The sequence below is a fragment of the Heloderma suspectum genome, chromosome 7 (genome assembly GCF_057233095.1).
Source record: "Heloderma suspectum isolate Gila_16-S chromosome 7, 16-S_ref, whole genome shotgun sequence".
In the NCBI taxonomy this organism is placed as follows: Eukaryota; Metazoa; Chordata; class Lepidosauria; order Squamata; family Helodermatidae; genus Heloderma; species Heloderma suspectum.
In genome coordinates, this window is record NC_139464.1 from 122,421,937 (window position 1) to 122,559,243 (window position 137,307).

A 137,307-nucleotide genomic window follows, 5' to 3' on the forward strand; every position below is an offset into this window, starting at 1 on the left:
GCACACTGCAGTCTTAAATATACTTATAGGAATTACATATATTGTACTCTGTGGGAGTTATTTCTGAATAAATGTACTTAAGATAATGCTGCATGACCATATAAAGAATATGGCTTTTCAGGGAGTTGGGAGGATAGAATCATAGAATCATAGAATAGTAGAGTTGGAAGGGGCCTACAAGGCCATCGAGTCCAACCCCCTGCTCAATGCAGGAATCCAAGTCAGAGCATCCCTGACAAATGGCTGTCCAGCCTTGTCTTGAAGGCCTCCAGTGTGGGAGAGCCCACCACCTCCCCAGGTAATTGGTTCCATTGTCGTATTGCTCTTACAGTCAGGAAGTTTTTCCTGATGTTCAGCTGGAATCTGGCTTCCTGTCACTTGAGCCCATTATTCCGTGTCCTGCACTCTGGGATGATCAAGAAGAGATTCTGGCATTCTTCTCTGTGACAACCTTTCAAGTACTTGAAGAGTGCTATCATATCTCCCTTCAGTCTTTTCTTCTCAAGGCTAAACATGCCCAGTTCTTTCAGTCTGTCTTCATAGGGCTTTGTTTCCAGTCCCCTGATTGTCTTTGTTGCCCTCCTCTGAACCCTCTCCAGTTTGTCTGCATCCTTCTTAAAGTGCGGTGCCCAGAACTGGACACAGTACTCCAGATGAGGCCTAACCAGTGCTGAGTAGAGGGGAACTAGTACTTCCCAGGATTTGGAAGCGATGCTTCTATGAATGCAGCCCAAAAGAGCATTTGCCTTTTTTGCAGCCACATCACATTGTTGGCTCATATTCAGCTTGTGATCGACAACAATTCCAAGATCCTTCTCGCTTGTAGTGTTGTTGAGCCACGTATCCCCCATCTTGTAACTGTGCATTTGGTTTCTTTTTCCTAGGTGCAAAACTTGGCATTTGTCGCTATTAAATGTCATTCTGTTGTTTTCTGCCCAGCGCTCCAGTCTATCCAGATCACTTTGAATTTTGTTTCTGTCTTCCAAAGTATTAGCTATCCCGCCCAATTTTGTGTCATTTTGTTCCACAAGACATAGTGAAGCTCACAAAGAAGAAGAAAGCCCAGCCATCACATTAAGGTGAGTTGAACCTTACATATTTGCTCAAGTAACAGAACACATTTTTAACAGTTGCACCAATGCGTTGTGTGTTTTTTTTGCAGGTCACATTATGAAGATGAAATAAAGACGCACCCCACATTTGCTCTGGCCCCATCTCCTTTTCCTCTGCCCCCGCCCTTGGGATGTGCCCCTCCCCCCCACAATCCGTTGCCCGACAGTGAAGGTGGCCCTTGACTCAAAAGAGATTGCCCATGCATGCCTATGGGCTCTTATACAGGGATGGTTCCTACAGCTTGCTGTGTGCATGGAACTGCTGGCGATCTATTTCATAGAATCATAGAATAGTAGGTTTGGAAGGGGCCTACAAGACCATAGAGTCCAACTCCCTGCTCAATGCAGGAATCCAAGTCAGAGCATCCCTGACAGATAGCTGTCCAGCTTCATCTTTAATGCCTCCAGTGTGGGGGAGCCCACTACCTCCCTAGGTAATTGGTTCCATTGTCGTATTGCTCTAACAGTCAGGACGTTTCTCCTGATGTTCAGCCGGAATCTGGCTTCCTGTCACTTGAGCCCATTCTTCCGTGTCCTGCACTCTGGGATGATTAAGAAGAGATCCTGGCCTTCCTCTCTGGGACAACCTTTCAAGTCCTTGAAGAACGCTATCTTATCTCCCCTCAGTCTTCTCTTCTCAAGGCTAAACATGCCCAGTTCTTTCAGTCTCTCCTCATAGGGCTTTGTTTCCAGTCCCCTGATCGTCTTTGTTGCCCTCCTCTGAACCCTCTCCAGTTTGTCTGCATCCTTCTTAAAGTGTGGTGCCTAGAACTGGACACAGTACTCCAGATGAGGCCTAACCAGTGCTGAATAGAGGGGAACTAGTACTTCCCGGGATTTGGAAGCTATGCTTCCATTAATGCAGCCCAAAAGAGCATTTGCCTTTTTTGCAGCCACATCACATTGTTGGCTCATATTCAGCTTGTGATCGACAACAATTCCAAGATCCTTCTCGCTTGTAGTGTTGTTGAGCCACGTATCCCCCATCTTGTAACTGTGCATTTGGTTCCTTTTTCCTAGGTGCAGAACTTGGCATTGATCCCTGTTAAATGTCATTCTGTGGTTTTCTGCCCAGCGTGCTCCAGTCTATCAAGATCACTTTGAATTTTGTTTCTGTCTTCCCAAGTATTAAGAGCCTTGTGTGGCGCAGAGTGGTAGGTGGCAGTATTGCAACCGAAACTCTCCCCATGACCTGAGTTCGATCCCAGTGGAAGCTGGGTCCCAGGTTGCCGGCTCAGGTCGACTCAGCCTTCCATCCTCCCGAGGTCAGTAAAATGAGTACCCAGCTTGCTGGGGGAAAGGTAGTCATGACGGGGGAAGGCAATGGCAAACCACCCCGCTACAGTCTACCATGAAAACGCCAATGAAAGCAGCGTGCCTCTAGGAGTCAGCAATGGCTCGGTGCTTGCACAGGAGGAACCTTTCCTTTCCCAAGTATTAGCTATCCCACCCAATTTTGTGTCATCTGCAAATTTGATCAGCATTCCCTGCACCTCCTCCTCCAAGTCATTAATAAAATTGTTGAAGAGCACTGCTCCCAGGACTGAGCCCTGCAGTACCCTGCTCGTTACCTCTCCCCAGTTTGAGAAGATCCCATTGATAAGCATTCTTTGAGTCCAGTTCTGTAGCCAGCTGTGGATCTACCTGATCGTTGTTCCATCTAGCCCACTTTGAACTAGTTTGCTCATCAGGATTTCATGGGGCACTTTGTCGAAAGCTTTGCTGAAGTCGAGGTATATTATGTCCACAGCATTCCCACAGTCCACAAGGGAGGTTTTTGTTGTTCAGTCATTAAGTCGTGTCCAACTCTTTGTGACCCCATGGACCATAGTACGCCAGGCCTTCCTATCCTCCGCTCTCTCCCAGAGCGTGCTCAAGTTCATACAAGGGAGGTTTCTTGATCAAAAAATATGATCAGATTCGTCTGGCAGGATTTGTTCTTGACAAATCCATGTTGGCTTCGAGTAATCACTGCACTGTTTTCAAGATGCTTACAGATGGATTGCTTTATCATCTGCTCCAGAATTTTCCCAGGGATTGATGTCAGACTGACTGGTCTGTAGTTCCCAGGTTCCTCCCCCCCCCTTTTGAAGATAGGGACAACATTAGCCCTCCTCCAGTCATCTAGCACTTCCCCCGTCCTCCAGGATTTCTCAAAGAGAATAGACAGCAGTTCTGAGAGTTCTTCTGCCAGTTCCTTTATTACTCTAGGATGAAGTTCATCTGGCCCTGGAGATTTGAACTCATTCAAAATAATTAGGTATTCCTTGACCATATGCCTATCGATCTCAAGCTGCAATCCTGCTCCTTCAGACTGCACTTCGCCTTTGCCAGGGGGGTCATAGACCCTCTTTCGGGAGAAGACTGGGCCAAAGTAGGAATTGAGCACTTCTGCCTTTCCTTTGTCATCTGTTATCATTTTGCTATCCTTATTTAATAGATGAACCACCATTTATTCCCTCTGTCTTTTACTATGCATGTAGCTGAAGAAAGCTTTTTTGTTGCTTTTAGCATCCCTCCCTAACCTCGGCTCGTTCTCAGCTTTAGCCTTCCTGATACCATCCCTGCAATTCTGTGCTATCTGCCTGTACTCTGCCTTTGTCGCTTGGCCTTCCTTCCACTTACTATATGTGTCCTTTTTTTGTTTTCAGGTCATCTCTAAGCTTTTTGTGAAGCCAAATTGGCTTCTTCTGTTGTCTTCCACTTTTTTTCTTGTTGGAATTGTTTGTAATTGTGCCCTGAGAATTTCCTTTTTTAAAAGCTCCCACCCATCTTGGACTCCTTTTCTCGTTAAGAGTCGCTTGCCATGGGTCCTTACTGATCATTGTTCTGAGTTTATTAAAATCAGCTTTCCTAAAATCCAGGGTATGGATTTGGCTACACATGGCTTTTGCTTCCCTTAGAACCAAGAACTCAAGTACAAAATGGTCGCTTTTCCCCAGAGTTCCTGTAACTGCTACTTTATCCACTAAGTCATCTCTGTTGGTTAGGATCAAGTCAAGGATAGCCGATCCTCTAGTTCCTTCCTCTACTTTCTGTAGGAGGAAGTTATCCGCCACACAAGTCAGGATTTCCTGGAGGGGCCATGTTTTGCAGAATTTGTCTCCCAACAAATATTGGGGAAATTGAAGTCCCCCATTACTACTATATCACGCTTCCTTGAAACATTGGCTATCTGCTTTTCAAAAGTTTCATCCTCGTCTTCTCCTTGATTGGGAGGTAGTAGACTCTGACCACCATATTCCTTTTATTCTCTGCTCCATTTATTTTAACCCAGATGTTCTCGATGGGGCTACCAAGCTCATCCTCCTGTATTTCTGTGCAGAGATATGTATTTTTAACATATAGTGCAACCCCACCTTCCTTTCTGTTCCTCCTGTTCTTTTTGAACAAGTTATATCCTTCAATTGCTGTATTCCAGTCATGAGAGTCTTCCACCAAGTCTCAGTTATATGTATCAAGTCATAATTTCCCTCCTGTATTAAGAGTTCAAGTTTGGTCTGTTTCCCATAGTTTGGGCATTAATATATAGACATTGAAGACCATGTGTTTCATGGTCTGGCTTTCTTCCTTTATGTTTGTGAAGTTTAGGAGAACTAATGTCTGCCAGAGGTGTGTAGATACATTTTTTAAAAGTATCTAATTTATTAATTATTTATACCAAACTGGGCAGGCATATTCGCCAGCAGCATTAGCCCTTTGCCACTCAGCTAGCGAATATGCCTGCCCAGTTTGGTACAAATCAGCACATGCTGGGCAAGTTGATGATGCTTTGAATGAAACAAGTAGAATCATTACCAGATGTTTAAAATCTACTTCCCTAGATAAGATCTACCATATAGCTGGCATTGCCCTGCCTGCTGTTCGTAGAGAAGCAGCAGCTTACAAAGAGAGGCTTAAATCTTCAATATCCAAACAACACCCTCTTTATGGCCTACAACCAGCTCCTCAGAGATTAAAATCCAGGAAAAGCTTCCTCAGATCGACAGAAGACTTTGATGAATTCAAAAGTAGAATGGACCTATGGAAAGCTACAAAAAATCAACACTAGATGGAACCAGCAGAGGATCTGGCACCCGGTTTCGATGAAAGCTGGGAAGTTTGGAAATCATTGAATAGACTGCGCACGGGCGCAACAAGATCTAGAGATACTATGAATAAATGGGGCTATCTGGTGATCTCTGCCTTATGCAATTGTGGAGACTTGCAGACAACAACACATATACTTGCCCTTTGTGCCCTGACCAATGCACACATGAGGACCTTATGAAAGCGTGACAGAACACAATTAACGTTGCTAGTTTCTGGGCAAGATTTGTCTAAATTGTATATATTTTAACTTCTACATCTTATATTTTAAATGTTATATGCTATGGTATCTTTTTAATTGTGATGCTTCTGACACGAATAAATAAATAAAAATTTATTGATGTACACAGATGATGTAGTGATAACATTTATGGACCCAGATATGCCTAATATAATAAACTGAACTTTACAAAATCTATATGGGCGGCATTAAATATAGTAAGACAAATGGCAATCTTCTGGGATAAACGATTTTGGAATAAATATGCCTTTAATGGTAAAAAAAGACAATATAATAAAGAACTGGCAAGGTCTATGCAATGAATACATTTGGTAGAAAAAACATCCTAAAATAACTTTAAAAATAATGCTCCATAGGAGGCAGGAGTTAACCTGTCATTATTTTATAATATTCTGCGGCATGCAGGTTAGCAAATGTTTGGAATTGGATGAGTGATGCTGGAATGGAACACTGAATTGGATGCATCATATCCATCTTTAAAAGATGTATTGTCATTTTATTCTTTTTAATTGAGAAATACATCAACTCAGTGTAAAGCAATTCTGGAAATATGGTCTCCTGTTTTGTCTCCACATACACCTTGTTGTTATAATGCACACACTAGCAATCTTGGGAGATTTTTTAGAAAGAGGAAATATTCTATGATCAGATAACTCCAAGATTCAATCCCTTTCAGCCTGGGCTTCTTCATTTTTTTCAGACCACATATGCAATTAGTGCATGGATTCAAAAATATAGTCTGATTTGTGAACTATCTTGAACAGAGGAAATACTTTTGGCTATGACTAGTAAAGACTGGATAGATATAATGTAGTGATTATCAAAAATATACAGAATAGAGGTAATGCAACCTGTCAGGACAAATGGAAGAAAGATTTAGGGGTAACAATAGCAGATGAAGTATGGAAATGGATATGAGAGAATAAAGGAAAACACTTAATAGCATTTAATCTAAAGCAGATTTTTTTAAAAAAATTGCATCAATGGTACTTAATTCCACATAAGATCAAAATAATATATGGTTTAGATAATAACAAATGTTGGTGCTTCAATCAGCTGGATACTAATGTATCCAGTGATCAGTTGGATGTTGATGTATCTTTTCAAATTAACCCCAAATTAACCCATTTTGGTGTTTGGTACATTTTTATATACAGCAAATGACTCCCTAGTTACCCTTTCATTTTTTTCTGAATTAGTTAAAGGATGAGGCAGTAAGGGATGATGTTGGAATGATAGCTAACTTCTTGACTGCTGCTAAAATCCCTGTTTGTGTCACCCCAAATCATACACACACATCCCCAGCAATGGGTTGGCATAGAAATTTTCTCTTGGACACCCTCTTTAAGATGAATGTTTTGGGGTGGCCCAAAGCTTATTATGGGGTGCACAACCCCAGTCCCTTAAGCATTTCTACATACAATGGTAGTTACTGGCATGGAGGCATCAGCTTGATAGCGTCTTGCACCCAAACAAAACATTAGCTGGATGCAATTCTGTGCCATCTCAGAAAGGATACTCTCCTGGAAGTATGAGGATATTATTTGGGATGGCCCAAAGCTTATTTTGAGGTATACACACCCAGTTCCTTATTTGTAATTGTTACCTGGGGTTAACATACACTAAAGAGCACTGTGCAACGACAACAGCTTTGAGTGGTGAGAACTGTTATAGAACTTGAAGGGGACAGTCCCCAAACCACGGAGATATATGATATTGGGTAGGCCAGTGCTTATTTAGGTTTCAGGGGCATAGAAAGTTCTTTATTACGTCTACTGATTGAACTCCATTTTGAACTTTCATGCGAACAAGGAACCGGGAACTAGTAACTACATTCAGCCTCATCTCCTTGCTATATTGTTTAGTAATAATGAATAATATTGCTATTCCTCATGAAGTTATTACTCCTTTTGTGGATTTATCTCACTAATATATTGCCATTTCTTTAGGAGCTAGGATAGTGTTCCTGTGGACTAGAGAGCAAGGGTAAAAATTAAATGATATCCACTCATGGTCTGATGAATGACATCAAGTTATATTATTAACATACCAAGATGGGATGTATTCTTCTCATTATGATTTTGTATGGGAGTTGGTACCTACTTAAAATCCCAAATCGAACCAACAGAAAGGAGTCATAGGAACATCAGAGGTGAAAATAGCTACAAAGGAGGAGAATGGAATACAGCTGAAATTGTGTTAGTATATTTTTAAAAAAATCTGTGGAGGTCAGCTTGGGTCAGAAATATTATGGAATTTATTCTTTGTTTACCAATGCCTTTTTCAAACAGAAAGGTAAACTTTGTTGTTACCGCCTACTTGCCTGTTTTTCAACCTTGGTTGTTGATTATCCATAGTCACGGGTTTTCCATATATCACAGTGTTGGCACGGTCACTGCCACCTGAACGTGGTGCCTGGTAGGTAATGGAAAGCCATATACTTTGGATCTTCAGAACCAAAAAGTTCATTGCTTCTGCTTCATCAGAATGTTGTTCATAGACAGGTTGCTTCATTGACATATAAGTAGAGATTATTAGGGCTCTCCATAAATTAATGAAAACAAACATCAAGGTAAACATAAATGAAGCTCGGAAAAATATTCCCAGCCACCTATTGGAGGTCATAATCCCTGTGTCTTTAAGTCCAGAAAAACAATATGAAAGTACAGTTTGGAGAGAATGAATCAAAGAATTATAACTCCACTCATATTCACCAAATATTAGGTACCCAAATGACATGTACATAGAGAAGACTAGAACCGCAATCATAGTCAAACCAACCAACCCAGGAAAAGCTGCTGACATAGTGTTTTCTGCCATACGCACATTGTACATGAATCTGAAATAGCGGTATAGTTTCAAAACCAGAAGGAAGGCCAAGACACCTGTGACCATTCTATAGAGCTGATCAACTTGAGAAACTACATGGAAGGGAACAAATTTTTCTGGATTGAGTAGATAAAACTCCAGTAAAGTAAAAGCCAGCTTGAATTTCAGTGCAATGAGCAATAAAAAAATGATACAGATCGTCTTCATTGCAAAATTATTTAAGTTAGTAGCTGTTTTGAGATAGCCTATTTTTTCTCGGCGTAACACACAAAATTCATTGGCAAGGTAAAAGATAAGAATAAACACTATAATTCCATATAGAACCATCCGAATGTGGGCTTCATACCGTAAAATAGAGAGTTTATAAGAATGAACTGACAAGCTTGTATTAATGGCACCGATGTCGGTAGTCTCAAACATGACAGTTATGCTGCAGTATAGATCTACATCTGGATTAAATGTTGTTAGCTCAAAAATCACAGCCCAGGTCCGCTCATCAAGCCAGTTGTTCCTTTGCAAATCATCCAGCCTCAATGTTGTATTGGGTTGTTGCTCTCCAGGAAAAAAATAAAAGGAATATCCTCCAGGTCCATATGCATTTAAAATACCATAAGACTTATATTCCCATTGATAAATGTCTGACTCGTATGTAAATCCTTGAAAACTGCTGAAATCATGGGAACCTGATTTTTTGGCTGGGATTGTCCATGACCCTTGATAGTCACTTCGATCTTCCGGATCAGTATCATATACATGACGGCAGTGGCTTTTACTAATCACATAATTTATAATGCTGTCTGGATGAAAACATAACTTTTCAGTATTCTGTGCTCTTATTTGCCTCATTCTGGGCAAACCAAGGATTTTAGACCAAGACTCTGAAAGATAGGTGGGTTGATAGTCATTATGTATCAATGGCACAAAGACATTGCTCATCCACATGTAAATATGCTCCAGCTTATTTATTTTGGAGAGACCAAGGGAGAATTTATTATAAATAGCTTTATTGTAATAAAAAGTAGTGGTCGGTGCTGAAGAGTAAGCAATAATGAAAATGCAAGTTGAGAAGATAAGATGACAGATTATATCCTTTACAAAAACAAAAGCTAAGTGTTGAGCCCTTGCTTTTTTCCTAAAGAGTATGAGTTCGTCCTCCTTTAAAGGCTCATAATCCTTGGTGCATCTGACTCTGGCAAGTTCATGGTGAATCTCTCTCATATCTTTAGCATCCACACTTACTTTGACCAGCTGCATTTCCTGGTATTGTTCTGTGCTTATCCAGGGGATGTTTTTATAGTATTTGTGACTAATAGTACTCATAGCTGAGATGAGAACCATCTTTAGGGTTTGCAGCAAAAATATACTCTCACATAATGATGTCATGGATGCTATAAACCATTCTATTGATGTTGTATAGCCATAGGTCAAGCCATATAATATAATGAAGCATGAAGAAACTGCAGACATGCAAAAGACCAGTGTCCAAGCAACGTATCTGCACCACCATGCGAATCGTGGCCTTTTTAAAAATGCCAAGATGAGGGTCAGAGCCCTCTTTTTTTTGTCAGTGGTATCTGTGTCCTTATCTGCTACAATATTGTCATTAGCATTGGTTTTTGGTAATGGCATGTGCTGTTGTTCCACACTTAAAGTTTGAGAAACTGATGAAGTATCTGATGAACTGTCCACTTCCACAAGGGCTTTAGACAAAGAGGGGGGAGTTCCTTTTGTCCCACTCTCACCTGTGTTATGTACTGCAGGCCTCTCTTGGGAATATCTAAATAAGATTGTTATAGTCAAGTGTAAAGGGATGGAAAACAAAGCACTCACAAATCCAATATACATAGATTTCAGATACCGTAGTTGTACTGAAAGGACTTCTTTGTCTGCTTCACCGCTGAAGAACATGATGTTAAATAGCAGACTAGTGAGCATTATTACTAAGCAACAAGATACCCTCTCCACCCTCTTGAAAGAACCAGTGACAACTGAAGCAAATACGGAGAGCCATATATGAGTGTCTTCCAAGTCTTTGGCAAGTTTGATCAAGAAGTGATCCATTTTATTTAAGCGTGTTCTTATGTTTCTAGGAACAAATGACTTTTCTATTTTGCCATCAGCTTTGCCAAGACCTAACCAGTCTCTACACAGAAAGAGCCAGGATTCATTAGTTCGCACATTTTGTACTTTGACTCGGCTTAAATACCAGCTAGGGGAAGAACCACCATTATTGTGCCAGACATGAAGGGAAAAAATATCCCCTAAATCATGCTTAGTAGTTAGAAGAAAGGTGTCTACGGCTGCACGAAAAAGAGTTCGGAACTTTGGATGCTTTATGCGATGAACATCACTGGCACCATTCTCACCTATCAATTCAATAAAAACATCTGCTGTGGTTCCTGATCCCAACCGACTTCCCGTGTATATGGTGACCAGATAAGGCACCTTGTGGTAGGGATCATTGTCTGATAACACCAGTATTTTGTTTTTTCTTTTCAAATCAGCTTTATCTTTGATCACAGCCCAGGAAGCACAGAAGATGTAGCCTGCAAAAATGAAAAAAACAGTCAACAATGTCACTGGATTTGTGTCAAATTCTGCTAAGAGGACCTTGTTTAAATCTAAAGGATTAGGATATAAATGTAGTTTTCCACCCAAAAATGTGATGTCAGGAATAGAAGTGTCTGGAAATTGGCGACTGGTTGCAATTATGCTATGCGCATTGCCTTTACAGATGCAATGTATGTTGGACCAGCTCGTCTGAGGGCCAAGGCTGCATGTTCCTTCTTTCCACTGGTTCTGAATTCCATCCATATCTAGACAGTCGGCAGTAAAAACAGCAACGTGAACCATTTTTGTGGTTTGGCCTCTCACAATTGGGTGTGATCGTAGGACAATAGAAATGTTCCACTTCTTTGCTCTGTTATCTTGGAATGGAAACCTAAGCAATGACTGAGGAAGACAAAGTATATATGGAGCCTGAATTGCACACTCATGGATGTTAAAAGGTATTTCATGTGGTATCGGAGGCTTGTCAGAGAAAGCAATATAAGACGCTATTGGAGGAAAGCTGACATTGAGTCCCAGGTAGATAGACACATGGAAAGTAATTTCCATATTACACAGAATCTGTATAAATACGTCTTTGGAGTTTCTCTTTATTTCAATATTAAAGCCACCGGTGGTTTTAGAGAGGTTTTTGTCTGGTCCTATTGTCAGATTAAATGTAGTTGAATCCTTATCTTTTCTAGCCATGTTCACTTCAGTTACCTCAGGGGTGATCCTTATGATGTCACCATTAGCTTCGGCTCCTACCAGTTTGAATCCAATCACTGTTGTGGTAATATCTGCTGTATTTGCCACCCAAGGGAATGGATTCTCATAAAAAACATAATGAACAGTAGAAACCACAGAATCTGCTGGTAATTTAGTGTGGTTCTCCTGCTTCAGTTTAGGATAAAAGCAATCCTTGCAATTTCTTCTCTTAAAAAACGTTTTAGAAACTTTCCACGTTTCAGCCTTCCATAAGTGAATGGACCAGCTTTTGGCTTCCATTTTAATGCCATGTTCCCCAGGGACTTTACCTCGTAAGATTAGGTCTGCTAATATTTCTGTCACAGAAATTATTTCTTTAATTGCATTTACATTGACATTCCCATGGCCCAAGAGAGAAGCTCTCAATACATTGGACAACCCAGTAAAAATACCATTGCCAAGGATCTCTGTTTCTTTAGAACCTAAGTCTTTGTCCCTGTGCCTTTTTAGAGCTTCACTGGCTTCTTTCAGTTTTCTGACTGCAAGCAGTTGTGATTCCCTGTTTACTTCATTAATGTCCTGTGTTATTTGACAAATATTTGTGACCATTTGATTTATCATCTCTATGTCAGTCATAGGAATCCCTGCAGACACATTAAGGAGGGTTTCCCGCAAATCCATTTTTGAGTGATGAATGGTTGGTGAATCCTTAATATTATTTAATACAGAAGCCACCATATACGTAAGGAAACCTATATTAAGGTAATCTTTAGTTCCAAGGAAAATGGGCATAGGGCCATTTAACTCACTGATTAAACCATGTAGTTCATTGAGAAGAATGTCAGTTGGCTTAATTCTTCTTGGATCATACACAGTTGCATGCAAAGTTACTTGAGAAAATGCGCCATAGGTATCATACACTTGAACATATATTACCAACACGTACTTTTTCGATGCTGTACCAGCAGGGAGAAATGATGGAGGAGTTTCCTGCTGATGACCAATGTACACTATTGTTCCAAATGTATTATTCTGTAGAGAAGCTATTTTAGTCATTTTTCTTAGATCAGAATGTGCTATCACTTTATATATAAGAGGTCCATTTTTGTCTTTAAATCCACTACACTGGACAATGAATTTTGTATGGAATGCTGTCCCTTCCCTTGGATAAATGATACACTTTCCAGCCTGAGGTGGACAGTTAACATAAAATGAATATCTATAAACAGCTGGTGGTCTGCCTTGGGTGCTTACTTTTAAGCTAAGAATATAGAATTTGTCTGCCATGTATCTGAATGCAAAGGAATTTATATACAGGTATGGACTCGATCTCCCAGTTGTTGTTTTGGAAGACCAGTCAAAATGTATTTCCTTGAAGCTGGCTGAAAAAAGTGTCCAAAGGTAAGCTGTTTGTGTTTCGTCACAGTTTAGACATCTTCCAAACAGAACAAACCTTTCTGTTACTTTGATGGCTTTCCCACAATTTTCAATACAGGTAACATTCAGCACTGATACAGAACCAGGAAGAACATAAACTGTTTGGAATGCATGTGCTGACCGGTGCTGCTTCAGAATGATCAGAATAAAGTAATATTTCATGTTTTCCTGAAATGTATTTGGTTCCACTATTTGAACTGGATCTGTGGAGTTTGTCCAGAGTATATCAACTTGACGTGGATGGCATTTTTCACCGGGACTCAGCTTCATTACTGAATAGTCTACCTCCCGTTTGGTGCAGTACCAATGGAACAGGATTCCTTCAAGGGGATTGGTTGAATCAGGATCAGAGGAAGCAGATGCATCCAAAGCCCAACGATCAGTAACACCAACTGTCCGGGACAAACCTCCAGCTATGACTGCCACTAAGTCACTTTCTAGAATTTGGAGGACTACAGAATCAGTGTCCTTGATTGTTATTCTATGTGCAGGTAGATTTACTGTCATGGTCAAATTAACATGATGAAAGCCATAAAATAAGACATTTCCAGGTATATGAAACATGATTGCATCTGTGTTTATCTCATTAGGTAGCTTAAGAAGATTTGCCCAGTCTGGAGTAGATCCTGCAGTTTTAAGGTTATAGATTCTCCAGAGTATATCTACCACTGTGCTTGGCCTACACTCTGCCTTTACAGTTGCTCGCAAGGTAATTGGTGACTGTCTCTTATAACGTATGACAGGATCAGAAGGATTAGGTGTCTGGATATGGGCTTCCAGTTCATGACAGTAACTTTTCTGACAGGCCACTGTTGGCTCCATAACTTTTGAAGCATAAGTACTGACTTTGGCCTTTAAAACAGCATGTGCAAGTCCACTTTTTCTGCAATTCACTTCTGCTACAAAGCCCGTGTATAGTGCAGGTTTGAAGGATAAAACAGAGTGGGGAAGAAAACGAGCAGCATGTTTTACCTGATTCCTGTACGTATAAGTGTTATTCCAAAGGAGGTGCTGCTTCCTGGAATCAAAAAGCTGCAAATGAAAGGTCCACTCACACTGCAGCTCTGGATGCTGCACAGGAATAAACCACACAATATAGTCCAAGCCTTCATCAGGAGAATGCCCGTTGAAAATGAGGACTTCTATATCTTTTTCTCCCAAAGATTTGAACAGAGTCTCCCTTCGGTTCAGATATAAGTGCATGCTGAACTTGTACCATTGTAGCTGCACAAATTCAATCGTGATCAGGTATGAGAGGCTCTGCTGCTGGTAAAAAATATAGTGAGCGCTGGAGCTCTCAGCAGTGGCATTAGTAATCTTGCCATCTTGGGTGAAATAGTAGAGTCCCAGTGCATGACTAAAAAAGTAAGTGCCTAGCTTGATTTTCTGTGGATTGAGTGTGAGGTAGACTGAGGCTGCAGTGCTTGTCCTGAAAATCAGAGTCTCATGGGAGAAATCAAGTTTTCCTGTCAGCTTTCCAGATATTCTCTCATTGGTACGGAAGTAGATCCTGGCCACCACCTTCTCCCTGGAATTTTGTGAGTTGGATGCAGCACAGAAATTACTGTGCAGAGCAAATGGATTATAACTGTACGAGAGAGGCCATTCCTCCAGACCCTGCATGTCTACCAATGTGTATGCCACAATTCTGGAGCTGAGAGGCTGAAGAGTCCAGGACAGGTTGAGGGTCCTGGGAGGGAGGCTGAGCAGTGTGGAAGAGGCACTGAACACATGAAGCAGAGCAGGCTGCACATTCAAGTCCAGACTACGTCTGAGTTGAGGCCCATTCTCAATGTGGAGGGAAGCAGTGTAGAATCCACGGTGGGGATAGCGCACAGTCACGTGGTAGCTATAATATGATGCACACACTTGGTGCAAATCTGCGTGAGGATAAACAGTGGGTGTGGGGGGCTCACTGTGCAGGTTGCTGGGGATTAGGAGATCTGCAGGACTACCCCCTTGACTCTTGAAGCGGTAGCTCCAGGCGGAACTTTTGAGGCGCGCGCACCAGCCCAACTGCAGTGGTTGCCATTCACGGATAGGAAGAGTCTGTGGTGAGAAGAGGAACAGACGGACATCCTGCCTAGAAATTTCAATGCTCAGGTTCTTGTGAGCACATGTGGGCACATGGCACCAGGATGACACACACTGCAATGTGATACGAGTAAAGGCCCAAGGTGGATGGGGGCCTCCTCCGTCCAGGCTTGTATCCACCACCAGCTGACCTGACCAGAGATTTGTATTTTTCACCAAGATGGAGTCCCGGTACCACTGACAGTGAGGGGGAGGTTCCACACCTGGCTCTTCCCTCTGGATGTTGGAACCCAGTCCCGGGGCTCTCGAATACTTCAGGTCAATTTTCCCATCCCAGAAGCATGAGAGACTAAGTTCATTGTCATGTCTCTGGTAGACACGGTATTGTGGATTTGAGCAAATGACCAACAGTGGTGGTGGCAGAAAATGAAAGGATGCAGCTATTGTATACTGAGAGTGATACCACAAGAGGAAGATAACGTGCACAAAGGAATGCATCTTTGGTGTGCTGGTCCAGGAGCAGCAGCGGCCTACCAGCTGTCCTAGACACAATTATTGTTTTAATTCTAGAATCTTTTAGCTGTTGCCCCAAGCAACTAGGATTCATACGGAAGAAACATTTCTTTATGATCCTTTATTTTCTTGGATTTATGACTCTTCTTCATTTGTAGAAAACACACTGACTGGATTTGCACATATCACAGACCCATGGTTTATTTAACTCTTGGTTTGTTGAACCTGGAGTAGTCATGTTGTGTGAACCAGCCACACTAACAAACCATAGTTATTAAACACGAAAAACCCCAAAAGAGAATCTATAGTTTGTTGTTGGGTTGTGAACTCTGGGTTAAGCCATGGGTTGTCATCATGCATGAAGTCAGAACTGTAGGTTGTTCATGGGATGTTCTGCCAGGATACAGAGGTGGCAGGAAAGAGTGGTAAAAAAAAAATCCCAGCTATTCTACATGCCAGTGCTACATCCCCACAAAAGTATTTGGGATACACGGAGGGAATGGAGGAGGGAAACAACTCAGGGACTGAGAAAACAAACCACAGTTTGTTCAATTGTCTGGCAGACAAACCCTGGGTAGAGAAATAAACTATGGGTTAACCTTGGGTGAAATAAACCATGGGTTAGCATTATGTGCAAACCACTTTCTGTTGATATATATTCACTTATATGAGTTATTGGTTGTCAACTCCTGCAGCTTAGAAATGTAACCAGACTATCAAGAAGTAGTTTCAGTAGAGTTCTATGAGGTTGACATGGTTCCCTGCATATATGTTCATTAACTATTATATTGCCTTTAAATGGGTGCCTTTCCATACATCACAGCAGAGGTGCTGTTTGTCTCTATTTTGAATTATTATGAGAATTATTTCTTAATTATGTAGTGTTGGAGACTTTTCATTTTTAAAATGTTCATAATTAGAAAAAAGCATACATGAAAAAAGAAAAAGTAACACAAGTACAGCAGGGTTTAGTCATCCTGTGAAATAATTCTCATTCCAGTATATGATAAAATGTTACCATTTCAAGAAAAAATCAATTTGTTATAACTGTCCCTTTCTTCACAAATGGACAAAGCAGTTCTATGGCCCCTAGACAGTGTTTAGGGCATCCTGTGGATCTCCTCCTCCAAATGCGTAGACAGAGCTAGGAGCACAGAGAAGGTGTTGCGATCATGGATCTTTCCTTCCCCTCCCTCTTCCCCATCACAGCCACCTCAGAAGTCTTCTCTTATGAAGCTGCCACTGCAACCTCGTACAAGGCACTGGAGTGAGAGAAAAGGGGCTGTGCTGGCAGGCAGGCAGGGAGAGGAGAGGCCGGGATATGCAGTGTGCTATGGCATCTCTCCTCTCCCCGCCTACCAAAAGGTACGTCAGCTCAGAGGCCCAACTAGCTGCTTTTTGTATTTTAAATGGGAGAATGGAGGCAAAATCGCCTGTCTTCTTCTCGCTCTGCCTGGCTCTTGCCAGCAGGGCATAGGAAAGGTGCAGGGCTTAGAACTCAGAGCCTTCTGTTTATCAGGAGCACAACCAATGGGATTGCACCCTTGATTTGTCCATTTGTGATCTCAGCTGCTCTAGGCAGCAATCCTGTACCCACTTACCTGGGAGTAAGCCCTGCTGAACTCAGTAGGAATTATTTTAAAGTAGGCATATATAAGATTGCACTGTTAGTCATCTATCACAGGGAGAGAAGCGGTTTTTCAAAGTTGGGCAGGCACAATATTTGCTTTGGCTATGAGAATTACAATTAACATCTTGTTAATTAAATATTAAAGTATTTTAATAGCATCCCCCTATATCTTGTTTAGAATTACCATCAATGTATTAAATCTCAGTCTCAGGCCTATCAGCTGTTGATTATCTGAACCATCTGGGTCCAACAAATTTAGATTTTTAAACAAGACCATCAGAGATGGTGCAGATTAATTATTACTGGCATATTTCCAACATTTACTTGTATTTATCTGGCCTATTTAATTGTTGTTCAGTCGTTCAGTCGTGTCCGACTCTTTGTGACCCCATGGACCATAGCATGCCAGGCCTTCCTGTCCTCCGCTCTCTCCCAGAGTGTGCTCAGGTTCATATCCGTTGCATCGGTGATGCTATGTAGCCATCTCATCCTCTGCTGTCCCCTTCTCCTTTTGCCTTCAGTCTTTCCCAGCATCAGGGTCTTTTCCAGGGAGTGGCCTATTTAATACTGGAACAGTTATGTACCAGCTATTTGGCAGTTTATACTGAGCTTCTCTCGAAGATGTGTAAATCTAAAACTATGACAGTTTTCAGGGGGATAGCCATGCCAGTCTGTTGCAGCAAAAACAACAAAGAGTCTTGTGACACCTTAAGGACTAACAAATGTATTCTGGCAGCCTTCCCCAGCATGGTGCCCTCCAGATGTTTAGCCAATGAATGAATCATAGGACCATAGGGTTGGAAGGGGCCTACAAGACCATCGAGTCCAACCCCCTGCTCAGTGCAGGAAGCCTGAATCCCAAGTGGTCTCCCATCCAAGTACTAACCAGGGCTGACCCTGCTTAGCTTCCAAGATCAGGCACATCCCCTATCCTGGTTTTGGACTTCCACTTCCACCAGTCTCAGACTGCATGGCCAATGGTCAGGAACGCTGGGAGGTGTCCTCCAGATCATCTGGAGATGCTCAGATTGGGGAAGGCTGGACTAGGCGTGGCTGCTGCAGTGTAGGCCCAAAGGCCTCGGCTCACCCGCCAGATGCACCAGGAACTCCCACTGCCTGCAGAGGCTGGCCGAGCACGGCAGGGGAGAGGGAGATGCTCTGTAGTGCGTAACAGTGCTGTCCTTCCCACCTCCCTTTCCTCCGGTTGCAAACTCCCATCCATCACGACGTGTGTTCACTTCACACCCATCCGTCGGAATGGGCCGAACGGATTCCAATCTCCTCTTTCATTTCCTGCTGTCTTTCTGTAGCAATGGCCAGTCCGTGTCCGTGCCCCAACTTTGGGTTCATGGATTAATGTCATTTCTCGGAACTTGCCTATTCCTACTTCGTTTCACAGTTCCTTACATGTAACTCCCGTCGTGCTGTGTTGGAACGAAGGCCCACCTCAGGCGGAGGCCAGACATTGGCTGCGCTCGCATTCCCTCGCCACCTTTGCCCTGCCGCCTCTCCTCGGCTGCCTGCGCCCTGAAAGCTCAACTGGCGTTTTAAGTTGCAGCCGTGCAGGACGCTTGGCGGCTGGAGGAAAGCTTCACTTGAGGGCGCGGAATCATCATGGGGGGGGTCCCCAACTCTTGGGGCGATGTAGGAGGAGATGGTCGCCAAGGTATCCGGGTCTCCCGCTAAACTCCCCTCCTCACAAAATGTCCCGTCCAGTCTGCGAACCGGCGAGGGACGAGACGGAGGCAGCCACCGGGCGGAGCCACGAGCTCGTCTGCGCACTGCCGTTCCGCCGTTCACCATCTGGAGAGGCAGGAAGCGCCTCCCTCGTCCACGGATTTTTCCGGGGGAAAGGGGAGTTCGGAGGCTGGGGCTGAGTGCCGCGAGCGCTACTCCCGAGCACGGGAGAAGGCGAGCGGCCCCCGGGAGAATATGGCGTCTTGGAGAGATTGCAAGGTGACCGGGGGCTCCGCGCGGGGCAGGGCGCGGCGGTGGCTCCCGCTTCGTGAAAGCCAGCGGGGTTTGCAGTGGAGCTCTGGGGCGCTGCGTTTTGTGCAGCCGGACCCGGTTGCGTGGGGGGGCTGTGGTAAACTGAGGGTGTTTGCCGCATCGGAGGAAGTCTCTTTCGCAGCTCTGTGCAAACTGCCCCTTCCCTTGCTTGCAGGACATGGGGCGGGGGTGCTGCGCGTGCCCCACCGTGAGGTGAAAGGGCGGGCTCGCCGAACCGCGCGTGTCCTCGATTAAAACGCTTGCGTGGTCTCCAGGGCAAAGGGTCCTGTACACCCTTGCCTGGGAGCTGCAATCCTGCACACCGTTAACTCGTAGTGAATCGCACTGCCCTCATTGGAATTGACTTCTGAGTGGGCACCTATAGAATTGCACTGTTAATGTGGGGGACTGACTTCTGAGTGGGCACCTATAGAATTGCACTGTTAATCTGGGGGACTGACTTCTGAGTGGGCACCTATAGAATTGCACTGTTAATCTGGGGGACTGACTTCTGAGTGGGCACCTATAGAATTGCACTGTTAATCTGGGGGACTGACTTCTGAGTGGGCACCTATAGAATTGCACTGTTAATCTGGGGGACTGACTTCTGAGTGGGCACCTATAGAATTGCACTGTTAATCTGGGGGACTGACTTCTGAGTGGGCACCTATAGAATTGCACTGTTAATCTGGGGGACTGACTTCTGAGTGGGCACCTATAGAATTGCACTGTTAATCTGGGGGACTGACTTCTGAGTGGGCACCTATAGAATTGCACTGTTAATCTGGGGGACTGACTTCTGAGTGGGCACCTATAGAATTGCACTGTTAATCTGGGGGACTGACTTCTGAGTGGGCACCTATAGAATTGCACTGTTAATGTGGGGGACTGACTTCTGAGTGGGCACCTATAGAATTGCACTGTTAATCTGGGGGACTGACTTCTGAGTGGGCACCTATAGAATTGCACTGTTAATCTGGGGGACTGACTTCTGAGTGGGCACCTATAGAATTGCACTGTTAATCTGGGGGACTGACTTCTGAGTGGGCACCTATAGAATTGCACTGTTAATCTGGGTCTGCAGCAATACTTTTTAGTATTTACACCTTCAGTGAGGGGAAGTTTTTTTTCCTGTGAGCAAAGATTGACGTTGAGGGAGAAAATCTGGAAAATGTTTTTTTTTATCAAGCGGGCATGGTGCAAAATGATTTGTCGTTTAGCCCTACTTTCCCTCCCTTTTTGGGGTGTGATGTTAGTACCCCCATATGCAGATAGAGACCGTGGATGAGTACAGCTGACACATTTACCAAGGAGTATGTTGCGGTGTGGTTCTGTGCATGTTCACTTGAAAGCAACTTTCACTGTGTTCTGTGGAGTTTGCTCCCACGAGTGTGCACAGGACTGAAGCCATAATACAGTTGGGGCACAATCCTATGCATATTTATACAGAAAAACGTCCTACAGCTCCAAGCATTCCCCAGCCAGCCATGCTGCAGTCAAACTATGGGCAAACACTGCATGTTTGCCTGCATAGAGAAAGGTTTCCAGGTCAAAAGAAGGGCCCTATGGGGGCTTGAGGTAGCACATTCACTTCAAAAGTTATTTTGGAAATAAAATACTGACTTTTGCATACTTCAGTGGAACTGTAGTTGCAGCAACTAAATAGTGCTGGCTCACAGGCATACGAAGTCATCGTGGTTTTGCCACATGAGGCTTCTTTGCAGGACTTGATGCTGATCGTGTTTTAAAAGTAGGATACATTTGAATTCCAGTGTGAAAAGAATCAAAGCAGTATGAACTGTTCATCAACTTTAATGTCCAACAATCTGCCCTTGCACATCAGCAAATGCTGGATGGAAAGCCTGATTTTGAAAAAGAATGGCTTTGGTGAACAAATGCAATTAAGAAGTAATCTCCAATGCCTACCTGCCTCAGAAATAGTTCTCCCAAATAAGGGGTTTCTTCTCTCCGTATGTGAGAAAAGACATTGGATGCTTCCAGATGGACGACTTCTAGCGCTATCAAAAAGTATCGTGTAGCTATTTTCCTCAACAGATTTTTTTAATGGAAAGAATAAATACAGAAGAAGCTGTGGGAAAACACTGGACGGTTTCAAGTGGAAGATGATGTCATTTGGGACACCCGCCTCAAATTCCGTGAATGAGGCACATTAAAACTTCATCTGGAAGCACCGTTGTTTTGCTTTACATATAGGCTGGTAGATCTCCAGATGCTTTGGACTTCAACTCCCATTAGCATGACCAACGGTCAGGAATGCTGGATGTTGAAGTCCAAAACATCTGGAAATCTTCCTTCTGCCCACCCTGCTGTACACCACAACCAGACAACTTTTTTGAAATCGAGGGCTGTGTTGTCTTGGGGAAAGTGGTCAGGGGCCGCGTACCAGTGATGGGTGGCACCAAAGCCAAAAGTGGCTGGGATACCCTTTTCTCTCTTCCACTCTTTTCTTTCTCTTGTTCGCTCTCTTCCTCCCTCTTCCTTCCCTTCAGCATTTGTTCATTTGTTCTCTCTCATACACATAAGCCACATGCTGCTTCCATTCCCTTGCCTTGCATACGCACATGCACCATCCATTCATGCACATCCAAGTTTGCAGACACATCTGCCTGCGCTGTTCTGCCTCCCACTCCCTCCCCAACATCTCCCATTCCTTTCCTTAATCCCCTAGAGGCTGCAGGGACAATGGAAAGTGAGGAGAGGGAGGCACATGTTTGAGCCTGGATGCTTGACCATGGAGTGTGGTGACCAGGGCATTTTTCCCAAAGACACTCTAGTGGCCATATTCCGTGACTGAGACTGCATGTGCCTGTCCTAGCTTTCAGTTGTCTCTCTGGACTGTGACTTGCACTTCTGCAGGTAAATAAAGCTGGCGAGGGGTGTTGCAGCAGAGGCTGCAGACAACTTAGCTCTGAAAAAAGTCCCATAGGACTTACTCCTGAGTAGACAGTATGCATAGGATTACACTGTTTGTTATCTGCAGTAACAGCTTCTTAACATCCTTGAATTTCTGGGTGACATTTGATGTGAAACAGGAGATCCGTGATCAGCATCTTTTTAAAATTAACATTTTTAATGATGTTCCGTGTTTGTGTTTGTATACTACAAAGTGAGGTAAGTGATGTGTGGGGAGAGGTGTATATAATTGTTTCCTTTCGCACTTCCTCCCAATCTAAATCCCACCCCCACAGCTGCTGTTAGGTCAGGGGGGTGGGGGGACAGACATACAGGTACCAAATTGGTGGAAGGGGAGTTAGATTTTGGAGACAATAATGTGGAGGAAATAATTAAACATTGCCGTCCTTGGTCTTTAAAGCAGCTGCATGGGGCTGCAGCAGGAGATTCTAATCAGAGATCCCATGAATAAAGCATGGTTGAACCCTGTCTGATCTGTTGCATATTCTAGGACTTCATATATAGGAGTAGGAAGCTGTGTGTGTATGTGTGTGTGTGTGTGTGTGTGTGTATGTGTGTATGTGTGTGTGGTGTATAGAATGTGAAACAACTTTTATGGGAGGACACAGTTTAAGCTTACACAAGATGGACAAAGTTCAGAATCCACTGCAAGAAGGCAGTAGTATAAGAGCTTGGAGAGTATGCTCTAGTTTGTTGATGAAACATCATAGGATGGATGCCTTTGAAGGCTTTTTTTTACAATTTTGCAAACTTTTGAAACAGCCTCCAGTATCTGTGGTAGTGTGTAAACAAGGCCTTGTAAAGTGATTTAGTAGCTTCTGAAAAACCTGATCATGTGGCCAGAGCTCAGTCACAATTTAATGTTGATTGTGCTGTTGAAAGAATCTCTAAGGGCACAACGCTGTGCATGTTTAGACAGAGAACAGGCCTACAATGCCCAGCATGCCCCTAGCTGGGGCATGCTGGGAGTTGTAGGCCTGTTCTCTGTCTAAACATGCACAGCATCGCACCCAAAAAGTCTTTAAAACCACTTGAAACTTGGGTGTTTGTTTCCAGTCTTGTCAAAAATATTTTTCAAGATAGCACTTACGTCTGTGACGTCTATTTTATAAGTTCAACAACTATCAAGGTAGATTGATTTAAACTGGCAAAAAGGGGTTGCTTTAAATCATTGACTTAAATCAAATTTCCCTTTAAAGGTTTTTCATATAATTGAAAAACATATAACTGAACAGTAGTGCAAATCTGACCACTAAAGCCATGTTCACTGAAAACTAAATAGAGCATTATTTACACTGGTTCATTCTTACTAGTAGGCTTTGCATTTCTTTGTCACGCTGTATATATTTTGAATGCTTTTTATCTATATAGGGAATGTTTTTAATATATTCCCATATCGGGTCTTTCTTATGACCAGTGCCCATGACAGTTTGAGGTTAACAGCACAATCCTATACATGTCTCCTCAGAAATGCATTCCATTGAGTTCAGTGGGGCTTACTCCCAGGTAAGTGGGTATAGGACTGCAGCCTTAGCATGAGAATACAGGAAGATGCACACGGACCATTTCTTGGCCCAGGTTTTCCCTCACAAAAGTCGAAGTATCAAACGAAAAACGCCTATGACTAATATGTCAAAGCGAGATTCGATAGTTACTGGGCTGAAAAAAATCCAGTTGAATTCTTCTAATTCAATTTTTGGGATTTTTTTTAAGCATAAATTTTTAACCACCTTGCTATCCAGTCTCCTGAGAAACCTGTACGAGGGTCAAGAAGCAACAGTAAGAACCGGACATGGAACAACCAATTGGTTCCAAATTGGGAAAGGAGTACGACAAGGCTGCATATTGTCGCCCTGCTTATTTAACTTATATGCAGAGTACATCATGAGAAACGCCGGGTTGGAGGAATCACAGGTCGGAATTAAGATTGCCGGGAGAATTATCAACAACCTCAGATACGCAGACGATACCACCCTAATGGCAGAAAGCGAAGAGGATCTAAAGAGCCTCTTGTTGAGGGTGAAAGAGGAGAGTGCAAAAGCTGGTTTGAAACTCAACATTACAAAAACTCAGATCATGGCATCTGGCCCTATCACTTCCTGGCATATAGAAGTGGAAGAAATGGAAGCAGTGACAGATTTTACTTTCCTGGGCTCCAAGATCACCGCAGACGGTGAGTGTAGCCATGAAATTAAAAGACGCTTGCTCCTTGGGAGGAAAGCTATGGCAAACCTAGACAGCATAGTAAGAAGCAGAGACATCACCTTGCCGACAGAGGTCCGTATAATCAAAGCTATGGTTTTCCCAGTAGCAACATATGGCTGTGAGAGCTGGACTATCAGGAAGGCTGAGCGCTGAAGAATCGATGCTTTTGAAGTGTGGTACTGGAGAAGACTCTTACGAGTCCCCTGGACTGCAAGGAGGTCAAATCAGTCCATCCTAAAGGAAATCCACCCTGACTGCTCTTTGGAAGGACAGATACTGAAGCTGAAATATTTTGACCACCTAATGCGAAGAGAAAACACACTGGAGAAGACCCTGATGCTGGGAAAGATCGAAGGCAAAAGGAGAAGGGGACGGCAGAGGATGAGATGGCTAGATAGGATCACCGATGCAATGAACATGAATTTGAGCACACTCCAGGAGAGAGCGGAGGACAGGAAGGCCTGGCGTGCTATGGTCCATGGGGTCACGAAGAGTCGGACACGACTTAACGACTGAACAATATCCAGTCTTCCTGTCCTAACTCTTTGCTTGTCCCAACTCCACCACCACATAAACACAGAACGACAACAATCCTGTCTATCCAGTGCCTTTGCACATGTGACTTTAGTCAGCGAAGCTAAAGCCCAGAACATTTAAGAAGCAAGAGCTGTTAGGCTGTATAGAGCCATTTTTCATGAGATGAAAAACTGAAATTAATGCCTACATTCGAATTGTAGGTGACTTCATTTTTAGTGTGAGTTTAGCATGTTTATAATTAGTTTTAATTGTAACTATGTTACAATGTTATATTTTAAGAAAGATAAATTTTGTATTTTATATACGTATTTTTTAAAAAATATATTTAAATTTTTTAAATCAATCATTTGTTTATTTTTAATTATCCATCCTGTCAACGATTAAAGCATCTAAATCATATTGTTGTGTATATACGGTAAAAGTGCAGAAAAGCCACAGAATGTAGTACTGGGCAGAATCAGAGGCTCCCTCAATCTCAGGTTTCATTAAAAAAAAAAAATCAAATGGCAAGTTTCTGACCCTCAGGTTTGCAAAGATATGATTGAAAGTGTTTACACAATTCCTAGTAAAATCTTAAAAGCCAGAGAGCCTCGTGCTAGAAAGCCCCATACAATGTTTTTCCATAATTTCTAGAATAATTGATGCAAAACAACAAAAATGCAGACTAAATTATACAAAATAAGAGATGCGGTTTTTCTTAACTTGCGTAATTTATACCGGATGCCGCAGTCTGGTTGGCATTTATTTGGGGTATGCTTCAGGCTCGGCTGATTTCCGAGCTGACTCGGGCTGATTCAGACCGATGTAGGATATGTCCAAATCAAAGAGCAACTCCTCTGTAACAGACCAAATCCAAATCTGAACTCTTGAAGATTCAGGATTGGGAAGGACACAGAGACACAGTGTGTCTCCGAACCTTGATACATTTCTCCCCAGGCTCTCCATATAAACACTAGGGAAGGAGAGGAGGGAGAGTAGTTTTGTGAGTGGCAGCTCTAATCACAGTGAATGGTTTTACCAGGTCTCTCCAATCCCAGTGTTGTGGGGAAGGAATGTTAAAGTAATATATCACAGAACTGATCCAGTGTTTTTGCTCTATGCTGGTTCTCTCAGGAGCAGGGTTATTAGAAGAAGTTTGGTAGGATATATGGAACCCAGGAGGGTGTAACATTGGGTGCTTGCTTAGAGAGTGCTGGATGTTCAACTCCTTTTGCCTCTTCCACTGTACGTTCCACATCCATCTTCCACCCCTGTCCTATTGCACTTTCTGTGTCTTTGCTGTCAGTTGAGCAGAAAACAAACAAATCTTAAACTATTTTTCATTGATCATAACTTCCTGGTCTCTGCACCTGTTCTTCTGAAATTTCACAGGTTTTGTGTTTAGGGACAACTCTGTGACATATGCCATTTTGTGTCATATGAAATGAAAAAGCCATGAAGGAGGGTAAGGGGAAGTAAATCATTTACCTGCTCCCTCCAAATGTCAACTTTCCCCTCATCAGTTTTTTTTTTAAGTTCCCGCACCTGCACAAAGCACCTTATCAGACAGGTTGGGTACTCTTTGTTTCACTTTCTTGATTCTTGGCCAGAATGTGGAAGAGAGCAGCACAGTGTGGACGCTGCACTTCAGCCTCCAAAATTTCTTCCCTACTTTTCGAACAGCAGACATCCCCGAGAGGGAGGGAATGTGAGGGAGCCAGAGACAGGAGGGAAGCTGCAGTCAGCACGTGTGCGTCGATAATTTGTTTTGGTGGGGCAATGGCCTTTTATAGAAAAAAGGTTTCCCCTGCCTTACACTTACCAAAGCAAAGAGGTCCAGATGAGGGAAAGTAATTTGCATCCATCCATATAAATTAGCATATGCGAATGCTATGAATGTTTGGGTCCTCTTTTGCTATACATGTACAGTGTACTGGGCCCAGAAAATCCTGTTGACAGTCTTCATAGCCTTCCCTGCACGATGGATGCCGCAGCTCAAAATGGCCAAAGACAGATGTCCCTGCGGGAAAAGTGGTTGGGGTGTTTGCCACATGCTATGTTTTTTATGGGTACAGACACAAACACATGTACCAATAGAACTGAAATATGTGTATGCAGAAAGAATGCTTCTGACAGTGTGTATCATAAGCCAGAAAACTGGGATTGGCCATGACTTCCTTCCTGCCACATTTACTGATGGTGGCTTAAAGGCCTAAGGAGCAGCCCCAAAGTCCAGAGTTAACAGTACAATTCTATGCGCTATTTTAGGGCATTTTCACCCAAGCCTTAAAGCTCAAAAGTACTTTGGAATAAACCTACGCTGGCCAAAATGCTCATTTGCTGTACAAATGACATTTTCCCCCATTTTCTCTTCATTTTTTAAACCTTGCCCATCCTGTTCACCCCATTTCTGTTTTTTGTTTTTTAAAAGAGTGGTTTTCTTATGTGGCTTCAGAATTGCCAGACGTTTTACATCTCTGTATTAGACAATTTTGTATTTTATGTCTTCTGCAGGCCTGGCAGGATGCTGGACTTGTTCTTTCAACTACAAGTAATGAGGCCTGTAAAATGTATGATGCTACACTGACTCAGGTAGGAATAATTAAAAGTTTATTGGAGAGGTTAATGGGCATAAATACATTATTTGTTCTAATTGCTTACCTTCTATGAATGCTGGTTGCAGATTTCCCCCCATATATTGTGGGGGAGGAACTTAAGAAAAGAATTTCTAGAAGGGTGGCCATGTTAGTATGTTGTAGTTTTAAAAAGTGGCACCTTAAAGACTTAGAAGATAGATTGTGGCATAAGCTTTCATGAGCCAGAGCCTACTTCACGGAGTTGCCCTGTCATGGAACATTCACAAAATTAACTTTCCTGATCATGTGAACTAAAGTATGGTGAATAAGTGAACCCAGAATTTTTAAGCATATTGTTTTTGGATAGGTTTGCATAGGCAGGTCTTTGAAAGTGAAGAAATTCCTCCCTTTTTATCACCCTAGTTAGAAGATATTAGTAGTTAGCAGTAGTCGTCAATGTTTGTATATTTGGGAGACATTAATGTCCTAATCCTTATACAATGTCCTTATGAATGCAACCCAAAGAACAGAGTAATTGGACTAACTTGTCCTAGTGATTGGAGAAATGGAATAAAACTCAGCGAGTAATTTTGAATTTGTTAATGAAAGAATATTCCTGTGGATTACCACATTTGAAAGAACTCGAAAGGTATTAAATTTGTTATCTGTTTGCTGTGTGTAAAATCCATTCACAAGATACAATGAAGAGGAACTTAGGGCGCAATGCTGTGGCCACTAGTCAGCAGCTAGACAGCCATAGGACAGGTCGGTTATGGCACTGCGCTCCATGCTTGGAAGAGGAGCGCGGAGCGGCAAAAATGGGGAGTTCCTGGGGGCGTTCCAGGGTGGGGAATTCGGAAATCTGGTATAACACATCCAACATGTCATCCGGCTGCCACTTCCCATGCTCCTCTTTGCCACGGCTAGACAGCCGAAATCAGCTGTCTAGCCACAAATGCAGGGCGGCTGAAGCGCGGAGGGGACGATCGCCTCCATGCTTCTCCTGCCCTGCATTGGATAGGTGGTCACCTCCACGTTCGAAGGCGGGTGCCTATCCTCGTAGGATTGCTCCCTTAACGTGCCTTGGATTCTTAATCAGTGTTATTCTTTGTATCATTACAGTACGTGACTTGGAAAAATGATAAAAGTCTAGGAGGAATTGAAGAATCTCTCTTGAAACTACAAGCGGCTGATCCTAGTTTTTGTAAGTAACACTTTAAGGCTGTGATCCTATACCCAGTTACCTGAGATCAAGCCTCACTGAATTCAGTTGGACTTGCTTTTGAGTAGACCTGTATAGGATTGTACTTTGAGGCTTCAGTCTTTTAAACACTTTAAAAAAAAAAAAGGTAAAGGTGTCCCCAACCAGTCGTGTCCGACTCTAGGGTGCGGTGCTCATCCCCGTTTCTAAGCCGAAGAGCCAGCGCTGTCCGAAGACGCTTCCGTGGTCATGTGGCCGGCATGACTGAACACCGAGGTGCATGGAACGCTGTTACCTTTCCCGCCAAGGCAGTACCTATTTATCTACTTGCAATTTCTTGCTTTCGAACTGCTAGGTTGGCAGGAGCTGGGACTGAAGACGGGAGCTCACTCTGTCACGCAGCACTCGGGTCTCGAACTGCTGACCTGCCGACCTTCCAGTCTGCAGTTCAGTGTCTTAACCACAGATGCATAGGATGGCACTGTAGATGACTTTACCACAGCCTTCCCCAGTCTGGGTCCCTCTAGATGTTTTGGCCTAGGACTCCCATATAACTCTAGTTTAACATGGTATTTTTGTTATCCCTTCCTTTTCTACCAAAGTTTGTATTTTTACAAGTATTTAAAATGATGGTTTTACTCTTTTAAGATTTTACAATTTAAATGTTTTATTCATTTAAACGTTCATGTAATGCTTTTATTTACTGAGTTGATTTTAAAATTGTTATTTGCTGTAGATTGCCCCGATGAAGGAGTCTTGGTTCTGAAATGTGCTGGGTTCAATAAAAACGTTCTTCATTGGCACCTTTGCCAATTGACACCTTTGAGAACACATTCTCTTTTCTGTTCAGTCTTGTAGCTTCCCTTCTGGTTTTTGTTTGACCTACAGTTCCCATCATTCTTGACCATTGGTTATGCTGCTGTTTCTAATAGGAGGTGTAAGCCATCCCAGACCTTCCCCAGCTCGGATCTGGAGCAATCCAGGTTGCGGAAGGCTGCTTTAGCACATCTTGTGTGTCTGTTCTAAGTGGTCTTGTAATTTAAACTGTGAAGAATTGGCAAAAGAAATCTTGCGGAAAAGACTGTGACCTGTTTCACTTGAGGCTGAGGCATGTACTGGGCAAGATTTGCATATTCAGTGTCTGCTTGCAGCTTTTCATGCCATGCGAACCCGGAAGGCGGGGTTATCCATGACTGTTGTTGGGTTACGTGAGGGTTGTTAAACGTCACACAACCCCTGCCACCCAGGTTTGCATAACACGACAAGCCACGGATAGACGCTGAATGTTCAAAATGGCCATCCGCCTGCACCAGCATGCACCACAGCTCACCCTGGCTTAAATAAGCCACGGTGGGCTGTTCCATCATGTGAACTGGCCCTGTATGAGTCAGTGAGAGACAGAGAAATTGAGAAAGAATCAGTGAAGCAAATATTTTATTAGGCCTGCCAGTGTTTACAATGTTGTATGCAAGCTTTGAATTAAACAGAACTCTTGCTCAGGCTGGATGTTCAGTTTTTTAAAAAAAAGATTTTTCTGAGCTAAGGCATGGTGTTATGCCTCAACTATCTTTGCCAATTGTTTCAAACTTAAGATGGTATTGTAGCAGAAATCAGAGTCAGAGAGACCACGGAGTGAAGGAAAATGAGTACTTCTTTATTTAACGCGCAGGCTTAAGGCTGGAATCACTTCCAAAGACCCAGAAGCCCCGAGGCATAGCCACACATTACTTTTATAGAGATGATGACACACAAGCGACCCTTTCTCCCACCCCCTCTCCTGTGGTTTTACAGTTGGTACAGTTGTTTATAGTACAGGAAATGGGCCATAGGACATTCTATCTTGAGAACAAGGATACAGTCTTGCAGTAAGCAAAAAGGTAAAATCATGACTGTGTTGTGCAATTCGGCTTGCTGACAGGGGAAGTCTCTACATTGCTGTTCCTGCCAAACTATGCTAGCTCAGCAAGAACATGAGACCACTTAGTCTGACCCCCGACATGGCTGCTACAGTATGGAAGACAGTCCATATGATAATCATGATGATTACGGGTTCTACGTCCTTTAGGATGTCTTACCCTCTCAAGTCCCCTTGAAAATACAAGATCAAGATATAAACATGTCTGTCTTGGAACTCTTGGCTCACTTGTAAGGCCAAGAACAGAGTGAGTTTGACAGACCAATGGATATGTGCAAACGTGGTCTGTGTTTTGAATCTTCATTAATGTGTTGACCGTTCTAGTTGCTGTTCAGCATAGTGGCTATTATTAGAGTCTTAGCTTTTTTTTAAAAAAAAAAAGTTAGTTTGTAGTCCTTGTGGTTTTGAATATACAATGCCTTGCATAAGTATTCACCCCCTTTGACTTTTCCACATTTTGTTGTGTTACAACCTGGAATTAAAACGGATTTAATTGGCATTTTTACCATTTGATTTACACAACATACTTAACGCTTTGAAGGTGCAAAATATTTTTATTGTGACACAAAAGTTAATTGAACAAAAACAAACTGGCATTTGTTGGTTGCATAAGTATTCACCCCCGAGTCAATACTTGGTAGAAGCACCTTTGGCAGCAATTACAGCTATGAGTCTTTTGGGGTAAGCCTCTACCAGTTGTGTGCATCTGGATCCTGCAATTTTTGCCCATTCTTCTTGTTAAAATTGCTCAAGCTCTGTCAAGTTGGATGGGGACCGTTGGTAAACAGCAATTTTCAAGCCTTGACACAGATTCTCAATTGAATTGAGGTCTGGGCTTTGACTGGGCCAATCTAAGACATTCAGGTTCTTGTTTCTAAACCACCCCAGTATAACTCTGGCTGTGTGTTTAGGGTCATTGTCCTGCTGGAAGATGAAACTCCACCCCAGTCCCAGGTCCCTTGCAGACTGAAACAGCTTTTCCTCTAGAATTGCCCTGTATTTGGCTCCATCCATCTTGCCCTCACTCCTGACCAGTTTCCTGGCCCCTGCAAATGAGAAGCATCCCCACAACATGATTCTGCCAACACCGTGCTTCACCATGAGGATGGTGTTCTCAGGGCAATGAGCACATAGCGTTTTGCAGTAAGGCCAAAAAGTTCAATTTTGGTCTCATCAGACCAGAGAACCTTTTCTCACATTTGCTATGTCTCCCGCATGCCTTTTGGCAAAATCCAAATGGGATTTGATATGTTCCCCTCCCCCCCAGCAATGGCTTTCTTCTCGCCACTCTTCCATAAAGCTCAGCTTTGTAGAGCATCTGGGTGATAGTTGTCCCATGGATGGTTTCTCCCATCTCAGCTGTGGATCTCTCCAGCTCCTTCAGAATTACCTCTTGGTCGCTTCTCTGACTAATGTCCTCCTTACCTAGTCACTGAGTCATGGTGGATGGCCTTCTCTAGGCAGAGTCGCAGTTGTGCCATATTATTTCCATTTTGTAATAATGGATTTAACGGTGCTCTGGGGGATGTTCATAGTTTAGGATATATCCTGGACTTGTTTTGATAGCTCCTTGGTCTTCATGATGCTGTATGTTTAGATATGCTCTCCAACAAACTCTGGGGCCTTCCAGAAACAGGTGTATTTAATCTGAGATCATGTGACACTTGAATTGTTCAACTAATTCTGTAACTTCTGAAGGCAGTTGGTTGCATCAGAGCTTATTTAGGGGTGTCACAGCAAAGGGGGTGAATACTTACGCAATCCCAACTTTTCAGGTTTTTATTTTATTTCAGAGAGCTTCGGCTATTGGGTGGTATAGAAATGAAATAAATAAATTGTAAATCATTTTATAAAATATGTAGATTCCCCCCCCCCCCAACTTTGACATTAGGGACTATTTTGTGTTGATCATCCCAATTAAATCCATTTTAATTCCAGGTTGAAACACAATAAAATGTGGAAAAGTCAAAGGGGGGTGAATACTTAAGCAAGGCACTGTATGATACAAAATATTTCAGATATGGTCCTTGGTTCTTAGGCGTCTAAGTCTGAAGAATTACCTATTATATAACCTTTGCCTAAAGTTTTGTTTTTTGTTTTACTGTTGGTTTTATTTACAGCAATGGGTCATGTGATTGCCAGTGGTTTGGTTCTGATTGGTACTGGGAGTTCAGTGCGGCTAGACAGGAAACTAGATGATGCAATTAAAAAAATGGTGGCACTTTCACAGTCTCAACCACTGACTGAGCGGGAGAAGTTACATGTGTCTGCAATAGAGCTCTTCGCTAATGGGTAAGTCCTTGATTTGTAGGGAATGTAGGTGGAAAGCTCTTTCCCTTTTCAGCAAAATCTAGCTCACTAGAATTCTGCAGAAAAAGCAGCTTATCTTCATAATCATCCCTGTTATAAAAATGTTGCACTAGCATACCTGCTTCCCTTTATAATATTTCTGGTTTTGTTTTTTTCACTCAGAGATGCCTTTCTTCCCTTGCCAAGCAATAGTTCCCTCCTGTCTATCTTTGAGCTAAGGCATAATGGTTTTTACTTTAAAAGTAACAAAAATCTCAAGAGTCTACACTGCCCCTGCTTTTCATGTTTTGCATGACGTGGCTCCTTCGCATAGCTGTTGGGTTAGCTATCGTCATCTATCTGCTAGTTTCCAATAGTAGACTTTCTAGAATCTTGAGAGAGCAAAAGTTCTGTTTGGCTCTTTCTGTTACCATATGGTTAAACTTAAGTCAGGCCTGCACAACTTGTGATGCCCTCCAGGCATGTACGGCAGCCCAAACCTTTCTCTTTCTTCTGCTTGCCTAGAATTGAAAAAATTGAGTGGTTTTTGAGCATCTGGCAGGTTGCCCTAGGTGGCTGTGAGCAACCCTAGGTGGCTGGTGAGCTGTGTTTAGTTTAATAGTTTCACAAGTTGTGCAGGCCTGAGATCAGTTAATTGTGTTTTCCTAAAAAAAAAATACTCTTCTGAAAATGTGATTGTGAATAAAACGTAATTAAAGATAGGTTTACAAGTAAGCAGCATGATCTATATCTTTTTTAGAAATAATGTGGGTAACAATACTAAGCAACCTTGCAAGCAAGCCCACAAAAAGTTACTAACCTGTCAAAGCAACCATAACAGCAGTATTGCAGCCGATACAAGCTGTGTTTTAATAATCTGTTGCCCAAAACAAATAAAATAGAATAATATTTAGCAAAGTTTCTCTGCTTGGTCGCCTGAAGGAAATTCTTACAGTGAGTGGGTATTAGCCAAGTGAATGGATATTTACAAACCTTGTGTGAACACTAACCTGTGGGGCTTTCTCTTGTGTAGGCAGCTCCCTAGAGCTTGTGAGACATGGGATCAAATTCTACAGAACCATCCAACTGATTTGCTGGCCCTAAAATTTGCACATGATACTTACTTTTACTTGGGACATCAGACACAAATGAGAGACTCCATTGCCCGAGTCTATCCTCACTGGACACCAGATATTCCTCTTAGTAGGTAAGATAATTTTGCTTTTCTTGCTGTCTCTGATTCCAGTGCGTGCTCAAATTCAAGAACATCAGATAGAAATATTAGATGGATCAGATTGTAGTTCCTAAGTGATCCTGCTATCCATTATAAAGGTGTATAAATCAGTACAAGCCAATTTTTGAGAAATGTTTGAGCAGACTCCAACAGGCTACTTACACCTCTACTGATTCCCTTATGCCCTGCCAATTCCCGTCTGCAAGCGGGACCCACCATTTGTGGAAGGAAGATTTAGTGTTTCCAGGGCAACTGAAAACAAGCAAAAACACTCATTTCTGAACAGGACAGGTTGGTGGAGCTCATATAAGGGAGCTCCGACAACCTGCCCCAATTGAGAAAGGAGTGTTTCCATTCATTTCAGGGCTTCCTCTGGGAAGCGCTAAAACACTGTTGCACAAGCGGTGGGTCCCACTCACACAACGGAATCAGCAAGGCCCACTGCTTGTACAACAGAATCAGTGGGGTGGAAGAGAATCAGTGGAGGCGTAAGCACCCCATTGGATTCAGCTACAATTCTTTCAGAATATTGTGTGTATTCCCAGTACTGTTATTCCTATACAAATGAGACATGCACCAAAACGGTTGCGGTGTGGAGTGTTCCGGTTCACTTCTGATACTTCCCTCTTTTTTATGGATGGTCCATTTTTGGCTCCTCCTCAGTTTTGGTATTTTTTTTCTGTTTCAATGGTTGTGTTCACCGGGCATGCTCAATACTCATTGGGCTATCTCCCTTTGTCTTAGGGATTTTCTTAAATATTTTTTGTACTTCTGCAAACGTTGTGATTCCCCTGAGTCTTCTGATACTTCCCTCTTGTGTGTGGGTGGTATGATTTTGGCTACATAAGCACGAGCACTCTCAGCTGAAGATTAATATTACTACATAGGAGGATAATCGCAGATCAGGTCAGAGGCTGAGATAATAAGGGTGCTTGCCCACTAGGAATCACCATGCTTTCTTCAGTCACTTTTAATGGGGCATCCACACAATGCCATCATCAGATCATTGTCATCCTTTATTTTCCCTTTTTTCATAAAAAGGGAAGAGAACTGCAATCTCCACAGGCATAGATAACTTGAGCACTATTCCATCTTTTTGAAAGGGTGGGGTTTTGAAGTGGGCAGTGATGTATCAGAAAAGATAACCTATCACAAGTCAGCACACATTCATTATAAACTTCACGGTGGTTGCCCTTTTATGACCCCATTTTTGTTTTTGTTTTTTATCTTTTATTTCTTGGTAGAACATTTTACACACACACACACGGAAAGGAAAGGAAAGGAAAGGAAAGAGAGAGATAGTGCTGTAACACCATAATGCTATAATGTTGGTTGTTAAAAATAAAGCATTTCTTGTCGCTGTCAAAATGGTGGTGACTAGAAGGTGTTTAAAAAAAAAAAAAATTAATTAGAATTGCTGAGTTTTAGCATCCAAACCTACGAACATGGTATGAAATTCTGGCTGTATTGCAATTCCAAAATATACGTTTATGACCCTGGCATATACAAGGTGAAGGCAGAATGTGCCTCAGCAGCTCAAAACTATATTGATTGGGAAAGAGTTCCAGATGAACAACATTTTCATGTGTGCGCTAGTAGCCAGGGAATTAGCTACAAAAACACACAACCTTACTCTGGCTGGCACATTGGGAAAAAAAATCCCAGAAATTCCCCAAGAGTTCCTTATCCACAAATCCAGAGATGTGATCAGTAGCTTTTTTTAGATTTCAAAATGTTTTGACACCTGATAGTTATATGCCAAAGAAAGGCAAGGCAATGATTCTCCTTTCTTCAATGCAAAAAGATGCAGCAGTGTCAGCAAACAAATCCGAGCCCGAGATCATTCTTTGTTATAATGCGACCAGATGGTCTCTATTTACACTTCCAAATGAACCCCTCCATATAGTGGATACTGCTTGCTTAAACGCCTATATTGTTAGGATGCTGAACAACCCTTGATAGTATGAAGATCCTAAAAGATGTCTCTTCTGACTACACCTGGGTCTGGAGTTGATCAAACTCTGGGTTGAGTCTGGGGATAACAGCCAGCTTGCCATAGATTGTCAAGGGACTTTGCCTCAAAACTGGTGGGGCCAGCCATTGCTGACACGAAGAGAAGGAGCAGGTGTCTTTACAGTAAGAATGTGCTTCCTGTAACTATTTTGTCTGTCCAACACATGCAGTTGTGAAATGTCGAATGGCTGCATGTGCTATGGTTACAAGGTTTGTGAAATTGATTATTTCAGGTAACATACCACGTATGATTATTGCACTGTTGCACTTACATAACTGTTATATGTTATACATACATACTATATTCAGTATTTTTAAAAAACCTGCCAGTTTAAGACCAGAGTTAAGGTTATCTCATGTTGGCTCAAGTTCCACAAAGCCAGAAAATTGGAAGCTAAGGCTCATGGCTTAACTGATGTGCTCCATGATCAGTTCTGATATTGTGTGATGTCACAAATTGTACTTGCTTACAGCTTACCGTTCATGCAACCACACTTTTCCGGAAATTTTCAGGCCCAAGTCCAAATGGGGAAGATGAAGTGCCTGGGACCAGCAAAGATGCCCCATGTTGTCCTAGCCCTGAATTGCTTTATGAAGCAGCTGAACCTTACTGTATTGCTAGAGGAACCCTTCTGTGAATTGACCCATGGCTTTTTGTTGCTTGTAAGGAAGCACAATTTGCAGTAGAATTTTGAGGCTCATAATAGCGGAAGTAGTTGTTGTTGGGTTTTTTTTGGTGAGTCACCTTAAATAAAGGGCACTCCTGTGCTCATTTAATGTATGTTAAAGGCACCATACATGTAAAAATCACACACACATTTCTTGTAGGTGTCATGTACTGCACATTGTGGGATACTGTTGGCCTGATATCCTCTTCCCAGCTATATTGTTTTAGAGAAAACGGAAAGTTCTCGATGAAGACACTTTTTTTTCATTTTGCAAATGGTGTCATGCTTAATACCATCCCCCAGATGTTTTGATTTGTATGGCTTTTGTAGGGGGTACATTTGACAACAAAAACCAGATTGATAATTTTGGTAATTTTTTATATCGACAGAGAGTTAAAAACATACCTGAAGACAGTAGCACTACCAATTAATCACTGTTTTACTCTGAAAGTTCTCACCTCTTTGTTTAGCTACATAAAAGGCATGTTCTCCTTTGGACTGATGGAAACCAATTTCTTTGATCGTGCTGAGAAGCTTGCCTATGAGGTAAGAAAACAAAGGCAGGCATGTAATACGGGATTTTCAGCTTGATTTTTGTATGGACGTGGTGAATGAGAGAGGTAATCGGTGGTAAATTTGGTGGCTTCTAGCTCATTAAGGGCTAAAAGGAGGAGAGACTGACCTCACTTTCCTAATTTATATTGCCAGGAACAGAGGGCACAGCTGGGGAGCAGCGCAGGCAACATACATAAAGCTCTCATTCCTCAGTTCACTCCAGCTTGCCTTGCTCTTCCCTTCATCTTTCTCTGCTCTCCTCACCGCAGATTCCTGGTTCAAATCTCACCACAGCCACAAACATGCTGAGTGTTCTTAGACAAGTCAGTATTCTCTTAGCCTCGGCTTTCCTCATTCCAGCTGTTTTCCTCATTCCAGACTTCTTTCTCTTTTCCCTCCTTTGGAGGCTAATACACTCCAGACTAGCCAACATTCTTCAGTTGCATCTTGGATGGCCTCCCCACCATGTTACTCAACCAAGGAGCCAAGCCAAGTGCTGAATAATGCTTTTCTAACAACAGAACAAATGGAAAGAATGCACAACAGCTAATGAGTAAACATTTCTTCCTCTCGCCCTTTCGTTAGGCTTTAGCTATTAACCAGACAGATGCGTGGTCTGTGCACACCTTAGCTCATGTGAATGAAATGAAAGCAGATCTGAAGAGTGGGCTGACATTTATGAAGCAAACTGAAAACAACTGGAAGGTAAACTTCCTCTCATTTAGTTTTCTGAAGTGGCTGTGCACAGTCTCACACACTGAGAGGCCTGCTGCATTGTACTTTCTTCCATACTGTGATATATAACGGGACCATTCCGTCAGATGGGGCTGTACTTGAATTGCCTTGCCATTCCGAGGTAGGGTCTTTTCAGTGGTTACATGCACTCTGTGGAATTTGTTACCTGGATGATAAGCCAAGACTGCTCACTTAATGGCTTTTGGAAATACGGCCAAACACTTTGTATTCAGAGAGCTTTGGTGATTTGCTTGTTTTCATCCACGTTTTGATTTTTTGCTGCTATTTTGATAATTTATTGTTTGAAACTAGGCCGTTGTGTGTTTAATCTTTTCTCATTGGATTTTTACTGCAAACTGCCTCTTGATAGAAGTTTGAAAAATGAAATAAATATATAAATAAGTAAATAAACATCGTACTGTTTTGAGAACCAGTGTAGTATAATAGCTAAGAGTGTAAGGGGTGAGCTGGAATGTTCCTGGTTCAAATCTCACCACAGCTACAAACATGCTGAGTGTTCTTAGAGAAGTCAGTATTCCCATGCGTAATATGGAAGTAGTCGGACACGACTGAACGACTGAACAACAACAACAACAACAATACTGACCTATTCTACAGGGCTATTGTAAGGATGAATGTTGTGAGAGGGCATGTTGGGATCAGAGGGCATAATGGGTGGTTACATCAGAAATATGTGTGGTCCAGATCGAGTCCCTGGGCATCCAGTTGACTACCCCTAGTATAGAGTTTCCTCCATCAGTCCAAGACATTTAACTCTGGATAGCCCTTAAGCTACTTCCAGTTGTAGAGTGGTAAGATTCTAGTTTATGATAATCATTCTTTCATCTATTCCAGGATAGTGACATGCTTGCTTGCCATAATTACTGGCACTGGGCTCTGTATTTTATTGAAAAGGTATGTGGATGCATCTACAGCTATGTCTTGTGTCTCTGAGAAAATCTTTTCAATACGGTTCGTTTGCTCGCCATCTTTTCACCATTTGAATATTCTTCCATTTAAGTAGCTTATATCAATTTGATATATATAACATCTTCTCACTCACAGTTTGTTAAAAAACGGAGATCACTGGTCCTTCTCTTCATACTGGACCGCTGACCGCTTGCATTTCTCCATGCTTGGGAACAAGTGCCGCACTCTTCCCTCGTGTGGAGAGGAATGGCCCTTTTGTACTTTGAGCTGAGGGGAATCAAAACAAAACAAAAGCAAAAAACAAACCACCACCAGTGCAGGAATATGATGAATTCCAGTTCACATCTGGTAAACCCAGATAGTGATCCATGGCTAGTGCCTCAAAATTCACCTTTGCTTTGAATCTACTGCAGGTTAGCAGTGTGTCTCTTGTGTGTGTCTGGGGTTCAGCCAACTGTTAAAGACATTTATTAGTAAGAAAAGGGGGATTCAGAAGGTACACTACTTGATTCCCCTCGTGCAGCCCTGGTTTTGTTTAGGGGTGTATGTTTGCTTTCCGTTTTGGAGAGGGAAAGACTATTTGTTTATAATTCCTTTTCCAATTAAGTGTTCAGAACACTGTACGATTATTATTTGTTTAAATATACCCATTAAAATTCAGTAAAACCATTGCAATGCAGCATGGCAATATATATCTTTTGTGGGCTTGCTTGCAAGGCTGCTTATAGCCCATTTCTATAGTAAGATTCTGTCTGTCCATGAGTCCCTTGCACTGATCTAGTAGAGGGTGCTGTGAGAAACTATGTACTTTCTCACGTCACTTTCATGCTAAAGTACAACTGCAGTATTTTTTTTAAAAAACAACAACAGAGTTTTAAATTTTTCATTTCTAAATTCAGGTTTGTGAAAGCCAGCCTTCTAAAGGTGGGAGTGGGGAAAGGATGCAGGGTCCTCCTGCCCTTTTTCTTGATTTGCATCCCTGAAGGCTGGAGCCTTTGGAAGCTCTGGTGGACCAGCTGCACCTTCCTGCCCGGCTGGTGTTCCCCCTCCCTCCCTGACTGATCCAGCAGAGCCACCTGTGTCCAGCACTGCCCACCCACTTCCCGCCTTTCCTGGCATTACAATTTCCTGGCGTTTGCTCTGCCTCCATCTTCCACTTTCAGGCCGCTCAGTCTGGGTCAAATGCTGGCCTGACAGTCCCCACTTGTTCACTGTGCAATTTTGATGAAGGTGGTTGTACACAGAATCATAGAATACTAGGGTTGGACGAGGCCTACAAGACCACTGAGTCCGACCCCCTGCTCAATGCAGGAATCCAAGTCAGAGCATCCCTGACGGATGGCTGTCCAGCCTCGTCTTGAAGGCCTCCAGTGTGGCAAAGCGCACCACCTCCCTAGGGAATTGGTTCCATTGTTGCATTGCTCTAACAGTCAGGAAGTTTTTCCTGGTAGTCAGCCGGAATCTGGCTTCCTGTAAATTGAGCCCATTATTCCGTGTCCTGCACCCTGGGATGATGGAGAAGAGATCCTGGCCTTCCTCTCTGTGACAACCTTTCAAGACCTTGAAGAGTGCTGTCCGGTCTCCCCTTAGTCTTCTCTTCTGAAGGCTAAACATGCCCAGTTCTTTCAGTCTCTCCTCACAGGGCTTTGTTTCCAGTCCCCCGATCATCTTGGTTGCCCTCGTTACATGCATAACAGCTGCTAGGTGTGAGTTCTTGGGCTATGATCTGCCCCTTCACACCAGCTTCAAGTCTGTTTTTTACTAAAAGCACATGCCTACTAATAAAATAAAATGAACAGAAAGCAAATTGCAAAGATTTCTGTGGCTACAGAGGAAACAAATAATTTAAGGGTCTAGTTCAAGAATGCCAGTAGCCAGAAGCGGCTGCTGGCACTTTAAACTATGCCAAACAGGAGGATCTGATTGAAGGGTGCTGAAATCCTGAGCATAATTAGAATGTCCCATTGATTTGAATGGGACTTACATCTGAGTAAACACACCTAGTGTCTTGCTGTAAGGCTGCTATCTGAGAACCACAATGTACTGCCTGCTTTTGCCATGGGGATGGGCATAGTGGGATTGTAATATGGGATACAGCACACTATTAAGTGCCATGTAGAACCAGAACTTTAAGTCCACTTCCAGCTTGTTGCAGAAGAACAATGCTTCAGCAGTTCTCCATGTGGAAAGGGTCTACGTTTAATTAAATAATAATTAGCCGGTTGATCTGGCGTTGTGTCGTTTTTCTCCTCTTAAGCAGGCAAAGTTATCCTGGTTTGTGTGAGTGGTGTCCGGCATACTGAGAGTAGTGCCAGTTCAGTGCTTAGGGTTGAATTCTGCAATGCCCAAGTAGCTGTTCACTGAAGATTGTTGTTGGTGGTGACTTTTGCAGCCAGTGTATTTTGACTTCCAAGCTTCCAACAAAATGAGCATTTTTCAGTTTGCCAGAAATGTGGTGGTGGAGTTGGAGGTTTTTTTGCTTTATACATTCCAATGCTGTTTGAATCCCAGTGCATGATCATTCATAATCTGATGGGTCAAGAGTCAGAAGAAGCAGTTTCCTGAGTCAAGCCACTGTTATTGCAGTTTATTCTTACCAAATATGTAATTAAAATGAAATCCTCTTTGCTTTTGTAGGGCGACTACGAGGCTGCTTTGACCATTTATGACACTCACGTAAGTGTGAGCAGCTTCCTTGCTGGCAAAAGAAACCATGTCTGCATTCCCAACTGTTGTGTACAGGGTTGTGTTTTCATTCCCTGCTAAAACTATTAAAATTCTTCAAGAAAAGCTGTATACTCTGGCCCATATAAACTGTGCACATTCCACATGTTGGCTTGATTTATTTAACATAATTCATTCTGCAGTTTTTATTATTTTTCATATAGTATTCTACCTTTTCCTAATCATGAAGGAATGCATAGAGTAGGTGTGGGAAACCTTTTAAAGCTGCCTACCCCAACCTGGTGTCTTCAAGATGTGCTGGACTATGGCTCCCAGAATCCCAGGAAGATTGTGCGAGTTATAATCCAACACATCTGGAAGACACCAGATGCGGAAAGCTGTTTTAGAGCAATGGGGGCAAACGAGAGTCCCATTTCCAAACCACAGCCAAGGAACGTTTTGTATGCCAGACATGCTCTCCCACTGAGTACAGCCTTTCTCAGCAACTTATGCTCTTCTGTTGTGCTGGCCTTGTATTGCTGTCAATATGCATGATGCACAACCCAATCCCAAGCATGTTTACTCAGAAGTCCAACTGAGTTGAACAAGGCTTACTGTCCTGTAAGTGTGCATGGGATTGCAGTCTTGTGCTTGCTTTTAAAGCCTTTGCCAAATGCAACATAATTTATACAGACTTGAGAATCTAGATATCTTGTTGCAGAATTTGGACTAACAGTGTGATTTTTTTAACAAATGGGCTTAATCCAGCATATAGGGAGCCCTCCTTTACCACCCTGATTGTGAAGATGAAAGTGTACTGAAAGGGATAACTCATCTTTATTAGACACCACTGAGTATGCACCATCACAGTTTCTGGTAGTTGATGCACACTTGCCCTCCCCCCAATTAAATTTGGAAACATTCTTCGTTGTTACATGAAAAAGGTTTACTCTGGAAGTGTGCAAAAGAAGAAAAATCGCCTGTACTCAGAGGAAGCTTCTCCTTGTAGGAATTACTAATCTGCCCTGTGGGTAGATAGTGCTGTTTTGTGTGTCTCCATTTGGAATACTAGAAGGATCTAGTCAGTTCTGATGCTGACATGGGCAGAACCGCCAACCTCCAGCAGAGGCTGGCTGGAAGGATTCAGGGGCACATTGGTTAGCCTCCTCCGTGCTTTGGGGTTGTAAGAGCCTTTAATTATACATTTCTCACATCATAACAGAAATTCTCTCTTGGTGTATTGGTGTACCCAGCCCACATTTTGGGTATACCAGGCCCACATTTTAACTGCTCAAAGAATACCTACTGAAAAATTGCTTAGGGAGGCAAGTTGCTGGCACATCCTTGATCCCCTTATATGTATTGGCCTTGACTGTCAAAGAAGTAACTTTCCCATCATTCTGTGTCTGTGAAATAGAAAGCTGCTTCTACTCTTAATCTTGCTTTTCATTTCTTTCTTCCTGTTTTGTTCTACATCTTAAGCTTTTAATGGGCAATTTCAGTCTTATCATGTATCCTTTTAAAAAGAAGGTTATCAATTTTACATGCAATTTAGGATCAGCAAGGAGGCTCGTTATGAACAGGTTTTCAATCTAAAGAACAGGTTTTCAATGCTCTCTCTCTTCCAAACGGCATTCGAATCTTCAATTTTACAAAATCCGCTTCTTGAATTAAGGAGGGAAAGAGCAGTAGTATGAGTAGCTTATGGGAAGGGGACCCAGACTATCCTTATTTTGATGGTGCTCTTAGGTTTCACCCCAGGGTGAAATGGTAAACACCGATACTGCGCAAAGTTCAGGAAACCAGAGTGTAAGGGGGCAATTGTTCTTTTTCACTCTGGACTCTTCCTCAAAAATGAAGCCAGCCTAAGTTCTGAATGCTTTGTGGTTTACAGGTTGCTCCCAGGTGCCAGTTGAGTGGGACCATGCTGGATGTTGTTGACAATTGCTCCATGTTATATCGGCTTCAGTTAGAAGGTAAAAAACGGCTTTCTCCTTATGTGGAATATAGGCGTCAGAAGATGCCACCCACATTTTGTTTTCAAACAATAACCCTCATCTTTGCAAACTAGTTATAGGAAGTAGGCTCCCTATGGAGCAAAAAGCCTTGGGGAGAAAATTCTGTTCTGCTAAAGCAGGGGTGGCCAACATGTGGCCTGTGGGCCACATTTGGCCCCCACAGCCCACTGCCATGCTGCAAGGATGATCAGGACATGAATCTGCGGTTAAATGTTCATATAGATGTTATATTCTGTATGAAAAAGCATTATGTAATTAATAGATTCACAGCCAAATGCTATGCATGTTTACCCCAAAGAAGGTCCCCACTCTGTTCATTGGGTCTCCTCCAGGAAACTGCATAGGGGTGGCAGCCCAAGAAGTCTTTACCTTTCTTTTTTAAAATTCCAGGTTGGATGTTTTAAATATGTGCATCGTTACTCCTAGGTGTGAAGGTAGGTGACAGATGGAAAGGAGTAAACCAGCTGACAAAGAAGCATGCCAAGGATCATATCCTGATCTTCAATGATGCTCACATTCTGATGTCTTCATTAGGGGCCCAAGACCATAAAACAACTCATGAACTCTTAACAACCCTCCAGGAACTGGCCCAGTAAGCAGCAAGCAACTTTATGAGTAGACGTTTTTTTTTTGCACAACATTACTTGGTGTAGGTAACCCAATGCCCTCCAGATCAGGAAGTACTTCAACTTCCATAAACCTAAGCCGGCATGGCCAATGAATTATGGGAGTTGTAGTCCAAAACTTCTGGAGAGCACCAGGTTTCCTGTAGGGCTAGAGCTACTCTGACCCCCTGCACTACCATCAGTGACTGTTCAGCATAGGAGTGCCATGGGGCACTTTTCAGAAGAGAGGGTGGCCCTGAAAGCAAGGGAAAATCCCACAGGCATAGTAAGATTAGCAGTGTAAATAAGTACCTAAGGAGGGACAATTACTTTCTGTAGTGAGCTAGCCAAATTAGTGTCCACTGATCCCAATATTATCATGGAACCAGACAGCATCAGCCATAGCACCAAGGCCTTGTTTATCTGCACATCTTCTAATGTAATATTTGCCACTGTTGGCCAATGACCATCCCACAATATCGTAGCAGACTTTAAAGTTGTCCTACACCAGCAAAAAAAGTTTTGAAGGAGACACCAGCATGAAACTCCTGAAATGGAATTGAATAGGAATTGAAGTCTGGCACTATGGAATTTGTTCTCAGCAAATCCTGGGAATAGCCAAAGCTCCCTAGCATCATACAGTGTCCCTGGGCAGTCTACAAGCCCTGTGCGTCTCCACTTCATGCCTTGAAATGCTGACAACACCAGACATGCTTGCCAGAGAAAGTATTAATCGGGTCTTATGCTGCCAAACAACGTAACGGCTGAACAAGAGATTTAAACTAATGCAATAGGTCACTGATAGACGATCACCAAGGCCACATAAGACAGTCTAGTTAACATAGTTCCTACAGCAGTTAGACTTTGCGATCTTTTGTTAAACAGGTGTTCCGTTTTTCTGTCTTAGTTTGGATTATGCAGGCCTGCAACAACAGCATTAATGCATGTATTTATTAATCTGATAAACCAGATTAATAATAAACAATCTTACAATTGACTGTTTTCATTTCCCTCTCTTTCTATTCTATAGGGCACCTGACGAAGACCACGAGCTAAACCTAGTTCCAAAACTGGGGCTGCCTCTTTTGCAAGCATTTGTCGAATTTGAGAATGGCAATTACGACAAGGCAGTGGAATTGCTTTATCCCATTCGCTACAGACTTGTCGAAATAGGAGGGAGCAATGCTCAAGTGAGAAAGGGGTTTGTTTTTTAATGAACATTTTGTTGGCTTTGTCCTGTTCATTGTTGGTGTCTCAGGGAGGAGTTTCATAAATACATGAAGAATGAAGGCTGGGGAGAAAACAGTATTGTCAGGAGTGGCTGAGGGCATAATAAAGCAAATCCTACTTGCAGGCAATAGGTTCTTTTCCTGGCTGGGGAACAGGTTTGAGCCTTCCCCTCCTCCCCAGTCAGCTGCTGGGAAGCCAGGCAGCTCCCCGCAGCTCAGCCCCCCTCATTTCTGCCCTTTTCCCATGGCACAGACCCCATATCTGGATCCTGGTCCTTGGGCCCCCCTAATAATAGTTATTATTGTTGCTTCTAAAGAAAAAAAGAATGTATAGGTTGCATTTTCAAGTTATCTTATTCAAGATATACACTACATAGAGGGCCGCTCAAATAATTATTACTTACCAGTTATATTGTGCATTTTGAATATTTGAAGCACTTCACACTACCTGAGGCTAAGAGTGAGTGGCTTGCCTGAAGCCACCAAGTGAATTGGCTAAGGCATGATCTGAACCATAGGCTTTTTGCCTCATAGGCCACACTCTTTACCATTGCATTATATGAAATACCAAAGTTAACAGACATGCAATCCAGTCATAGCCAGCAAATCCCATCTTGTCCTATTTCCCTGTGGTCGATAGAACAGGTGCGATATTGGCAGCTAAGAAAGAAGAAGCAAACTGGTATTGTCTAGTTTCAGTGATGGTAAAATGAACCTTCAGTTACCTTTGTTAAATCCACTTTTGCCGGCAACATACCGGTGGAGTTTGGACTGTAGTATTATTTTACTGCTGTGCAAACATTTAAAGGGCCTAACAAGCAAGTGAACAATGGATGTGGTTTGCCTTTGTGACACAATACAGTGGTGAATATCTCCTATATTTATGCTTAAATGGTTAGCAACCTGAGGTTCCACCCACCCCCATAGTCTCTCATTACAGACCAGTCGTTTATGTTGTGTATTTAACTTTTTTTTCCAGAGAGATGTTTTTGCCCAGTTCCTGATTCATGCTGCTTTAAACTGTAAATCTAAAGCTAATAAAAAACTTGCTAGGTAAGTAGTATCTTCTAAGAAATACGAACTCGGCAGTAGTCAACGGGGAGAAGAGGGACAGACGTCTCTACCCAGCAGGGAGATGTTTTCTTATCTTTTTGAACATAAGAAGCTGCACCCTTGAATGCTGATTTTGACTTCAGTGCCTAAACTTCCTTTCTTTGTAGATGATCCCTCCTTCTGAGGAATGTGAAAATTCTGCCTAAAGTTGCCTGTCAGAAAGGGCTAGGCTAAACTGGAGGGATCTTTCCTCAGCCTCCTTAATCTTCTTGCAGAGTTAGGATGTCTGAGCACCCTTGGCACCAGCTAGACATCGCACTGGCAGTTTAGTCCACTGTGCCTCCCTTGTTCTGTGATTGAACATCCCTTCTTGTTATCGTCCTCAGTGACTGGGAAATGTTTATGGTTTTTCATGACTACCATACTTTTCCTCACCCAGCCACCCACCAAAAGGAATATCACTTTGGAGGAAAAGGAAAAACCTGTTGGGATGGGGCAGGGGGTAGCACAAGCTGCTGCTGTGCTAAAGAAGGGGAGAAGAGGATCACCCCTACGCATGCATGGTGGGGTGAGGGAGGAGTGTCGGCTGCTGCGTGTGGTTGTGGGGAGAGGCACACAAGCTGCTCCCACCACCACGCTGGTGGGGCAGAGGAGTGTGAGCTGCCGCTGTCGCCCAGGGGTGAGCATGGGCTGCCAGAGCCCCACCACTTTCTTCCGACCTGCCAGCCTCACTCTGAGGGGTACTTCAGGGGAGCCAGGCATTGGTAGGGAGGTGACCCCGGAGACCACGTGTGCCAGTGCTTCACCGTCCCCTCAGACTGAGGCAATTGGGCCAGGTGGGCTCTGTGGAGAGCTGCACTGGCTACTCTCCAGCTAGTACGGATCCACAGAGCCTGCCTGCTTGATGGATGGCTCTAAGGGTCTTCGGAGCAAGGCACCGGGGGCGGTGCTTTGGGGAGCTGCACCACAGAATCATAGATAGAATCACAGAATAGTAGGGTTGGACGGGGCCTTATTAGACCATCGAGTCCAACCCCCTGCTCAATGCAGGAATCCAAGTCAGAGCATCCCCGACAGATGGCTGTCCAGCCTAGAATCATAGAATCACAGAATAGTAGGGTTGGAAGGGGCCTACAAGACCATCGAGTCCAACCCCCTGCTCAATGCAGGAATCCAAGTCAGAGCATCCCCGACAGATGGCTGTCCAGCCTCGTCTCAAATGCCTCCAGTGTGGGAGAGCCCACCGCCTCCCCAGGTAATGGGTTCCATTGTTCCAGGGGCTGCTTTGCTGAGGCTGCGGTGGCTGTCTGGAGTAGCCGCCTGCCTATCCTTACTCAGAGCGAGGTGTCGGGCGGATGGGCAGCAGCTGCTCTGGAGAGGTGAGATAGCTGCTTTCCTGCTGGAGTGGTTGCTGCAGCAGGAGAGTGGCCAGTGGATCTCTCTTGAGCGGTCACCCATCTGCCTGCGCGGTGCCTCGGTTTGAGAGGCTTAGGGCAGCATCTGGCATCGGAACATACGGCCCTCCCAGTGCTGGGGCGTGCGGAATTCTCTGCCCTTCCAGATCTGCTGACTGAGGTGAGGGATTCACCCTGCCTCATGGGAGGGTCAGCCCCGCTCCTGGAGAAGGAGCACGAACTCTCTCCTCTCTTAGCAAATGCCCACGTTTCCTTATTTTTCCATATTTCCACATGTTCATTGAGGAGGAGTTGGTTTGTTTCCCCTTCCGATATATTTTACCTGTGGTTCAGAGTGTACTATTGCATATTAAGCCTTCCTCCCATAGTATCAAGCATTAAAGTCAGCCCTGTCACCTGACACACCCGGAAACAAGTGCACAGGATGGATGCAGCAGTCACTATGAGCCATTTCGAACATCCCAGAAAAGCTGTGGAAGAGGAAAACGTGAGTGGTTAGTTCTTCCTTCCCTCTTGTGTGGGTTTGGCCCACAGCACGGAAATGTGTATATGACCCATTGGAAGATGCATGTTCCAGCAGTGCAGAGGCAAAGCACATCCCTCCCCTTTCTGTGAGACTGTAAGAGGAGAGGAAGTATATGTCACTCACGCTTTCTATCTGCATGCTTTTGTGGACCATTAAAAGTAGTTGGGTGTTTTTGTGGTGCTGACACGTCAATCAAAACCCTGGAAATCGTGTTGGTGCAGTGGGATAGGTCAGCACCGCTATGCCAGGAAGAGCCATAAAACTGGCATGTGATATAGGTAGACCAGGATGGACCTTTGCGTAGTTGGCTTGTGCAGCTTTGTAAAGCTATTTTTGACCTCACAGAGCCAGATACATTACTGCAAACTGGTGTGCTTAATTTTTATAGCACGTTATCAAACGAGGTTGCTGCTGCTCACACAGGTTTACCCTGTGAGTACACCCAATGCTTTTGCATTGGATTTACACAGTAGAAACTAAAATGATCAACATTTCAGATATACATTGTATCATTTTTATATATATACTTATCTAAAAAGCTACATGCCTTTTGGCTGTGCAGCATCAGCCTTGGGTCTCCTGTTCCATGGGTTGCAGAGCATTTAATTATAGCATTAAACACTGCTATAATGTTTAAAGGACAGAGCCAATGGCAGGGGGCTATTACATGGGGCCACCTGGTGTGGCTGACCCCACCTGCATGATGCCAGACCTTTAAACATTGCAATACCATTGTGGGAAGAACCCACAGTAAAGTAGCTCCCATGCACCCTTAAGGGCACCATGCTCAGTGCTGGATCTGGAGGAACTTAAATGTCAATGAGGAAGCCACAAACTAACACCTTCAGAGCAGTGTTTTCTTTTCTGGGTTAAGAATGGATGCACAATTCACTCTCAGAGTTAAACGTATTTTCCCAGTCAACTCCCAAAACAGCGGGCAGGCATCCTCCTTGCAACTGCACAATAACCCAGTTAATATTGCCTCCTGGCATACCACCCCCTTCACTGCTCAGGCAGAATTCAAGAAGGGGACTATTCTTTTGGGGCAACGATTATGCCTTTGGTATTCTCCCACGACCATCATCTGTAGTATGGATTGCATGGGGGAATCCCAGTGTACCCTTTCTCCCTTGGGATGGTGTAATTTCCTGTATATTGATTTGGGGTGGAGGGGGTATCAGCACTGCATAGGGGCCTCCACTTTCTCAGGTATATCATCTACTGGCTACATCCAACATGGTGGCTTAATTTTTCAAGGCACCCTTCACTTTCAAGGCTCTCTAACAATGTATACACATAACAGAATTTGTGAATCAATATGCGATATGTAGGAATAAAGCAGAAGATGACTAACATTTCAAAGAACCCTTCACGGCTGCGCTCAGAAATAAGCTGCTTTGAGAGAATTCTCATGTTCTTCTCCTTTAGGTGCCTCCTTATCGAACGTGATGAACTGAGACCAAATTCACCATTGACTGAGCGACTGATGCGGAAGACCACAGCTCTTCATGCCCTGGGATAAAGCCTTGTTGCTCAATAAGTTTCTATGTGCCATGATTAATCAGCAACTTTTTATTATGGCAATAAGCAAATCACATTGTGGGTACTCAATCGTGCATAAATCCGAAAGAGCCAAGGCCTTTAGAGATTCATTTTTGCTTCTGGGCTTTCTGGAATACTTAATTTTGACCCCTTTGCTCCCATGCATATCTAGGGAAGCAAATGGGCGTGATTGCAGATTGGCTAGCTAGAGCAGGGATAGGCAACGTGGTGCCCATGGGCACCAGTGTGCCCTCAGACACTGTCCTTGGTGAGAAGATTGAGAAACTCTGCTGCTCCCAATTTTATTGAAATGATATCTTTATATTTCCTTTTTGGCAGCTAGGATTGCTTCAAAGCAAAGTGGGAGCCTCTAGCTGCTGCAGTCTTAATTTCCCATGAATGCCTCTGAGCAGGTTACTTGTCCTTTGTGACCAGCTGTGCCCACCCATGGCAGCCATTTTATGGTTGTGCCCAGGACAGTTTCTCAGATTTCCAAATGTGCCTATGGCCCCAAAAGGTTGTCTACTCCTGAGCTAGAGGAATGTTCTCTTATACGTTTTTGCCATTCCCAAAACAGCAGTGATTATTTGATAATGGGGTGAATAGAATTGGACAAGATTTAGTTGTATAGAACATAGTATAGATATGTAGAATACATGACCACAGTCCATTGGAAAAACTAATCTACAAACTAATGTAATGTGAACAGCGTACCGTTGTGGACTTGCACTTTGGAAGCCTCGGAAATGAGGACTTTGTTGAAATGGGGAGTACAGATCTATACTAGATTGTGATTGCCTCTGTTTGAAAAAATGTTAAACTCAGGATAATTGTATACATGCATTTTATGTTATAAATTTTTAACTGATTGTTCCATCAAAAGCTCTGCTGATATGCTTATGAAAATATGTGGCATAGATGATCTTTATAACATATAGAAGACGTATGTTCATTTTCCTGGCGCTCGGAATGTTGCATGATCTTTTAACTATTCCAAAGTAAGCCCTATGAGGGAATTACCCTCCCCAGCACTGGTTCCAGCTATGGGGGAACTACTCCTTCACTGGGCAATCCCACCTATGGGGTTTCTTAGTTAAACCAAATGCTTATATTTCAGGGCCTAAGGAACTCTCTGTCATTTTAACTCAGGGTTCCCCAAGCTGACCATTTTCCACTGCCACTAATTCTGTTAGAATACTTTTAAAACCTCCTAGTAGCTATTATAAGAGACTTGGAGGGCAATCCTATTTATGTTTAGACAGAAAAACGTCCCACAACTCCCAGCATGCCCCAGCCAGCCACTGTGGGAGTTGTAGGCCTTTTTTCTGTCCAAACATGCATAGGACTGCGCCCTTAGATGCGAGACAGGCACCAACACTGGGGTTGAACAATTTATTAGAGGCATATTTCACACATAAGGATTACAAATACTTACTTTTGGGGTTTTCACAAGACTGTTCAGTGACAATTCTTAAGGACTCAAGAGTTACTGGGCATGTTCAAACTACACGCTAACCCATGATGGGTGACTAGCCATGCACTGGCAGTTGTTTTGTGGACTGTTGCTATTACTAGGCGAAATTCTCTAAACTTCCATCCCAGCCAAATACTCTTACAACCAAGTCCAGCTTCTGTGTGCAGCCTTCCTGTGTTACCAAAGCTCCTCCTGTTGTATTTCTGGCGGCTTGGACAGCTCATCTGGGTGTTTACTGCCAGCCTGTGTAACCTTCGTCTGGCACTATCTTAGGGCAGCCTCCTGACATAACACAGCCCCCTGCTCCTGATAGTCACCAGCCACGTAAGATTAGCCCATAGAGAAAGAATAGCACAATATTCAGGGCTAGTAGTCCTTCCAAAAGATCACGTATCAACCAGGAGACCTTTTCCCTCACTCTCCATAGACTACTTCAACTGTCATACCTCACCCGTTATTTCCCAACCGTTCTTTTCCACCTAGCTAGAATCCCTAGCCAGTCAGAATCGAATTTACCTGATCCAGGTCCGAACAATACTCAAAGGGATTGTCTTCCTCTCCCCCTGCCATTTAGAAAGTCACTCAGCAGCTCCTACACAGGCCTTTGCTGGTAATAAAACAAGTCCTTAGACCTGCTCAGGTACACTGCAGCCTCACAGAGGCCACACAAAGTAAGCATTACATCATACCAACAGTGTTATACAAGGCCTTTCTTCACAAGCCCCACTGAACACAGTTGGACTTTGTTCTGAGTAAACTTACACGGTATTACCTCCATCTTCCTTTCTTACTCTAAAACGGACACGGGCAGACATCAGGCTTTTTTACTAGACCTCTGAGGTCACCTGTTTGAGCCAGGTACAAAATAGTGAGGAGGGGGCATCTATTGGGAAAACAGTGGCTCACAAGTGGAGTCAATGACCTACTACACCCCATAAACCATACACTGGGATGACCTTAAAATAGTGCAAATCTATATCTGAGTTACTACTGCTCAGGGATTGGATCCAGATGTCATCATGCTTAGGGTAAACCTATTGAAATCAATGACTAACTTGTCTAATGGATTTCAGTGGGTGTTCTTGAAGCATGACTAAGCCTGGACCATAGGGATTGTAATTTTGAAGAGCTCTGCGTGGAGTTTTTCTGTTAAAAGAACTGAGATCCAGAAACCCTTGCCAGTCTACTGCAGATTATCCAGAGGTTTACCAGTAGATCCTGCTCTACCTTCTGCCCACCCTTGCTGCTTGAGATTATAGAGTAGGGAGGGAGTATCTGGTGCAAATGGACTGTAAGTGCTGCACCTGGAACAATTATTCACCTGCTGTGTACTGGAGGAGCAATTAAATGCAAACACATCCTGAGGCTGTTCACACATCACACTAACCCACACTCAGTGGTTGAGTGTGGGTTGTTTTGAACTGTAGGTTGTTCATTGAACTGTGGGTTAGTGTTGTCTGAATGCAGCCACAATGGCTTGTTGCCCATACAGTGTGGGTTATTTTCTCAAACAACCCACCTTGAGAACCCATGGTTTGATATTGGGTAGGAGATTCAGGACAGATAAAAGGAGGGACTTCTTCACATAGCACATAGTCAAACTATGGAATTTGCTACCACAGGATGTGGCCACCAATTTGGATGGCTTTAAAAGGGGGCTAGCCACGTTAATGGAGGCAAAGGCTATCAATGGCCACTAGTCTTGATGGCTGTGTGCTACCTCCAGTACCAGAGGCAGTGAGCCTATGTGCACCAGTTGCTGGGGAACATGGGTGGGGAGGTGCTGATGTGCTCATGCCCTGCTTGTGGGTTTCTGGTCAACAGCAGGTTGGCCACTGTGTGAACTGAATGCTGGACTAGATGGACCCCTGGTCTGCTCCAGCAGGGCTCTTCTTATGTTCTTAGTATCTCAATCTAGAGGAAGTTATGACACCTTGTGGACAAACATCTACTACTTCATTAATAGGAAGATTTCACTGTAACTCCTACAGTCCAAGATACAAATAGAGCATTTCCTTATGTGCCTAAACATCATTGAATTTTTGGATATACTGTGCAGCAGTACCTCTCACTGATAGGAACAAGTATCATTTGACAAGAGCATCTCCTTTTTGTGCCCACCAATGCTTTATGGGTCCCTTCTCACGTTTGTGGAGTGGGAACCACTTCAATATGGTGCCGTCCTGTGCCACTTGGATAACATGAGCCACTGATGACTTGCAGCTAAATGTGTGAACAGACTGCTAGGAAAACTACAAATGGCTGACAAACCAAAAGAACAAGGAAGGAAAAAAAGACATGAATGGTTAACCAACAGAAGCTTACTAGTCCTTAGCCCTGAATATATGGTTAGGATACAATCCTATGGTTCCTGGAGAGCATCCCAGGGACCATAGCTTATTTTTATTTTCACCTCCTGATGACATAGCCACTGCTATGACAGCAGGAGGAATAATCAGACATCGGATCCCGCCACCACTGCAGAAAGAACTGGTGACTGCTTTCTGTGGTTTCAAGAGCAACCTTCCATGACCTCGCAGAGGTGAAAAAGTGGGCATTCCAGTGGGCAAGAGATGGGGAGAGGCCAGGATCTGTAGAATCCTATTGCCTCTCCATCACCCATCACCGCCTACTGCCAGGAAGTGAGTGAGATGAGCTCAGAGGCTGGTCTAGAAGGGGGGTTATTTGGAGGGGTAATAGGAAGCAAAATCACCTTAGTTACTCCTGATCTTCCATTTATAACGGAAAGGTATAAACTTGTCATCCCCTAAAGCTATTGACAGAACAGAACCAGCTGCCTCCTTGCACTCTCGTCCTGGATTGTTTGCCTTTCCACGCAATAAAAAAACCCCTCACTTCCTAGTTTAATAAAACACTCTCTTCCAACAACCTAAGAGACGACTTTATACATGGACTTCACCAGACGGTTGACACCGAAATCAGATTGACTACATCCTTTGTAGCCAAAGGTGGCGGACATCTATGCAGTTGGTAAAAACAAGTCCTGGAGCTGATTGTAGTTCAGATCACAAACTTCTTATTGCACAATTTAGAATCAGACTAAAGACAATAGGGAAGACCCACAGATCAGTTAAATATGAGCTCACTAATATTCCTAATGAATATGCAGTGGAGGTGAAGAATAGATTTAAGGGACTAGATTTAGTAGATAGGGTCCTGGAAGAACTATAGACAGAAGTTCGCAACATTGTTCAGGAGGCGGCAACAAAAAACGTCCCAAAGAAAAAGAAAACCAAGAAGGCAAGATGGCTGTCTGCTGAGACACTGGAAGCAGCCCAAGGAAGAAGGAAAGCAAAAGGCAACAGTGATAGGAGGAGATATGGCCAATTAAATGCAAAATTCCAGAGGTTAGCCAGAAGAGATCAGGAATTATTTTTAAACAAGCAATGCGCGGAAGCGGCAGAAGACAATAGAATAGGAAGGACAAGAGACCTCTTCCAGAAAATTAGAAACATCGGAGGTAAATTCCAGGCAAAAATGGGTATGATCAAAAACAAAGATGGCAAGGACCTAACAGAAGCAGAAGAGATCAAGAAAAGGTGGCAAGAATATACGGAAGATCTGTATAGGAAGGATAATAATATCGGGGATAGATTTGACAGTGTGGTCAGTGAGCTAGAGCCAGACATCCTGAAGAGTGAGGTTGAATGGGCCTTAAGAGGCATTGCTAATAACAAGGCAGCAGGAGATGACGGTATCCCAGGTGAACTGTTTAAAATCTTGCAAGATGATGCTGTCAAGGTGATACATGCCATATGCCAGCAAATTTGGAAAACACAAGAATGGCCAACAGATTGGAAAAAAATCAACTTATATCCCCATACCAAAAAAGGGAGGCACCAAAGAATGTTCAAACTATCGAACAGTGGCACTTAATTCACATGCCAGTAAGGTAATGCTCAAGATCTTACAAGGTAGACTCCAGCAATTCATGGAACGAGAATTGCCTGATGTACAAACTGGGTTTTGAAAAGGCAGAGGAACTAGAGACCAAATTGCCAACATCCACGGGATAATGGAGAAAGCCAGGGAGTTTCAGAAAAACATCTATTTCTGTTTTATTGACTATTCTAAAGCCTTTGACTGTGTGGATCATCACAAATTGTGGCAAGTTCTTGACAGTATGGGGATACCAAGTCATCTTGTCTGCCTCCTGAGGAATCTGTATAATGACCAAGTAGCAACGGTAAGAACAGACCACGGATCAACGGACTGGTTTAAGATTGGGAAAGGAGTACGGCAGGGTTGTATACTCTCACCCTACCTATTCAACCTGTACGCAGAACACATCATGCGATGCGCTGGGCTTGATGAAGCCAAGGCTGGAGTTAAAATCGCTGGAAGAAACATTAACAATCTCAGATATGCAGATGATACCACTTTGATGGCTGAAAGCGAGGAGGAGCTGAGGAACCTCATGACGAAGGTGAAAGAAGAAAGTGCAAAAGCTGGGCTGTAGTTAAACCTCAAAAAAAACAAGATTATGGCAACCAGCTTGATTGATAACTGGCAAATAGAGGGAGAAAACGTGGAGGCAGTGACGGACTTTGTCTTTCTAAGCGCAAAGATTACTGCAGACGCTGACTGCAGCCAGGAAATCAGAAGACGTTTACTTCTTGGGAGGACAGCAATGACAAATCTTGATAAAATAGTGAAGAGCAGAGACATCACACTGACAACAAAGGTCCGCATAGTTCAAGCAACGGTATTCCCCATAGTAACCTATGGCTGCGAGAGCTGGACCATAAGGAAGGCTGAGCGAAGGAAGATAGATGCTTCTGAACTGTGGTGCTGGAGGAAAATTCTGAGAGTGCCTTGGACTGCAAGAGGATCAAACGAGTCCATACTCCAGGAAATAAAGCCAGACTGCTCACTTGAGGGAAGGATATTAAAGGCAAAACTGAAGTACTTTGACCACATAATGAGAAGACAGGATACCCTGGAGAAGATGCTGATGCTAGGGAAAGTGGGAGGCAAAAGGAAGAGGGCCGACCAAGGGCAAGGTGGATGGATGATATTCTGGAGGTGACGGACTCGAGCTTGGGGGTGCTGGGGTGGCGACGGCTGACAGGAAGCTCTGGCGTGGGCTGGTCCATGAAGTCACGAAGAGTCGGAAGCGACTGACCGAATAAACAACAACACCTGATTTGCTGGCAGCAGCCTGGCAAGTCATAAGATTTTTGGAAGCCTCAGATATTGGAGGCTTCCATCTAGCAGGAGCGCAATCCCTAGGTTTGTGCCCTTAAACTGCATTATAGAATCATAGAAAAGTAGGGTTGGAAGGGGCCTTATTAGACCATCGAGTCCAACCCCCTGCTCAATGCAGGAATCCAAGTCAGAGCATCCCCGACAGATGGCTGTCCAGCTTCATCTTTAATGTCTCCAGCGTGGGAGAGCCCACCACCTCCCCAGGGAATTGGTTCCACTGTCATATTGCTCTAACAGTCAGGGTTTTTTCCCTGATGTTAAGCCGGAATCTGGCTTCCTGTAACTCAAGCCCATTCTTCCGTGTCCTGCACTCTGGGATGATCGAGAGATCCTGGCCTTCCTCTCTGTGACAACCTTTCAAGTCCTTGAAGAGCGCTATCCTCTCCCCTCAGTCTTCTCAAGGCTAAACATGTCCAGTTCTTTCAGTCTGTCTATCTTCATAGGGCTTTTATTATTTTATTAATTTTATTTTATTTTGTATTTTATTTTATTATTATTTTATTATTTTATATATGTTTAGTTGTAAGACTCACTGTCTTCAAGGAAGCTTTCCCACAGGTAAGTGTGCATCGCATTACAGCCTAAACAATTTTATGTACTCTCTGCATAACAAAGTAAATAAATAGATTAGGCACAGGAGAAACAGAATTATTTTGATTTTGCATAAACCTGATGTGTGTGTGTGTGTAATTATTTGTTTCAACTTCTGCCAACAGAGGCACTTCACCGGCAGAACTTGACACAAAAAGCAACATGTTCCTGCCAGGGATGCTGGGAGATGGAGTACCAGCACCTTCCTTGTTAGGAAAGGCCACAGTAACACAGAGATGAAACCACCAACTCCCCATCTGGCTTCCTGTAACTCCCCATTCTTCTGCCCTGGGTATGTTGGGTGGGCCCTGGAGGGGTGCTTCAAGAACCTGTGTCTTGCGTACACTCAGTTCGAGTACACGCAAAACACCAATCTTTTGCAGGTACTTGCCTAAAGCATGTGCACAGGAATGAGCACATTTATGTTGAACTCAGGCATAACTGTTAAGGGCTAGAAATTCGTTCCCTTTTTAAAAATGAAAGCAAAGAGTCTCTGAATATGCTGCTGCTGTCAACATCATAGTCTGTGCTCCTGTAGAGCTCACAGCCTTACTTTTGTCCAAGCTACAGCTTAAGACTCCACCTTTAAATTAAAAGAAAGGAGTGAAGGGGTGGAATGGAAAGTTGAAAGAATATCTGAGGCTTAGAGATGACTTTTTAAAAAATGACAGCACACTTAATTTTCTTAATTTTTAATTATATCCACAAAACAAAGCACAAACCCACCCACCCTCCTGTACCCAACCACAGCACACTATAAGCGAGAAGCTGAAATAGAGAAGAAGCCTCCCAAAATACAGATGAAACCCCCCAAAATACTAATTAAAACATCCTCTACAAAGCGTGTCCAAGTCTTATTGGATATCTATGTACACTTCTTTAATAGCCCACCAGGGCTCTCTCCACCCCCACTCCCCATTACTTCAGTTACTATTGGGATGGTGCAGATATAGCACATTTGCAAAGATGCACCTCTCATCGGTACAACCAGGATAGTGTAATTGAATGTTTTTTTAAAAAACTGAAAACCAAAAGCAGTCTTCAAATGTTCAATAACAGTTGCTTACTGAAGTTCCTGAGTGTCTTGGGGCAAAGTTTCACACCAAAAGGCCTCAGCTCCGATAATTAGCAGAATACTAATTTTCATGTCTAATTATGAGTAACTACCAATAGTGGCCAGATACGTAATTATGTTTAGCTGAAAAAAAGAAAACTTTCGCCACATCTGACGCTGTTGATTAATTTTCTCCACATATGCTAGGCCAATGGAATACAGATTCTCATAATTAGCCAAGTATTGTGCATGAGACAAAGTTGAACCGTCCCAGAGTGAATGGGAGTATCTATTGATACAACTATTCAAATATCCCTGGTACAACGAAGATTAATATCCGTCTAGTAGGACAGGAAAACGTACCTATCAGCTTGTCCTACCTCTTTGGATGGATTAACACCTATCCATAAAGATTGTAATACATTAAAAGCTAAACATTCAAAGGACTCTTAATTTGCCCTTTAACGTATGAAATCAGTAAAATATATAATAATGTATAATAACGAAAATGCTGCAAATGCTTCGTCTATGATAATGAATTATTCAGTGATCAATTTTTTCTTCCTGCATTGTCCTAAAAGAGCTAACTGATTAAAAGACCAATATGATTCCTATCCTCTTCAAAAGCAGTGATTCCACATTTTTTACTCATCTGAAGGTATATACTGCTTCCCTAAAATCTGATTCATTACAAAAGAAAAGACTTAAGCATGTAAATTAGATAGAAACACCACAACAATGAAAAGGCATTTCAGCTGCCTATGATAAAATACATTTCTTTTCCGCTTCATAAGAGATCAAATATGCAGGATAAATCTGATGCTTCTCAAAGATGACAAAGATGGATGGGTCTACCAGCTTATCCACACAGCTGTCATAACAGTTGATCATACCAGTCGATCTTGCTGGGGGCCGCTTGTAAGTTGAATGCCCCGTAGTGAAATCACCAACCAGCACTTGAGCCACAAACATAGCAGTCTCCTTGGAATTTGCATCACGCTGACAGTAGTTGTGGGAATACTGTGCATCTCTGGCAAAGTAGCTCCCTAGGAAGACACCGGGGGGGGGGGTTAAGAAAAATGCTGCTTCATATAGACATGGAGAATCTTGGGCCTTCCAGATATTGTTAGACGACAGCTCCCCATGTCCCTGACCTCTGGCCACGCTAGCTAGGGCTGATGGGAGTTGACATCTGGAGGGCCAAAGGTTCCCATTGGGAAGTGGGTAATTTTAAACGTTTTTCCCATGCTTTTAAGGGTGGATTACACTCTTGGTGTGGTCCCCCATCTGCCTTACCCTACTCCTACCTGTGTCAGCCCCCCTGCTGCTTCATATAGAACTAGACACCCACCACACTTAATCCTGAAGATTGCTCTTGCTGATTCTAGCATGACAGCTTTGAAACTAGGAGAAGTTTGAGCAATCTTAAGGGAGAAGGGGAACCCCCAGCAAAACGGGTGCAGGGGACTAGATACAGGCTATCCTTGACTGCAAACCCTGTAAGTTTGCGAAGTGCGACATACAAGGCTCCAGTTGGGGCTTCGTTAATCTACTGTTGTGTAAGAGCACAACAGCAATAAACTGAAGGGGGGGGGAATTAGGGGGACATTAGTGCACATTCTCTGGGCATGGGAAAGTGTGATTTTTTTTCCCCCAGCCCCATTTTTGCACAAAAAAACAGCTGGGAAAATTTTTAACAACGGGTTTGAAACTGCGATCGTGATCAGAGCCACGATGGGGAACTTGGCATCAGACAAGACGGGCTCCACTGCCAAGTCACCTGGGATGCCAGGCGGAGCCAGCTGGAGGACCAAAGGGGAAGTGGGGGGGGGGGGACAGCCAACACACTGTGGGTAGTGTGCCCAGGTGTCTGTCAGGTGCACCAACCACACACACTGGGGCTTGTCACCCATTGTGTGTTAGTTAGCAGGTTGTGCGAATATGCCCGTTCTGGGACCTTCTTTCAGACCTTTTGGTTCAGACCTTTATTCTGGACTGTGCATTCTAAATAAACACATTAAAGAGTATTCAAGGTGGATGCTCCTTACATTGAGGTAGAGCATGAAGTGGCAGAACAAGAGTTTATCCAAAACATTGACTGTATCAATCAGAGCCTTAAACAGGGACTATGATGTTTTCTCACATTATAAAAGCGAAGAAAAACACTTCCAATTGTGTATCTTATGCTTTCCAGCGTACGGCTCGGATACTCTTCCTTGGAAGACTGAGCGCAACTGTTCCGTTAACTGATTTATCTGGCACATAAGCTGCCCACATTTCCATTCTAGCTTCTGATTCATCTCATCTTTTTAATGCTCTTTCAATAAAATCATTTCAGTTAGTTTTCCAAGATACAACTAGACTCTTTTAATAAGGCCTTAGAATTATGATATAGCTATTTAGTGGCCATTATTTTCCAATTCACTGTTTTTTTTAGCAATTTGCCCATAATGGGGATCAGTTTAGTGAAGTATGAAAGGAAGTTAAATTAGAACACAGGTAAACTTAGCACTCGTAACACCCCTCTCTGAAGGTGGGAAGAAAGGAATACAAAAACATTTTCCTTCATGCGAGGCCAGCAACCCCTTTGCAGGTTTCAATCCTCTAAACATCCAAACATCAAAACTGGAAGCATTCCCTCTGGAAAAGTCTCACCTATCTAAACAAATTCCTTCCTTAATGGGGAAATATCCTTGTTTATCTCACTGTTATCACAAAACAGTCATCTGTATAAGATCAATTTACCCCAGAAATCTTTCTCCTCCCAGGAAACTAGGGCGGTCTCTGCTTTCGGTACAAATACCAAAAGTGGTGCCTCATTTTAGCATCTCACCTTGCCCATGGGCTGTTCCATTGGTCCCACAAATTCTCCAGTCAAAGTTGTCATTACAGATGGCGTCCAAGCAAGAATAATGAGTTCCATGGAACAGGAGTCTCTCATCAATGTTCTGTCCTCCTTTTTTCTTCTTCATCTGTTCTTTTTGCCTGTTATGAAACAAATGTGTCCCACTTCCTGTCAAACGTTAAGACTGGAAGCAGCTATTCCCCTCTAGGGTGATGAACCTGTTAGGATGGTCTGCCCTGTGAAACTAATGGAATCAGCGAGTTTCGAACTGGTATGGCTGGTGCTCCTGTTAATGCCGTAGCCTCTCTGTGGAATATATGGACCTGACTCGGGAAGCGGACACCGTTATTCCGAGGCATCCTCTCCCCGATACCACTGGTTTACTAAGAAGCTGGGGGATGATGAGGGATGCAGGGAGATAGCCAGAACACAAGAAGTGGAAAGTACAGAGAGAGTCCAGCTGAATACAGCTAAGAGCAGACTATCAAGCCTACTCTATGGTGGTGATGCCAACCGAGGCACTAGCACTGAGTTTTAAAATATTTATTTATATTTTTATTTCGTGTGTGTGTGTGTGTGTGTATATATATATATATATATATTCTTAACATGTTTTTCAAATTCTTGATTGTGATACACAGGGACTTTGAGACACATGCTTCATTCCAGCAGCATTCCTATGATTTAGGAACAGATCTAATAGCTCCTTTTACCTAGTTTCAAAGCAACAGGAAACATTGCTTGAAAGGGGGAAAGGGCAGCTTAAATGTGACTGATGACACAAATAATGAGCTACAGTGAGAGCCAGTGTGCTGCAGTGGTTAAGAATGCTGTACTCAGGAAATTGAGGTTCTAGCCCTCAGCACGAAGCTCACTGGGTGAGTTTGGGCCAGCCACTGACTCTCAGCCTAACCTATCTCACGGGGTTGTTAGGAGGATAAAATGGAGGAGGAGGGGGAGATGACCCATGTACACCACCATGCCTTGGGCTCCTTGGAGGAAAAGGTGGGATATAAATATAACAAATAAATAAATACACTGGGGATAAATGGCACGCCCATAATCCTTTGCTGCCGAGAACCACTTTCCAATAGTAAATGAGATGTGGGCGATGGAGATGGACACACGTTGATTTTCACATCTCAGGTTTCTCTTAGGTTGTATGTCTGTGCTAAAAGAATTCCAACTCTGCACGAATTCTTAATTCAAATTATGTGCTGAGTGAAACTTGGTTCTGCAACCTGCACCAGTTTTGCAAGTGAAGCATGTTTAGCAAATTTATTCTGCACTGTTTATTATTTTACATAACTTACATTAGTTGTACTAGTCATGGGGAGGGGCAAGGACACTGGCTTGCTGGACACTGATCCCCCCCCCCCCCCCGCAATCTTATTCAGCAGTTATTCTGGGTCCTGATATTTCAGCAGGTATTTCTCCCCCACACACCAACATTTTGAGCATATTTTTGTAGGCATAAGGACTAGAAACGTTATCTTATTTTTAAGAAGAAAATAAGCTGAGAATTCATAATCAGCTGCCAGTTCATTTGTGCAAATAAATGCTCTCATGAGTGGCTCACTCAGCTTCTCAATCTAATTGGACATTACAGCTCCCTTTCTGTGAAGAGGAAGATCACAAGTTACATTTTTCAGCATTTATATAGTGATTTAGGAGTGTTCAAAGTGCTTCACATACATTATCTTATAATCCTTACAAAAATCCTATAAAGTAGACCTGCATTATTATCCCCACTGCAGTGGAGGAAACTGTGACGGAGAGTGAGTGGCTTACTTAATGCCCACCTGATGAGCTCATTCCTGAGGGAAGATTCACCCAGGGGGTTCCTGATCCGTACATAGTTCAGTGTGTTAGCCACTGTGTTACACAAACATGTTACATTGATCATGCAAGTAGACTGTGACGTTACATCTCTGTATGTAATAAGACTATGTTATGGTTATGTATTCATGTAATAACTCTGGGTTTTATGTTGAGTATTTCTGTGGTGAGAGAGGTGAGTGACAGGAAGAATGGTGGATTTGCACATGTGTGATGACTGGCTGAGTGAGTGAAGGGGTGTGGAGCGTGTGTTACATAAACTGTGTGCTTTGCTTGAGATGAGACAGTCAGACAGGGATAGGACTTTAGGACTGAGAACTGGGGGGGGTCTGTGGTAATTTGTGAAGTGATCAATTTCAGAGTGCAATCTGCGGTATGACAACATGCATTAATAGTACCATTAAGAGTTGCTTATTTATGGTTCAACAACTTATTTGCTGTAATTAATACCAAAAAAATTTTTTTAACCAAATCCTACACCTTCTGCTCTTGGCTATGTAAAGGGGAAGGTAATAAAGGAAACAATACAGGTGAAAATATAAACAAGTGTGTCCTCGCAGACAGAGGACTGAGCATGGGTTGGACCTAAGCCTTAAAGGTCCTGGTGGGAGGAAAACCCAGCGTGTGTGACAGAAGGTGGTGAGAAAGGCCTTAGAGAAGGGAACTCTCACTAGGAGAAGGGAGGAATGCCACATAGATCATTCACATAGGAGATGGTTTGAATAAATGAGCTGGCTATTTATTGTGGAAAGGTTCTGAGATTCTCAAGAAGGTGAATTCTCCGTTCAATGCTATATTTGGTGCTTTTCTCGCTTCTGAGGCATCATAGCAAGCAAAGACAGCCCTGTATTCTTCATTTACTTTAAAGCAAGCTGCCGATTTTTTAGTGTTTGAAGTGTGGCCATGTCTAGAACCAAAGTGAGTTTCACTATATGAGGTATCCAGATTGCCTCCAAACCTATTTCTTTCTTGACTTAATAAGCTGAAGAGGATAAGGTTTAACAGATCTTAAACTAAAGCTCATAAGACACAGGAATAATTATCAGCGCAAAACTAGACATTACGTTGGAGATAAATGAACAATCTGCCTATGTTTCTTTTTAATGCAAACTGCAGGAGCCTGCCAGTTTGAGAAGAGGAACAGAGTTGGGGAGTGGCTACTTAATCTTTCCCTCTCCCACTGTCTACTCAAAACTGCATTACCCAAGTTGATTTCACCCTGTATCTTTTACCTTATGGATGAGAAAACTGCTGGAAAGGGGGATTTTGAGTGGAAAAGCCGGAGGGAAAAGGGTTAAGCATCCCACCCTGTTTTTCCATTCCTGATCGCATCCTCAAACGCTGCTTTTCAGTAAATAACCAGACCACGGGAGCGCTCTTCGGGTGTTCACTTTTGAATGCAACAAAGGGGCCTCTGGGAATGAGCAGGGCTATTTCCACTATATCTCTGCTGGCAGCACTCCGAAGCTGACATGTGCTCGCTGACCCGTATGCACCTTCCATCGTGCAGAAGGTTCCAGGCGCCTGAAGGGGGCTTGGCGGATGGTTTGCATGTCTCTATGCAACGTTTACTGTAGCCCTCAGAAACCCCTTGTAAAGATGGCATAATACGATACAACGGGTGACATGATGAAATGGATACAAACCAGTGAAAGACTTGCCAAAGCGATGGGTTCTGAATCCTTTTTATTGTGTGGATTACATAACTGCTCATTGTCTTTTGAAAGAGTTTTGCAATCTTCGTGTATTCTGGAGACATTCTGCCTAGTTCAACAACCTAAAACGAAAGATATCACAAGATGCTGGATACAATTATTCCCATGACTCTGGAAAAAACGGAGCACGCTGCATTTTCAGTTAGTTTAACTACCAAAAATTAAAGACTTGAAATGCTACAAAATTCCTGAAAATTTTACTTCAGAGGTGGAAAGATTACTGGTTCTACTTGGTTAGGAATGTAATAATGCCACTACTGCTGCCAGGTGGCCCTCCCTCTTAGAGGTGACAGTGTACCAATTCAATCCACACTTCTTCCCTTCTCTTTGCCACAATTTGAATTGAATCTCACCCCCCAACATCCTATTAATACTCTCTCTCTCTCTCTCTCTCTCTCTCTCTCTCTGTGTATATCTCCATCTTATTTCATGACTGATTCTTATTTGGACAGTGTCCATGAAAGCTTATGCCATAATAAATCCGTTAGTCTTTAATGTGCCCCAAGACCCTTTGTTGTTTTCATTTTATAGAGTGAGTGCCTCAAAACATGGATATAAATCCTCTGATTAAGCCTAGAACCTATGTACACTTTTTTCAGTCCCAGTGGGTTCAGTGGAATCCACTACCAAGTAAACATGCCTAGGGTCACGCTGCGTGCTAAGATTTCTTATACCTAGGGTAGTATCCGATGTTACTCCTATGTAGACTAGACCCAATGAAATGAGACTTAAGCTGACAGTGACCAACTTAAGTCTCATTCATTTCAATTGGTCTACTCCATGTAGGACGAACACTGGATACTACTCTTAATGTCACGCTTGTCTATTTATTCACCAAATTCTTTCTAAAAATTCAGTGATGGGTCCAACAGCTTTCTAAGAGCAATTTCCAGGTATCCACAAACCTGGTCACTGGGCCATCATCTGTGGCCACTACTTGTAGCAACAACAGTTCCAGATGTTATTCTGGTTCCGAATCTTTGGGCGATGGCAGATCTCAGAGGAAATGGCTGCTGCAAAAGCCAGACCTGGCTTGCTGCCCCTGCCCCTTGCAGTTTGGGCTTCTAGTGGCAGATATAAATGGCACTGGGGAAGCAAAGGCGTCTACACGCTCCCCCTGGTTCTCGGATCTTCCAAATGAAACACTGTGATGAGCATGATTCACAGTTTACACTTTTTGATATTCTTTAGAACATCCTAATCAACGTATACCCAAAAATGTCAAACGGGGTGGCCCTTTGGGAACTTACTTTATTGCCCACTTGCCCTCAAAATTTGGACTTCTTTTCCTGAACAGTCGCTGTGTGGCACAGCGATTTTTAGCTTCCTGGCTGCTGCAAACTAAGGGACTGCGCCGTTACTATGTGCGGGACATCCTAAGTTGCTCCATGTGGACCAAGTAGTTTGCAGGCTGCAGCTCATCCACAGACTGGGCAGTCCTGTGGTGTTACGGGGAAAATTGTCTTATCTTCATCATGAAAAACAATAAAGCATCGCGAACAACAAGCAGTCTTGTGGGGCTTTCCGGCTAACATATTCATTACGACATAAGCTTTCGTGGACTACAGTTCCAAATGTATAATGGTAAGCTGATTAACACACGCAGTGCAATTTTAACAAAACGCCTCTGTCCCACAGGAGACATGGCGAATTGGGGGGCAAGCTGAACATATTCCACCTTCCTTGCACCACTCAATTTCTTTTCCAGAGCACACTTCCTTTAACCATTCCACTATGTAACACTAGCACAGAGAACCTTAATCGACCAATCCAAAGGACTGATATAAAGGTATAAGCAATCTTGTTGGTTTGTTATATGTTTATCCTGGCCAAGGAACTCAGGCTGATGCACATGGTTGGTCTCCCTCCCGCCCCCCAACACATGTGTGTTGACCTCACAACAATCCTGTCAGGTCAGGTACAAATAGCGACTGGCCCAGTGAGCTTCAAGGCTGCTTGAGATCAGAAACTTGCTCTGCACCCAACACTGTATCCAGTGCTGCCCATAGCCAGTGCTGCCCATATCCAGGAACAAGAGATTGGAATCTTTAATATGGATGGCAATCTGAGTCCCTTTGACACATATGAGTATCAAACTGGGGGTGGTGGAGTTGGGGGGAACCCACCCTTACTGCAACAAACATCTTCCAACCCATTACCTTGTACCCGATAGCAGGCAGTGCTGATCTATCCCAGTTCAAAGGGTAGTTTGATGCTTGAGCTAGAGTAGATACTGGGGCTGGAGTAGATACCGGGGCTGGAGTAGATACCGGGGCTGGAGTAGATACCGGGGCTGGAGTAGATACCGGGGCTGGAGTAGATACTGGGGCTGGACCAGCCGTGTGGCTGTATGCATGCAAAGGAAGAAGAAGAAAAGGTTAAGAATTGTTAAACTGCTCCTGCTAGGTTCAAAGAACCACTGGATTTGGCATATATCAGAGAAACCATGTCAGAACAAAATGAACAACAGCAACAGGAAAAACCTGGCTCTGTGCAAGCAGCTTGTAATTATTACTTAGACCAGAGTGACAGCTAATGTGGGTCTTTGGCACTTAGGTGAGATCAGATGCTGTGAAGATCACAGTAGCTGGAAAAGCCACAACATACTTGGCTTTGTTTTGAGAAAAGATACTGACATGTTGTGCAGGTTGATGTGACCCGTGAGACAAAAAGCCTGTTGCAAGCATTTTTTACATTTCTTCCCTGGAAAAGTTCGAGCATGTGCAGGGGACAGAGAAGGTCCTCCTCTGACCTCATTTTTAAGTTACCTAACGGCCTTGTCCCATCTCTGATCACAGTAAGAAAGGGCATGTTTTCTAGGCATTGACATTTTGTCACCTTTCCCCCCATTGTTAATGCTAGTGAGAGCCAGCCATGAAGGACTCTCTGTTCCAGCCTTCCCCAACCTGGTACCCCCCAGATGTTTTAGACCTCAGCTCCCATCAGCCCCAGTCAGCATGGCTAATGGTTGGGAATGATGGGAATTGTAATCCAAAACATCTGGAGAGTACCAGGTTGAGGAAGGCTGCTTCTGTTGTTCCTCTTTCTCTCTCTCTCTCTTTGCTCTGTTGGTGTCAAAGAGATCCCTGGACTCACTGCACGGGATTGGTAGCTATGACTTTTCTCTTGAACTAAAATGCTATGTAGTTAAAACAGCCAAGGAACTTAGACTAGGGCCTAGTAATTTATAACACAAATGTAACTGCTTGTCAAAGTTGCTTTGTCAATCATTCATAGTTAAATCGGCGCTGTTTTTATATTCATATATTGTATATTCATGTACTACCCTTTGTATATTCTTATATCTATTTTCTATCTTATTTCTAGTATTATTCTTTTCATTGTTCTGCCTTGAAGGATTTTTTAAAACGTTCTAGTCTAGGCCTAAATGACCTGGAATGTTCTCTGATGCTTCTGTGTTATTATGTATCGGAAAGATATTTTCTACATTTCAATTACAGTCCTGAGTCAGTGGCCCTTGACGTTAGTTACGCTTTACCCACTGACCATTGGGTTGCAAAGGTGCAAAACCAAGCACAAATTAAGAATGTGTTTGACTCAGCTTCTTCTCTCTGGACATTCACAATGTGTCTCTCCTCTTTTCTTTGCTTCAGATCATTTTACCTTTGCAGCATAAAGTTTAGCTAATCCTGCTGCACAGACCTACAGTTTTGAACAACAGCCCATCAGTGTTGGCTTGGCTTACTAGCCAGTCATTTTTCATGGTTGCCATTTAAATAAATCTACTGTTTTAGTGATATTATAGTTCTTACTGACCTTATGTAAGCACCTCTGGGAGCCCTGCTGACTGAAGACCGGGATAAAAATGCTTAAAATAAATAAATAATGCTTAAAATAAATAAATAATGCTTAAAATAAATAAATAATGCTTAAAATAAATAAATAATGCCGTATTTCGGGAATGCAGAGACCCCTGTTCACAGCTGAATTTATATTTGTGTATATATGAATATTGTTATTTTCTTGGGGTAGGGACAAGGGTGTGACTCTTTGCATTGGCAACACAAAAGATTAGAAATAAATTCGCTCCACAAAAAGGGGTTACATATCATGCAGGCCGTCTTTTCTGGTGATGAAAAGACCTGCCCATCATGTAATTTTTTAAAAAAAAATTATTTCACCTTGATAGCAGATGTTACGTTTTAATTGGAATACTGCACAAGCCTCAAACCAGTTTAGCTGTTTTTACAATAACCAATGGCCACAAGCAAATGACGCACACTGGGCAACTGACTCCTCATTTTGCACGCCAGGTGACGCCACAGGGCCAACCCACTGCCACTGCTTTCCCCTCGTCTGGGATGCCTTTCACTGAGGGCCAGCATCTGACCATCCCTCTTCACCAGCAGACTGCCTACCTGGAACCTGCTCTCTACTTGCCAGTTCTTGGACCTGAGTAGCTGACTCAGCCACCCTGCCCGCACCAGCGGCAATTGCCCATTTTGCAGGTGAACATGTGGAGACCATAGCCCACATCTGTGCAAATGCTGATGCTGCATGAGATAGGACTGCCACGTCTTTTTTGCTTTTAGCGGCAGGTGAGTATTTTCCCCATCACTTCATGCACATAGCAAGGGGGATACAGGAACCCTGCCAGAAAGGAAGGAAAACCCAACCGCAGTGCTATCGTGTGAGGTCTGCAGTGGGCTGGTCCTTTCCCCCCTTGAAACCTTCTATCCCACATCCCATGTGCCTTGTGCCAGGGCTGTCTCAGCTCTTTCTTGGAGGAGGCAGCGGTGGCTGCAAGCCAAACCCCAGCAGGCAGTGAGGGATACTCCGTCTGTTCCAGGACTCTCTCCCACTCCTCCATGTCCCTCCTGCCCCAGCTAGGCTCTAATCATAGTCATAGAATCATAGAATAGTAGGGTTGGAAGGGGCCTACAAGACCAGCAAGTCCAACCCCCTGCTTAATGCAGGAATCCAAGTCAGAGCATCCCTGACAGGTGGCTGTCCAGCCTCATAGAATCATAGAATAGTAGGGTTGGAAGGGGCCTACAAGACTCTCGAGTCCAACCCCCTGCTCAATGCAGGAATCCAAGTCAGAGCATCCCGGACAGGTGGCTGTCCAGCTTCATAGAATCATAGAATAGTAGGGTTGGAAGGGGCCTACAAGACCCTTGAGTCCAGCCCCCTGCTCAAGGCAGGAATCCAAGTCAGAGCATCTGTGACGGGTGGCTGTCCAGCCTCATAGAATCATAGAATAGTATGGTTGGAAGGGGCCTACAAGACCATCGAGTCCAACCCCCTGCTCAATGCAGGAATCCAAGTCAGAGCATCCCTGACAGATGGCGGTCCAGCCTCGTCTTGAATGCCTCCAGTGTGGGAGAGCCCACCACCTCCCAAGGTCATCGGTTCCACTGTTGTATTGCTCTAACAGTCAGGAAGTTTTTCCTGATGTTTAGCCGGAATCTAGCTTCCTGTAACTTGAGCCCATTATTCCGTGTCCTGCACTCTGGCATGATCGAGAAGAGATCCTGGCCTTCCTCTCTGTGGCAACCTTTCAAGGACTTGAAGAGCGCTGTCCTATCTCCCCTCAGTCTTCTCTTCTTGAGGCTAAACATGCCCAGCTCTCCAGTCCCCTGATCATCTTGGTTGCCCTCTCCACCTTGCCTGCATCCTTCTCAACTTCTGACAGTGTAGCCAGTAACTATCACATATACCAGAAGCACTCTAAAGTAAAATACTGGAACCACAAGTGAAAAGCTCCTGTAGCCAAGAGTGGTGAGGTGTTCCAAAGTGTGCAATGAAAGCCTACGTAGTGCAGGGTGGACAGAAAGTAGATCGGGATCTACTGGTAGATCTTGGTGTGATGTGCAGTCAACTGGCAAGGGTTTCTGGCTCCCAACTGTTTAACAATAGCAACAACAAAATGTCCATCTCCCCCTAAATTAGGCTGCTGAAAAAAAAAAAAAAAAAAGGCTCAGGGTAACTAAAAGTGGACTTTTGGGCAGAATCCAATGCCCCTGCTGATTCTCTTACACCCCGCCAATTCCACAGTGTGCAAGGCCCCACTGTTTGCACAACACTGATTTACTGCTTCTGGGGCAACTCGAAACAAACGGAAATGCTCGTTTCCGGAAGAAGGCGGATTGGCGGAGCTCACATAATGAAACTCTGCCAACCTGCCTCCTTCCAGAAACCAGTGTTTCTGCTCGTTTTGAGGCTTCCTCTAGGAAACACTAAATCTCCCTTGCATAAGTGGTGGGTCCCACTCAAGCAAATAAATTGGTGGGACCCACTGCTTGTGTAAGGGAATTGGCGGGGCAGAAGGGAAATGGCGGGGGCAGAAATGCCTTGTTGGATCCTGCCCTTTGTGTGAAAGGACTGCAAGCTCAGCTCAGTTCTGATGGTGAAAACAAATTTCTGGGCTCAGAAAGTGCTCCAGGCACCCTGTTCTGTCATTCTAAGTGTATGTTTTGCACCTGGCTCTGGTTGATGGCTCTTGGGGTTCTAGTAGGAAAGCCCAAGTAGATCTAATAAGCCTGGTCTGCCCACCCCCTGATCTAGGTATTTAGCCATGAACTTGGATAAGCCAATGGGAGACGGAATTTCTCGTCAACCAAGACAATTTCCTACAAGGGATAGTCTGCTTTATAAAGCAAAAGGTGCTAAGAATATTTATTTAAAGCATTTCTACTCCCTCTTCAGCCAAAAGAGGCTCCCACAGCAGCGCACACAGATCAGTAATAGGACAGTCCCTCCTCTCAGGCTTGAAATCTAAAACACAACTCAAACGGAAAAGGAATTGGGAGGAAGGGGGTGGGGGGCAGGGGCAGGGAGACAACACAGACATGGGTTCTTAGTTACATTATCAAAATGTTGATGTTATACCCTTTCTTTGTCTTTACATCTTCAGAGGAAACAAACTTGGGGCGCCTCTGGACCTCTCTCTTGGTATAGTATCGCAAATTTATCTGGGTCATATCTTGAAAAAGAAGATACATGTTGTTATGTAGCAAGTCAGAAAAGCACAAACTTCTTTTAGTCATAGAAAAGGGTTGCTGAAGCAGAGGGAGTGCTCTTTGGACACCAGAAGGCAACCTGAATCAAAAGGCTTTATGCCTCTGAGGGAGTTCAAGAGCAAAACAGCAGCTGTCAATAATGCTTTTCTGTGCACCCTTGCAGGCCATCCATGGCAAGCTCAAGAGGCCATTCCTGGGCGCCTTATATAAGAGTAAGGAAGTGTAAGGCTTATTACTAGAGATCTACCAGACCGATTTTGCTCGTTTTTTTTAAAACAGCAGCTTGAGCAGTGTATACATGCAGAAAAGTTTGAAACTTTGAAAAAGTTCAATGCTTGAGCTTTGGGCAGCTCAGGAAGGGAGAAGGATGAGGCAAAGGGGAGGTTAATGCATATGCCCTACACTGTGCATATAATATAACATGTGACACTTTGACTGGGTTTGGACGTCACGATAACCCACAATGGGTTATATAAGCCACCGTGGCTTATTTAACCCATCGTTGGTTACTGCGTCTGTCAAAGTTTTTTTAATTCACAATGGCTTATTTTGCTGAAATAGCCCACTCTGATAACCCTTACTGCAGACTGGGTTATTTACCCACAGAACCACTGTGGGTTCTTGTGTCATCTGGCACTTGCCGTGGCTTATTCCAATCACCTACAGAGTTGGCTGGCAAAAGCAGCCAAACCGCTGTGGCTGCTCTGCTCCAGCCTGCAGAGCCCCCTTTCCGAGACCTGACAAGCAGCACAGGAACACCCACAGCCAAAGCAGCACAGCCCTCTCTGATGCCACACTACAGTTACAGAATGACAGCTTTCCCAGAGTACAATGACAGCCTCGTGCTATCCTGCTACAATGAAGTTACACAATGACAGGCTCCCTTGATCCTTTGAAACTGCGCAACTTGGGAAATAGGAGTGTGAAGGTTTGAGGCCTACAGAGGCAAAGGGGGAGAAAAAGGATCAGACTTAGAAGCCTGGAGTTTTCTGTCGGGAAGGGGTAACCCTGAGAGGAGTAGTTTCATTTCTCCACTCAAGCTTCACTTCTTCAGGTTTGAAGCAGTACTTTCGGTTTTGAAGGAGGAAGGTATATAAAGAGAGCCAGTAAGAGTCAGAAAGACCAGGCTGCAGCAAGAGCGAGTCAGAGAGATGGACAGAGTCTGAAGTGAGAGCAGAGTCTGAAGAGTGAGCAGGAAGTGGCAGCCTAGAAAAATCTAAGGGCAGCTAGAGTGAAGGATCTTACGTTTTATAGATTTGATTTTATTTAATACCTTTTGTATCACTCAGCTCTATTGTGTAATTACCCTTAGTTGTAATTTGTTTGCTTTAAATCTACTAGTAAACCATTGTAGTTAAATCCTGTATCTAGACTGTCAGTCACCCCATGTCTAAAGCCTAAACCCCATGTTACTGGAAAGGGGAAGTTTAAAAGAAGGAAGGTTGCTCAAGATCATCAGGGAACCTTGACAAGGGGAAAATAGGGGAATAGAGAAAGAACTGCTCACTTTTCCAAGCGCAGTTCCGCAATTATCCATTACAAACATCTGGAGGCTCCCCACGAGGGATCCCTACCCGTGCAATCTCACCCCATTCCAGCAAACTGTCAGGGAGTTATAGCTCCCACCCCCCTTTTCCTTCTCTGGTCACTTATCCATAAAGAAGTGAAATTGCACAATTATCCAGTACAGCATCTGAAGGCGCCCCATGAGGGCAACCCCATCTGTGCAATTTCGCCCCATTCTAGCAAGCTGTCAAGGAGCTAAAGCTCCCACCCCTTTTCCCTTTTCTGCCCAGCCTTCCCTGATCGTGCGATACTGCAGCTGCAAAGTAACACAATGACAACCTCCCCTGCTGAGAATACCAGCCTTCACAGATCATATGATCACACTACAGAGAAGTTACACAATCACAGACTTCCCTTATTGTTACTGTGAAAATGCGCAAATGTGCATTTGCGTAAAAGAAAAAATAGAGGGGAAAAGTTCCCTGTTCACAACTCTGTAAACCCGCAAATTCAGAAATGTGCAAAAGTGCAAAGGAAAAATAAAAAATAAAGAGGAACAGAGGCAACTGTGGAATAGGGGGAGATGGGAGAATAGGGGAAAAACATGCTCACTTTTCCATGAAAAAGTAAAGCTGTGCTGTTATCCACAACGGCATTTAGAGGCTCCCCATGAGTGGTCCCCACCTGTGCAATGTTGCCCCATTCCAGCAAGCTGCCAAAGCGTTATAGCCTTCACCTCCTTTTCCCTTTTCTGACTACTTCGCCGTGAAAGAGCAAAGTCGGGCAGTATCGCTCTGCTGCAGTGTTGGGAAGCTGTGTGTCAAGTTTTGTCCCGATCCTGCAAAGTTCCAAAGGTTTATAGACACCACCCTCTTTTTGGCATCCAGGATTTTCATTTTTAATGCCACAGACAATACTGCAGTAGCCATTTCAGCTGTCTCTCATACTGCGGTAGCGGGAATTTGCTCGGTTGCTATATCGCAGTTGCGCATTTAAACCCACAGGCCCTTTAAATGTGCAACTGTGATATTGTGACAGTGCGCTTTGGCGGTATCGAGAACAGAAGCTGCTCTGCTAGCGAAGTGTGTGCAGGGGGATGCACAATTCCACTTTAGTGCTACAGCGCTTTAGCGATTTTGAGAACACTAAAGGCATCAATGCCAGTAATGGCTATGGGAGGAAATGCGCAATTGGGAAGGGCTGCAGTGTGTCGGATGCCTCCTGACTACGAGAGGCTGCCTACGAACTTTTTTCCCGATCCTGCAAACCCCCAAGGTGTTATAGCTGCCACCCCCTTTTTGGTGCACCCAGGATTTTCCCTCCTCTGGGGTAATTGCATAGGGCTTTGATGGTGCATTGGAGGCAGAGTGGTTGTGTGTGAAGTTTGTTCCCAATCCTACACATTTCCAAGAGTTTATTTGTGCCATCCCCTTTTTGGTGTACACTAGGATTTCGCTCCTTGTAGCCCCTGCTGTGATGTAATGAATGGGTAGAAGAGCATCCCTGTCGGGCGGGAGGACAGCAGTGGGACAAGGGGTGGGGGGATGGGTCAGAATAGGCACAGCAGATTATTACGCTACACACAGTAACTTATTAGCTCGGTTTGGCGGAAGGTATCATGGACCATTTCAAAATAAGATACTGTGAGTAGCTCATTAAGCTATCATGTCTGAACATGGCCAGTGTGTGTATGCACATGGAATAATGCTTGCTCCCGCGACCTCTTAGTGTGCTGGGACAGGCAAAGAATGTTGGGAAAGGGGCCGAAGAAAAGCCAGTTGATGATAGTTAGAGGAGGAGGAAGAGAAGCTGAGGAGAATGAGCTGAAAGGACACCAGGGGGAGAAGACAGAAAAATCTTACATCATATGCTTTCAACTTCAAACTACAAGAAATGTTTAAAAAAATATATTAAGAACATCTTTTTGGTGTGTTCACCTTTGCCAGTTTATTTGTAGTACATTTATTTTATAAGTGTAAAATTATTCCAGTCGCCAAGGGAAATGAGCAAACATGTTTATCCAATCATTCGCAGACTCCTGGCCCCCATGGTGACCTGGGATTTACACTAGTATGAAAGACTGCAGTGGAACCTATGGGTGTAGCAAATCTCTTAGATACACTGGGCCTTCTGGGGAACTTTGAACATACTACAGCCAGTTGAAGTAAATCAGCAGAGTACCTTTAAAGTTAATCTCATATTGCTGGGAGCCTGCCTGGAACATGATACCACCATTTGGATCTGCTAGGAATAAATTCTCCAGATCAGCAGAACCTAAATGTGAGCCTTGGTGTTGTCCATCCTATAGAAGAGAAATGGGAAGAGCAACGTACAAACTCATGTAGAAATAATGAGAACGTGCACAGCTTGGTTTCCTTCCCCAACCCCAGCAACCCCCTGCCCACCCTTCTTGAATGAGATGCTCATATAATGGCACTGATATACTTCAATACACTAATACAGATACAAACCAACAGTTCTAAAACACATTAAAACTGATTACTGGTGCATATTAAAGCAAACACAAACCATCAAAAATACAGTACACAAATACTGATTTTAGAAAAACTGTGACACAGCATTAATGCAATATATGATTCCTATGGATAGCTTAGATTACTGCACTGAGAAGGGGGTTGGCCTCGATGGTCTTATAGGCCACTTCCAACCCTACTATTCTATGATTCTATGAACCCAAGAAAGACCCACTGGCTGGGTTCACACGTCACTTTAAGCCATGGCGGTTTATAAGCTACTCACAGTAGCTTATAAACCACCATGGTTTATCATGTCATCTGAGATCAGTTTTCCCCAACCACAGTGATTTCTTTAGCCAAAATAAACCACTCTGATAAGCCATGGTCTGCAGTGCGGTTTATTTAAACCATCATGGCTTATTGTGTGGTGCTCCACAGTGGCTTAAAGAGTGGTTTAAAGATCGCCTACAGAGTCACTCGGCAAGAGCGGTCGAAACCACTGCCGCTGGTCTGCTCCTGCTGGCAGATCTCCATTTCTGAGATCTGCCTAGTAACAGATTGTGCTTAGTAGCTTCAATGCAGTATTAAGCAAGCCCGGTTCCAAGCATGCAAAAGAACCCAAACAAGCTGCTTTATATACCAATAAACAGCTTCCTTTTATTTCTGTATTGTTACTTTGCTGCTGGCTGGTTGAGGGAGTGGGGAGGGGAGTGGGGAATGCAAAGGGAAGGGAAGGTGAAGGGGGGGAAGCAAAGGGAATGCAAGGGGGGCAAGCAGTTCGTTTCTGGTCACTTTTCCATGAAAAAGGAAAGTTGCACAGTTCCCCAGTACAGCATTTGGAGGCTCCCCACGAGACTCCGCGTATAAAATTTCGCCCCGTTCCAGCGAACTGCCAGAGAGTTAAGAGCCCCCACCCTGTTTTGGTGCACACGGGAGGGAATAAGGGTGCAGCTTTGAACAGCGGCTGGGAAGCACGTGGCAGCGGCGGGGGAAGCGAGAGTGGGAAGCAACGTCTTGGAATCGGCACCACCAGCAGAGCGGGGGGGGGGGGAGAGAGTGGAAAAGCAGCAAAGCATCAGCAACGCGCCAATAATGGTGGGGATCCGGCAGAGACAGGAGACAGAAGAATATGCCCCTAGTGCGAGACAGGTGGATTGGAGAGACATAGGTGACGTAGCGGCAGTGTAGGGGACGCTGGGGTTTGGTTTCCAACGCAAAGGAAGCTGGGATACCATCCCTGCTGAACGGGAGGACTGTAGAGGAGGGAGGGGCAAGGGCAGGGAAAATAAGCTATGCACAGTCGCTTATTTGTCTGATTGCATGGGGGATACAGTAGCTTATAAACTACTGTGGGCTGCTTATAAACCACCATGGCTTGAAGTGACGGGCAAATCCAGCTACAGCGTTGCATAAGCTTTGCTTTTTCCAGCCGCCCACAACAAAGGCAACTTCTTTGTTGTATTTATACTTGTTTTTCTTCCAAGGAAAACATGCGCGTTTTAGCCTGGCAACCACTGTATAAAGTTGGTTATTCTGTGAGATCATGTGTAGCTATTTTGTAACTTTCAGGTTATCCTGTCAACGTCTTGATTTTTTTAATTCTAATTATTTTTTCATTGCAAAATCATACATTACCTCCCCATATAGCTGGGCATACCAGTATGGGGTGTGTGTGTGTGTGTGTGCGTGTGTGTATACACTAGTCATTTACTTACATATATTTGGGCCTGTAAATCCTGCCAGTAGACCTGGCTCCCAATATTCCTGATTATTTATTTATTTATGTATTAAATTTCTTGATCACTCATCTGGCCGGTCACCCAGTCACTCCGGGCGATATACAATAATACAACAGTTTAAAACAATAAAATTCTACATTAAAAACATCATATTCTAAAAATACCCTAACCCACCCCAAATGCCTGCCTGAACAACCACATTTTTAATGAGTGGCGGAAGCTCATTAAAGAGGGGGCATGGCAGAGTTCCCTAATGAGGGAGTTTCCCAGAGTGGGGGCCACCGCAGAGAAGGCCCTCTCCCTTGTCCTCACCGTCCTAGCTGCCCTGGCTGACAGGACAGAGAGAAGGCCATCCGAGGCTGATCTTGTTGAGCAGCTTGTCTGGTGTTGCTGGAGGCGCTCCCTGAGATATGGTGCTTTGTCCCTCCAGCTGTCCTTCCCTCTTGCCTATGCACAAGGCATAGGCCTTGTCTGTGTCTGGACTTTCTTAAGAAAGCATGGCACCAGGGAAGCACAAATCCCTGTCTCCCAAACGATATGGGTCAATGGCCCCTAATAGTTAAAAGGTTTTCCATCCTTGCTGCAGAGCAGCACTACAGGTCCTTTTACTCTCTAAGAAAACCCATGAAATATAAAGTAGCGCAAGTTGGGGGTTCAGTTAGGATGCCAAATAAATAGAGTTAAAGAGTGGCCTCAGCTTCACTTTTTTTCAGTTCTTAACATCCCAGGACCAGATTGTTTTTCAACGCAGATTCATTTGGTGCAACTTCCACTGTGCCCAGAAAGTACAGGTGTTTCTGTCACGGAAGTCATGGAGATGCCATATTGAAATAAAGGTGGCATTTTGTCTCCACTGTGTGAGGGGAAGGGCTTATAAGACTCTGAGGCTCTTACTGAGCTTGAGAGGTCTCTTCAGAAAAGGCTATCTGGCCCAGTCAACCCTGCAGCAGGCATTCCCAACTGGATACTGACCTGGTTCCCATATTCAATCCACTGGCCCAGATCATTCTTCCAGTACCAAAGCCACTTTGTTGTCATGACAAATTTAGCAGGTTTGGTGACAGATGATGGAGTGGACAGGCGCCGAACTGGAGCACCGTTAGAAGTCATGGTCCTGAAATTGATGTCTGGGTCGCAAAGACTGAGAACAAGAAAAGGAGAGGTAGAATGTCCAACTGTGTATGGGAACCAACTATTCAGATTAATTACCCTTTCAAATTAAGAAAACTCCTGGTCTTCCAAATCTACACCACCAGCAGCAACATCCCTTCTAGATCCAAAGTCCTCTTCCCCAACCCTGTTCTGTCAAAGACAGATGGAAGTAAGCCCATGAGGAATCAGTCAATCAATCAGTCTTTATAGACTGATAAAGAAAAGCAGTCAAATGTAGGGATGGCGGAGAATTTCTCCCTGAAACTTCGGGGGGCCGAGCGCCAACGTGTTTGGCCCCCCGAACAAGTTTCGGGGAGAAATCCTCCACCCCCCCCGCCGGGACGGGATTTACCTTCCCTGAATGTCCCTCCCGGCGGCGGGTCCGGCTGGCGGTTCGTCCGGTGTTCGAGCGGGGCGGGAGCGGCAGCCAGTCTTTCGACCGGCTGCCGCCCCCGCCATTGCAATCAAAGAAAAAAAAAAACTGTCCCCTGATAGGCTACGTGACGATTCACGTAGCCTATCACGGCTAGATCTGCAAAGTCAGCCGTGATAGGCTACGTGAATCGTCACGTAGCCTATCACGGGTGACTTTAAAAAAAAAAAAGCGCGTATGCGAATGGCGGCCCCCATAGGGAGCCGCCATTCCCATTCCTTATTTGGTCGCTGTAGTCTACGTCAATCTTTACGTAGACTACGGCGAAAATAAGAGCAACGCTATTTGCGTTGCCCTTATTTTCGCCGTAGTCTACGTAAACATTGACGTAGACTACAGCAACTAAATAAGGAACGCGAATGGCGGCTCCCTATGGGGGCCGCCATTCGCGTACGCGCTTTTTTTTTTTAAAGTCACCCGTGATAGGCTACGTGACGATTCACGTAGCCTATCACGGCTGACTTTGCAGATCTAGCCGTGATAGGCTACGTGAATCGTCACGTAGCCTATCAGGGGACGTTTTTTTGTTTTTTTTTTTACTTTCGTGTTCGCGGCCGGGCGAGGCGGGAAGCCTCCTCCCCGGCCTGAATTTCGGTCGGGCGAGGCGGGAAGCCTCCCCCCCCGGCCTGAATTTCGGCCGGGCAAGGCGGGAAGCCTCCCCCCCTGGCCTGAACTTCGCGGGGGGAGCAGCGAAGCGCTCCCCCCCACCGCGAAAAAGCTGCGAGAAAAGGTAAGTGACTTTCGTTCACCCCTAGTCAAATGCCAGGGTGGGCAGAAGGTACATCTGAGCTCCTAGTAGATCTCTGGGTGATTTGCAGTGAATTAAGATGGCTTTCTGACTCCCAATTGTTTAACAATAACAGCAACAAAATGACTTCCCTCTCACCCTAAACTGTACAGCTGAAATGAACAAAGCTTTGGATAACCAGGAGTGGATTTTTGTCTGGAAGGACTGTGAGCTCATTCAGTTCTGGTACTCAAAACTAATCCCTTGGCCCAGAATTCTTTAATTCTCAGCATATGTCTTGTGCACCTGGTTCTGGCTGGTAGATCTAGAGACACTGCTAAAAAAAAAAAAAAAGGAAAAAAGTAGACCCCGCAAACCTCAAGTCTCTCTACATGTGCCCTATGTGGTTACCTCTTCTTCAAGTAACCACAGGGACCCAGTAACAGGGGGGAAGGTTAGGGAATGAGCTACTCATCTGGTGGTGCATCCCCCTCTCCCATGGCACCACCTATAGTAGATCATTCTCAGGAATCTAATTCAAATCCTCCAACCTAAAAGAAATGGGCAAAGCTGCTATGCATACTGGGGCAGGCTAAAGGTTCTCAGAGTTCCCAATGAGTTATATGGCGGAAAGTAAACTGGCTCCAGTCTCAGATACTATTTCCCACTCCAAACACTGGGACCAAGGAATAGGTTTGGTCTTCAAGCCAGTTGTTATTTATTTATTATTTATTTATTTATTAAATTTATTAATCGCCCATCTGACTGGTCACCCAGCCACTCTGGGCGATGTACAACCCACCATAAACAATTTAAAACAATAAAATTTTACCATAAATTTTTTTTAAAAAAAAAATTGTGTCCCTGAATACATGTACTTACTATCTTCCATGTAAGTGAATGGCTGCTATTCGTTCCTGGAGTGGCGGTGGGAAAGCCCTGTACTTGGACAACCCTTCCCTCAGGGTAAACCTAACCACTGCCTTTGATGCTGGACAGTTCAGCCATCACCAACAGCTAGGATGCTTTGGTTACCTTGATGGGTGATTTACACCAGAAACAGGAGGAGTGTGTCTCTGCTAGTTCTGCTGGACCTCTCGGTGGCTTTCAGTACCGTCAACCATGGCATCCACCAACAGCATTCCTAGTCTACATCATGCCTGGATGCTGTGTTTGGGGGAATGGCAGGGGCAGGAATTTAAATACAGGCCTGGCTCCACTCTTTGCTGTGCCCAAAGCAGCAAATGGGAGAATGGGATGGTGTGTGTGTGTGTGGGGGGGGGTTAAAAGCAGGAGAACCTGGGGCAATGACTGCAAAGCTCCATCCCACCCCAGATGTCAAAATTGCCTTTAGCCTTGCAAATGATGTTTAAAAAATCACCAAATCACAAACGTTTTGTCTGCCTGACCTACTTAAAAAAAGCCCTAAACGCCTTTAAAACACAAAAGCTTTAGTGAAGTCTCTCTGCCTAGCTGCTGGAGGGTGATCTAGTCACCACAGATGACTAAATGAGCAATTGTGCTGCTGTATTTATCACATTAGTAGTCTGCCTCTGCCTCTTGGTGTAGTTATCACATTAATATTCTGAGAATCTCAGAGGAGAACACATGGGATATTTACCATTGTGCAGCCCGACCATATGCATCTGCATTCAGTAACTAGGTTAAGCAAGAATCACATTGCAGCCACAGCCTCACAATAAACATGTGAGATGGGTAAGGCTGAGATGTATTGACGGCTATCCACAGAGTTGCCCAACAGGGGCTTGGACTGGAACCAGCCCTTAACATCCAACCTCTCTAGCTCACCCTTGTTCTCAACCTATAAAGTTGTTAGGAGAATTCCAGCAAAATATTTGCCATTTCAGAACCCCTGCTATCACGAGAGAGCTTTCAGATAAAGTTGCTGGTGTCATCAAAGATAGCCCTTGTTGTCCCATCTGTTAGAGTAGGGAAGTTGGTGAAGGACAAGTTTGTTTTGGATTAATTATCAGCGCTTGCAAACTGGCTATCTGAGTCACCCTTAAAAAGAGTAATTTAAGTCTCAAGAGCATCAAACAACAGTTTTAATCAATAAACTTTTTGAATCGGTGTCTAATACTGAATGTTCAAATTCAGTCTTTTCAGCTAAGAGATGGCAACATTTTCCATGAGAGCCACCTGGAGTCATACAATGAATTACATTTAATAACATTAATAGGACATTTTTTGCCTATACTGTTACAAGGATCATCTTTAGCAAAGCGACCTCTCAGGTAGGGCTGTGTATGGGCCCCCCGACCCAATCTGGAGGCCAATTCGGGGCTTTGGATTGGGCCCCAATCCACCTTGGACCGATCTGGACTTGATCCGACCTGATTCAGACCCGGGATCCAAATCAAGACTTGGAAATCCGAATTATTCAGATTTTACATTTTCCCATTGACTTGCATCGGAGAACAGAAACGGATATAACTTTTTTAGTTTTTATGAGAAATTCATGAAATTTGGTGACCTGGAGGCGATTGGACCTGCCATTTTTCAGACAGATGGCTCTAACAGTTTATGTGGCAGCCACAGGTAAAATGTGTTTTCCAGAAAATCTATCAAAGCAAAGAGCTATATATTTTGGGGTGCTTCTACACAACTGCATGGTATTTGGGGGCATGGCAGCCCCTGGCAGTGACTGAACCTGCCACATTTCAGACAGTTGGGTCTAGACAGTTTTACGAGTCTAGAAGAAGGATTTAAGAAAAAGGGAAGACTAAGAAATGGAACTGAGGAGGGCTGGGTACTGGGCAGAACAAACAAGTAAAGCTGGACTTGCACAATCCAGCCAACACACGGCAATGAAGGACTCTCCTCTACACTTCGACCAACTCTCACACTGGAAAACAAAAAGAGAATCTCCTACTATATACAAGCTCGCCTCCACCACTGTGATTGGAGATTGCTGCATTAAAAGTTCAGCCCTACTGGCAGCTAGAGCTGTCACTTGCCAAGGCTCCGTTCCCCTCTCCCAACTCCTCCTTTCCCACTCCCTAATTTTGAACAAATAGTTACATTGCTCATTAATTTAAGACAAGGTTTTAGAACTTGGGATATTACTATAATGGCAAAATTGAAGCACTATTTCCAAGCTCTTCTAAAGTGTTTTTATGAGATTATGAAAACTTGGATAAATTTGCAGCATCTATAATCTGTATGATTGCTTGAACAGAAAGATATTGCACAGATTTATGATGGTGTTGGCCATGAGAAAAACCCCAAATTCCCTTTTAGTGTAAGATCTTTATTCGGCCTAATAAAAGTAGAACACTAATATGGATTTTGGAATTGAACAAAGAGGCTAGTTGACTTAAATAGTTTTTCACAATGTAACAAAAACTCCTTGGCTTTGTCCTACATGGAGATTCCAGATTGTAATTGGCCTGCTTTATTAATGGAATTGTTTATACTCTCAATCAGTGGGTAAGAGTCTGGCCAAGAAATGGTTTGGCTTGATCCATATCACAATGACAAATTCCATCCACTCAAGACTATGCGCTGCTTTCTTCATTTGGTTTTAAATGCTTTTGTAAATATATGCTTTTGTAAATAAATACATATAGTGAGAGATGCAATATTTTCCATGAGGTCCAGAAAATTACATTTTTTAAAATGTGAAAGCCATGTCCTCGTGATGCCATGGCAACTTCTGTGGGATTAAGAAAGTGGGCCACCGCACACACATCCTTTCTAAAGGAATGAGGCCCACAAAGAGAGACTTGGGCTTAACTTCTATCACAGAATGCAAATTTCCACTAGAACTTTTCACAGAGAGGGCAAGATCAACCAGATCAATACCTGGTAATGCTTGGGTCACAATAGGCCTTTTCTATTTCTTCTCTTTTGGCAATATCCTTCCAACCATTTCCTATATACATCTGCCATCGATAAGGCAGATCGTAATGGATCATGTTGCAGTTATCTGCAAAGAGAACAAATAAAAAGGGATCACAGGATGTTTCAACTGATAACAGAACCTGAGTAGAACCTACCATTCCATTTCAACAAAAATGTCAAAGGTGGCTATCACTGCAACTAAAAATAAATAAAATTATGTTAAAAACAGAAACAGAAGCATATTAACACATAGGAACAGCAAATAAAGATTCCCAAAACAAGTGAGAGCCAGTCAAATTCAAACCCTAGTCAAGTTAAAAAAAACCTTGCCAATACAAAAGTATCTGTTAAAAGGCATTGGAATGATGTCGAAGAGGGGGTAAATTGATCCCGCAGGGCAGAGAGTTCCACAATGAAGAACGCCCTTTCACATATCCCTGTCAACGACATCTGAGCAAAAGGGCATCCCCAACTGATCTCCATACAAGATCATATGGGGGAAGACAATCCTTTCCCAAAGCCATTTAGGGTTTTAAAGGTAATCATCAGCACTTGGAACTGAGTTTCATAATGAAGTGGTAACCGGTGAAACTGCTTCATAGTCATCTGCTTAGCTGTGAAGCTGGCCCTGTGTTTCCTGGTGAAATCAGTGGGTTTGCTCCAGTATGTTCAGAAAAGCAGCGCATTATTGATTCTAAGCTGATCTAACACACTGTCTTTGGATGTCATGATAACCCATGATGGGTTAATTTACCCACGCTGGCTTCATTAACCCATTATGGGTTATTGTGTCATCTGGTAAGTTTTTTTAACCCACTCTGATAACCCATGGTCTGCAGAGTGGGCTATTTAACCCATCGTGGATTATCATGTTGTCTGGTGGTCACCATGGGTTAGCTTGGCCAGCTACAGAGCTGTGCAGGAAGAGTGGCCAAAACTGCTGCCGTTCTGCTCTTCGCTGGCTTAGCTCTGAGGAATATGTTAAAGCAATCAAACCAGAAGTGTAAGGGGGGGGGGGCAGGACTGGGACCAAATAGCTAGCCTCCCCTACTCACGAGGCACTAAATGCTTCATCACAACCCAACCCAGCACCCTGACAGCAGCGAAAATCGAAGGGGCTACAAAACCTTGGGGATTTGCAGGATCTGGGCAAAACGTAATACACAGCTTCCCCCAGTCAGGCAGCACCTGATCCACCATCAAAACCTGGCATAATCATTCACCAAGCAGCGAAAATCCTGAGTGCAGAAAAAAAGGGGGGGGGTGGCTAGAAAACCTTGGGAGTTTGCAGGAGCAGGACCAAACGCCACACACAGCTTCTCTTAGTCAAGAGGCACCCGATCCACCATCAAAACCCTGGACAATTACGCCAGGGGAGCAAAAAATCCCAAGTGCAGCAAAAAGGGGGCGATGGCTAGAAAACTTTGGGGGTTTGCAGGATTGGGACAAACTTCACACAGAGCTTTCCTAGGAAGCACCTGATGCACCCTCAAAACCCAGCTCCGACACTGGACAGCAGCAAAAGTCCAAGGTGGCTATAAAACCCTGGAGGTTTGCTGGATCAGAACTGAACTTCGTAGAGATATCACATCATTCGCTAAAGTGCTAAAGCGCAATTCTCCCCATAATCATTGCTGGCAAACAGGCTTTAACATCTTCCCAATACTGCAATTGCGCAAAAAACTCCAGAGAAGTGAGAACAGAAGCGTCCTTGCCATGGCCATCAATTTGGGGGTGGGTGGTGGGGGTGGAAATGCAGACTTTCCTTTTATCACAAACCTGCTTCTATTCTGAATATCACTAAAGCACTATAGCGCTTTAGCGATAAAACAGAAGTACACCCTACTCCCGGCCCCAGACACTGCTAGCTATGGCAAGGACGCTTCTGTTGTTGGTCCTCTAGAGTTTTTTCGCTTCTCTGAGGTAAATGTGCCGGTGTTTGATGGTGGATCAGGTGCCTCCTGACTAGGAGAGGTTGTGTGTGAAGTTTGGTCCCAATCCTGCAGATCCCCAAGGTTTTCTAGCCACCACCTCCTTTTTACTGCACTTGGGATTATTGCTCCCCTGGGGTAATTGTGCAGGGCTTTGACGATGGATCGGTGCCTCCTGACTAGGAGAGGCTGTGTGTGGAGATTTGTCCCAAACCTGGAAACCTCCAAGGTTTTCTAGCCACTACCACCTTTTTGATGCACTCGGGATTTTCGCTTTAGCGATAAAAGGAAAGTGTGCATTTCCACCCCACCCACCACCAGACATTGCTGGCAGAGACAACACTGCTAGCTTAGTCCCTTAAGGGCACAATCCTATGCATGTTTAGACAGAGAAAAGGCCTACAACCCCCAGCATTCCCCAGCCAGCATGGCTGGCTGGGGAATGCTGGGAGTTGTAGGCCTTTTCTCTGTCTAAACATGCACAGGATTGCACCCTTAGTGTTCCCAAAGCTCAGGAGGAGCAGGGCAACAGAGGTTTTGACCACTCTTGCCACAGGGGTCAGTAGGTGACCAAATTAACCCACAGTGACTACCAGACAGCACCATAACCCACGGCAGCTTAAATAAACCCTACTGCAGACCGTGGGTTATCTGTGTGGGTTATTTTGGTTGAATAAGCCATCGTGGGTAAAAAAATATCCCGACGGCCAACACGATAACCCACGATGGGTTAAATAAACCATCATGGGTTAATTAACCCATCGTGGGTTATTGTGTCATCCAAACCCAGTCACTATCATTGACCAATGTTGGATATTATCCAGGCAGCCAAATTGACAAGTTCATTACAGAAGTAACAACTATTTACTTATTAACTTGGAAAACAAATTGATACCAATCTGGCCAAGCACACTTTTTTAAAATAGAGAACCACCTTTTGTAAAGCTTCCCTATGCTTACTCACCACAGTCTACTGCGCAAATGTCTACTTACAAGCCAGATAGATAAATAAGGCTTGCATTCTACACAAGCTTAGCTACACATTCCTGGCTGCTTCTGAAAATCTGCACAAGGCTGATTCCAAGTGTGTGAAAGGGCAAGAAAACTTCAACTCCCCATGTGCAGTTTTGCTTGCTCTGTCCCAGAATACTGTCTTTTGTTATGAGGTAAACTTCATATCCTGAGCTTTGTCCCATTTTCAGAGTCCTTAATCTCTGTTAAAGGGCTGAATGCGCCTGATATCGGAAGCTAAGCAGGGTCAGCCCTGGTTAGTACTTGGATGGGAGACCGCCTGGGAATCAGGCTTCCTGCATTGAGCAGGGGGTTGGACCTGAAGGTCTTGTAGGCCCCTTCCCACCCTACGATTCTATGAGATCTGTAATTATTTGTTATAGTGTTCCGTCACCTTTCTCCCAAAGGCAACTGAGGTGACATACAATATGAAAACCTATCATCCCTGCATAACAGGGACGATACGCACTATAACAAATTAAATACACGAATTCAGAAAGACCTAATCAAAACAGAGGCAGTATCCATTTGTCATAGCAAGTCTAAAAAATACAAAATAAGCATTAAAACTCCTAAGCCATAAAAACAGGAGGGGCTTAAACAGTGGGAACAGCTAAAACAATGCAGAGCACTTTAGCAAAACCAGCAGTATTAACTACCTACAAAATCTTCACCAGCCAGCAGAACACAATTAGAGAGGTGACCGGGTGGACTTCTTTTGGAAATGAATTCCTGGTGCCACAGTGAAACAAGCTCTATTCCTAATCCTTACCAATTTGATTTGGGCAAATGAGGGAGCACTGGACCTTCTTTCCCAGGGAACAGGGAAGGGCAACTACGAGCAGATGTCCCATAGCCCCAGAGCATTTGTGGCTTGAAAAGGAAGCAACAACACCTTGGCGTGGGCTCAGAAGCGAACACTGAGCCAGTACAACTGAACTAAACCTGGGGATATAGGCCCTTTCCATCTCATCTTCGGCACAGGAATGTAGATGTGAAGTTACCAATGCATAGATGATGGTGGACAGATCCTTATCTGAGAAAAAGTATTGTAGCTAGCTCAGCAACCAAAGTTGGGGGGAAAATGCTCCTATACCTTGCTGCCACCGGAGGATGAAGCAGCAAGGATGCATATCCTCAGACAACAAGGACAACCCCATCCATGACAGGCAAACCCACTGCCTCCTCATTCTTTGAGCACCCTGCCCTCAGCAAGCCTAACTTGCTTGGATTAAACTTCTATTTATTAGCTCTCACCCACCCCACAATGGGTTTTTGTCCAGCAATTGTATCACTGCTCAATGAAAATAAAAATACTGTTGGGTGTTATCAGCATCCTAGTGACACCATACTCCAAAATGTGGGGTGATCTCTCCCAGCAGTTGCATATAGATACGATTAAAGCAGAAGGAGCAAGAAGGAATGTTGCCATGCTCCCCAGGTTAAAGCCCTTGGAGCAGAGCAGAAGTTACCCAGTCCTGCCTTCTGGTACCAATCAGCTAGCTATGAGCAGACCAATTGGACCGACGTGTCTAACTTGGGTCATTAGCTAGTTTCCAGATCAAGAGCTGAAACAACCTTTTATCAAATACAAACTACACAGCCACTGAATTTGATGGGTGGGGGACAGAGAGCTCCAGCCCCTCTCTCCATCTCGATATCCCAGTTGCTTTGACCGCCACCCCTCTGTGTTCTGACATAAGGCCTCCTTCTGCCGCACCCACGGCTGTTCCTTGAGTTAGAGGATGAGGCAGGTGGAAGGAATGTGTGAACAACGTTGGTCTAATGGGCTAAGGAGGCATTATTCCTGAAAAGGGCCATCATGGAAACCCAGCCCGTATCTTCTCTATTGAGACTTACTTTTATTTTTGCAGAACTGCCAGACATAGTACACACAAATTTCATCACTTTTCTCCTTCTCTGTATACTGAGGATTAGTAGAAAGAGTTGGTTTTACACCTGTAAGAGAAAGGGGAAAATCAAGAGACATAATTTCTCTCTATCATGCCTACAAAAAGTGACAGGGTGGTACTTTGCTCCATCACGCAGAACCTAGAGACACTCTCAGTGCTCTGTTCAGGACCAGGTCAATGCAAATTAGAACTACAGTGGATGGATCCTAAATTATGTCACAAGGGACACTGCAAAACACTGGTCTCAAACAAAATTCATCTGGAATGTACAGGTGCATTGTCAACCTTTGCCGAATTTTGGTACATGGCTGAAATATACAGATGGTAATAGAGTAATGGAATACAGATTGCTCACTAAACGTTTAAAAGTGGGCCCCATAGTGCAGGCTGGGATTAAAGCTCAAGCTTGGGTCTACGAAGGTTCAAGGTCAGCAGTGCGGAAAACCTTTGCCATGGCAATACAGATGTTTTGGCTTAGACCTACTCAATCCACTTGGGTTCTATGCTAAAAAGTATAACAACAACAACAACAACTCAATCCACTTGGGTTCTATGCTAAAAAGTATAACAACAACAACTCAATCCACTTGGGTTCTACGCTAAAAAGTATATTGGCTCACCTTGGTCAGGGTCTGGTTTCTTGGAAGTAGGTATATTGGAAGCTTGTTCTTGTCTGTATTCCCTCTGATTCAAAGCATTAGATTTTGCTCCACTTGCTGTAGGCCTGGAGTTTGAGGAATAATCTAAAAGAACAGATATGAGCTTCAAAAGATGAAGAGAAGGTGGTGCTTCTGCACACCAGAGTGTATGAGTAAGAGAACACAGGTGCCCACAAGACCCCCCTATTTATAAGCACTCACTTTTGGATAGACCTAATTCTCTGAACAATGTAGCAGTTTTGTGATCACAGATCGTCTGGATATTCCAAGCTATCTTATCATCCAGCCCTTCTGCAAGCAGCAGCCTCAGGGGATTTGGGTCCAAAAGCTTGTGAGACCTCTTGCATCGGGGAAACCTACATTGTCCTTTGAGAAAGTATCGGCAAATGTGAAGCTTGGTGCAATTATCTTGCTGGCCGCAATTGCCTTCTCCCCTGTTGTAGAAATTGCATACCTGGAAATAGGGAGAAAATGGAAGACACACATGCAGGAATGTCCATCAATCCTGTACAGGAGTCTTTCCGAAATGGAAATGAGAACAAAAATAGCACAAAATGGTAAAAGATGTAAACTGATAACAACAAAAGAAAGGGGGGAAAGAACGTACTCAGCAAATTGCTAAAAATATTAGAACAAACAGAATTATTAACATACATCAGTAGTGGGAAACCCACCCAGGAAGGCTGCTGGATTGTTAGATGAAAGGATTAATAAAGGACGGCGATTGCAGAGAAGCTAAACCAATTCTTTTATCAGTCTTCATTGCAGGAGGTGTTGGACAGATTTCTGTGCCAGAACTGGTTTTTGGGGAGGGGGGCATCTGAAGAACTGAATCCAAACAGCGTCTATGGCAAATGAAGTTCTAGATCTAACTGACAAATTAAAAATTTACAAGTAACCAGGTCCAGATAGCCTAAACAGAACTAAAATGTGAATTTGATGATCTCTTATAAAAAAATGCAATTTGTCATTAGAATGAGCCTCCAACATTAGCAAGCATAACATCATTTTTTTTAAAAAAAGGAATCTGGGAGCAGCTAGGAAATTATAGGCCAATTGGCAGTGAGGCCCCCCAAGGATCTGTACTAAGACCAGTGCTATTTTACTCGTTCGTAAGTTATCTAGAAGCAGGACTTAGCAATAACTGAGCAGTAACTCCAGTTTGGTGTTTCACCACCAAGTTATTCAGGACAATGATGCCCAAGTGGCCTGTGAATAATCTCGCCAAACTGGGGGAAGGGGCAATAACATGACAAATGATGTTCACTATGAATAAATGTAAAGTGATGCAGACTGGGGCAAAAAAAAATCCCGACTACATATGTACAGACAGAGTCTGACTGACTGGCAGTGACTAAATAGAAAAAAAGATCCTGGAGTCTTGGTGAATAGCTGAATGAAAACATGAAACCAGGTGTGACATCTGTGTGACATCTGTGAAAAAGGCAAGTTTCATATTGGGAAAGCAACTGAAAATGAAGTGGCCAGTATAACAGCACCCTTACACAAAGCTATGGTACAGCCTGATTCAGAGACAAACTACGCATTGCACTAATTACGTAGAATGTAGCTGAGGGTTAGCATTTTCTTTACTCTAGTGTAAGCACAAATGGCCCCAATTCAGATTGGAACCACCACAGACCAGGAGGGAAAAACTAAACCTGTTCCTGAAATACCCCCAACTCATCCCAGTTAACAAAAGAAAACAGTCTCCACTGGAACCAACAGAGGCTTTCCCCCCCTTCTGTTAAATCTCTGAATGGGAAGATTTTGAAATGGAAAATTTTCCTATGCAAATTAGGCTAAATTTTCCAGTTCCTTGGAGTGTGATCTAATTTAGCATGTTTATTTTACTTGTATTTAAATAGACAAAGCTAAAAAAAAAAATACCCAGTGTTAATTTTTTGTCCCAGTACACATATTTGACCTGAAATATTTGAAAGGGGGAAATAAACCACACTGAATTTAATGTAAATGTTATATCATGTAGAATTTTTTAATGGAATACTTGTAAAAACTTAAAGACAATGGCATGTACTCCCCTTCCATTATTTAAATGTAAGGGAAAAAAACAAAGGTATTGAAAATCATTAATGCGTTCACAAAGGTTAGCAACCTAGAGAACCACGCATGACACGCTGACAACCGCTCATCTATTTCAAGAGTCCAGTTCTGTTCCACTGACGTTGTTGGGGCACCTTCAGTGTCGCTGTCACTACTTATTTGTTCCATTTCACACTGAGACATACATGTATTTCAGAGACATATATGCATTTTCTCACATACTTGCTACACATAATCACCTGAAAACCTTTGAAACTGCCAGGCTTGCCTACTATGGTATTTGCAAATAGCATCTACCATTCACTGTTGCTAATGAACTTATGAAATGGGAACTTTTCCACAGAAAAATTAAGCGCTGGGAGAAAAAAAAATCACCTCACATCACTGTATGGTATTTTCATAACTTACATCAGGTAAGAGAAAAGGATCATTTTGGAGAAGTAAAACACGCAGTTCATCCTCATTGAGGCCGGAGAGTTCATGATTCTTTAGGACTTTTCGGTTATGCTCGGATAAAATTTCATGAGAATACTTACAAGCCCTAGAATAAAAGGAAAATGAGAGAAAATCATAGTTAAATTAGCAAAAATACCTGATATTATAATATTGGTATACGCCTATGCAGTGAGGGCCTATATATTTTAAGGAGCCTTCTTTTCTTCAGTGTACTACAAAGCCTGAGAGTTTGTACTTGCCCTGAGTTCCTTGGAGAAATGTGATTTTAGATATATTACACACACACACATATATATTTTCCAAAATCTGTCACAATGTGGAGTAGCCAAGAAATAGGCCCAAGGATGGGGCCTTGCAGATGAAGAGGTCGAGCTATCATGATAGTCTGACTGTCAAAATGGCAGAAGTCCCCAGGGGTAGGAAGCAGGCTTAGCCTTCACCCCAATGGTGTCCCTGAGTGCATCTCTTTCATTTGTCCCATACATGTGAATAGTTGCCATTCAGTCCTGTGGAGAAAAGGAAAATTATGCACTTGGCTTGGCCATGCTGCTGTGGTAAGGACAAAAACTGCTGTCCCCCCGCCCCGCCTCAGTACTGCATGACCTGACCTCACTGACAGGCATCTTGCAGGGCTGCTGTAATACAGGGAGAGCATTCTACAGCCAGGCCGCCACTGCCAAAATACTCCTTTCCTTCGTGGAGAAAGGCCTCAGCAGAAGATTCTGAAAGCCCAGGTAGGTTGAGTGCCATTTTGGGGTAGAAAGGTAGGATACAAATCAAATCAATAAATAACATGGGAAAATATGCTCCTTCGGGGATTTGAGTCCAAGCTATTCAGGGCTTTAAAGCTAAGCACAAGCACTTTGAATTGGGTCCAGAACCAATAGGCAGCCAATGAAGCTCTTTTAAAGTTGGTGTAATATGCATGAGTCTGGCTCGACCAGTCAAAATTCTGGCAGCAGCATTCTGCTAATAAATAAATATTCCTTCTTCTGCCTAGTACCAGTTTTGGATATTCTAAGGGCCAAACTATGACTGGATTCACACGACATGACAACCCATCATGGGATGTCATTTGAAACAAGCCACGGTGGGTTGTTGTGTCATCCGAACCTGGACTTCCTGCAGTTTGGCTTATTTTTCATTCAAAAGTTACCCTGAGAACCTATGGCTGCTTCTTGAGGTTGCTTAACCCACAATGGGCTGGGCGTGTCATCCAAACCTGGCAGAGCCAACCCATCGTGGGTTGCAGCGAACAGTTACGGAGCCGCTTGGCAGGGACGGCAAAACCACTGCCGCTCTTTCAGAATGATCTCACCCGTGCTGCAGTGACAGCTCCTCTACTGATGCCCAAACAGCACTTTGGAGGGGAGATCAACTGTTCGCAACCCCCATTAAAAAAAAAAAAATCAGCCCAAGATTTGCACAAATGGGGGCATAATATGTATTTTCAGCCCCAGGAATTTGCGCAAATGTCTTCGTATTTTTATTATGATTATTAATTTTTGCCAGTCTTTCACAGTTGCGCAAGTGTGCACTTGCAGCTGTCAAATACAGTCGGGGCCAGAAATATTGGAACAAGGATAACTGTTTTGGCAGTTGGCCTCTGTACACCACCACATTGAAGTTCAAAGGAAACACACCCAGATGGGAGTGATGTCAGGACTGTCAGCTGAAATTCAAGGGTTCTGACAAAAGTGGGGCACTAACCATTCAGGAAGGACAGCCAGTGGCATACACACATACCCATCGTTGGTGGCTCATAAGTAATGGAACAAACCAACATCATTTCAAACTTAAGGATCGCCTTTAATACCTGGATGAAAATCTTTTGCAGCCAATGACTACCTGAAATCTGGGACCCATGGACATGACCAAATGCTGAGTCTCCTCCCTCTAGGTGCTTTGCCAGGCCTTTACTGCAGCTGCCTTCAACTGCTGCTTGTTTGTGGGTCTTTCTGCCTTCAGTCTTGTCTTCAGTATGTGAAAAGCATGCTCTATTGGGTGGAGATCAGGTGACTGACTTGGCCATTGAAGAACATCCCACTTCTTTGCCTGGAGAAACTCTTGGGTAGCTTTTGCTGCATGTTTTGGGTCATTATCCATCTGCAATATGAAGCAGCATCCTATCAGTTTGGCAGCATTCAGCTGAATCTGAACAGAACGTATAGCCCTATACACTTCAGAATTCATCCTGCTGCTTTTATCAGCAGTCAGGTCATCAATAAACACCAGTGACCCAGTTCCATTGGCAGCTATACATGCCCAAGCCATAACATTGCCTCCACCATATTTGACAGATGATGTGGTATGCTTTGGATCATGAGCTGTTCCTTTCCTTCTCCATACTTTTCTCTTCCCATCATTCTGGTACAAGTTAATCTGGGTTTCATCAGTCCAAAGAATCTTATTCCAAAACTGGGCAGCCTTTTTTAGGTGTTTGCTAGCAAAGGCTAATCTGGCCTTTCGGTTCTTGAGCGTTACCAGTGGTTTGCACCTTGTTGTGAAGCCTCTGTGTTTACATTCATAAAGCCGTCTCTTGACTGTCGATGTTGACAATGACATGCCTACCTCCTCAAGCGCGTTCTTGACCTGGCTAGATGCTGTGAAAGGGTTCCTCTTCGCCATGACCAGAATTCTGCAGTCATCCACTTTAGTTGTCTTCTGTGGTCTTCCAGGCCTTTTGCTGTTGCTGAGCTTGCCAGTTAATTCCTTCTTTTTCAGGATGTTCCAGACTGTTGTGTTGGCCACTCCCAATGTTTTTGCTATCTCCCTGATGGGTTATTTTGTTTCCTCAGCCTAATGATGGCCTCCTTCACTCGCATGGACACTTCTTCGGACCTCATGTGAGGGGTTCCAGTGAACAGCTGCCAAATGCAAATGTAACACTCAGAACCACCTCCAGGCCTTTTATCTGCTTGATTGGTCATAGGGTACCCAGGAAACAGGCCACACCTGGCCATGCAGCTGCTTGTCAGCCATTCGCTCCATTACTTATGAGCCCCCAATGATGGGTGTGTGTGTATGCCACTGGCTGTCCTTCCCGAATGGTTAGTGCCCCACTTTTGTCAAACCCCTTGAATTACAGCTGAAAGTCCTGACTTCGCTCCCATCTGGGTGTGTTTCCTTTCAACTTCAATGTGGTGGTGTGCAGAGGCCAACTGCCAAAACAGTTATCCTTGTTCCTATATTTCTGGCCCTGACTGTATATATAGCCTTGCCAATGCCCTGGTATGTTTCATCTGTCAAAGGGAACTTTGTACAGTATGAAGGAAATTGACAAGATGAGACTGCCTTTTCACAGCTCCCATTCACAGCAACCACAGCAGTAACTGCCCCGAACGGGAGCCACAAGATGGGCAGACAAGATAGGTTCTGCTGTGCAGGACCCTGGGATACCAGGAGGAGAACTGAGGAGGAGAACAACTCACGCTGAGCCTGATCATCTCTTGGGTGCACCATGGATTGTTCCGAAAATAACCCACACTGCGTAGATTATTTGCGGCGAAGTTTGTCATGTCACGTAAACTCATTCCCTATGTGAATTTTTCCCACTTTTAAAACTGCGTGCTTAACACAGACACTTTTACTTTGGAGTAAAAGCAGCTGCATTAACCCAATCCAGAATGTACTCCCGATCTGGATCAAGGCCCCACATTAATTTCCTGCTGAAATTGTTCCCTCCTGGCTGCTGTTTACTGCAAATAGCACCTTTGGGGATTAACAGCAGCCAGAGAGAAGGTAATTCTCAGAAGGAAATTTGGTGTAGATTGGGAACATCTTTCAGATCAGGGCTACGCAGTTGCTTTTGTTCCATAATGAAAGTGGTCAGGTTAAACACAGTATTTTAAAAAGTGCAAACAACATCACATGTAGTTTGGCCCTGAGATTTCAGCTCAGGATATAGTTTCAGTGTCTGTACATAACTATTTTGTTTATACTAGATGCAATTCCCATCAATTGGATGGGAATCAACAGGCGAACTGGATTCAGGGGTAAGACACAAACAAGTTGAAGTTTTGCTCCTAGCAACCAAATTCTGCTCTGTGTTTATCCAAGGCACTGAGGTCAAAGTTTGACTAAAACGATAGCTAGAAAGAACAGCCCTACGTATTAACAACACTTTCAGGATCTTAAAAATATATTGACATTTTTTTGTACTTTACACACGAGCCACTTATTTTAAATCAATGTTACAACAGAACTGTTTAGAGGTAGATAGACACATCTCCTGGAAATCTTAACTTTTAGAGAGTTGCTGCCACTCAGAGTAAACACATCTTCAACCTTTTCAAATGTCCTCCTCTTTCTCTCTCCCCATGCCTTCCTGCCCCCATTCTTTTTCGTTTTTTCTTACTCCTCTTAAATAAAACAGAGGCAAAAACAGTGGTGTGTGTCCTTTGCTTCAATACATTTTAGGATTATTGCTGGTCACAACCCATCAGATGAAGAATAGTGGAATAGAAAATGATGTCCTAGATAGATCAGTGGACAGACTGAGTATAAGGCAGGTTCAGAAATCCTTCCCTACATTTATTTAAAGGACAGGATGTATAGGTGGTAAATGAAAAAGTGTTAAAAGTAAGTCAATCCAAGTTCAAAAAGTTTCTGAACGTGTGATCCTATCCATGTTTAGACTGAAAAAAGTCCTATAACTCCCAGCATTCCCCATGCTTGCTGAGGAATGCTGGGAGTTGTGTGACTTTTTTCCGCCTAAACCTGCATAGGATTGCACCCTAAGTCATACAAAATCTGCTCAGGAAAACTGGGGCAAAATTAATTAAAATTGGCTGTGTGTGCTTCTGTAAGGCTTGTGTTTTCTCATAGGCACAACCGGATAAATCTTAGGCACCTGGTCACCCAGACACCTAAACATCTGGTCATCTAGGAGCTTGAAAAAAATGTTTTGAATCCCATCCAGCACTGGAAGACAAGAGCCTAGTGCCGTCAAGGAATTAGAAATATTTCCCCAGCGTTCCTCATAAGCTTGATCAAAGACAATGATAAGTCTTGAGCATAGCAAAATTATCTGAATTACACCTCATAGAATTTGCAAAACACACACACACACCACTATTAGCCACTTCCCCCATTCTAAGAATTTCAGACTGCATGTTCAATGAATGCACGTGGATGATCTGTTCCTTTCCCTACATGCTGCACTGAATGCCTGAACGGGGTCCCACGTGTACAGATTGTACCTGCGAGGTTTCTGTTCAGATGGCCTTGTCTCCCTCCCATTATGGGCATTCATTGAACACACAATCTGAACGCCTGAACAGTGATCTGCCCTTATACACCTCACCTCCCTATTCTTGTGTATGAGCCAGCCAGGGCACAGGCAAATGGGCGCGAGCAACCGGGATAGCTAAAGCATAGGCCCTGCCAAAACCTTAACCGCTCTTCACGTTAGAGGCTTAAGAGCCCTTTGCCTCCACCCTGGGCAGAGTCAATATTGCTGGCCCTCAGGCCCTTGCTCAATCCAAAATGGGAAGCCTGTCGAAAAATTCACTCCCAACCATGGACGTGACGCAAGTCAGACAGACCAGATCTGACTGGATTTTGGCATTTGTGTTCTGTTATCTCTTGTGTTTCCTTGGCTTTTGAGACCCACTCTGTAAGCATTAGCGGTTTCATTTGTAGCAACCAGCTTCATTTCATAATCTGACAAAATGAGCACTAACCCACAAAACATATGCCAGCCAGTCAGACTGTACCTAGTGGCCACACAGCCCCTCCTGCCAACATGAGCGCTCCCGGCTACACCCACCCACCACCCTTTTGTTCAGTGTGAAAAGGGGCTTGGTCTCCCCTCTCACATGGAAGACCGTGACACACATCTGTTGGAAGATGGGGAGCGCACCTTTTTACAGGCAGTGAGTGCGCAGACAGTGGGTGGTGTGGCCACCAGGTCCATCAGTGGTAGCCCTACGACTGCCCTCATACAGTCACTGAATGTGTGTGGGCGGGAGGGGGTCATCTGAACCCCTTTCTCTTAGCCCTCCAAGTGCCACAGAAAGTTTTGTAATGCATAATGGTACGACTACTAATATATAATCCTTACTTATTCTGTGGTCTTACACGACAAGAATATTCTTCAAGTTTAATAGGAACTAATTCACTCTAGTCCCTGACAAAAGAAGTGGGTGGAGTTCAACTTTCCTTCCGCTTCTAAGCAAACACAAGTTGGGCTTTCAGCACAGTGAGAGAAGTAGCGAATTGAAATGCATCTGCCTCCATATTGTATGCCTTTCTCCGGGTTTCTTCTCTCTTAGGTATTGGGTACCCAATCTTCACATACTAGGCTGCTGACTGACCCCACAGCCATTTCTCTCTTGGGGGGGGATCTTCAGGACAACGGAATGAGAAACACACTGGAGTATTATCCGGCTTTTGTCCCATAGAGACACACAAAGCAAGAAAAGTCAAGTGTGCCGTACCTTTAAAATCCGGTTTTCACAGGTCACACAGTGTTTGAAAGGACTCAGCCAGCACCTGACACGAGGAGCCCCACTGATTAACTAGAGGGCTTTCCTGCCCTGCATCCTTCAGGAGCAGCCTTTACTGGTGATCTGGCAACCCCAAGAGAGGGGGATCTCCTCATAGCCTAAGCAGCCTCCTTTAGAGCAAAGGTGCTCAGTGATCCTCATCCCCAAGACACACACAGCAGAGTCAGACATGATAATTCCCTGCTCTATCTATCCCTGTGCTGTTTGGTTTCAAGCCAGACTAGACTAGGCAGGTCCAGCCTTTCTCTGCCAGCTCACATGAGAATCGAAACTGAAGGCAAGCACAGCTTCCTAGCAATATTACAATGCCACAGAAAAGCTGGGAATAGAAAGCTACCATAGGTAGATGATTAATATGACCATGTTATGCCAAAGAGGGAAAAGGCACTTTGTCAAAATGCATTCAGGTGACGATGTTAAGCTGATTTACTCATTGCTGCCAGACCGGTTTGTATGGGCTGTTTTTTTCAAATTAATTGTTATCTTAACCACTTTATTTTATTAATTTCATTGGTTTTTTAACCATTCCAACTGGTTTGCAGTTTGTATTTTAAGGGTTGGTTTTGACTTGGAATTGTGCTAACCCACCCTGGGCTGGAAGGTGGAGTTAAAATCTTCAAATAAATAAGAATACAATTGGACACCGTCACCATGCAAATGTTGGGGGTAGACCAGTACAGGCTCAAAGAAGCCCTTTTCCTTACCTCCCCCTCTCCCCCTGGCTGGTGTGTACCTTAATGGGAATCTCATATATGCTTCTTATATGGTCACCCAATTCGCCCACTCCACCCTCAGACCACACACAGAGATTTCCTTGCAGAGGGAAAAAGACCCCATTCAGCCCCATGCTGATGTCATCCCACATGTGCAGTTTTGCCTGGGGAGGGGAATGAACTGAGCCCTAAACACATAAATAAAATCAATTTTCCCACACTGCTATCTATGCTTCATGTTATTTTTGTACTTGTAATATTTACACATTGATTTTATAAGAATACATGCAATCTAAAACCAATCAAAGGGCTCCCTATAAATCAGGCCGAAAATCCCAAGAATTATCCTCTCCCTTACCTAACTCACAACATATGTCCAATGAGCCCTTTTGGAATGGAGGGTGACATGCACAGAATAGGAGTCAGAGAGAGAAAGAAAAGCCTAGGACAGAGAAACCCAATCTTTAAAAGGTTAGAGGCAGAGAAAGACAGAGACCTGGTTCTCACATAATGAGAAGCCACCATAGTGAATTTCCCTGCAGGGCTTCTCATCGTGGCAGGTGCCACTTCTGAATAATCAAGACTTGGTGGGGGCGCAGCGTACCTTGTCATTACGTGCGAACCCTGAGAAAGTGGGTTGTTGAAGTGGTTAACAAGCCCCCACAACCCTAAAACAGCCTATGGGTTCTGAGTGGTTTGTCAACCACCTCAACAACCCACCCTTACTGGGTTCACATGAAATGAAAATCTATGGCATGCCCCCTCCACAGCTCGAATAGTCAGAATGGTGGCCGCTGCCACAGCAAAAAACCCAGTGGGGAAATTCACCCATGGTGGCTTTTTGTTACGTGTGAACCAGGTCAGTGAGAGGAGGCCAAGGGAGAGATGAGAAAGGCTAGGAGGCCATATGCAATATCAAGTCAATGCCTTCAAACTGTAGGTGTGCCAAGTTGCCCCAGTAGCAAAAATGATCATACCTCGTCCCTCCCTGTCCCCCTTTTCTTTTGCGTCATGTTTTTTAGACTGTAAGCATGAGAGCAGGGACTGTCCTCTTTTATTGACTGTATATAAGCTGCTCTCAGAGCCTTTTCAGCTGAAGGGCAGGGTGAACGTGCTTAAATAAATAAATAAATAACCCCAAATGTAGTGGGTGCTAAGGACATCATTTAGGAAGAGCAGAGAGGAATCAAGGCGATGAAGCCCCCAGCCACCCCAACTCAGTCTCATTGATAACTAAATGGACCTGAAATTATGTCGAAGAGACCACAATATGGGATTAAGCATTCGTTTTTTAACAAATGTAGGAAGCTTTAGACAGACAATTTTAAAGATGATTCCTTCCTGTAACGGATCTCCACCTCAACCCTTATCAGGGTTCCGATCACACGGAGAGTTCTATCTGCATTCAAGCAAACGTAACAGAGCTCCCTTTCAGACCTTGCTGATTCAACACAGCAAGGTCTGAACTGGGGTAGACGGGGTGTCATGCCTGGACATGTAGGGGCCAGGGCCAGCATGCATGGCCCTGATCCTCTACCTACCTTAAGCCCTCAAGTATTCAGGCAAATGCCTGAACAGGGCTAAACTAGAATCTGAAACCACAATTTGAAGCAGATTTGCGAACAACCATTTGTGCTAAATGTGATTTATTGTTATGACTGAATTCATAGACCATTGATAAACCAGTCAGGGCCATTGCTCCCACTCAAGAGATCACAACCACTGGAGATGGGAATGAACTTACAAAACTGAGTGCTGAGCAGACAGAACAATAAAGTAGATAAGCAGCACTAAACCATGGTTTGCCCGTTATGCATCTGGAAGCTCAAACAATGATTTTGGGGGTTTTTAACTAAGGTTAGCACAAACCATAGTTTGCATTATGTCTGAATCCAGCCAATGAGAAAGGAACTTTAAACTTCACAGAACATGAAACCTTTTTACTCAAAGAGAATATACAATGTATATGGCACAGGTTAGAGGGACCTTTTTATAACCTTCTTTATGGTCAATTATGACTGCTGACAGTAGTATTTCAGTGTTGCTCCTTGGGAGGAAAGCTATGGCCAACCTAGACAGCATAGTAAGAAGCAGAGACATCACCTTGCCGACAAAGGTCCGTCTATTCAAAGCTATGGTTTTCCCAGTAGTAATGTATGGCTGTGAGAGCTGGACTATAAGGAAGGCTGAGTGCCGAAGAATCGATGCTTTCGAACTGTGGTGCTGGAGAAGACTCTTACGAGTCCCCTGGACTGCAAGGAGGTCAAATCAGTCCATCCTAAAGGAAATCCACCCTGAGTGCTTGGAAGGACAGAGACTGAAGCTGAAGCTCAAATATTTTGGCCTCTTAATGCGAAGAGAAAACTCCCTGGAAAAGACCCTGATGCTGGGAAAGATTGAAGGCAAAAGGAGAAGGGGACGGCAGAGGATGAGATGGCTGGATAGCATCACCGATGCAATGAATATGGACTTGAGCACGCTCCGGGAGAGAGCGCAGGACAGGAAGGCCTGGCGTGCTATGGTCCATGGGGTCACGAAGAGTCGGACACGACTGAACAACAACAACAATACACAGATGATGCTGTTCTCCTGTCATATACCCAGGTGGGGATGCGTAGGCTTTTAAGAGCCCTAAGCTCATATTGTATGAGAGAAGCCCTTCAGGTTAACTATGAAAAAACTAAAATCTTAGTCTTTGGCAAAAGGAGGAAAAAATACCGATGGCAGCTGGATAACCACTTGCTTGACCAGGTTAATAAACATAAATACCTAGGAGTGACATTTCAAAGTCCAGGATCTTGGTCTGAGTACTTGAAAGCAATAGCCCTGACAACTAATGCAACTAGTAACACCATTCTTCATTTTGCTGCAGGACCAGGTGGTAAGATGGTGGCCCCTTTAATAGAGCTATACAAGGGTAAATTATTTCCCCAAATATTATATGGGGAACCTGCCTGGACCCATGTTAATATTGTTTCATTGGAGTCAGTGCAGCATAAATTTCTATCCAGAGTACTCGGGATTCCTAGATCCACTTCTAAGGCCATTGTCTGACTAGAAACAGCCTGTCACTCAGTGGGAATGCTTGTCCAAAAAGCTGCCACTTTCTTCTGGTTAAAGATAGTGTTTCAACTGGCCTCCCCTTTGGTCTTATTAGCATATGAAGAAATGGGAAGGGGCGCATGGGCAGACAAGATCACCACATCTATTTCTTAGTTGGGCTTTTCACAATCATATTTGCTTGCGAGGGGCTATGACAGAACTAGGGAGGAGATCTCAAAGAGATTACAAGATGTTGATATCCAAACAACAACGGCTGCTGTTGCTGAAAGTCGCCCTAACAAGATCTATAAAAGCATCATGACCTCTCCAGGAAAGGTTCCCCCATATTTGATTTCCATCAGCTCACATGAATTGAGATAGCTCATGACTAGGTGCAGACTGAACTCACCCCAACTGATGGAGGTGAAGGTACGTTATAGGACCCATCATGGCATGAGTGCAGATTGCCCAGCTGGTTGCCCCAAGGTAGAGGACATTCTAGCGGAATGCCCATTGTACATCGATCTGAGGAAGCAATACCTTGAGCCCCTATTTAGTTGCGCTTGAGGATACTCCCGGTGCAAGTATAACTTGATTACTATTAGCTGGAACAGATCATTATATATCATATAGGACCGCCAAGTTTGTCAGTCAAGCCCTGGAGAGGCGAAAGTCATTGACTGTTAAAAAAAACTAAATCTGTAAACATCGTAATAACATGCCGGCAAATATTGTTTTAGGATTTTAAAATGTTTTAAATTTGTTTTTGTTGATTATTTTATTGGCAATTTGTGTTTTGGTTTCCCTTTTGGTTGATATGAGAATTCTGTTTGTTTTTGTATGCGGATGGCCTGATCGGCTGAACAAAGCAATAAATAAACTTGAATAGAACTTATGACTGCTGATCTACAGAAGGATTAATTTGCTAACAACAAAAATGTGCTAGGGGCTTCATCAGTCTTTTCTCTTAAAAAAAAAAATCAACTATGTGTAAAGTACATTGACCTGTAGAAAACCCACAGAAGAGAAAAGATTATGACGAATTTCACCATATTCTATAGCAGCGGATGGTGAATCATCAGACCGTCATGGGCGGTTTTGGTTTGTCATGAGGTTTCTTTTCCAAGATGAAGGCAGCCATTTTGATAAATGTCAGTATCGATGTTAAACTTATAGTACAAGGGCAGCTATATCTGAACATTAAATCAGGATCTATGCAGAAGTGGAGGAGTCCAAGAGAAGAACACGCCTAGCCACAAACTTTAGTTTGTTTAAAAACAGGATTCCATTTTCCTAGAAGGAAATTTCCTGAGCGAAACTATTTTGACCAGTCTGCATTTTTCTACCTCAAATGGAATCAGAGACTAGTAGAGCCTGGTGCGATTCTTCAGGGCCGGGCAAGGCAAGGTTGTTTTTGGGTCTGGAATTTTGAAGTTATTTCTCAGCAGATAGGGATATGAATCAGCAGTTCAAACAACACAGGGATTAATGTCCATTCTAACACATTTGCTGGTACCCAAGTTAAGCACTTTCAAATCCCATGGGTTTCAGTAGGATCCAAAAGCACTTAACCTGTGTCTGGAACGCGCTCGTAACTGTCCTATTCGGTCCTCTTCATTTCTTGTAAGACATCACATATTTTAGACAAATATAAACAGTTACAAAGCTGCGCACCAACGCAGCCGCATTAAACCTGGGGACTACCAATTGCATTCCATGGGGCGATTACGGAAAGGGATTTCCCTGGATCACCCAGAAAAGAGAGTTAAGCACTTCTGAAGTCCCATCACATTTCAGCAGGAGAGACTGCAGAACATGCTCCGCTTTACCCCCTCACTGAAAGCAGCGGGGCCGAAGAATGCAACCCCAACGACCCCGCCCAGGGCTAAGCCCCACTGAACACAGCGGGGCTGCTTCCGAGCCGGGCTGTCGTGGAATCGCCCTCACCTGGCTCGGCACCTGCCCAGGAGGTTGAGCTTGCAGAGGTGGAGGCTCTCGCAGCCCGCGCACGCCCTCCGGACGCAGATCCTGGCCGAGGACACGGCCAGCACGCAGGCGGCGCCGCGCTCCTCGTGCACCAGGAACCGCGCCTGCCCCGCGTCCGCCAGGACCTGCCGCAGCTGCGGCTCGGGCAGCGCCACGGCCCGCAGCAGCGCGCCGCGCTCCAGGCGGCCCCCGCCGGCGCACAGCACCTTGGTCAGGAAGCCGCGCACCGCCGGGTCCGACATGGCCGCGCGCGCCCGCCCGCCGCGCTCCGCCCCGCGCCGCCGGGAATCGAAACCGGAGCGGCGCGCCGGAGGGGCGTGGCGAGGCCCTCCCCGGGGGCGGCCCGGGCCGGCTCCGCGCGCCCCGGCCGAGGGGCCCGTCTTGCGTGACGCCGAGCCCCGGGGGAGCTGCGCCCGGACCGCGCCCGCGGCCGCCCCGGGCGAGCCAGCGGAGTGCGGAGTGCGAGAAACGCGAGCCGAAGGGCGCAATCCCGGGCGTGTTCAGACCGAGGAAAGGCCTCCGACTCCCAGCACCCCCCAGCCGAACGCTGGGACTTGCAGGCCTTTTCCCTGCCTAAAGATGCCCGGGATTGCGCCCTAAAACAGCCACAAAGCAATAGAAATGCAGCATCAAACTTCCCTTGCGGTCACGGCAGCATGAAACAGTTTTGCTCACAAAATCACACACATGATGTCGTCGTTGTTCAGTCGTTCGGTCGTGTCCGACTCTTCGTGACCCCGCGGACCACAGCACGCCAGGCCTCCCTGTCCTGCGCTCTCTCCCGGAGCGTGCTCAAGTCCATATTCATTGCATCGGTGATGCTGTCTAGCCATCTCATCCTCTGCCGTCCCCTTCTCCTTTTGCCCTCAGTCTTTCCCAGCATCAGGGTCTTTTCCAGAGAGTTTTCTCTTCGCATTAGGTGGCCAAAATATTGGAGCTTCAGCTTCAGTATCTGTCCTTCCAATGAGCACTCAGGGTGGACTTCCTTTAGGAGGGACCGATTTGACCTCCTTGCAGTCCAGGGCACTCGTAAGAGTCTTCTCCAGCACCACAGTTCGAAAGCATCAATTCTTCGGCGCTCAGCCTTCCTTATAGTCCAGCTCTCACAGCCATATGTTGGTACTGGGAAAACCACAGGTTTGATTAGACGGACCTTTGTCGGCAAGGTGATGTCTCTGCTTCTTACTATGCTGTCTAGGTGTGCCATAGCTTTCCTCCCAAGGAGCAAGCGTCTTTTAATTTCATGGCTACAGTCACCGTCTGCGGTGATCTTGGAGCCCAAGAAAGTAAAATCTGTCACAGCTTCCATTTCTTCCCCTTCTATATGCCAGGAAGTGATGGGGCCAGATGCCATGATCTTAGTTTTTTTAATGTTGAGTTTCAAACCAGCTTTTGCACTCTCCTCTTTCACCCTCAACAAGAGGCTCTTGAGATCCTCTTCGCTTTCTGCCATTAGGGTGGTATTGTCTGCATATCGGAGGATGTTGATAATTCTCCCAGCAATCTTAATTCCGAATTAAGATTCCAAGCTGTGATTCATCCAACCCGGCGTTTCTCATGATGTACTCTGCATATAAGTTAAATAAGCAGGGTGACAATATGCAGCCTTGTCATACTCTTTTCCCAATTTTGAACCAATCGGTTGTTCCATGTCTGGTTCTTACTGTTGCTTCTTGACCCTCGTACAGGTTTCTCAGGAGACAGGTAAGGTGGTCTGGTACTCCCATCACTTTCAGAATTTGCCACAGTTTGTTGTGCTCCACACAATCAAAGGCTTTAGCATAGTCAGTGAAGCAGAAATAGACAGTTTTCTGGAATTCTCTTGCTTTCTCCATGATCCAGCGAACGTTGGCGATTTGATCTCTAGTTCCTCTGCTTCTTCGAAACCCCGCTTGTACTTCCGGTAGTTCTCGGTTCGCATACTGCTGAAGCCTAGCTTGTAGGATTTTGAGCATCACCTTGCTGGCATGTGAAATGAGCGCAATTGTGCGGTAGTTTGAACACTCTTTGGCGTTGCCCTTCTTTGGAATTGGAATGTAAACTGACCTTTTCCAGTCTTGCGGCCATTGTTGAATGTTCCAAATGTGTTGGCATATTGAATGCAGCACTTTAACAGCATCATCTTTTAGGATTTTAAATAGCTCAGCTGGAATGCTGTCATCTCCGCTAGCTTTGTTGTTACTAATGCTTCCTAAGGCCCACTTGACTTCACTCTCGAGGATGTCCGGCTCAAGTTCAGTGACCGCACTATCATGGCTATCAGGGACATTCAGATCTTTCCTGTATAGTTCTTCTGTGTATTCTTTCCACCTCTTCTTCATCTCCTCTGCTTCTGTTAGGTCCCTGTCTTCTTTGTCCTTTATTATGCCCGTCTTTGCACAAAACGTTCCCTTGAGATCTCCAATTTTCTTGAAGAGATCTCTAGTCTTTCCCATTCTGTTGTTTTCCTGGATTTCTTTGCATTGTTCATTTAAGAAGGCCTTCTTGTCTCTCCTTGCTATTCTCTGGAACTTTGCATTCAGTTGGATATATCTTCCCCTTTCTCTCTTGCTTTTCGCTTCCCTTCTTTCCTCAGCTACTTGTAAAGCCTCATCAGACAGCCACTTTGCTTTCTTGCATTTCTTTTTCTTTGGGATGGATTGAGTTGCTGCCTCCTGAACAATGTTATGGACCTCCATCCATAGTTCCTCAGGCACTCTGTCTATCAGGTCTAATCCCTTAAACCTATTCCTCACCTCCACTGTATATTCATCAGGGATATGATTTAGGTCATACCTGAATGAAGCCCTAAACAACTTGGGACCAGGATACCTGCGAGAGTGCCTCCTTCCTTACCAACCTTCCCAGTCACTGAGGTCGAAGGCATGTCCCTCGTGGTTCCACATGGCCTGGTTGGAGTCCAGGAAAAGAGCCTTCAGTGTGGTGGCCCCTTCCTGTGGAACTCCCTGCCTTTAGAGGTCAGGCAGGCGCCAACATTGTGTTCCTTCCGGTGCCTCCTGAAGACGTTATTTCAAGAGGCCTTCCTTGCATGACCAGCTCTGGTTTATTAAATTCTTTGTTGGGGGTTGTCTTTTTAAAAAAATGTTTTAACTCTTTTAACCTGTTGTTTTATTCAGTATTGCAACTGAAACTCCCCACGACCTGAGTTCGATCCCAGCGGAAGCCGGGTCTCAGGTAGCCGGCTCAGGTTGACTCAGCCCTCCATCCTCCCGAGGCCAGTAAAATGAGTACCCAGCTTGCTGGGGGAAAGGTTGTCACGACTGGGGAAGGCAATGGCAAACCACCCCGCTATAGTCTGCCATGAAAACACCAGCGAAAGCGGCGTCCCTCTAGGGATCAGTAATGACCCGGTGCTTGCACAGGAGGAACCTTTCCTTTCCTTTATTCTTTTACCATGTTGTTCACTGCTCCAAAATCTTCTGATGTGGAGCGGTATATAAATATTGTAAATAAATAAATAACCATAACGTGTGTGGCAAAAAAAATGACGCTTTGGACCAGGGGCAATACTAGCGCATCTTGAAGGGCACAGTGCCTGCCTGCATGGGGGTGGGGAGGTGGGGGAGGGGAGCTGATGTGCAGCAAGGCTCACCGCCTCCAGATCTATATTCCCTCATCTCATTATGCAGGTGCCCCATTTCTCTACATGGTGAGAAATTCCAGGGGTGCAAACTTACCGGGGTTGGGGGTTTTTTGGAAGGCGGTTATAGGAGGCTTATGGCATTCTGTAATATTTACATGTATTTACAAATACATATGTTGACAATAGGCTGTGGGTACAGCTTTAACACTCCGACAGATGTCCCACTGTTCACTGCGCCCACATCATATTTCTAAGGCTGCAGCTGGCATCCTAAGATGCTTCCAGAACCAACTCGGCTCTTTAGCTCCCCTCCGTCTGCTTTTCTCCAAACTGCTGTTTCACCACCACCCACTCAGCCTGATAACATAATCCCTTGCTGAATGAGACATGCCCCCTCCCCCAAAATAACGGTCTTCACAGGACACAGTGTCGCTCGTTCCGAGTTGTTTAACCTAGGAAGACCCATGGTGCCTGCAGGCACCACTTTGCATATCCATCCCCTACATGGGGGTTGCTACATTGTGCAAACTGGGTAAGCATGGGTTATGCGAGGATTAAACAACCCTCGCATAACCCATGGTCTGTTCTAGGGTTACACGAGGGTTGTTTAACCCTTGCATAAACCATGCGCGCCCTGTTCACACAACACAACCCCTGAGCGGGGGTTGGATATGCAAAATGGCAGCCACGGACACCCTGCTCACACCACAGTCTCACCGTGGGTTAAATAACCCACCAGGCCTAACCAGGGGGGGGGGAGCAATGCGGGCAGTTTACCGTAGGCCCCCAGACAAGCATGATTTTATTTTAATAAAATGCAAGCCATTCCTACTAGCCAAGGCAAGGAGAGCATTTTTTTAATTTTGAAAAACATGCTCGCACATGCTCTGTTCCTGCTTCTCCAGAGCCTCTCCTTGGACCTGAAAGGCTTTGGAATCTGCCTGGTACCCAGCGCCAGGCTGTGCTAGCCCCCTCAATTAAGAGGGGAAGCCCCACAAAAAATAGGGTCAGCCCAGGTTAGCCTGAGCCGGCCAATCTAAGATGACCCCTTCCCTCCGCCAGGGAGGGGTACTTTGGGGCAATGGGGGGTCACGCAGAGGAAGAAGGCTGGCTGATTCTGGCCAGTAAATGCAGTAAGTGGCTGGCTGGCTGGCTAGTTGGTGGCCAATCAGAGCCACTTATGGGCATGTTGGGCGGTTCAGGCCTGGTTGAATGGAGTGGGTGTAGTGACTGAGGCACAGTATCTGCTTTATTTCCACTCTACCAGGTGGGGCAGGTGGGCGGGTGAGAGAGAGAGACCCTACCATCACTGTTTATTTTTTCTTATTTATACCAGTATGTTCTTCATTTAAAAATCTTTCCAGTCTCTGTTTTGGGTGTCTGGAGAAATTCATTGGTGGCGCTGGGGTGTAAAATGCAACAAAAATCTTTGTTCCCATCTTGTTTACACCCCCGCCTGGAAAAAAAATCTTTAAGTGGCCTCTGCTAGAAACTGCTTTCTCTGTGTTGCCATTCTGGATAAGTTAAGGCGGGGGCGGGTTGTTCTGAACTGGTTTTAAAGTGGGGCCTTTTTTGTCTTCCATGTTACTTGCCTTAGGTAATTAATTGGCCCCAATTTTGTGGTCCTATACAGTGCTTGTCAGTCTGTTTTTACGCTTTCCCTTCTTTTAGTGGTGCAAAGTAATGCCTTAGAACATATAGTTCTGGTTATATTCTTCCTGTTTTGTATTTGCAGCTTTTTTATTAAAAAAATAACTATTTTAAACCCTGTGATTATGTAAGCCAAACTGAGCATTGACTTCAATTGCCTGCTGCCTCAGTTTTCCTGTGTGTGAAATGGGTTCCCTCTCTCCTACCCTGCTCCCAATCACTGATAAGTGGCCTCTGCCAGAAATTGCTTTCTCTGTGCTGCTACTCTGGATAAATTGGGATGGGGGGTCTGAAATGCTATTAAATTGGGGGTGTCTTTGTTCTCCCTTATGCATGCCATAAGTAATGAATTGAGGCCCATGCCTAGCCTCCATTTTGTGCTGTTTTACAATGCTGCTCAGTCTGGGGGCAGGGGGGGGGGGTTTACCATTTTTTTGGTGGTGGAAAATAATGCCTTAGAACACACTTTTCTGGCTAAATTCTTCCTGGTTTCTATTTGCTGGTCAAAATTACTGTTTTAAATCCTGTGATTATGTAACTTATACTCAGCATTGACTTTAATTGCCTGCTGCCTCAGTTTTCCTGTGTGTGAAATGGGTCCCCCGCCCTTTTGTTCCAAGTATTGATAAGTTGCCTTGGAACGCATATTCCTGGCTAAATTCCTCCTTTTTCTGCTTGCTGGGCCACACTTAAAAAAAGCCTGGGATTATCTATACCAAATATTCAAGGGCAACTTTTCAGTCATTTTTTCCTATAAAGGTATTAGAACATCTGCACATAATCCTTACATTGACTGGTTATGTGGTGTGCCTCATAGGCCTTCTTTCAGTCGTATGCTTTTTCACTCTGAAGTCATAGTTAATGTAATGGCTCTTGCACTCTTGACTGTGCATAACATTACACTGGTACAGGACATAGTATTTGATTTCTTGTTTTGAACAGAACTACCAGCTCATGTTGTCTTGTATTAATATTTTATTCTGTTCCAGGCTTCCTCAACTTGACAAAAACAACTTGAGGAAGCAGCTCAGAACTTGATTCTGGAATACTTCCTAGGCAGTGGTTAATAAGCCTCTGAAAGCCCTATGTGCATAGTTCTTCTAGGAGGATGGGGGAGCCGCCACCCGCCAATGGAGGATGGGGTGGCTGTAAGGAGAGGAGAAGGCAATGCACCTTTTCTTCCAGCAATTTTAACTACATGAAAAATTGTACATTTTTAACATTTTTTCCCACCAAAATTCCTTTTAAAAATGGTCAATTTGTAAGAAATAAACAACGTTTATTTGAACACATGGCCCATTAACAGAGGGGACGCTGCTGTCCAACCCCACTTTAACATAAAGTCTGAAATATTTTTAATTACCTATTGAAGAAAGATTTAACATTTTAATAATTAGTTATCAAGTACAAATATTTTGATAGTTACTTTTTAAGTATGTAGGTATTTATATGTATGCTATAGCTGTTTGAGAAGCTGGGACTTTTTATGGGATTCATGATCTTTCAATTATATATATTTTCAAAATGATTATAATTTTTGTGCGCGACAGACCCCCGCTGAAAATTCCATTGTCTCGGGCCCCCAGATTCCTCTGGGCTGCCCTGTAACCCACTATGAGCTGTCATGTTGTGTGAACTATAACAATATGAAAGAATTGCCAGATTTGTCCTGAATGGTTGTGCTTCCTGAGAGGAACCAGGATGTATTTAAGGGCAACACCTACTGCTTCTGGCCTGAGGAGAGAGTGGCCACAGCCTGAGAGAGCTCTGTATAGGAGTCTTGGTTTAAATAAAACTTGGAAGTTTGTTTGGAAGCAGAGTGTGCTTGATTCTGTGGGCTGCAGTCCATCCACCAACTTTGAAAGATAAACCGGCAGTGAAAATAGACATTGGGTCAGATGTAAAACTAGGACTTCTGTAAGGTCTCCCATTTGTGTCAGTGCATGATTTGTGGTGGCCCAAGGATTATATTGGGCTGCACACCCCACTCATTTTTTTTCTACCTATATTGGCAGTTATTAGCATGACCCCAGGTTGCTTGAGACCATATTGTACAAAAATGAAGCCTTGGGTCAGACACCACACTTGGGCACATCACTAGGATAGTTTACCAATGGTGAGGGTACTTGCCTTGAGGTGTACCAAAGCTTATTTTGGGGGTACACACACTTTATTCAGATATTAGCAAGGATTGACCTGGGGGTAGCACACTTGCATCAAAACAATATGTGGCCTACAAGACCATGGAGTCCAACCCCCTGCTCAATGCAAGAATCCAAAGCATCTTTGACAAGTACCTGTCCAGCTTCATCGTGAATGCCTCCAGTGTGGGAGAGCCCACCACCTCCCTAGGGAATTGGTTCCATTGGCATCTTGCTCTAACAGTCAGGAAGTTTTTCCTGATGTTCGGCCGGAATCTGGCTTCCTGTCACTTCAGCCCATGATTCCAGGTCCTGCATTCTGGGGTGATCGAGAAGAGATCCTGGCCTTCCTCTCTGTGACACCTTTCAAGTACTTGAAGAGCGCCACCATATCTCCCCTCAGTCTTCTCTTCTGCAGGCTAAACATGTCCAGTTCTTTCAGTCTCTCTTCAGACTGGGCTTTGTTTCCAGTCCCCTGATCATCTTTGTTGCCCTCCTCTGAACCCTCTCCAGCTTGTCTGCATCCTTCTTAAAGTGCGGTGGCCAGAACTGGACACAGTACTCCAGATGAGGCCTAACCAGTGCTGAGTAGAGGGGAACTAGGACTTCCCGGGATTTGGAAGCTATGCTTCTATGAATGCAGCCCAAAAGAGCATTTGCCTTTTTTGCAGCCACGTCACATTGTTGGCTCATATTCAGCTTGTGATCTACAACAGTTCCAAGATCCTTCTCGCTTGTAGTATTGTTGAGCCAAGTATCACCCATCTTGTAACTTTTTTCTTTTTCCTAGGTGCAGAACTTGGCCTTTATCCCTATTAAATGTCATTCTGTTGTTTTCTGCCCAGCACTCCAGCCTATCAAAATCACTTTGAATTCTGGTTCTGTCTTCCAGGGTATTAGCTATCCTGCCCAATTTTGTGGCATCTGCAAATCTGATGAGCATCCCCTGCACCTCCTCATCCAAGTCATTAATAAAACTTTGAAGAGCACTGGGCCCAGGACTGAGCCCTGCAGTACCCCGCTCGTTACCTCTCCCCAGTTTGAGAAGATCCCATTGATAAGCACTCTTTGAGTCCGATTCTGTTGCCAACTGTGGATCCACCTGAGCCCACTTTGAGCTAGTTTGCTCATCAGGATATCATGGGGCACTTTGTCGAAAGCTTTGCTGAAGTCGAGGTATATTATGTCCACAGCATTCTCACAGTCCACAAGGGAGGTTACTTGATCAAAAACTTAGATCAGATTCGTCTGGCAGGATTTGTTCTTGACAAGTCCATGTTGGCTTTGAGTAATGACTGCATTGTTTTCAAGGTTGTTGCTTTATAATCTACTCCAGATTTTTCTCAGAGATTGATGTCAGACTAACCAGTCTGTAGTTCCCAGGTTCCCCCTTTTTGAAGATAGGGACATCATTAGCCCTCCTCCAGTCATCTGGCACTTCACCCATCCTCCATGATTTCTCAAAGAGAATAGACAGCAGTTCTGAGAGTTCTTCTGCCAGAAATAAAGTTCTTCCTTTATTACTCTAGGGTGCAGTTCATCTGGCCCTGGAGATTTGAAGTCATTCAAAGTAATTATGTGTTCCTTGACCATATGCCTATCCATCTCAAGTTGCAATCCTGCCCCTTCAGCCTGTACTACTCCTTTGCCAGGGGGGTCATAGACCCTCTTTCGGGAGAAGACTGGGCCAAAGTAGGAATTGAGCACTTCTGCCTTTTCTTTGTCATCTGTTATCATTTTGCCATCCTTATTTAATAGTTGAACCACCATTTCTTTCCTCTGTCTTTTACTATGCACGTGTCTGAAGAAAGCCTTTTTGTTACTTTTAGCATCCCTCGCTAGCCTCAGCTCGTTCTCCGCTTTAGCCTTCCTGACGCCATCCCTGCCATTCTATGCTACCTGCCTGTACTCCTCCTTTGTTGCTTGGCCTTCTTTCCACTTCCTATATGTGTGCTTTTTTGTTTTCAGGACATCTCTAAGCTTGTTGTGAAGCCACATTGGCTTCTTCTGTTGTCTTCCCCCTTTTTTCATGTTGGAATTGTTTGTAATTGTGCCTTGAGAATTTCCTTTTTTTAAAACTCCCACCCATCTTGGACTCCTTTTCTCATTAGAGTTGCTTGCCATGGGACCTTACTTATCATTGTTCTGAGTTTATTAAAATCAGTTTTCCTAAAATCCAAAATATGCATTTGGCTACACTTGGCTTTTGCTTCTTTTAGAACCAAGAACTCCAGTATAACATGGTCACTTCCCCCCAGAGTTCCCGTAACTGCTACTTTATCCACTAAGTCATCTCTGTTGGTTACGATCAAGTCAAGGATAGCCAATCCTCTAGTTCCTTCCTCTACTTTCTGTAGGAGGAAGTTATCCACCACACAAGTCAGGAATTTCCTGGAGGGGCCATGTTTTGCAGAATTTGTCTCCCAACAAATATCAGGGAAATTGAAGTCCCCCATTACCACTACATCACGCTTCCTTGAAACATTGGCAATTTGCTTTTCAAATGTTTCATCCTCATCTTCTTCTTGATTGGGTGGCCAGTAGTAGACTCCGACCACCAGGTTCCTTTTATTCTTTGCTCCATTTATTTTAAGCCAGATGCTCTCGATGGGGCTACCAAACTCATCCTCCTGTATTTCTGTGCAGTTATATGTAGTTTTAACATGTAGTGCAACTCCACCTCCCTTTCTGTTCCTCCTGCTCTTTTTGAACAAGTTATATCCTTCAATTGCTGTATTCCAGTCATGGGAGTCATCCCACCAAGTTTCAGTTACACCTATCAAGTCATAATTTCTCTCCTGTATTTAGAGGTCAAGTTGGTTCTATTTGTTTCCCGTACTCTGGGAAACAAGCATTAGTATATAGACACCAAAGACCATGTGCTTCATAGTCTGGCTTTCTTCCTACATGTGTCTGAAGACTATTATTGGGCACTATTAGAGATGTTCTCTCCGTTGTGGTGCATGAGACTTAGTCCATTGTTACCCCCAACTTTACATCTCCCTCCCCTATAAGAATCAGTTTAAAGCCCTGCTGATGAAGTTCTTCATGCTGTAGCCAAACACATTCTTCCCAGCCTTTGTGAGGTGCAACCCATCCCTTGCCAGCAGTCCATCTTCCAGGAAGTATAGCCCATGGTCCCAGAATCCAAATCTCTCACGTTGGCACCACCTTCTTAGCCAGTCATTCACCCGGAGTATTTTTCGTTCCCTTTCTATCCCTCTTCTAACTACTGGAAGGATGGATGAGAAAACTACCTGGGCCCCAAAGTTCTTGAGTTTCCTTCCCAAAGCTTCGAAGTCTGACATGATTTCTTCATAGCTCTGTTGGCGGTATCATTTGTTCCCACATGGAGGAGAAAAAAAGGATACCTGTCAGTGGGCTTTTTGAGTGCAGGCAACCCTTCAGTCATGTCTGTAATCCATCCTCCCGGGAGACAGTATACCTGGTGAGTCCATGGGTCTTTGCGACATACTTGGGTTTTGATCCCACAGAGTAAGGAGTCTCCCACTACTACCACTCTTCTCTTCTTATTGTAGGCCTTGGTTTCATTGCCTCTCCTTGACTGACCGTCAGCCTCTGGCTTGCTCTCATGCAGGTTCCCCTGTAATTCTTCCTCTGCAGGCTGTCCTCCAGTCTCATCCTCAGGTACCTGGAAATGGTTCCATAGCTCCACTGCTTCCACTTTGGCAGAGTGGCTTCTAGTTCTTCTGCTCCTAACTGCCACCCTTTTCCAAGGAGTATCCTCTACTTCATTTTCCCTCACCTCAGCTTGCTGTTGCTCTTCTAGCTTCTGTTCTTCACTTTGCTGCTGCAGTTCCACTGTTCTGTCCAAGAACTCTTCGTGTTCTCTTATTCCCTGGGGGGTCACCGCTCGCCATTCCAGTCTTCTTACTTTTTCTTCCAGCAGCGTGATCAACCTGCACTTGTTGCAGGTGTAGGCCATGTTGATCTCAGGCAAGAAAACAAACATGGCACAGACCTTGTAGGTCACCACCACTGGAGAGTCTTTTCCTTCCATAGTCTCTATTCTGTTTATGTTTCTAACTTTCTGATTGTACTGGAATAGCCTGTGCTTTGTCCTCTATTCACTGGAAGTTAACAACAGAGTCCCACTGATATGGAAGTGTATGTTACAAGAAAAAGATTTTTAAAAAAATGTTAGGGGCCTCCCCCTTGACCTCCCCTGCTGAACTCCCCTGGCAAACTCCTGTTTGCTCTCCCTGTTTGCTCGCTGTCTGGGAGCTTGTTTGCTTGTATAGCCCCTAGACCAGCTGGAGCAGCTTCCTCTGCTCTGCTCAGCTAGGAGGTGGGAAACGGACTGACACTTCCTGCCCACAAGATAGGGTGGCTAGACTGCTAACTGGGACTGGCCCATATGATCATATTATGCCAGTACTTCTCCATCTGCACTGGCTGCCAGTCTGTTTCTGGGCCCAATGCAAAGTACTGGTTTTAATCTTTAAAGCCCTAAACAACTTAGGGCCAGGTTACCTGAAAGAACGACTCTTCCCATATTTACCTATCTGGACATTAAGATTGTCATCTGAGGCCCTCTTCCAGGTGCCCCGCCAGGTGAGGCAAGGCAGGTGGCTACAAGAGATGGCTACAAGAAAGAGGGTCTTTTCAGTGGTGGCACCCCACTTGTGAAATGCTCTGCCCAGAGAGAGGCTCAAATGGCACCTGTGTTGTGGTCTTTTTGACGCTAAATGAAGACCTTTTTATTCTCCCAGGCATTTTAAGAACTGCTTTTAGTACTGTATTTTGCTGCTGGTTTTAATCTGGTTTCATGATGTCGTGGTTTCATTCTTTGCTGCTTGTTTTATCTTGGTTTTATTCTGTGCTGTTTTTATTTTTTGTTTAAATATTTGGACTATATGTTTTATTGTATTGTTCACCACCCAAATAACTTTGGTTATTGGGTTGTTTAAAAGTACAGTAAATAAATAAATAAAAAGTTTTGGGCCAGACACTTTGGGGACCGGACAGCCCTTCAGATCCTCTGTAAAAGAGGGTAGATGGCCACCCTAAACAATACAGAACCTTCAGATGGTGCAGAATGTAGTAGCTAAAATGCTTGCAGGAGCTAGATATTCAGATCATATTACACCCATTTTGACCCCTTGGCTGCCTATTTGTTTCTCAGCCCTTTTAAAATGTTGGTATTAGCCTTTAAATCCCTAAATCAGAGGTCCCCAATGCAGCGCCTGTGGGGACCTCCAATAGCACCTACAAAGCTCTCCACTCCCTGTCCCTTAAAAAAGAATTGAACACATATATTTTGTGGGGCTGGTGCCTTTTCAGTTGCAACTACTTTGTCTGCCATGGTATGAATTCCCTCCTAATCGATCTTAGAACCTAGATACTGAACTTCAGGCTTCATAAAAAAGCATTTCATTTGTTTCAAACCTAGCCCTGCTTCTTCTAGTCTCTGAAATTCTGTCTTGCGTGCTGAGAGATGGTCTTGATGACTTTTGCCTGTAGAATATCATCAATCCTCACCACTATTCCCGGGATCTCCTTTACGAAGCTTTCCATGGTCCTTTGGAAGATGCCTGGCGCTGATGAAACTCCATAAGGCAACCTGTTGCACTGGTACAATCCCTTGTGTGTATTAATTGTGGTGAACTTTTGAGGAATATCACCTTTTGTTTGTCCTTTTCAGTGATTTCATTCGCAAGAAAATAGTGGCCCGGTCTTTCCACATATTGTTGCCATTCTTCTCTTTCTGGATTAAATTCCTCTGTTTTTCCATAGGCTGACATGATCTGATTTTATTCGTTGCCACTGTTAATTTCTCATTTATGTAATATAAATCACACAGAGCACTCATCACAACCAGAAGCTGCTCATAGAGACAGGCTAACACTGAACTAAATAGGAAAACGAAAGTAATCCCAAGCACAGGCTAAAGGGGTGGAGTCTAAACTAAATTATCCAACGCATAATAACTGGAGACAATATTTAACTCGATAGTTTCCAGTTACTACACAATGGGAATAAACCAGCCGTTCCCAAGACTTTCAAAATGAAAGGCAGCAAAGAAACAGGCCAGTAATTAGAGAGAGAAAGTGCTTTTGAGAATGGAAGAAACCATAGCATACTTAAACACAGAGGTAAATAAGCCAGAAGACAAGGACAGTAGTGGCTAGAGTGTTGGACTGGGAGCCGGGAGATCCGGGTTCTAGTCCCCACTCAGCCATGGAAGCTCACTGGGTGACTTCGGGCCAGTCGCACACTCTCAGCCCAACCCACCTCACAGGGTTGTTGTTGTGAGGATAAAATGGAGAGGAGGAGGATAACGTAAGCCGCCTTGGGTTCCTTGCAAGAGGAAAAAGGGCGGAATAGAAATGCAATAAAATAAATAAATAGATAGATAGATAGATAGATAAGATCAAGAGACGAAGTGGAATAAGATCAAGAGAAGAAGTGGAAGGGTTCCAGGAGAACAATACTGTAGACAATTCATCAGATGATACCAAAGAAAACAGAAAAAGCGGCAAAGGGGACTAGCGTTTGAATAGCTGGTAACGGAAGAGGGGCAGAAGCAGCAAAATCAGAGCAAATAGTTTCAGTTTGGGTATTAAAGAAAGAAGTGAAGTCATTAGCAGAAAGAGAGGGGGGAAGAGATGGCAGGACAGATGGTGGAACAGAATTAAACTACTTGTTGCTTTTATGTTGTTTTATTCTGTATTATGTTTTTAGCATGATTAATTTATTGTACCTAATAACCCTGAAATCTTCTGATGAAGGGTGGTTCAAAAATCATTTTAGTAAATAATTAATTTAAATAATTAATAGATGCCTGGACCAATTCTGCAATCAGTAGTCTATAGTTTATCCATGGTAGAAAGGATCTGATAATTGGGAAAGAGATCGTTTTTCCCAGTGACAAAATATTGCAATTTAGATATGGGAAAATGTCTGCATGACAAAAGGAAGGCCCCTGCCAATAAGTATGAAACAACTCGTGTTAATTGTGAGAATAAAAATAAATAAAATCTTGTGGGCAGAGCCTAACAATAGGCATAACAATAACTCGAGGTTATTCTTCTAAAAGGCTGTTCATTCAATCTATGTCCACTAGAGAGCACCAAGAAACCACTGACTGATTAAGGCTTGAGTTAAAAGTATCATCCAGACTAGCAGTGACAGAAAGAACTCTTTTCCAGAAGAAAGGCACACTCAATGTGGGTGACAGTGTAAACCAGAGATCAGTTACTGAGATAATGTATGTGAGTCATTTCATAAGTTGTGATGATAATTATTTACAGATTTGCCTAGCGGTTGTCTACTAGTGGTATGATAAACTTGGGAAGTAGCTCAATGTTTGGGCACAATACAATATCATTGATTGCAACAGGAAAGTCCAGGGCCAGATCTACACGAGGCTTTTACGCTGGTCCTACTGCACCCTGGAGTTGATAGAGTCAGCTGACATATGCCCTTCTCTGTAGCCAGCACGCTGTTTCTAACTCTAAAATCCAGAGTTTCTGAAACTGCTTTTCTTACGGATTATCCCATCGTGGACCTTTGGGGGTCTGTGTGAGCTGAACTGCCTTCACTGTGCGCTATTGGAGCAGTGCTGATTGGTGGAAGGGAAAGTGGCAGGGGATGGGCATGGGGAGAGGAGAGTCAAATCTACCCAGAAGTAACTCCAAATTTACTTTGCCAAGTACAGGAGCAGAGGGCTGGGGAGAATTCCTCTGCCTGTTATAAATATTCACTGAGTGCAGGAGTGGGGAGGGGGAGTGGTGAAGTGCAAGAGTCAAGCCTTCTATTTTAAAACTACACATCCCTTTTCCTCTTTTGTAGTCCACTGCCCATGGGGGTGGGGGGAGCAAGTTTCAAACAGCGGGAGAGGGAAAGAATGGAAGGAGTTAAGCTTCAGCTTCTCCCTACTGGGCGGGGGGGGGGGGAGGTGGAAATACTTAGCTCTGTATTAGCACACCTTCAAATATGAATAGTGCCGGTTCTCTCCTAATTTCTTTGCCTCAAGGAACAAAGAGCTGGCATGGATAACCATGTCTACTCAGAAGTAAATAACGTTTTTTTCAATGAGGCTTACTCCTGAGAATGTCAACAGGTTGCTTTTGGGTTCCCTTTGTGAAAAAAAGAATCTCCAGGCAGCAGCATTTTACACTCATTCTTGCCATGCCCTTCCCCTCCCCCCTTCCCGATTCTCAGGTGTAAATTCAGTCCTATTTAACCTCAGAACCTGCACCAAATGGGTCTGAAGCACCCTGGTGGGTAACCAAGCTAATCCCAACAGACAAACATCACTACAGACAAAATTGTAAATTGAAACCTATTCAAGGCTTTATTTCAGAAAAATACAAAATAAAGAAAGTGGCATGGTGGTTATATGAGTGTTAGAAACTTTCTCTTTAATTACAGGGAAAGAGAATGCAACAATATAAGATTAATCAAAAGAATTGCAATTGCCAAAGCTGGTATTATGAACTTGGCCAATAAGATAACAGCTTGAGCTTCTAACATTGTTATGACTCCTCCTTCCAAGTTTCTCCTGATTACTACTTGCGGTTCAAAGCTAAACTAAAACAACCTAAACTAAGTGTTAACCTTCCCATTACCTCCTCCTACTTCTTACTTGAATACAAAAGCTATGCTAAAGCATTACTAAGTTGCCTCTAGGCATATGAAGAACAGAGGTAGGAGTTAGAGTGAAAGGAAAACCCAAGACCTGGAAATAATTCCATTTGCCACCTCTGAAGATGGGATTCCAAATCCCCTCCTCAGAAATAACCTCCAAGTCTCAAGCTTAGAAAGCACTCTAATAATTCTAAGTTCTACTTTCAGAAAACATCCTAACTTCCAAAGTCTAAAAAGGTTCATAGTTACCCAAATCCTTGGGTTTGGTGGCACGGCAGAAAGACTGGAGTGACGTAAAGTAACAGCGGCAGCAGGAACCAGAGCAACAAGAACAAAAGCACCCCCGAGTTCCCGTTCCCTGTGCTTTTGTACCCCTGCCCTGGTGAAAGGTGGGGCCCAAGGAGCAATGAGACGATCAGCTTCCAATCAAAATGGGGTGCACGTGGTTAGAGCATTTGCTCACCAGTCAGAAGCAAGGGGTGTCATCTATCTCCCACATTTTCATGTGTCTGGGGAACATGTCTGGCACCATTACAAACGGGTTACTTTGAAACATCCCAAAATATGACCCAAAATCTGCCACCTGCGCATGTTATCTTGATTAACGCATTTCTCTCTGGTATATCTTCTTTGAACTCCCGGTCATCTTTGGCCGTGTTTGGTCATATCCACCCAGACACCTCCTCCCAGTTGTTGCTCGTGCTGAGGGCTACAGCTTCCCTGCCCAACTAGCATCGAGTAAGGCCATTCTCTTATCAGCAGGTGTACACCGCGAGATGTCAAAACAGTACTTTTCCTCCGCTCAGTAGGCATCTGAGCATGCTCAGTTCTGCTGTTCTTCTCACTTGGACACTCTGCCAGCATATTGTGGCCTTGAGCAAGCTCTGTGAAGCTACTTGTAAAGACAGCTGCATTTTTTCCCCTTTCTTCAAAGACAGTCCTGCAAAATCTCAAGAGTCTCAGTGAAATAATATCATTTAGCATAGAATCAAACTTCACGGTCTTCTCGCCCAGGGGTCAAGAGTCTGGAATATAAAACTGGTTATATGAGTCTGGGGTTTTTTAGGGGCTCTTCTTGTAGGTCTCCCCAAAACCCTCACTCAAGTCCTTCTACCATTCCAGATCAAATCACTCATCTTTACTCTTTGTTAACCCTTTTAGTACCAGCTTAACATCAGGTATGCAGAGCTTTATTGATTTTGAGCTGATGGTTCGAATGTGCATATATACAGGAGTGCGGAACTGTGCATTCCTAGGTGCTCAAATAGCGATCGTCCCAACACCGCCCCTTCTCATCCATTTCACTTGACCGAGCACGGAAAGGAGAACGGGTGGAAGTAACTCAGTGTCTCCTATTGACTTAACAAAGCACGGACTGCGGAGAGCGGATTGGGGTGGGGGGGCAAGCCTGTCTGTCCACACCTCCACAGCAATTTAATTCAAGTACTTTTATTCAGCCTAACTTCCCCTGAGAGAGGGCGCACGCGAGGGAGGTGTTCACTAAACGTGCCTACTCGGAAGTAAGTCATGCACATCCGTTGCACTTGACTGAGCAGGGCAAGGAGAACAGGGGTGGAGAGCAAGCCTCCGCTCATTCGCTGCTCCGCACCTATGCAATTCATGAGGTCGTTCTGCTCACCCACCCAAGCCCAGACTAATGTGGCTTCAGGTGCTGTTTGCCCAGTGAAAGCATCTGGGGGGTTTTAAGGTATACTTCGCTTTACTGGCTCCTGCATGCCACTGGGGAAGCAAACATGAATTGATGAAATTCCGGATTAAACCAGGAACGGATCATGAAGCATCTCCATGTGGATGGGGCCCAGAATGTGCTTAAACTCTCCTGTTGAAATATCAGGGAGTTAACTGGGCTATGCTTTGATTTGGTTGCGCTGTTCCCTAGAGCTGCTAATTTTATTTATTCATGTAAGAGATATAGAAGCCATCTTTCAAAATCCAATATTTTCCCAATTTTCAATCAAAGAGTTACATTTTGGTTCAGTTCTGGTTTGGGTTTAGCTGTGACTGAAATTGTTCATTTGGTTCTGGGTTGTTGTTCTTTAAGATTTTATTACCCATTCGGGACACCCCTGGAAACAGCTTCATTCCAGCTCATGCAGAAAACCTTAAATACAATTCATACTTATATGCTGATTTCAAGCACGCATTCAGTTCCTGCATCTCCTCTTCCATTTTCCTTTTGTTCATTGTCTGCTAGCATTGTCACCTTTTGACTGCAACCACTTTTGTGCCTTTTACACCAGCCCAATGTTCAGAAATCTAGCAGCTGAAGCATTTGATGATAAACAGTTCCCCCTGCTTACTTTCGCTGTATTAAGCAAATACACAAAGGAGAAGAGCAAATTTAAAAGTTGATAACTCCCTATGTCTGCTTGCATCAGGGGAGGGCAGCCTCCTTCCCCCGGGCCTAAAACAGCATGCGGAGGGTTCCCATCTGGCCCAGACTTAAGCTTGCTCCACACCCTTTCCTGGAGGGTACCAGGGGCTTTGGGAGGAGGTGGGGAGGAATCCCCTTATTATCTCTGATAATAGGAATCCCCTTATTATCTCTGATAATAGGAATCCCCTTATTATCTCTGATAATTGAATATAACAAGGGGATTCCCCTGTGTTCTGCTCCCCTTCCCAATGCAAGGCAAGTGATGCACAGGAGAATCCCCTCATTAACTCTTATCACAGATTGGAAATAACAAGGGGATTGAGGGAGCAATGGCTGCACACCCATCTGGCTCTTGCAGCACTTCGTGAAAGCATCAGAAAAGGGGGCTTCACCTTTCCTGCACAGGACAAGTGAAGTAGGGCATCTTACTCATCCATGCAGGAGCTCCTGCAAGCAAAAGATGGGCATAGCTGGGCTGAGCAGCTTCACCTGCCGCTTGTCCTCTCCTGAATAGGAGAAGGCATGGCAAAGTCACCCAGAGCCCCCACTGGGAACCAAATTATGTCAGGGGGCATGTCCCCAGCCCTTGAACATAATTTGGCCTGAGAAGGGCGGATGGGCATCCGGCCCTCCACTTGTTTTTGGTTGCCCGCCCCTCGCTTACGCTATGCACTGCCCGAGCAAGGATTTGGTTCCGGTTTACCTTTTATAAAATGAACCATTAACACATGAAGGGGGCTTTTCTGCCATTAAGAACAGATGCCCGAGGGCTCCTTCACATGGAGCTTTGATCCCGCAATTGAGATGGCTCCTTCATGGAAGTTTGCGGGCTCTTTACATGACGCCGTGACCCTCCTGCACTAAATGCCCATTGTTCCACTCTTAAATAGATCGCAGATAATGAGCTATCAAATTACCCCATCGTGTTCCGCTTCAGTTTCCTCCTTGAAAAGAGGAAAAGCGGCAAGAAGAGGAGCGAGATCAGTGAAAGATATGGAAGACTCAGATACGGGGAGAAGGAGCGGGAAAGGGAGCGGGGAAAGGGAGCACGTGTAAAGGGACGCAGTTGTGATCCTGCATTTGAAAGGGAAGCAGAAAGCCCTGTTTTAAATACAGGATTTTAGGCTGGTGTAGTAATGCCCTGAGTTTGCTGCTTTTCCTCTTCCGTCCCCATCCTTTTTTCTTTTTGTCTCATGTCTTTCAGATTGTAAACCTATGGGCAGAAACTGCCTTGTTTTTAATCTCTGTATAGCACATAAAAGTGTTTTTAATCTCTGTATAGCACATATACATGGCTGGCTGGAGGGATGCTGGGAGTTGTAGGACATTTTTCTGTCTAAACATGCATAGGATTGCATACTCAGTACACTTTAGGCACTTCATAAATGATTAATAAAATAATACTAGTAATACTTTTATTATAATAGTAATTTAAATTACTATATACAACCAATTAGATTAATTGGTTGTAAATATTTTATTTAAAATATTTTTATTTATTTAAAATATTTTATTTTAATTATTTAACAGACAAAATACTTAAAGATCTATACAAAACATAGGATTCTGTCAACATCATCCAAAATACTGGTGTCTTCACTGTTTATAAATTCAATCCTGTCATTAACTTCAAGTTGATTATGTCTACCCCAACATTGAAATGTATCAACAAATATTTTCTTCTACCCTCTCTAAATTGCATGAGGGTAAAGCTGGTTCCTCAGGTTTAAGGGACCCACATTTTGTTTCCCATTGTGAAACAGAATATATTTCTGCTTTTTTCCAGTTTCATGTAATCATAATCCTAGCAGCCATGAACAATATCTTGTTTTGATTCTAGATTTTCCCGTTATTCCAAAATGACAACTAATGGGTCACATGACACCATAATTCCAAGTCATTTGTAAAATCTTGCTTGTAATTTGGATCCAAAATTGCTGTATTTGGGGTATTCCCACCATGTATGGTTTAAATATGAATTGATATTGCCAGCAAGAAGCAGGAATATTGGATAAATTTGATTCAGCCTCCATGGTGTTAAATGCCAATGTGCCATTGTTTTGCAGAAATACTCGTTCAGATATTCTGGAGGTGACGGACTCGACCTTGGGTGAGCTGGGGTGGCGACGGCCGAGAGGAAGCTATTTTACTCCCATAAAAATGAACAAGGCTTTAAAGAGTTCTGTGGTGGCTGAATCATGCCCTGCATGTGTCTGTGTGTGTGTTGAAATGGAACAGTTGCATTTGTCACCATGGGAAGAATCTGATATATTTCACTCATAAGCTGATCAGGAAGGAAGTAAATCCTACCTTTGCAGGTGCAGTATTGCAACACAGTATGTAATCAATTATTAGTACTTAGGAGAATTAGATAACATGCTTAATTAAGTTGAGACCCATGTGTGGGAGGGAAATCCTTGCTGGATGCCAGTATATGAAAAACATGAACATCTGCCCTGGGAGTTGCTAGAGTTTTTTCAGAATGCTCTGAAAGATACACCGCCCATTGGCATAGCAGACAATATGTTTTGGTGTGTGGTTAATCTGAGGAAAATATTAAGATCCTAATCAGCATCATCCTCAATAGGGCTGAATTTGGCCTATGGCTAACAGTTGGTGACCCCTGCCATAAGATGAAGCTGAATGCAAGTGTGCGGTGGAAAAGTTCTCCCCACCCATCTTAGGATAATGTCTGATGCCAAAACCAAAAATGTGTAATGGCTAGTTGAAATGTGCAGAAAAAGAATATTAGTATTTCTGCTCTGACAATCCTTGTTACCAATTTATACAGGAATAGAGCTGGAAATGTATCACCAAAGAAGAGGCCAAAAAGAGGATAGAGATTTGCATTAAATCTACAGAAGTTAACTTAGGTGTATAGATGCAAAATTAGAAGTAATTACTATAAATAGAAATACAATACACTTCAGTGGGGAAGAGCGTGACCAGGTGACCTGTATGACTGCTCAATCTGCTGTGCGGGTGCTGTTGATGGGCATGTAGGGATGTGCGAAAGTCACTTGCCTTCTCGACGGGGTGATTTGCAGTGGGGGGAGGCGCTCCGCACCTCCCCTGGAAATCCTAACCTGGCCGGCTCCACTCCGTGGCAACTCCACGGAGCCACCGGCCAGGTGCATTCGCAGGCGCCGTGTGGAGCCTGCGGATGCAAATGGCGGCGGCTACGGCGGCCGCCATTTGTGTTCCTGTTTTTTGGCCGTGATAGGCTATGTAAATATTTACATAGCCTATCACAGCAAAAAAAACCCAGGGGCACAAATGGCGTAGCGGCTGCCATTTGCATACTGTTTTTTTGCTGTAAATATTTACGTAGCCTATCATAGCCTCCGCAGGGACGCAAATGGCGTAGCCGCCGCCATTTGTGTTCCCTTTTTTTTTTGCCATGATAGGCTACGTAAATATTTATGTAGCCTATCATAGCCTCCGCAGGGACACAAATGGCATCCCTGCGTTAGCCGTGATAGGCTACATAAGTATTTACTTAAGTATTTACGTAGCCTATCATGGCAAAAATAGGGAAGCGAATGGCGGCCGCAGATGTGGCTGCCATTTGCAAAGCAGCACGAAGGGCACCAGGTAAGTGTCCCGTTTCGCGTGCCTTTCGCGGGGTGGTGGGGCGGCGGGCTTTGTTCCGCCACAGATTTCGGGGGGCCGAATGCACTGGCATTCGGCCTCACCAAGATCCGTGGTGGAATTCTCTGACATCCCTATGGGCAAGGCCTCTGCCCCTCAAATGGAGGACACCTTCAGGTGGAGGGCCGTCAAACGGGATGGTCTTCTGTAAAGTAGGAAACATGGCCATCCTAAGCCTAGTGAAGGCTGCAATCCTATGGGCCAGGGACCATAGAAGAATTCAAAACTCTTCTTCTGAGGCTGGAGACAGAGCTCTGACCTCAGATATCTCACTCCTGCAGATCAGTGCCATGGCATGGACAGAACAGGGGAGGCTCCGGAAACGATATCCAAAGCCTCTTTGACCTCTGCGAGCCCCCAACAGGGGAAGAAATTAGACCAGCCAAGAGGTGGCCTAAATGTTTCCCATCCATTGCAATGGGAGAGAAACTTGGCTGGCGGGGGAGGAGAAGAAATGTGCAAGAAGGAGCTGAAACACCACTCCTTCCTCCCTGCTGCCCCACTGGAAAAGACAGCAGGGTTTAGGAAACCTGAGATTATGCTAAATCATAATCCGAGTGTTTATGAATAAGTTTATTGATCGACCTCAGAGCACTCCAAATAATAGGATTGCCCTTTCCATAAAGTTTTTTTTATCAATTAACTGACTCATTCATAAAGAATTAATATTGCATGATAAGGGATATTCTGAGAATAGTTAATGATCATAAAGTTATCTTGTACAGCACTAGTCTTGTAACCGGTGTTATATTTTTCTCATCCTAACATCAGGGTAACCTGTATGTACAAAAGCAATTTGTGAGGGGAAAATAATAAAATAAGTTATCATGGTATCTATTCACAGATACCATGATAACTAAGAATGGAACCTACATGTTTTGAGGCAGTGTACCTCCAATTCACAGATGCTGGGAACACACAACAGGCCCTCCCTTGCTATAAGCTGATCTCCATGGGAATTCATCGTGCACATCTATCTGTAACTACAGTCTACGTGACTTTGGAGCTAAAGAAGTATCTTCATGATCTCCTCACTGATACTCTACGTGAACCTGGTCCTGAGGAGAAATGGGGTCATCTCTGGAGATTCATAACTGGTGTTGATACAATCCTGCATTTGTGCATATGGGCAACAATTATATCAGGAGCTCATATATAAATATGATACCAGGTGGAAAGTGTTGACATCACACTCTCATTGTGCTTCCACTCCTTTTCCCCAGGGAGGAAATCAATAAAGGTTTCAGCTGAACTAGAAACGTCAAATTCAATACAGTAATGAGGTCCTGTGGGGATACAAAAAATGTATTGAAACAAATCTCACTTTCACCATGTCTTGTGAACAAAGCACTCTTCTTCCAGGGAATGCCAGCCAGAAAGAAAGAAAGAAAGAGCAGAAAAATAACATTTATGGGCATATATATGCTATAAACTTGTATCAATTTTAGGTGTGTTTAACTGTCCTCCCCCCACTCCTCAAGAATCCTGGGTTTGTAGTTTGACAAGGGTGCTGAGAAGTCTCTGTCAGAGATTTCCTAATCTGCCCCCACCAAACTACAGTCCCCAGAGTTCCCTGAGGAATGGAAATGACTGTTAAATAGCGATTTGGATCTGCCAGGTCCATTTCTGCAGACTTCATCCAATTCCCACTCCAAGTCCGTTTCGTGCCTGTTCTATGTATTTGTGTGGTGTGTGTTTTTTAACATTAAAACATATGTATAGGGAAATTTTGTGTGCGTGTTTTTAATGCAAATTCTATGCAAATGTTTCAAATTGTATATGTTTTTTCTGTGCATCAACCCATTGATTAAAATGTGTTTGTATGCATTTTTGTAACGTGTGTATTTATTTATTTATTTATTTATTGCACAGTGTTGAAATGTCTGCATTTTATTGGATGGACATCTCCTGTTTTACAGAATGCATCGTAAGTCCAGAAATGTATGGATTTCCACAAAATGTATCCAGCCTGCATCTGTTTCTGGGTGACGAAGATTGGAGAAATCCACAAAATAATTCTAACAGCGGATTTCTCACACATCTCTACTATTCAACCCATTAATGGATATACTCTTAAGTTTCTGTTCTAACAAACTTGGATGACCAAGTTTGTTAGAGCAGGGGGTTAAGTTACCTTAGGGGGATAAGTTTCCACATACCCCCCTAGGAGTAGAGCTGATGTGACTTGGCTTCCCCAAAATAACCTGTCAGATGTGATTGGGACAGCAGGCTCTGTCCCTGCCTCAAGCTGGAAGAGAGGCAGAAGGCAACAGGAACATGGGAGGCTGAAGTCTGTGTTACACACCAAAAAAGAAGGAGATGGTGGGAGACGGCTCTGTTGGAAAAGCAGTGGAAACGGAAATGTTTGGACGCTTCAGTGCAAGGCCTTGGGAAGACGACAAGGAGCAGTTAATGAGGGATAGCATCCCTAAGGCCCCAAGATAAGCCATCTGGATAGCCGAGGTCGTTAACCAGCTACAGCAAATGAGGCAGGAATGGGCTCAGACTATCCAGCCCTTTAAAGGACAAGGTAACTGAAGCTGGAGAAAAATTGTCAGCCATTTCAAATGCAGCTAATGAAGCCCTAAATCTTGGCTTGAAACATCAAAAAACTTTGGCAAGACTGATCCAGTCTAATGCAGAACTCCAGGACCAGCTAGAGTCCTTGGAGAACAGGAGCCAGAGGCCAAACCTTTGTATTAGCGGGCTTAGGGAGAACTTGGAGGGGGGAAACATGAGTGAGTTGTTAACTAAATGGTCCATTCAATTGTTCCCTGAACTGGACCCTGTTAATATAGAAATTCATCAGGCACACAGGGCTCTCCACGCAAAACCTCTGCCTGCAGCAAGGCCATGGGACATAATGGCACGTCTCGGGAGAGACTCACAGAAAATTGCCATCTTGGAGGCTGCAAAGCAACGGGGGAAGCTGGAACATGAAGGAGCTCAAATACAAATTTTTCAGGACCTGTGCCCAGAAGCTTTATAGAAAAAAAGTAGTGACAGATCCAGACCCACAGGATGCAGAATGGCAAACATCAAGCAAAAAAAGAGGAAAACGCAGACAACCAAATGCACCTGCACAAGAAAATTAAATTACTAAAAGACAGAGACTGGACTAAAAGTGGCATGAGAGGAACAGAGCGCGAGTTCAGTTACTGGTGGAGCACTCATGAAACCTAATGGGTGAGTTAATTTTTTTCCATACGGTGTTCTATTGTGACCATATAGTTTTGTTTTATTTTCTATAGAAGTGTTTGTTAACCGACAAATAGATACACAGCAGAGAGAGGAATGGTGATCCCACTGAAATTGTGCTCCTGCCCCCGCATCAATTGCCCCCTATGGTAGTCATGGAAACTCTAACCATGACACAGGAGCCCTTGGAGGAGAGATCTCCCGGACAGTAGGAAAGGGGTTGATGTTTTAGTTGAGGGCTTGTTATGGTTTGTTGAAGCTGTGATATGTGTGGAATACATACTGAGGCTATCCAGAGATAAGAAAATTAATGTCAACGTCTGTCCTAAGCAAAAAGGCTGTTTCTATACACTATATCCCCTTCATGGATCACTGCCTTGTTGTGGCGAAGGGGCTTGCGTAACTCAGTGAAGCCATAAGCTATGCCGTGCAGGGCCACCCAAGACGGACAGGTCACGGCGGAGAGTTCTGACAAAATGTGGTCCACTGGAGAAGGAAATGGCAACCCGCTCCAGTATTCTTGCCAAGAAAACCCCATGGAACGTATCACAAGGCTAAAAGATATGACACCGGAAGATGAGCCCCTCAGGTCGGAAGGTGTCCAATATACTACCGGGGAAGAGCAGAGGAAATTTCCAAGTAGCGCCAGAAAGAGTGAAGCGGCTGGGCCAAAGCCGAAAGGACTCTCAGGTGTGGATGTGTCTGGTGGTGAAAAGAAAATCCAATGCAGTAAAGAACAATATTGTTTAGGAACCTGGGGTCACGAAGAGTCGGACACGACTGAACGACTGAACAACAACAACATACACTATATGCAGATGTATGTGAGTATATTCCAGGGGGAGGATATATAGATGTATATGCATATTTTGGCAACCAATCTAATACTTAAATGGCAGAACTGAAAGTATTTCATTTAACATAATGAAATTCACAACAAAATTCACAACAAAAACACCAGCAGGACCAGAGTACTCTTAAAAAAGAGAGTCCAGACGTGCTAATGATGCAGGAAACCCACCCAATTTTTTTTTAAAAGCATGGTGCTCAATTACGCAAGAATAGGAGAAGTGCACTCTGCCCCTGGTTCTTAAAAATCCCAAGGAGTACTCATTGCGATAGTAAAAAAGGTTAATTTTACATTAGTAGACATGCTCTAGGAGCCATGCAGGAGATACATTTTTGTTAAAGGTACTATAGATAGTGAGAAACTGACATTGGAAGCTCTATATAGCCCCAGTGTTGGCCAAGTACAATTCCTAAAAGACACATTGTGTATTCCAGACAAGTTCAAAGACAGGGGAATAATATTTGGTTGTGATTTCAATGCAGTAACTGATGAGAGACTGGATAGAAGCAGGAAGGGTTACATTCACAAACACAGGAGAGCTGGGTAGCACGAACTTTACAGGAATCTAACCTCTCAGACCCTTGGCATACTAAACATGTACAAGAGAAAGACTATACCTTTTATTCAAATAAACACTCCACATGCTACATTTTAATATCAGAAATGTGGCTACCAAAGATAGCTAAGGCTAGTATTGGTAACATTACGGTCTCAGGACATGCACCCATCTGCTATGGTGAGATTAGGCATTCTTCACCCTGGGGCCATCTACATGAGCCTTTTACTCTGGGGTGGGTGCAAGTCGAGGTCCTTTTGATTAGACAATGCAGTCACCTCTTTGCAGCCATCCGTGGTTTTCTCCCGGAAAATGCGGATTTCCAAGGAGGTGTTTTGCTGCAATGTTTTTCATTTGCTGCAGGTTTCCCACAGTTGCGAGCCGTCTGTCCCTTCCCCAAACCAACTTTGCATTTTGCAGTGGGCATGTAGGTGTGCGTAGCGCTTGCATCACTCTGTCACGCACCTTTACTCCCCCCGTCCCTTTGCAGCTGTGCAGTTACAGAGGCACGGGGGGCATTTTCATGTATTGAATCACACTTTTGCACACTTTTGCAGCTTCGTATCTTCACAATAGTTGCTTTTGGACTCAGTGCCCAAGGGCTGGGGGGGTCTTGGGGGTGGACCAACTTCACTCCGGCCACCATTTTGGAGTGATGGGTAGGCATGTACCACTCACGCTTGTGAGTGCGAACCATCGTGTGAGTCTCAGGCTGGGGAACTGACAAACAGATGGCGTGGAAATGAAGGAGCACAGAACACCCACTTTTTACATAACGAGGGAGAGACAGACACAACAGAACCCCTAAAATACAAAACAGCAATTGAAATGTTGCACCCCAACACTTACGGGACTGCACAGCTGCACATTAAAGTATAACAGCAAAAAAGGGCACTGCAGAGTCTGTTAGGGAAGTACACAGTAAACCTCGAGTGTATCCCAGCAAAAACTACTTTGAAGTTGAATGCTGCGCAGTTGCGATGGGGTGGGGGGTGAAAGCGGTGCCATGTAGATGGGGCCCCTAAATGCATGCATGGAGGCTGAACCCAATTCTACTGCTTAGACCGGAAACAAAATATCAGTTGGCACAGGAATTAAATAACTACATCAAAGAAAATAACACACCAGACATAGATATTACCACCCTTTGGGATGCCATGAAATCAGTTATTCGGGGCCCTTGTATCAGAAATGAATTATATGTATAAGTAAAAGTAAGGAACTGAAGAGCAATCAACTCACAAAGCAACACACAACCAAGGAGAAAGGCAAGACACAAAGATGAAAAAGGGCCCATTAGCAAACATAAAGGCTATGTTGAGAACCTGCTCCTGGATATGTAAGCTAATCACAGTCTCAGGTTAAATGCAGTGTTAAAGAGGGAGGTTTTCAAGCCTCACCCGAACACCTATAACTCGATGCTTATAAGCCCAGTCCTTGAACCACATGCTTAGAAGTAGGGTGACATATTTCCTAAAGCGTTCCAGACCAGACAGTAAGGGGGGAAAGAAACCCGGTTTTACTTTTCCAATCTCTCTTGGTTCATGTATCTCATTTTGTTATATTCTGGGGCAGCAAGCAGGCTGCAAGACTTCACTGAGTGAGGGGTGCAACCCTTCCTTGTATCCCCAGAATTGTTTCCTAAAGCAACTAAAAATGCCTTAATAAATATAATTCTAAGTTGTTATTGATTTATCATATTTATACCCGACCCTTTAGCCAAAAGGGCTCCCAGAGTTGCTTACAAAGGTAAGTAGCTTGACAGTTTCAGGCTGTGATTCTGTGATACCATGCATGCCCTCAACATATGAGGTTGCTGCATTGAGTCATGGTATGCACACACAACTGAATTATCTCAAATAATGGGCCTGAGAATGATGCCCTTGCCCTCAGAGGCTGAATTTTGGGTGTCTCCAGTCAGGGCTGAGAGTACGGGACCCCTGCTGTTCTAACATTAGAGACAAGGTTTTCTAAAACAAGGATCCTCAGGCCACTCAAAACCATACTACAGCTTACACATGACTCAAAAGGTGCTCTCCCCCCAGGTCTGGCAAGCATCAGCAGATCAACACAAGACAGGTATGCAGGACTTATAAATGCCAGTTTGATGCTCCTTGTTTGTTCCAGTATTTGTAGAGCTTTTCATGCCATGCAGCCCAGTCAGTCTCTCAGCATCCATTCCTTAAGTGTACATTACTAGTTTGGCATAAATGGAAAGATAAACTTATGCCTGACCCCACTCCCATTATCCCATTCTGTTACATCCCTGGTTTTACAAGATAAGCTTCAACAATTCCAGGTATGGGTCTTGAAACATTTATATTGGATAACAGATCTATACAAAGATTAACCCCCCAAACAGGAACATAAATCGCAAATCAACTATAGGAAGTAAAATTTAATTGGATGCAAATACATCAAATTCTCATTTTTTCTAATAATCTAACCATAAAGGCACAAACAGTACAGCCAATAATGGAATTTGAGACATTAGTACTAAAGGAAAACCCAGAAATCAAAGGAATAATCTCAGTTCTGTATGGGCTTATCTCTGATTTGCAATTTGGAAATACAGAAGGGATCAAACAAATATGGGGAAAGGATCTGGGCATGCAAATTGAGCAAACAAAATGGGTAAAATTATGGAGACAGGGTCCAATGAAATATATTTCTACAAAAATAAAAGAAAATACAATGAAAATGTTATACAGGTACTTAACACCACAAATGTTAAGCCAGATATACTGTAACCATGAAATTAAAAGATGCTTGGTCCTTGGGAGGAAAGCTATGGCAAACCTAGACAGTATAGTAAGAAGCAGAGACATCACCTTGCCGACAAAGGTCCGTCTAATCAAAGCTATGGTTTTCCCAGTAGCAACATATGGCTGTGAGAGCTGGACTATAAGGAAGGCTGAGCGCCGAAGAATCGATGCTTTCGAACTGTGGTGCTGGAGAAGACTCTTACGAGTCCCCTGGAGTGCAAGGAGGTCAGATCAGTCCATCCTAAAGGAAATCCACCCTGAGTGCTCATTGGAAGGACAGATACTGAAGCTGAAGCTCAAATATTTTGGCCACCTAATGCGAAGAGAAAACTCCCTGGAAAAGACCCTGATTCTGGGAAAGATTGAAGGCAAAAGGAGAAGGCGACAGCAGAGGATGAGATGGCTGGATAGCATCACCAATGCAATGAATATGGACCTGAGCACACTCTGGGAGAGAGCGCAAGACAGGAAGGTCTGGCGTGCTATGGTCCATGGGGTCACGAAGAGTCAGACACGAGTTAACGACCGAACAACAACAACAATACGCAGATGATGCTGTTCTCCTGTCATATACCCAAGTGGGGATGTGTAGGATTGTGTGTCTTGGGTGGCCCTGCATGGCATAGCTTATGGCTTCACTGAGTTACACAAGCCCCTTCGCCACAGCAAGGCAGTGATCCACGAAGGGGTTTCATCTGTACCTGGGGTGTTATTTGGAGCCCTCAGCTGATGTCTGGGATCAATAATAGATGGAATGAGGACAAATAAGCTGAAAATTACTCTGGACAAGATGGCGGTGTTGATGGCTGGAGGAACAGATCATACCTAAGCAGATCGTACCTAAGTTGTAAGTGTAAGTTGCACATGGGAACTCAAGTGCTGTAATTTGATAGCTCATTATCTCCGATCTTTTAAAAAATGGAATAAAGGTCATTTAGTGCAGGAGGCATCCTGGAGGTTGATGACATCATCTAAAGGACCTGCAAACTTCCATGAGTCACCAATCTCAATAGCAATATAAAAACTCCATGTGAAGAAGCCCACAGAGATCCTGCATCTTTGCCTACCCCATGAATAGGAAAGCAGCTTGGGCGTGGGGGGATTTTGAACAGAGAAATGACAGGAAAGGAAACAAAATGGTTAAGCATTCTGACCCTTTCCCACTGCTCTTAATCGCAGCCTTTTTTTTTTTTTTTTTGCTTTTCAGTAAGAGAGAGAGATTGAGAGAGAGAGGAAAAAAAGAAGAAGTTGACAGGAAACCATTCACTTATGTCCCATGTATTGTCCAGATTGGCTCTTGGGAGCTTCTACAACTCTGCTTCACTACACCCTATTTAACCAGATCGTGGCAGCACTGTTCAATGAAACATAGCAAATGCCAGATTCTATAACAGGAGTAATCCTGTTAGAGTCTGGAAGAGCAAAATCACACATGTGCCATTAATAGAGATGTAAAATTTCTGGAATTTTTCGCAGGGGCAAAACCTGGGTCCCCCCCTCCTTTTTTAAAGAAAAAAATGGAAATTTGGGGGGAAATGGAAAATTAAGCAATACTTATTTTTTTTCAGCACCCTCTACAGATCTAAAGTCACTTTGTTGCTTGAGGACAATCTTCCCCAACCAGGTGCACGGCAGATGTTTTGGACTACAATGCCCAGCTTTCCTGACCATTGGCCATGCTGCCTGAGGCGTATGGGAGCTGAAGGAAACAGCCTTTTTGTTCCTACAGTTATTTTATGTATAACTTCATTTGCTCATAACATTATCATTATATTTTAAAATGTTAAAAAGTAAACTCAGTAAATTCATAATTATTGTCTGAATAAACAGACAATACATTTTACATTTCATGTACCAAACATTTACTGTCGAGAATGCACAATGGTGTCTCAGCCCACATGTTGGGCAACTGAGCATAACTATCTATTGTAATATATGCATGATAATGTAAATGTTTGTCTTTGAATTCTAAAACGTTATCCAGGTAAGTTGGAGTTAATGGAATGTGAGTGAGTGGAGTTTTGGGTGAAGAGTTTAGAAGAGGTAGGTAGGTTAGGAATAAGTAGAGGATGATTAAATGATAACCTATATGTTCTTGTATTTAATAAAAATTTAGTTTATATATATATATATGTGTGTGTGTGTGTGTGTGTGTGTATAATTCTATGTGTTGGTTTGATTTATTAATGCTATCAAATAAAAAGTCTATTTTCCTGTTACTATTCCTGTATTGGTTAAAGGAAACCAATTAACCTATTGGGTGTCTCCTTGACACAAAGTAAAGGGGCTGGATTCAGTGAGGACAACATCTGGGGTGTATTTTTCAGTTTCAACAGGTGGAAACTGCAGGGAGAATAACCCGGAGCAAGAACATCACATATATCAGTAAAATATATTTTAGGTCAATAAATTTAATAAGGAATTAAAGAAATAACTATGCTGGGAATCTTACAAAGAGAAATTTTTAAAAATCCCCATGGGTTGATTTTTTCCAGACATTTTTCATCTCTAGTCTTTCTGTAAGAGTGTTCTTATTACATAGTTTTTAGAAATAATTTTGTGGGGAGTAAAGCCTAGGTAATAATCTATAAACACTTTGTCTTAATTTCTAAAAGAAAAGATTTCATAATCCAAAGCTATTCAGTTTTTTTGGGGGGTAGAAACAAAAACAGTCCTCTGGGAAAAATGGGGAAACCCCTTTTAAAAAAAAATTCCTGGTTTTTTTCAGGGTCTTCACATCTCTAGCCATTGGCATGCCAGAGATTATAATTGCATTACACTGCATGAACCTTTTAGGCCACAGTTTTATTCAGCAAATAAAGTGGGCTGACAATGAAATTATGTGTGGAGCCAGTGTGATGTAGTGGCGAGAGTGTTGGGCTGGGAGCTGGGAGACCCGGGTTCGAGTCCCCACTTGGCCATGGAAGCTCACTGGGTGACTTTGGGCCCGTCACAGACTCTCAGCCCAACCCACCTCACAGGGCTGTTGTTGTGAGGATAAAGTGGAGAGGAAGAGGATAATGTAAGCCGCCTTGGGTTCCTTGCGAGAGGAAAAAAGGTGGGATATAAATGCAATAAATAATAATAGAGAGGATAAATTCTGTGTAGAAGGCAGAGAAGGTATCAGCTTCTCAGGGGTCTGAGAACATTTTTGGGCCTGTGGATGTATCTGGATTTTTGATCGAGTGTTTTGGGCACCATCACAGAATGGCTACAGTGGGGCTGGAGAAGGTGGAGTCACACCATGGTTGCCATGGGATGTGGGTAGTCACAAAATTCATTCCCGGAAAAAAAAAGCACCCATTTCATAGGAAAGCAAACTGGTGAGGCTAGAAGACAAACTCACTCCTCTGAACCAGGATTCTGCTCCAGTTAAACACCTATTTTGACAGAAAGACTGTTGCAGACCTCAGAGTCAGAGAGACAAGACAAGACAATTTCCCCAAATCACCTCTAAATTCTTATAAAGTTAATTCCCCCAAATTAATATTCCTCCAATAGGAAGATCATTCCCAAATCATTTACCCCCCAACACACATACACAAAATCACATACCCCACACTACCAACACCAACACCTACACACACACACACACAAACAACCCCACACTGCCAGCGCAAACAACCATAGCCTCTGGGCTTCTCAACACGGGGCTTTTATCTTGCTGTTGAGATTGGTTGCTAACAGATGTTTGCAGGTCCTTTACATGACGTTGTCAACCTCCAGGGTGTCTCCCGTGCTAAATGACCTTTATCCCATTTTTTAAAAAATCAGAGATAATGACCTGTCAAATTACAGCACGTTTAGTTCCCTTGTGAAAAGAGGAAATCCCGCAATAAGAGGAGCTAGACCACAGGGCCATCTAGTGGCTATATAATGAAACATAGAGAACAACACAGATAAAGGGGGGGAAGGGAAGTATGTGTAAAGGGAGCCTGTCATGATCCTACATTTAAAACAGAAGCAGAAAGCCCTGGTAAAGTTGTGTAAAGAAAGCCCCTTTTCCCTCTCCTTTCTCCCCTAATGTGAGTCTTCCAT

At 43.9% G+C, this 137,307-nt stretch overlaps 4 protein-coding genes across 6 annotated transcripts; 1 reads left to right on the forward strand and 3 right to left on the reverse strand.

The window, feature by feature from the left end:
* Positions 1 to 7,725: 7,725 nt before the first annotated feature.
* Positions 7,726 to 10,179, reverse strand: LOC146340278 (polycystin family receptor for egg jelly-like). The gene has a single exon (XM_084811918.1). The coding sequence runs from the start codon at positions 10,177 to 10,179 to the stop codon at positions 7,726 to 7,728; it is 2,454 nt and encodes an 817-aa protein (XP_084668044.1).
* Positions 10,180 to 10,767: 588 nt separating this feature from the next.
* LOC146340279 (uncharacterized) lies at positions 10,768 to 15,498 on the reverse strand. Its single transcript, XM_084811861.1, has 2 exons — positions 13,936 to 15,498; positions 10,768 to 10,817 (listed from the first exon to the last, which is right to left on the reverse strand). Exons 1-2 carry the CDS (start codon positions 15,493 to 15,495, stop codon positions 10,788 to 10,790), a joined length of 1,590 nt encoding a protein of 529 aa, XP_084667987.1. The 5' UTR covers positions 15,496 to 15,498; the 3' UTR covers positions 10,768 to 10,787.
* A 3,477-nt stretch (positions 15,499 to 18,975) lies between these two features.
* On the forward strand, positions 18,976 to 50,914 carry TTC38 (tetratricopeptide repeat domain 38). Of its 3 annotated transcripts, XR_014784507.1 has the most exons (15): positions 18,976 to 19,096; positions 27,299 to 27,376; positions 28,483 to 28,564; positions 32,597 to 32,768; positions 33,799 to 33,972; positions 37,151 to 37,226; positions 37,821 to 37,940; positions 38,826 to 38,885; positions 41,538 to 41,576; positions 43,459 to 43,540; positions 44,009 to 44,174; positions 45,218 to 45,377; positions 46,396 to 46,469; positions 48,253 to 48,371; positions 49,839 to 50,909. XR_014784507.1 is itself a non-coding variant. In XM_084811318.1 (14 exons), the coding sequence occupies exons 1-14, from the start codon at positions 19,073 to 19,075 to the stop codon at positions 49,930 to 49,932; spliced, it is 1,401 nt and encodes a 466-aa protein (XP_084667444.1). In that variant the 5' UTR covers positions 18,976 to 19,072; the 3' UTR covers positions 49,933 to 50,914. The 3 variants fall into 3 exon arrangements, 2 of the variants coding, with proteins under 2 accessions (XP_084667444.1, XP_084667445.1); XM_084811318.1 differs by lacking the exon at positions 48,253 to 48,371 and having other exon boundaries at positions 49,839 to 50,914; XM_084811319.1 differs by lacking the exon at positions 48,253 to 48,371 and having other exon boundaries at positions 44,117 to 44,174; positions 49,839 to 50,914.
* Positions 50,915 to 57,163: 6,249 nt separating this feature from the next.
* LOC146340281 (protein mono-ADP-ribosyltransferase PARP12-like) lies at positions 57,164 to 104,134 on the reverse strand. The gene is made up of 13 exons (XM_084811320.1): positions 103,826 to 104,134; positions 91,567 to 91,699; positions 89,296 to 89,548; positions 89,056 to 89,178; positions 88,383 to 88,481; positions 83,542 to 83,665; positions 78,377 to 78,545; positions 75,370 to 75,490; positions 71,552 to 71,645; positions 66,859 to 67,045; positions 64,631 to 64,761; positions 61,134 to 61,285; positions 57,164 to 59,346 (listed from the first exon to the last, which is right to left on the reverse strand). Exons 1-13 carry the CDS (start codon positions 104,104 to 104,106, stop codon positions 59,060 to 59,062), a joined length of 2,154 nt encoding a protein of 717 aa, XP_084667446.1. The 5' UTR covers positions 104,107 to 104,134; the 3' UTR covers positions 57,164 to 59,059.
* Between the last annotated feature and the right edge of the window lie 33,173 nt (positions 104,135 to 137,307).

What these genes read in the sequence shown, in the direction of transcription:
- LOC146340278 (XM_084811918.1), bottom strand. Translation starts at nt 10,179, where the DNA reads ATGTTCTTCAGCGGTGAAGCAGACAAAGAAGTCCTTTCAGTACAACTA.
- LOC146340279 (XM_084811861.1), bottom strand. Translation starts at nt 15,495, where the DNA reads ATGCATTCCTTTGTGCACGTTATCTTCCTCTTGTGGTATCACTCTCAG. An exon ending in CTTATACGTACAGGAATCAG is followed by an intron (nt 10,818 to 13,935) that starts GTAAAACATGCT and finishes TCATTTTTGCAG; the next exon opens with GCTACATCTTCTGTGCTTCC.
- TTC38 (XM_084811318.1), top strand. Translation starts at nt 19,073, where the DNA reads ATGGCGTCTTGGAGAGATTGCAAG. An exon ending in AAACTGAAAACAACTGGAAG is followed by an intron (nt 37,941 to 38,825) that starts GTAAACTTCCTC and finishes CATCTATTCCAG; the next exon opens with GATAGTGACATGCTTGCTTG. An exon ending in GCTAATAAAAAACTTGCTAG is followed by an intron (nt 46,470 to 49,838) that starts GTAAGTAGTATC and finishes CTTCTCCTTTAG; the next exon opens with GTGCCTCCTTATCGAACGTG.
- LOC146340281 (XM_084811320.1), bottom strand. Translation starts at nt 104,106, where the DNA reads ATGTCGGACCCGGCGGTGCGCGGCTTCCTGACCAAGGTGCTGTGCGCC. An exon ending in TGTGACCCAAGCATTACCAG is followed by an intron (nt 78,546 to 83,541) that starts GTATTGATCTGG and finishes TCTTGTTCTCAG; the next exon opens with TCTTTGCGACCCAGACATCA. An exon ending in GATGTAAAGACAAAGAAAGG is followed by an intron (nt 67,046 to 71,551) that starts GTATAACATCAA and finishes GCATGCATACAG; the next exon opens with CCACACGGCTGGTCCAGCCC.